The 144,179-nt window shown below is 34.2% G+C and overlaps 1 protein-coding gene across 3 annotated transcripts; it reads right to left on the reverse strand.

Moving 5' to 3' along the window:
• Positions 1–994: 994 nt before the first annotated feature.
• On the reverse strand, positions 995–85,455 carry LOC118182596 (uncharacterized). Of its 3 annotated transcripts, none has more exons than XM_085815151.1 (8): positions 85,287–85,446; positions 69,769–70,503; positions 50,017–52,773; positions 45,592–46,083; positions 35,555–35,668; positions 34,888–35,067; positions 16,474–16,644; positions 995–1,123 (listed from the first exon to the last, which is right to left on the reverse strand). In XM_085815151.1, exons 1-8 carry the CDS (start codon positions 85,342–85,344, stop codon positions 1,098–1,100), a joined length of 4,533 nt encoding a protein of 1,510 aa, XP_085671277.1. In that variant the 5' UTR covers positions 85,345–85,446; the 3' UTR covers positions 995–1,097. The 3 variants fall into 3 exon arrangements, with proteins under 3 accessions (XP_085671277.1, XP_085671278.1, XP_085671279.1); XM_085815152.1 differs by having other exon boundaries at positions 69,787–70,503; positions 85,287–85,445; XM_085815153.1 differs by lacking the exons at positions 34,888–35,067; positions 35,555–35,668; positions 45,592–46,083 and having other exon boundaries at positions 85,287–85,455.
• Positions 85,456–144,179: the final 58,724 nt, after the last annotated feature.

The following is a 144,179-nucleotide window of genomic DNA, read 5'->3' on the forward strand; positions in this document are numbered from 1 at the left end:
TTTCGTCTTCAGATGTGCCTCAAAACGACCTCTTTCATTAATTCATTGGTTAGGCATTGCTGGCATAAAAGTCAAAAAGATAACCGTTCATCGTGTACAGCGGGTATGAAACCAATTTTAAAGATTTCTCCAATTTTTTCTGTTTGACTTCTAAATTAATATTTATCCGAATACTGACGAATTTTTTTCTTGTTTGTATCGCTCATTTCACTAAGAGCCACCATAAATAAATATAAGAATGTATAAATATGTTTCAGCTATTTAAATATCTTTTAGAAGCATTTAAATGTCCATGTCTAGAACGATATTTCTTCATAAAATAACTTAAAATGCACCGCAACTTAAAAACGTTTTTTTATGAATACATCATATTATTCTTTATTCTGGGGGATAAAAAATGAAATTTCAAAAAATTTCGGCTTCTTGAAGAAAATTTGGAAATTTGAACGTCCTTTGTCTCTTTAAACTCTGGACGTCCTTTTCGAATTGCCCCCTTAACAATCGAATTTCCCTCACGTTGGGAAACATTGCTCTACAGGTAGAAAAAGAAGAAGCTCATTCCTCGGAAAAATATGGCCTAACCTCAACTATCGTTAGGTGTGATAACCCCATAAGTCAACCAGTCAGATAATCTAGAAACAAAGTTTCCTGGATACGTTTCGCCCACCAGCGGCCGAGCGGTAACGTCACTGAACACTGGTAGCGACGAATGCGAATAGTAGGTTCGAATGCCGCGAACGGGCTGGCTGCGTGGGTGTTTTCGTGGTTTTCCCCATGTGTAACGTGTATACGAGTCAGTTTTCCTTAAAAAGCCTTCCATGAAGGCATCTCTCCCTTAAGGCAGATAGCCCTCGAGTGCTTTGCCGTAATCCAATAAATCAAACCTGGATACGTTTCTTTCGACGCGCTATCACGAATAATCACGGATAGCTTGCAGGTCTGATAACGGTTTTAGCATTCCTTCTTCAATTTTTTAAAAATAAACTTTACGATAAAGAGCTGAAAAATTGAATTTTATTAACACATACTGTTTTAAAGTTACATAACTTTGATCTCCGTCAGTGTTACATCTTCTTTTTGTTATCAATAAAATTTCTTCATTCTTCTGGAGCAGACGAAGAACCTAGAGAAAAGAAGAAAATATTTGATATTTACAGTATGAAAAACAAATAAGCTGTACGGTTGATCCAAAGGTATGTGTGTTTAAACTTAATGGATCATCTTATAATACTACTTATTTTAGCCACTATAGTCAACACTAGATTGATTTGCTGGTAGAGTACCAGGACGACGTGCATGAATGACTCAAGAACGCGGGTAATCTAAGTACGATTGAAAAAGGATTTGGACACGTGAATAATCCGTATTATAATTAACTAAAAATATTACTAATGATTCACATATATTTTTAAATTATTTGATAATGGTTTAATTTTTTGCATAAGATAAATTAGTATTAAAAACATAAAAAACACACTGAAATATTGCAGTATCATGTTTAATGATTAGAGATCAAGAAACTAAGCCATACGCTGAAATTAAATACTAATATTTTATAAGAATTTATGTTAATTACCCAGTTAAGGATTTTGATCTTTATTAGGATTTCTTCCTTCCGTATTCCTTACTAGAATTCAAATTAGCCTTGAGAGTATGTAAGCTGAGGGTGCTGAATCTTAGAAAGAGAGTTTTCTGGCAATTGTGTCGCGCTATTTAAATTCCTTGCCAGTTATATTTATAAGGGATATTTCGACTTTGGCATTCTCTCCCTAGCCAATGCTTTAAGCTTATGCGCCGGTAAAATAATTAAGTTAGCTTATAGCTTATTTCATTGAATACGTATTCTTAAACCACGTTATCCGTTTTTTAATTTATTTGGTACCTATGCCTTCTCCGAGTTCGAATTCTTGAAAAAGGCATGGATGTAAATTGTCTGTTCTTTCATACGAGGCAACAGTGGTTCACTATTAGGAGCCTCCATAACAATGTGACCACAAATTCCGGCCTTAGTAGTGTCTAACACCTATAATGACCAGCCATTTGGGGGAAAAAACATTGCCACAAGCGGTGGTTTGTTTGTAGAGCACAAAACGTGGCTTTTATGTTCAAATTTCAGAAAAAATAAAAAAGTTATTTAAAATCTTCTCCTGTATTTGTGAATATTTAAGATTTAGCAAGATCTCGCTAATTTGCCTATTAGGATCTGCAGGACTCAACTTTAGTTTTACGGATAATAGCAAAGCTACAAATTACAAAGCAAATTGAATAATGTTAATAAGCTGAAATTCACGTCGTCAAATCGGTAAGAACCTTTCTTTTTTCCCCCTTGTCCAATACTTATATATTGCATGTTACGTATTACTGAGAGTAAAAAAAACTCCCAAATGCTATGATTTCGTCTGCTATTAGTACTGGTATCCCATGTTGCACTTTTCCTTTTTGCATTTGAGCAGACAGTTTTGTTTTATGCTGACTTTTTGTGACAGTAATTTTTCTATCACTCGAGGTTTTATATCTAGGTTTTTTTAAACAAGGTATGGTTACTTATATTACAAAACACATGTATATTTATCTTACATAAATAAGTAAGACATTTCCGAAGTTCTATATAAGTTTACAATAATTCTATACGTTTTATGAAGAGCTATAATTTATTACCCAGAACTTCCAGGCAACGTTTTTGGCCGGAGACAACTCTTGGCATGTTTATGCAGCTATTCAGCGCAATATTGTTTAGTTACGATTCGGTTGTTTGACTGATTCAGACTCATTCTTGTAGCACTGTTTTTGCGACACTTAAAATGCGAACAGGAAAAATTTTTTAAATATAAAAAGAGAGAGTGAAAACTTCAGAAATCCTTCAGCGTCTGAGAGGAGTTGTCTGTTCCCACATTTGAAAAAACCATCACGGATGTTCAATTTGGGAGTTTAACCATTCTATAAATAGGTGGATTGAGGGAATACGGAAAATTTCTTTGAAAACGGCTTGAAAACATTAGTTTTTCGTTCGCAATGTGTATATATATATATATTCCAATCATATGCATGGAACATTTGTTATGTATGAAAACACGTACCGTGTAGCTCAAAATATGTTCCAAATAATAAATGCAAGGGAAAATAAAATGGATGAAATGCTAATAAAAATACGCAAATACAAATTTAATATACTGGATAAAAATATAAATAATCAATGAAATACAATTTACAAATAAACTACACACGAGAGTGGGAAAATATATACATTAGAGGAAAAGGGAATGATATCAATATTTTTAAATTTTTAGAAGTTAGAGCTAAAAGGATAGGAGGAAACATACGTGACGAAATACAGTATATGATTAATATTTATATTTGCTAGCATTTGTTTTGACCGCTAATGAGAAGTCATAAGAAATATCGCATTCTACCAGATCCAGCTGGCAGCTGAAAGATCTGTGGATCAAACTCCGAGCAGAGCATAATTATTTTAGCACGTTTAGTGTTTCGCAAAACCTGACGGGCTGCACAGTGGTTTCCGTATTAAACTGCATGAACGCCAAATCATTTTCAGAGCTGGCTTAAATATTAAGCAAAATAAGCATGTGATTACGGCATCAATTAAAGGGGAGATTAGAAAGAGGTACTTAGGGACCCGAGAAAAGGGAGACTACAAAACTTTCTGAAAGCCAGTTCAAAAAGAATTAGACCTTCTCAATAAACCACAAACAATTATTGAGATTTGATTGCATTTCTGTCTGAAAGAAATTGGGTTCAGTATTGTCTAAGAAAAGTAACTCTAAACTCGGATAACTCAGTTCACGCGGAACTAATAGATCGCAACAACAATGACTAAGCAACTGCCAACAGATGTTCTCTCTTCGGCCTTTAATAGTTTTCAACCGGCAGCGGAAATATTTCTAGTACTTTCTACTTTTCGAAATTAGTAGAAAGCAATACGAGGTTGGAATTATGATTAAAGCTAACACAGTGGTCAGTTACACTTATTCAATTTCAATACATATAATGGTGATACAGGGAGGAGACCAAAACGTCGCCAAATGGTCACAAATTTGGAGATTTCTCGCCATATTACCCAACCATTTACTCAATGCTAAGCGGACTTGCCCCTGTATTCTTACTTTTCTTGCATAACTTTCTTTCAAAATTCGTTTCGCGTTACATTACACAGAAAAATACGACAATTTCACATAATACTGCAATAAAATCATCTAAAATAAAAAATTGTAACATTGCCCCCTTCCGAAGGACTACACATCCCGGGCAGCACAATCGCTGGACATGAAGACATACTTACAACTAAAGCAAATCAGAGCAAAACTTCATAATTTTAGTAAATAACATAAAACAAATCAAATACTAAATTAATAAATGGCTTGCACAAATTTACAAATTTAGAAAGACCTAGGACCTTGGTCTTATTCTATTTACATTATATCCATTACGTAATATGGCCATAGTAAGGGGCTAATATAGGCCATAATATGGGGCTTTAGGCTTAGAATTAGGTGATTTACGGATCTCAACAACGACGTCGTTCAAACTGTTTAGCCTGTAAGGACCATCCGAGGTGATTGCAGTTAAGGAGAGAATCCTTTCCGTCGAATCAAATTTCGCAACCATACCTTGTCATCTTCGTTGAATGATGTTCGTTGTCGATGTCCTGTAATTCTTGTGTCATATCGGGTCTTCAACTTCTCCGTCGCCAAGATGACTCGCTCTTGTTCAAAATTGTGCAACCACTTCAAACTGTGCCTTGAAGATCTTGGATGTACTCCTCGGGGGTATGAAGCCACATCCGGACGGCGACTAATCAAGAGATTACAAGGCAAACGAAGGTCACGATCGAAGAGCGTCTGGGATGTAATAGCCGGTAGTCTCGTGGACAGCTTTGCGATAAGCCAATGAAAACAGAGGTAACTTCTTGTCCCAGTACTGTTGATTTCTGGAAAGACTCAGAAGACGTTATTAATAATGGTTTGATTAAACCTCTCTACCATGGCGTCTGATGTAAAGGTGTCGTTTAGGTTTTGTCTATGCCGAGTAATTTGCAGAGCTCTTTAATTACAGCCAATGCGAAATTTCTTGCTTGATCGGAATGTAACTGAAGAGGTACTCCGGACTTGAAAATCCAATGCTGTATCATTACCTCTACTACCGTGACAGCTTCTTGATCAGGAATAGGATGCGCTTCAGGCCACTTGGTGAAGTAATCTATGGCGACAAGGATGTATTCGTTGCCATCAGAAGCTCAGGGCAGAGGTTTCAGATGTGAAACGCGAAACATTCAAAAGGCGCTCCTATACTGTAACGTTGAATCGTCTGCATTTCTTCGGTTCTTTTCTACCCGCACAGGCATCGCAAGATTGGCACCACATTTTCATGTCATCCTTTGCATTGCTCCAGTATAAGCGCTTTCGTACTCTGCAGAGTTTTCATTATTCCGAAAAGGCCTCCTGTAGGGCTGCTATGTAGTTCTTTAAAAACGTCCTGGATCCGGGATCTTCAAAGAATCAGTTGCCATCGGAAAGCCTTTCCATCATCCGATTCGAATTTCCGGTAAAAGAGCCGTTTCGAATTAGGAAATGAGTCTTCAGGACATCTCGAAATATCCCCCGAACCTTCTAAACACATCCTTTTGAGTGTTTAATGTCACATCCCAGTATATCCTCAGGACATCGTAACTAAGTCCCATCGACAGTGTACAGGATGTTATCAGGATCTGTAGTCCTACTTACTCCATCCTCAGGACATCCTGGAATATCCCACTAACCTTTTAAACACATATCATTATATCCTCAAAACATCCTATCTTAATCCCATCAACAGCGTACGGGATGACTAATTCAGGCTCGCAATGCTCAGTAGCGAGATGGTATTTAGACTTAAGTTCTCACTTACTATATCCTCATATATATACCGTAATATCCCAGTTTCCTCCAAAACTCATCCTGAGGTGTGCTTAATTTCACGTACCAGTATATCCTTAGTATTACATCCTGTGTAGGTCCCATCGACAGCATATGATATGTTATCAGGATTTGAAATACTAGTTACTCTATCTCGGAATATACCTTTAATCTGCTAAACACATACTGAAAACTGCTTAATACCACATTCCAGTATATCCCCAGAAATATTCGTTACAGTCCAGTGAAAGTGTGCGAAGGTTTTATGATAATTCTAAAACTTACTTAGATACATAGATAGTCTCAGATCCTTCTCCTATGGTTACTATGGAAAGATTAGAAATGATGAGAAGATTTACATAACTTATTTTTTTAATATGAATTTCAATTTATTTAATGATTTGTAAATACTCGTATATCCAATAGTGAGCAAGGGACATAAAATGAATTATAAGTACAAAATATTTCAAGAGGAAATTTTTCTTTTATTTTTAAAATATTAAAAATCATTCGATTATTTTTTAAACATCCAAATAGCTCATTGATTTCTTCAATACATTAAGAATTAAATTTTTTTTACAATTTTTTTTGTAATTTCAGTTAATTTGTGTTTAAAATTCAATAATAAAATTAACCATTTAGTAATCTTTACATATTTAATGAATCATCTTTCTTTAAAACATACAAAGAATTTCTAGTCTTTTGTGGTGAGACTGTTGGGCAATTGTTAAAAGAAAATTTTTTTGTTAAAACTAAATCCATTCTCAGCCACAGACTAAATAAATATGAATAAGTACTTCTGGTATAAGAAAATGCTGCAGCCTCCTTTATGTATTTAACATTTAGTTGTGAAAATTACGTTGTTGACATTATTAATAATTACTATCTACATCATTAGGAAGCCAAAAAGCTCTTTCAAAATTCTTTCTGCTCACACATTTAAAAACAAATATGAAAGATCTCTAATTTTAACAGTCACCCAAAAGAGCTCAATATGTTTGATATAGTTTATCCGTGGATATTAACAATAGAGATAGTCCAGGGAAAATAGCGAAGCAGTTTATAGGGAAATTATATATCTTCTGTATATTTGAAAAGTCAAGAAATTTGTCATGCAATTCTATAAAAATATTTGATGTTTTTAATTAGATATATCGTTAATTAAACGCATTTTAAATCAATCAGATTAAAAAGTAAAAAATAGGACTCTTAAGAACTGTGTATATTGTTTTTAAATAGCTTAGCTTGTTAATCAATAGCAAGCTAAGCTATTAGATTGCCAAGTGAATTATGCCCACAAATATCAATTGAAATAATAATGAATGTTTCATCCACCTAAGCTACCAGGTTTGCTCTTCATTACGGATAACCACTTCGACATCCACACTATCAGCATTTCTATATTATTACACACTCACACACATATATATAAAACTAAATAGGAAAGTTAAAAATTTATCTTCAAAGCTAAAATCTAACTCTAACGCTGCTAAGATTCTGAAACTAAATTGTTAATGGAAATTAAACCCTTGGAAAATGAAGAGTAGAATAAGTAATATAGTAGAATAGAGTAGATTATGTAAATAAATAAAATTTATAGCGGACTGTATTCATGAAAACATATTTATTGAATGAGAAAGAACAGCGAAAACTAAAAGAAGATCGCCAACGTAAAGGACGATGACCAAGGCAAAAAACGCCCTTTTTCTACTGTAAGGATCTTAAGTTTTACTAACGTTTATTTTTATTTTAAATCTTTACTATCATTTCTTATTTTCTACTTCCGGCCAGAATTAAAAGTAATAACTTATTTATGCAAATTTGTCTGGCGAACGCCAAGTACTTAAGTTGTGGCTTTTTGCCAAGCAAGAGAGAGGAAGGAGTTAGTCGAAGCAGGCCGCTTGCCTTAGCAGTTTTACTCGGTTGCTGGTTGCCTTCCAGGCCAGAGGTTTAATCCTCTTGATAATTTTAAACGTATTGTAGTGTTAGCAGTTCTCTGTACTACATTCGGCTTCCTGTTAATATACGGCCAATCTTCCACGTAGGCCCTTGGTTATTATTCCAAATTTAAGTTAGAGTTTAGTTAATATTTTTATATTCTTACGTTCAGACCACAAGTAGTTGGTCTCTGTATTCCGAAGTACGGAAATTATTGTAAAGAGTGAAAAATAAAGGGTTTCGTATACCCTTCCTGTGTATCTTGTCTATTTCCCACATTTATTGGACACAGCTTTAGTAAGCTCCCTGTTCCGACTCAGGTCTCTGCATGTTCCCAAAGAAAGTAAGGCGGAACATTGAACCTGATACTACTCTCGTTCATAGCTAGAGCAAGTTAATTTGCATCTTCCTGTGTTTGCCATCTGGTTTTGAAAACGAGGCCTAAACAAAGAGTATAGACTGTAGTAATAATAAAACGTTTCATAGAAATCAGATCATGTCGGGATATTTCTTTCGTGTATTTGAAAATGAATTAATATAATGAATTAACTTAATTAAACTGAAATATTTTTTTGGATAATATTGGACCGAAATTTCTTTCAGATATACGAGAGGGATGAAATAACATCAGTTCTCAATAATTGTTGGAGGTTTTATCGAGAAATGCTAATACGTTTTGAACTAGCTTTCGGAAATTTTTGTATTGCCCGCTTTCCCGGGTGCCTAAGTATCATTTTTTAACGCTTCCTTTCCTTGACGCTATAAGCATATTCTTATTTTGCTTAATTGTTATTCCAGCTCTGAAAATGATTTGGCGCTCATGACAGTTTAATACGAAAGCCACTGTACAGCCTTTCAGGTTTTGCGAAACACTAAACGCGTAAAGATAACTATGTTGTCCCCGGAGTTTGATCCACAGATCTGTCAGCTGCCAGCTGGATCTACTAGAATGCGATAATTTCTTATGATCTCCCATTAGCAGTCAAACAATGCAAGCAGATATAAAAATTAGTGGTATACTGTATTTCGTCGCGTATTTTTTTTTTCTTTAACTGCTAAAAATTTTTAAAAAAATATTCACATCAGTCCCCCTTCCTCTATTGTACATATTTTTCCCCTCTCGGGGGTAGTTTATTTGTGAATTGTATTTCCTTGATTTTTTATATTTTTATTCAGTATATTCAATTTATATTTGGGTATTTGTATCAGAATTTCATCCGTTTTATTTTCTCTGGCATGTATTATTTGGACCATATTTTATGCAGATTCTTCTTCGAGTGACGTAGTAGGTGTTCTCATGCATAACAAAAGCTCCAAGCATATGATGTAACCTTATTACTTCTGTTGTTTACATTTCAGCTCATTGTAGCCTTATCTACTGCTGCTGGGTTCTATCTTTCGAAATACGAATCTTTCTTCATCTCTCTTCTCCTTCATTCCTCCTGTATTTCTCTTGAGAAAGGCGATCAAGACTTAGTCATGTGATGTCCACCTGGGGATTTACAAGGCAGTTGAACACGGATGGCAATATTCTTCAGATATTATCAATTTTAATATTACTATATATTCTTATTGGAATGTAGGATTTTTTAAAGAAATAATATTGTGGTAAATACCAGTAGTTTTTCCATGACTACTTTTTAATTTGTTCTGTACTTAGTGTTACGGCAATCTTCGGAAATTAAGTGACTCGCACAAATTTCCCCTCTTGGTTTTCGGACAATAAAATTAGTTAAAAGAGGAGGGAAATGCGGTACGTATATGATTTTCTTTGCAGGCAGGCATGCTTCTAGTATTGCATTGATGCCAGAAATTGTAAGAATTTGTTTAAAAATTCACATAGCTAGCTGCGTACCTCTGAATACAGAATAAGTTTATGCAGAAAATTATTAAGATTTATTTGAGATTACGATTACATTTGACACCGCTTAATGTGATCGTGGTTAATGTTATCATTCGGATCATATTAGCGAATTGACAAAGTTTCCCCCGTTTGTATACGTGAGCGTGAAAATACATTGCTTATTTTGAAATATTATCGACAAGATTTTTTAAATTTTCAATCGAATTGCATTGTCAAAAGTATAAGCCATTATCTTTACAAATTCTTCAAGGAAGGCCCATGGGTTTATCATTCATGATACAAAACTGTAGATGAATTTTATGAAGAGTATTATTTTATTTTCTTGTTCTCGTTGATCTATATGATAAATTAATTTCCTTCTTTTAATTCATTAATAAGGGTTTTAAAAGTAAACCTATTTAAGGAAAACTTTTCATTTATTTATTTACATATATTTTCCTCTTTTTATTCTCAATCGTTATGTCACAACATTATGAATCAAATTATTCAATTGAAAAAAATTTTTTGTTGACGACAAATAATCGTCATCTCTTTTACATACAACAATTCTATTAGTTCATCAAATTCTTGAAAACATTCCGAAGAAAAATAGTGAAATGGTAATGGCATCATAACTTTGATACTGAGGAACCAGTACTTCCCCATCTGTTGTATACTGTGACATATATTTTAAAAATTCTAGAAAATCCTTCTTTTAGTATCTTTTTATAGTTCTTAGAAGAAAGCGAAGAGCATTTTATATAATTAGTGAAAATTTCTAAACTTTGCAACAGATACGTTTTTCAGATGCTGAAATTTTAAAATCGTAATGGTCAAATAGTCGAAAAAACCCAAACAGTTTCCCAAATTTTATTAAAAATTAGGAACTACATTAAAAGTTTTATGCAAATTTTATCTAAAAAATTTTTTCCGCCTTCTTTATTGATGTAAACAGTAATGTTCTGAGATTATTGATTTATTAATTACATAATATGTGAAAAAGTCGTTTCAACGTTAAATTCAAAAAAAGAGTTAATCGAATTTTGAACTCTCTTCACCACAATTTATTGTCATCTACAAACAGGATGTGTACAAATTTTGAACTCTACAACTTATCAGGAAATAATTTTAAAGTGGATGACAAACTTTTGATCAGAGCGAAAAACATCAAAAAAGCAAAATAAACTTTCGATTGACGGTTGTCACCAAACTCATTCCGTCTGACCGTATAACTAGAGGATCCCAACCAAGTTAAATATTCATTAACAGGTCGACCTGACGGTTACTGAGATCACATGACCTTTACATCTACAGAGTAATGATAAATACTTAATCTGTGATAAGTTTGAGGGCGCCAGGCACTTCGTCGATGAATGTACGCTTACCCGGAGTGCAAGAGAGAAATATAAAGAATTTCAAGGAAGATTTTAGAAGCAACTATTCAAATTTGAAAGATTTTGCAGAGACAATAATGAAGATTATAAATACGAACAAAGATAGAATTGGAATTCGGCACTGAGACTCAGAATTTGGACTTTATATGTTTTTACTTCCTCGTACGAAGTAAAAAGTAAGTTTTATAATCGCGAAAAGCTTCAGGCATCATATTTCAACGAAAATGTCTATTTTAACCGTTATCGAATGCAATTGAACGATATTTTTGCTTGATATTTGCTTGATAAGGACAGAACAAAGGACTCTTTTCCCGACAAAAAAATTATAAGACTGATTTAAAATTAATTCTGAAGAGAAATTTTTGAGTCATCTGTGAGTACATACATATGTACGTATCTTGCATAACTCAAAAACGAGTAGCCTCAGAACGTTGAAATTTTGTATATAGGGTTGCTATAGCATGCAGATGTGCACCTCATATTTTGGTTGCAATCGGCTGCATCAAAAGTATATAAATACATGTATCAAAAGTATATATACATGCATTTAATTTAATTCTTGCCTTTGATTTATTCCTTTTACAATTGAAATTTTGTTATTCATGATTTAATTCCAGGCCCCGTTAAAACATTTTTAACATTTTACTTTCAAGTTACTTCAAAATATAACTTACTAGTATGGATTCACTCTTTTAAGATAATCCTACTATAATTAAACTTAGGAGATAATGTAATCAATTAATCAATATTTTTACTAAGTAAATTATATATATATATATATCCACTCTGTTACTCGGCTCAGTAATCTCAGTTTCTTTATTCTTATATGTTTGTAAGTTGTGCACTTCTTGTTTTAAAAATGATTGAATTATGTTGTTCTTATCTTCTGGTTAAAGTTTTTATGCCTTTAGTAAATCTGCATGCAATAATTTTAGAATTATTGACAATTTAAAAGTTATAAAGGTGCCGCTAAGCCTAATTATTTTTTCAATGGCGGCAATGTTTGTTTACATTTGAAACAGCAGAATAGTAGATTTGTTGTCAATCTAGAAAAAGTAAGCTTCGCAAAAACAAAGATAAAGCCTTCTTTTATTATTGCGAATTAAATCATACTTAATCCATTCTGGAATTTATTCGAGGAAATAAGTGTTTAAGATTTACTTCATAATTTTCAATACAGATATTTTGAGTTTTTATGTATTTTTGCCTTGTCATGAAGTGAAAACTAAATTAAATGAATGAGAAATACTAAATCGTTTGTTAAAAACTGTTTTTGTTTGTTTGTTTGTTTGTTTGTTGTTGTTGTTGTTGTGATTGTTGTTTGCTTAATTTCTTCCATATATCGTTTTAGATTTATTATAGTACTTGAATGGAATATGTGACAACGATTAGATAATTCTTAAGATGATATAAATTTTGTGCATTCTGAGTTAAAGAATAAAGGAAATGTAACGCTGTTAAGTGAACCTAGGGCCAGAGTGTCGTTTTGGTAAACAAATATAGTGAATTTTAAAGAGAGCAATTATTCTATTGTTGTTTATGCGCTATCGACAAAATAAATTTAATTCAGTTTAATAAGTTTAACTGAAATGCAAAAAAAAATTCGTGTAATTTAATATTCCGTACAAGGAAGTCATGTGGTGTACACATCAGATTTTGTTTTCTTATATTTGTTTTTTTTTTTTTTTTTTTTTTTTTTTTTGGCCCATTCTTTGATCATACGGCCGGCTTGTCCTGGCTAGGAGGATCGGGGCTGTGCCCTTATATTAATAATAATAATCACATGATTTCCTTGTACGGCCTATTAAATATTTTTTTGTAGCAACAATAAACCAATATTACATATTGGTAGATATTTATTGTTGCTGGTGTGACTAATCTCGCTCGTATGACATCAGAACAAGCCCACGAAATTCATTGCGGTAAAGGATACAAGATTAAACCTGTCGCTGGCAAGAACCTTGGGCACCATATTGATGACAGTGAGATTTTGCCAAGTTCCACCCCAGTTTCGAAGGAAAGCAATCTAGGGGTTGGGTCCGAGGCTCTCCCCCCTCTTCCCTAAGACCGATCCACATCAGAGGACTTTCGGCTCGTCCTATATTTGGAGTGCCCCCATAACGCAAAGTCACTACATATTTACAAACATCCATGATTTCTTTGGAATTCTAACTCGGATCTTTCGGTACGGTAGTCAGAGTCCCTACCCACTATCCCATGTAGTTAGATTTCTTTATTTATCGAAAATTATATTTTTTAATTTGGCGTAACTAAAACATGAATATTTTCGTCATTTAAAACGCATCTGTAAGTCGAAGTATATGACTACGACCAACGATTACGAAAATAAAGCTCGGTGAAGGACTTTTAAGCCATTTGTATGTATATATATATAGATATAGATATAAAACAAAAGAATTTATTGAAAATTTTACGTTAAAAATAGAACAAATAGACGTTAAAAAAAGAATTTATTGAAAATTTTAAAGATAAGGTTGATTGAAAAAGTATTTCTAGATATCAGATGTTAACAGAAGAATTTATTGAAAAGGTCAATTGGAAGTGTATTTCTAGATAACAAGATCTATCAGATGAAGTTATGGCAAAATTTCAAATTAAACTTAAGATATTTTTGAAATTGAACCTAAGATATTTTATTTTTTCGAAAATCAGAAATTAGAAGGAACTCTGAGAAAAATTTTATAGGAACTATACTTTTCTAGAAAATGATTCTAATTAAATGGGAGAAACATTAAATTATATTAGAGCTTCTTATTTTACAAATCGTGAAAACATTTACTATCTTTGTAATGGTTTGTATGAAAAATAAATTTCTAAAGCATTAGCTTCGTTATCTGAAGGATCTGAAAAAAATATCAGAAAGTTTTCAAGCAATGAGTGAATTAATTGAAAATTAAGAGACTGAAGGTTAAATTGAAAGCGTTTAGAGTTTTGTATGATATTCAAAACAATTTATATTGTTAGTGAAATTATTTTTTAATTTTCCATTTATAGAAACCTTTAAAAAAGTGTTTTACTAATAAATGAAGCTAATAGACACAGTCAATAATTTACTTGCAAAAGATAGTGTGGGAAATTTTCATTAAAAGACATTGTGAGAGATATTGTATTATATTATTATCACCCGTATGTGCATAAAACATAACCGCCTTATTTGGGAATGCATATATATACGAACAACTTTCTTTAACGGTTGAAAATTAATAAGGAAACGAACTAACTGACCGATGACTGCATCTGCAGTCCGTGAACGCTACAAACTTTATCGGTATCGAAACATCATCAAGTGTAATGCTGTACTGAGAAATAAATAAGTTTAAATTATAAACATACAAACATATATATTTCTATTTATGTCGCAAAGAAAAATTTAAGGAATAAAAAGAGAGGCTAAGTTGTCATTACTTAAACTCAAGTTTTGTTCCGCTTAGAAAGCTTTCTCTGGAACTGGGAAGGTTTTCATAGATTGTTTATTTCTATTTAAATTTAATTTAAAATATATAATGGTTAATTAGGAATATTGAAATTATTGGAAATGAATATCAGCCCGAAAATTTTATGTTTAGATATCAATATGTTTGAATTACAAAGTGTAACCAACAAAAATGTCTTGCAGATACCAAAATTATTTTTCATATATATAAAGATATAAATTAGATTCCTTTCTTTTTGAGTTATTATTATTGTTTTTTATAAAAGTTCTGATAAATATTTAGTAAGCCAAATTTAAGATTTAATTATTATATTTTTTATTTCATTGAAAAAATTTTGTTAAAAACAATAAAAAGAAAAAACGTTCAATGCCAAACGCACTTTAAATCGTGCGTTTGGCACTGAAGATCACTGTTATAGTGCACAGTACATTTCTCAAATCAGTTCCTCCTCCCTCTGCATAGTTGAGTTTGCTTCACTTTGTCTGAACCTAGCTCAGTTTTTATCGCAAACGTTTGAGCGGTCTTGAAATATTTTTCGACCTACTTATGCTTTAAGCGATAAAAACCTCTTTCCATGAACAGAAAACATTACAAATATTATTTGCATGAAGTCATTTTGTCCCTTCCTCCCTTCAAAAAGAAACGGATAACAGCAAGTTAATCTTCTTTTGTACATTCACCGAGTTCCATTAGCATTTTCAAGCTGAAGTGCAAGTGGTACTTAATAACCAGCAAAACGAATATCATGAATTTGGACAATTTTGCTATTTTCAAACACAGTGTTTCCTAGCGAAATTTCCCTCTTTTTTTAAATTGAGGAGAAAATTATGCGAGTCATTTAATTTAAGAAGAATGCGCTTACAGTAAGAACATAATAAATGAACTGGTAACTATCACAATAGTATTTCTTTAAAAAAAAACCCTACATTCCAAGAAGAGTGCATAGTAATATTAGCATTACAATACCTGATTGATATTCAGCAGATATTTGATGATAACTAGTGACACCTAATATGAATGGGTCTTGATTGCAGTTGCCTAGAGGAAAATCGGAAGAACTAAGGAGAAAGCTGAGAGCTGAGCTCGAATTTCAAAAGATCAAACACATCAGTAGTTGACATGACTGAACTGAGATGGAATGAAACGTAAATAACAGAAGTAAGGGAAATCACATGTTTGGAAAGTTTCTTACGTGTCAGAACATTTATCACGTCTTGCTAGCTTGACGAAGAATCTCCATAAAATAACTTTCCAATCATAAATGCAAGGAAAAACAAAATGTATGAAATGCTGAAAAAAAAGAATGCCAATACATATAGAAATAATACTGAATAAAAATCAAACTAATCAAGGCATTAAAATTTACCAATAAACTAGCCCTCAGAGAAAAAATGCACGTACAGTAGAGGAAGAGGAGAATAGTGTGAATATTTTTAAATTTCCAAAACCTAAAATAAACGGCTGTGGTGAAAAATACAGTATATCAATGCCAATTTGTGATTTACTTATGACTTCTTCCCTCGTACTTTAAACTTATCAGATTATGGTAGAAAGTGGCAAAAACAGAAGTTATAAAATTTAAAAATAATAGGATTGCTTTTATTTAGTGGTAATTAAACTAATATAAGTGAAAAAACCGTGAATAAGAAATTTTCCTTTCGTGTTTCATTCGCTTCATTCATTGTCTGTTGCCCCAGCCACCAAAAAAAAAAAAAAAAAAATTGCAAATTGCAGTAAGTACCCCAAAATACAAAATCATCCAACGAAAGAGTTTCTCCAGAGATCAGGTTTTTGATTCTTAATTTATAATTTGCACAAATTTTAAAAGTGCATATCAAACATAAAATACAGAACTAACTAATTTTTAAATAGCGTAGAAAGTATTAAGTGAAAGTTGAGTTGTTGAAGAAAGCATTGATTTCAAATAAACATACATGGTGGGCACATGGCTGCATGGATGCAGGTTCCATTGTCGTGTCTTTTGTAACCATCTATGCAATCGCAGCCTTCGTGACACGACAGGAACGGACAAGAATAGCAGTTCGCTGCGCAATTATTGCACGGGCTTATGCAATCCGTTTCTTCTTCATGTTCTCCGCACACAGCTGCAAAACAAGAAGATATCTTTTACGGCAAGAAAATTAGAATGCGAAAGCGTGGACAAAGTTCAAGTAGTATTACAAACAATCATAGTCCAAGCATTACATAACTGTTTTCGAAAATGTTCTAAATCTCATTTAATTTTCTTTACATTTACTGTGTAGAATTTAAGGCGTTAAAACTAAAGCTGACACCATTTCTGACATTATGACAAAAATGCCAACAAATGTTTCATTACATTAAGTATATTATTATTATAATGTTTTATTACATTTTAATAAAAAATTTAACAAAATTAAAACATCACAGTGTTTTAGTAGGTAACAAATAAAATAAAATACTTGCAATGTTTACACCTTTGCCTTACGCACATCCGAATTTTCCATGAATATTCCATTTTTCAATCCATATCAATATTCTGAGAGTATTCGAAGTGATTTGGAATATTCCGAGGAGGTAGTTTAAGATTTTCGCGGCACAGTCCTAGAATGTTCTAAATATATTTCAAGAAGGAATATTCTTCTATCGTCTAGAAAAATATGCCAAAAATATTCCAGGCGCATTTCCCATTAATGTTCTCTTACATTGTCTGTAAGGTTTACCTAAGTTTTTAACAGTTATCTTTAGTTAAAGCTACTTTCTTATCGCTCCTAGTTTCAGCATACAATTTCCTACCAGGATATGTTTTTAGAATCGCGGTTAATGCAAATGAGTAAGAGCGGTATTTAAGTCGAAGTTCCACTGACTTCGTTAGAGAGCCAGAGATTTTGACTAACGCCCGTTAGCCTTTTGGCTACACTCTCTCTAACCTATTATTACGCTCGTCCGTATCTCAGGCCCTTGATAACTTCGTCAGCTTAATTGATATTTAGGGGCGAACTACTTAGAAATTCTTGTTAGCTTCGGCTATATCTTTAAGCTTTACTTAAGTTTCATTTCTTATTACTTTGAGTTCAAGCCCAAGTGGTGGCTTTTCTGTATGTCCAGAGAAAGAGACCATCTGTGAAATTCTTAATTAGAAACTAAGGAAGGGTAATTAACCCTTCCTGAGTTTTACGTATCAGTTTCTGAACAAAATCGAATATTCGCTTACCTATTCACAAGGTTCCTACACAGCTGTTAGATAAAACGTTGCAACCCCGCTTGTCAATAGTTGTATATTTTTAAAAACAGCACGAAGCCTTGAAAAAACAGTGCTCTGTAAGGCTTACTTGTATGAAAGCCCAAAGGAAATATTTAGACATAGACAAGGAACCATACTTGTTTTCATTTCATACCCTAACTTTCTAGAAACATTCCTAGTACATCTCTTGGATAGTTCTGGAATATTCGTAAAATAGTAGATTAGGCATAATGTTTCATGCAATTCTTGGAACAGGGCTTTGGTAAACATGATTCTTGAAAGAAGAATTTTTTCAAGAAATCGTTCAAAGATTAAGTAATCATTATGCTCATAACATAATTCTTGAAGAAAAAACACCCGTGAAGGGGACATGAGTCGAGCCTAGAGAAGATAGGTTCATCACGGCCTATCCATCACTCAGAGAATCTTCAGTTGAGAAGTTTCCGAACAACTTGCTAATATCATCAGAACTGGATATTGTCACCACGATTTAAGTAAGATTTCTATCAGTCTTCTTCACAGAGGATATCTGCAGTGTTTCTATGAGAAAATGTATGAAACACACCGCCACCAGTGACAGTGCCAGTAAATTGCATCAGTAATATAATAATTAATTAATTAATGTATTGAAGAAATAACGTTTAAGTATTCAAGTTTATATGAGTTTATGTATTCACGTGTTAAATTATTGTATGCAAGTAATGAATGCTTTCAGAAATTAGTATACTTATGTATTCAATGTAAACTATAGCACTCAAGTATTTTATGTATCCAAAAATTAATGTATATATATAAATCATTAAAAATGTACTCAAGTACTTATATAATTAATGTCTATAGGTTAATATATTCAGATACTCAAGTGTTTTTCTGGGATTCCAAGGAGCTGCTGGCCCTAGATAGTGGAGGGCGTGGAACCTCAGTGTCCCAATCCTATCTCACTTCTAACTGCGACTTTAATATCTAAATGCAGCATTATTTAGTTTCAAGTCAGCATTTCAGTTTCACTGCGCTTGTCGTGTTTTATGTGCATGTTTATGAATGTATTCCTGTGTGATAGTTTATTCTGCCTTCACCTGTATAAACTAACGCTATCAGTATTTTGTAAATATTATACCTTATCATTCTGCACCGTGTCATACAACAGCATTGAATTGTTCTGTTTATACACGTTTCATGTGAGAATATCAGATTTATGTGTTTATAAGTGTTTATGTACTTTAAACAAGTGCTTCAATAAGTGCATTCCTTTACATGCTGCGTGCTATGAGTCTAATTGCGATGTATGTGTTTATATGTGCTTAATGTATTTATAAGTGTTGGTGCATATATATGAATAATTTCTGTTCAAAAGTGACGTCAGTATTATTAAATTGTTCTTCCAATCTCCAGATGTAAATAAATCAGCAGCCCTTGTTTGGCAGTGTAGCCAAAAAATATTTAAAATGAACTTCCGATGAGGCGTCTTGTGGACGCAAGGAACATGCCAGTTCTTCGGAGCAACCAATGTTAGCCGCGAGGGGTCTGCGTCCTCTGTCACATGTTTTCAGCGTTGTTAAACATCTCGCTGAAATACGGTTTATGGCACTGAAAGTAACTGAGCTTTTGCTTGCCTTCATCCCTAACGGCTGGCGTTAAGAAGTTATGTCTCTTGGTTGGCGAGTTAACGCTTCTGTTGCTGTTTAACTATTAATACACAAAATAAGACTCAAAGTAAGGTATGTTGATGGTATATATACGTACCAAATTATACTTTTAAAATACAATTATTTAAAATTTATTTTATTTTATTTTTTGTGGTATTAAATGTTTAATAAATTAATACCAGAAAATTATATTCGCTTTTAATAACTTAAACGTTGATATCTCATTAATGAGACGGATAAGCGCGCCGATTCTTGCATAGTTGTACTATGTTTGGATATATGCTGGTAACCAGCAACCCCAATCATAGTGCTTTAAATTCCTTTTTTGTTGCTAAGTCTAGAATAGGAAATCCTTAGATAAGGTGAGTGGTAAACCTTTTATAAAATACTAGTTTTGAGAAAAAAAAGTTGTAGACGACTACCATATGTAATTTCAAAACTAATATTTTCAGGTATAGTATGACATACGCAGTTAAATCGAACCATTTTATTTGTTTATCTATCCATTTATTTTTGAAATCTATGAACCCATAGCAGCAGGCTTTGAAAATTATTCTCCGCAAAACAGATTAAGGAATACAAATAAAAATATAAACATTCTAAACTTATGATCACAATAATCAACGATACCCTCACTGGGATTCCACCTCCTAACCTCCCGAATGCTAGCCGAACTATTTTCAATTACACAGCAAAAGCAAGTGGCAAGGAAGGAGAAAATTTCTTACATTCTTCCACATTTAAAGCGTTACTGGGGAGAAGGAGATCCAGGTGGTGACATATTATCGTTCAATACATTTTAGTTCGGACGTCACTTATAGTCTTTTAGCATTTTTGGAGTCTGGAGACAGGGAAAATTAAGTGATGCCTTCTCCGGAATTTGAATTCCGAACCTCCCGATTGATAGGGGAGCTGCATTACTGCAGCTCAGCATGAATTCCATTCTTTGCCTCAGGCTAACCACTCAATATTATTTTTCTGCACTTTGTAGAATAGCAACATATAGTCTCTCTTCAGTTTGTTCTAAGCAGTGTAGGAAGATTTGGTATAAAGTTTTGCTAGACATAATTCTTGATGTAGTTCTTCAAGCAAGGATTTGACAGACGTAATTCTTGAATCAGGGGTTTCGCAGACGTTCTTCTTGGTGTATTTCTTGAAATAGTATAAGATCTTGTCTATCTAGTCTAATCCAATTCATTCAGTTATTATAAAATGTAACTAGATCCACTTAAAATATCTATCTTGCAACTTCTCTCAAGGACTCGAGATACAAGAGAAGGGTGTAAAAGACCTTTTATTCAACATACTTTTTTAGTTTGCAGATGGCAGGGACTTACGTGCTTACAAAGACGTCAAGTACTTGTGGTGATGAACTTAAGGTATCATCTAAATTTAAAGGTAATTACTGGTACAAGACTACACAATTCAATTTAAGTTAACAGTTTGACTCAGAACCAACACCGGCAGAATAATAACTCGGCTGCAAGAATGCGTATTCGATATTAAGGTTAACAGTTGGAAGAAAACAGAAGCATGTGTTCACAATAGCGAAATCACGCTCTCTCTAATCTTCTCGCTCCAACAGTTTAAATACTCTCGTTCACCGAAACTCAGTTATATCCTGGCAAGGAAACGCGAGGGGAAGAAGAGAAAAGAGGGAAGGATCAGAAATTAAAGTAACTATTAGCAAAAATAAATAAAACCATAAAACAGGAGTTTGGTAGACGTAATTCTTGACTTAAATTCTCAAACAGAGTTTTGGCAGACCTATTTCTTGATGCGATTCTTGAAACAAGGATTTGGCATATGTAATTCTTGAAACCGAGTTTTGTTAGACATAGTTCCTAATGGAATTCTTCAAATAGGAGTTTGGCACAACCAGTTCGTGATGTAGTTCTTGAAACTGGGGTTTGACACATAATTCTTGAAACAGGGCTATGGTACACATAACTCTAGAAGTAATTCTTGAAACAAGGGCTTGGTAGACATAATTCTTGATGCAATGTTTGGAACAGTAGTTTGATAGACTTACTGCTAATGACGATGATGACATAAGTCTTGAAGAAAAATTCAAAGAGGGTGGCTATCAGGTAAGCCTGGAAGCAAAGAAATGAGTGCGTCACAGCCCATCCATGTCCTAGAAAAACGCATATTCAGAAGTTTTCGAAAATTGAGAAGACCAGTGTAGAGCAGCTCTGTCTTGTTGGAATAATAAGACTGATTGCAAATTTTGTACCTGAGAATGGCGGATATTCTTGAAGCTTGTCACAGTATATGATACTGCTAATGGCGCTAAGAAGAATGGAGCCATACCTGTTGAATAAAACTTGAAGAAGTGAAGAACATTAATAAAAAAAAGAAAGAAAGAAAAATAATTTTAAAAAAAATCTGAAAGGTTTCAGATTTTAAATTACGTCCAAAGGGTCTTTTTTTTTAACGTTTTGTGTGTTACCTTTATTTATTAAATATCCTGTTCTACGTACTCAAACTATAAAATTCAGTTCAACAGTAATATCGCAAATTAATTTTAAAATGAGAATATCTTTAGAATTTCCGATTCAGAACCTCGCGCGCTGAAGATAAAAATTCTTTTTTTTTTTTTTTTTTGTACAGTGTTGCCATTGCTCTCTTTGAAATCGTTTAGGTTTTAATCAAAAATTCGTTGAAGTGTTACAAAATATGAAATCGATAATAACACAAGTTTCAAATTAATTCAAATTAGGGATTTCACATGCCCATATTCTATGGAAGATTGCGTTATTCAAATTTTTGATGGCTGTAGGTACAGTAGTTTTATCACAATTCGAGAAACATACATACATTTAGGCAGATTCTTCATTATTTAATTTCTTTAAATATAAGACGGGGCGATAATATATGGTAGCACGATTTGAAAGATGATACAGCCTTTTAAAGTTTTCGACTCAAAATGCCAAAACGAAATTAATAGTCCTTCAGGGCAAATTGCCCCTTTGAACTAAAAAAAAAATTAATCTGAAATTTTTCAGAATTTATCGGTCGCCCAGAAGGGTTTGTCAAGGTTTTTTACACTCTCTCGTTGAGCTCGCAGCCTTAGTCTGCTATTATACTCACTCCTCATTTTTAGCCCAAAACAGACGTAAATCCCGAGTGGGATATTAGTCTTGAAATGGTATTTTGCGTTGAATCACTTAAATGCGCTGTATCACTTTTCAGATGTTGTCACCAAATATTATAACCCTACATTATGCTTAAAGAAATTAAAATTATGAAGAATATGCATGAATGTATGTATGTTTTTCGCTCTGTGAAAACACTACGGTACCTAGAGCCATCAAACTCAAGAATGCAGATGGACAACTGGAAGCCCGAATTTTGAACTTCGAATTTGTCTTATTATCTACAGTGGGTACCGCTTAATAAAATCTCTGCTTCATAAAATCAATCCTTATTAAAATCAAAACCCAAGGAAAGAATTAAAATGAATACCATTATAAAATAATCGCTTAATAATACTAACTCTAGCTATTATAAAAATCAGATCGCTTTTAAAATTGTAAAGTCGAAACCGCAAGTTCAGTAATTTTGTTCAAAGTGGATTCTCTTTTGCACGTGGAGGTGCAAATGCTAGAATTTTCTTATCTGAATTTTCTTATCTATCTTTGTCAAAAGCTCCAAGTCTGTGTTTCAAAGGTCAGTGATTTGATTCAAAGTCGATCCACTTTCACACGTGGAGCTGCAAATACTAGAATTTTCTTATCTGGGTCAATCATGGGTGGGGGAGGGTCACAAAAGATTTGTCAGAACTGGATCAGACCATTTACCACTTTGGGGAAATAGGAAACCTGAAAAAAAGATGTGAGAAAATATCTGTATAAAAAATCGTCTTTTTTTTTTGCTCACACATTTCATTCAGTTCACCCATGTACATCGTGCTTTTATTGTTTGATCATTCCTCGAGATGTCCAAACGCAAGGGCTTAAGCTTTCTAGACAAAGAACTGTTGAAGCAGTATGATACTTCTCTAAAATGTAGTTAACATGAAGCTTCTGCACAACTAAGTATTTCACAATCTGCATTATGTACGTTGTTGCGAAGAAAAGGGGCAATTTCGGATGAACTGATGGCAAACGCAAATATTTCACGTAAGCGAAGTGGAAAGTCTATCGATGTAGAAATTGCCCTCTTTCTTGGAATAATTTCTAAATGCCAGGAATAAGAACGCCACGCTATGTCGCAAGAAACGACGCCGTGAGAAATCTTGTATTAAAAGGCAACAGAACTCGTCAAAGTGCAGGATGAGAAGTTTGTCCCTACCATTGGATGGCTCACAAGATGGAAAGAAAGAAACAATATCGTTTTCAAAAAATTACACTCTAATGAAGCTGATAGTTGGATAGAACAGAATTTACCCGGATTTTTGCAAGAATACAAACCACATCATATTTTTAATACTGATGAGGCTGGTTTTTAGTACCGAACCCTACCTCAGCGCACTTTAATCTTTAAAAGTGAGCGGTTTTTTTAACAGATAACTTTAAAATAAATGAAACAACGTGCTACTGTGTTATTAACGTGTAGTATGGACGGAACATTTGAAAAGACCCCATTATTCATCGGGCAAGCAAAAACCCTCGGTGTCTGAAGGGCGTCAATCTGACTGCGATTATTACACCAATAAAAATATTTGAATGACAACCAATAATTTTAGTGATTTTCGTACGAAATGGGGTAAGGAACGTCAGCAAGGAAAAGTGGCGCTCTTGTTAGGTAACTGCGCTGCCCATCCATCTGATCTCTCGTTGAAAAACATAAATTAGTTTCCCTTTCTCCTAATACAACTTCCGTTCTTCAGCCATTAGATTAGTGTTATGAAAGCATTCAAGAGTCGTTATAAGATGTAAGTGGTTCAAAATGAATATTAATGAAACTGATACGACTGATGCAGTTGTTCTTCTAAGGAAACTGTTAAGTCGATTTCTTTCTTAGATGCCGTGCATGTTATTTTAAATGCGTGCGATGAAGTAACTTTGCAAGCAACGATATCAAATTATTTTAAAAAGCGGGCTTACATCCAAAGCAAATTTCTGTAAACTCTTAAGATGTGCCAGAAGACAATCGTAACAATGAAGAAATGCATGATGAGACCTTCCTCAAATATTTGGGAATCGATGAAAATATCCAGACTTCCTACGAAAAGAGTGATGCAGATATCATCGAAGTTATTAGAGAAAACAAAAGAATTGTGGAAAATGAAAGTGAGTCCTAAGATGAAAATCCCGATCTTGTACCAACAACAGCAGAGTCTCAACAAGCATTAAAATTTTTGAGAAGAACGCTCGAACTTAAAAGATGGACATGCAAAACAAGCAATGTCGTGTCTTGGAGACCACGTGTCTTGGAGACCGCTGGAAAGCTACTAACAAGAAAATATGCAGGAAACTCGAACGAATAAATTTTTAAATAATGTTTCATATACTTATATATTGTATTGATCTTGGTAATATGTTAAAATAATTTCAACTTTTATGAATTAAAACGATTTTTAATCTCAATAGCAGGGACGTATACAAGGAGAAAGAATTTAAGATATGTGCACATTTCAGTCATAAAAGTTTATTGAAATTTTATATAAAGTAAGTCCATTTTTAATTTTATTTTTAGAACCCTCGAAAATATCCAACCTTGTGTCGCTAACGGAAATGAAATCCTGTGTGCGGCCCAGCACCGCATATAAAATTCAACCGCTTTTTGCAATAAAATGAAGTTGGAATCGACGTGATCAAATTAAGCGGTTTCCACTGTGTTTCACATTTTGTAAAACTTTAACGAATTTTTGGTTAACAAATTCAACGATTTCAAAGCGACACTGTACGGGGGAAAAAAACATTTTTATCTCCAGCTAAGGAGACCGTCTATCGAAAATTCTAAAGTTATGCTGTTTTTAAATGTTTTGTGATTTTGCTGTTGAATCGAATTTTATGCCGCGTAAGCGCCAAAACTGTGATATTTAATAAATAACGTACAAAACGTTAATAATAAAAAGACAAAAAGAAGTTTTTTAAAGTATCTGAGTAAGAAAACTGAGCATTGATATGATGAAGTGAGAAGGAATTGGGGGGGATGGGAACAGAAAAATGTATGCAAACACTTAACGCTGCATCGCTAATTCTAAACATATATTGCTATGCTGTATTTAAAATTTTATAATTTTGCTGTTGAATTCTACGGGCTAGTAGAAGTGAGTGTAACAGCAGGTTGGTATACTGCAAGCTCAAAGACAATATAAAAAAACCTTAACAAGCTCTTTTGGTCGACCGCTAAAATCTGAAACTTTTCAGATTTTTTTATCTTTTTAACTTATATTATTAAGCATTATTTTCTTCCCACTTGCATCATATGCAATCCAACACTAAAATTGCAAAAATTTTAATAGCAGCATACATTTAGAATTCCTTATGTAGCATTAAGAGTTGGTGTACATTTTTCTGTTCTTTTCAGTCCTTTCCCAGTTTATCATATCAATGTTCAGTTTTCTTATTAAGATGGCTTAACAAACTCTTTTACTGTTTCTTTATTATTAACGTTTTGTGTGTTTATTTTATTTAATAAGTATGACGTTCTTGGCGCTCGCTCCACATGAAATTGAATTCAACGGCAAAATATTTAAAAGCAGCATATCTTTACAATTTCCGATAGAAAGCCTCGCGAGCTGGGAATAAAAATAGTTTATTCCGTTCTGTCCTACAACTGCTCGTTCAGTTTGATTAACAAATCGTTCAGTTTGTTAATCAAAAGTTCGTTAAAGTTTCACAAAATATGAAAGGTAATAAAACAAGTTCAAAATTCGGGCTTCCAGGTGCCCATGTTCTGGTGGAGGTATACGTTATTCAAAATTTGATGGCTCTAAGTAACTTTGATTTTTCCCAATGGGAGAAACCTGCATACATTCATGCAGATTTTTTATTATTTAATTTCTTTAAATGTAATAGAGGGCGATACTATATAGTGACAACAATCTGAACAGTTATACAATGCTTTTAAATGTTTCGGCACATAATGCCATTTCGAGACTAATATCCCATTCAATACTAACGTCCCTTTTGGGCTAAAAAGACAATCTGAAAGGTTTTAGATTTTCACATCGCACCACGTCGTTTTAGATTTTTACAAGTGTTTAATGCTTTTTATGCTCTCGCCGATTTCGCAGCTTCCCGATCTGCTCTTGGACCCCCACCTATTAATACAACTTTTTTTAAAAAGACAACAAAGGTTATGCTTTTGTATTCACATTGTTCATTCTTACGCCACATAAAATGTAACAGTAAAATTACAAAATATTTTACAGCAGCATATTTTCCAAAAAAAAAAAAAAAAAAAAAAAAAAAAAAACATATCTCATATATTTTTCTATTTTTTTTTAACTTATCACAGTTTGCTTTTTATCCATTTCTTCGCACTTACGCCACATAAAATTCACCTGAAAAATCACAAAATATCTAAACATTTTTAGGATTCCCGATAGAGTGTTATGTGTTACCATACATTTTTTCATATTCGCTGCATAATTTCTTTAAAATAATTCATGGCGATAACATTGGTGGCAACATATTTTGATTCGTATTCTCATGCACGGTTTTTATATTCGCTACATTATTTCTTTAAAAGTAATGTATGGCGATAACATTGGTTCTAACATCCTTTTATTTGTGTTGTCATGCATTTTTTTAATATTCCTTATATTATTCCTTTAAAAATAATACATGACTATAGCATTGGGTGCAAAATGCATTTTTTACATGGTTTATGTACCTATTTACCCCCTGCACCCCTTTCACCACTACTAGAAGTTCATTTCCCCCTTCTTTGATAAAACGTGAAAGATACATATACGTCCATTTAAATTTAGATTATTTTTAAAGTGTTTTATTTATTAAACAGCTAAAAGTATAAGTGTTGATAAAAAACATTTGAACGTAGTTTATGTTCAAAAATTAACACTAAATACTGAGCAACTAAATAAAAGATTGATTACATTCTCCTCTCCTGAAACTATGAAATTCCCCCTGTTTTATGTGATAAGTGATACGGACAGAAAAGTGAGGATCAAGATTAATGGGAAGGTATCCCAGATTTTTCCTGGTTACGGTTGCTACTTTTTTCTGGCTGACAAACCGGGACAGCTGTCTAACTATTGTTAGTAAATGCAGGAGGATTATAATTAAAAGTACCGTATATAGATCTCGTTCTGGAAGACCTATTTCATTGAAACTTCGTCTACACGTTATATGGACCATGAGGTAAAGAAAACTGCAATAAAAATAAATAGTTCAAATTTCGGCCGAAAGGGTACTTTTCATGCTGTATAGACAGAAAGCATGTTTGACAAATTTGAAGAGTTTTAAAAAGCCACAAAACCTCGAGTTTTACTCGTGAAGTTGTTTTATCAGAAAGGCAGTAATTTTTCAACTGCATTACGAGAATATCGACGCTTGAAAGGCTTGCGGAACGGGCAGGGTTTGAAAAAAGGCATTGCTTATGTTGAGGCAGGATTTGAAAACGATTATTACTAAATCTGAGGAGACTGTGAAATTGTTTGGGTTGCAAGGAAGAAGGCGGAAATGGATTTTACATGAAACTGTGGAAAATGTTGCTCTCGCCATGGTTGAAAAAACGTCCGGTTCCTAATATTCTTCGGCAAGTGCACGAGCTGTATCACATAATTTTCCTCTCCCTTAGTTGACTGTACGAAAAGTTCTGCGATACGTTGTAAGGTAGTATCCATACAAGATTTCCAAGTTCTGCAAGAGCTGCATGCTGCAGATCAAGACAAACACATTGATTTCGGCCAGGATATCTGTTGTGCATGGCCATGGAACTTCCTGTGATTGGAAGAGTCGCATTTTAATCTAGACGGAATATTGAATTCTCAAAACTGTCGCATATGAGGTACTGCAATAATCGGAGTGAGCCTCTGCTCACTAGTAAGGGAAATTCAATGCTTCCTATCCTATTTCCCAGAGAATACCCGCCCTGGACACGCACCCATGTGGGCACAGTGGGCAATGCAGCAGCCGACCAACTGGCAAGAGATATTGCAAATGGACAACTTTTCCCAGCCATCTCTCTGCCAATTCCATTATCACATCTTAAATCAAGACTGACACGGAACCTTATGTCGCTGTGGAAAACTAACTGGACATAAGAGCTAACAGAAAATTAATCGCTACAGGGAAAAGGAATACAGGGTCAAGGGAATTAACCGCTATTGGCAGAGCAATGACGTATTTCCTGACGGCGCATGGCCCTTTTGCAGCCTATCCGTTTCGTTTTGGATTGCACCACACAGATTCAGGCATATTCGGCTTAGCAGATACTATCGATCACTACATATTTGAATGCACAGTATACAGCTGAAAGTACCCACGTATGGTTGAAACAACTTCAAAAGAGTAAGCTACATCGAAACAACTTAAAACTCTTATAGACTAATCTGAAATTTATTGCGAAAATCTAAAAGTAATCTAAAATTTTTAAAAAATCGCTCTCCACACAGATCTAGCGCCTGAGTGGAAGGATAATAAACTTAATATTTCCTAATCCCCATCTTCAAGTGTTCTGTACCAGTAATCGATACACAATGACAAGCTAATATAAAATGGTGATCTGTGTATAAGTGAACCGCACATGTTTTTCAATGAACACATAATATCCAACTCTACACACTGATTTGTATTTTTCAGCGTCGCCTTCAGTTATCAGGCAAACTATACGTAAGTGAATTGTAAGCGAACCGTAAATAAGTGAATAACACAATTAATTACTATGAATGTGACAATAAAATATTACACAGGAACTCTGCAAATATCTGAATAGCACATATGATGTACATTAATATACCCAGTTGATATTGTTCAGTATAATGCATCTGAATAACTTCTTATATCCAAATTACCACTGGCTTCTAGAGCAAACAGTCCCTGTAAACTCAGAATCACAATGCCTAAAACACTGCTAAAATCCTCATTCAGTACAGTCAGTCTTGACAGGGTCTTTTTAATAACCACACGTCACAAATACCTATCGTCCGAAGTAACTTTATAAATTCCGCTACAAATTTTAATATTCTATAGAGATTTTTGGCTAGGCCTAGCGACAATAGAATGCTGCACCAATTGACTATAAATGCTGATAGTCATATAACAGTCGGTACAGCAACTCAGCTGGTGGTAAGTAGGTACGTAAATAGCCATGCTTGCCGTACAACAACGAGAGTGTTTATTCGACTACCTGGTCTCCTCATGTCCCGGACAAAACCCGTGTAACTTCTGATCCTGAAAGATTCGAAGATGTACAAAGATGTTCCTGAAAGATGTATGAAGGAAGCATATAGACTATGCCTGTATTGAAAGCAAGCATAACACGTCATATTACTGCAACTGATTTAGAAAGCCTCCGCGCTGATGTTCAACACTATAATTTGCTTTGAACTTAATTATTGATGCAAGTTGAATGCATATTGAACGAATGCTGTGATTAAATAATGTTTTGTGATTCCAATTTGTGTTTTTTGTTCTTCATGCCCCATTTCTCAACTAGTGGTCAAAATTTAAGTATAATTTTTATTGCAGGTTTCTTTTCCCATGGTACATATCTGTATAACGTATATACCAAGTTTTATCGAAATGGGTCTACCAGAATGAGCTCTACATAAGTCTGAATAGGTTAACTTATAATTATAATTACGCTGTACATTAAGGAGAAAATAATTATCAATTATCCACCAAATTACTTTTAAAAAAGTTAGAAAATAATAGCATTATATTATTTTATAATGCTAATAAAAGCAATTAATTAATTCATCTATTTGTAACTTTTCTACAATATTTGCTTCACAAAGCACGGAATAAAATATTATCGTGAATTATTATCAACAATATTCCACGCTCTTTCCATGTGCTCCACAGCACTCCTCGAACATTCACAGGAGATTTAAAACATTCTGGATCATGCACCTCAAATGCATGATCCACGCTCCACATTTGGCCACTGACTCATTTTTCTTTGGCCCACAGTTCACCCTGAAAAATAAAAATATATACATAATTATAAAACATTAATAAAAAATTAAATTCCACTCAATAGAGGCATATATACAACCTTAGGTACCAAAAAGGATACTTAGGATGACATTTATATTATTTTCTCGGTGGGCGTTGAGAACATGCCTGCCTATTTGCAAATGGGAGAGAAATTCAGTGCATCCCAACTGTAATTTAAAAACATTGTGAAGTGAATGTTCCCGAATGTTACAAATACCTGCCTGCATGTTTCCCAGAAAGCTGAGAATTTGCATCGTGCGTGATTTCCACGTTCTGTTATACATATCAGAGTAAGCAAACCTTTACGAAAATTTTCTGTTGAAGATAATAGAGCTTTAGAGAAATTCTTACGGAACTTTATACATAGCGGGGGACAAGATGGTGCACAGGACGTCGACGACCAATTTTAATTTGCATGAGCATGGCCGACAGACTAGGATTGATATTGTTTATAGGTAGAAACAGTATTTCTCAATAAAACTCTAAAGAAATTTTATAAAGCTTTTAGAGAATAGAATTTTATAAAAATATTATTTTGCAAAATGAGAGAGAAATTTTATAAAGCTTTTACGAAATGATATTCAGTAGACATATGCAAAGTTTTCAAACTGTAACTCAAAGCAATTTTTATGTATTATTAATCCATCTAAGAGGCTCACATATATTAGGCCAAAGGTGCAATTTGCCCTGAAGGGCTATTGCTTTCGTTTTGCGATTTTGCGTTGCTTCACTATAAATGTCCGTTTCACTTTTCAAACTGTTGCCACCAAATGTTAGAGTCCTGCATTATATTTGAAAAAATTAAATAATGAAAAATCTGCATGAATGTATGTATATTTCACGCATTGTGACAAAACAACGGTACATAGATTCATCGACTTTTGAATAACGTAATCTTACTGCGAATATGGGTCTGTGGAAGCCCAAATTTGAAATATCTATTTCATATTTTGTAAAACTTTAACGAATTTTTGATTAACAAACTCAACGATTTAAAAGCGAGCAACGGCGAAAAAGACCTTTTTATCTCCAGCGCACGGGACTGTGTATCGGAAATTCTAAAGATATGCTCAATTTTAAATTATTTTACGATATTGCTGTTGAACTGAATTTTACGGTTTAAGTGCTAAGAACATGCTATTTAATAAATAAAGGTAACACACAAAACGTTAAAAAAAACCTCCCCTTTAGTCGTAATTTAAAATCTGAAACCTTTCAGATTTTTTTTCAATTTTATTTGCAAATATCAGTTACTAGGTGGTAAAAAATAACTTTATTTTTCTTTCATATGTGCTACTGATTATCTGTTTTGAAATAAGTTATTCAAAATGTAATTGATTTTAAAATATAATTTATTCAACAATTTCTAAAACTGATCTCACGCAATTGTTCGGACACTTTAAATAAGCAGTTTATATTTAATAAGAACATGAAAATCACAGAATATTCAATATTTCATTGTATTTCCTTCAGCTAAAATGATACTTTTCATGTGTTTTGGCATGGATTCAGTTAATGCTTTAAAGTAAGAATGTGCCATTTGTGTCATTCCTACGTAAGGACTGCCTTTAGTAAACTTTCGAAGAAAGACCATGTTTCCTTATTCTTTTCTTCATTTCAGTTCCTGAAATTTCGGACATGTTTGATAGGATTTAATTTCGGAGAATATGTAGAATTTTGGTAAATTCAGGACATTTGTATAACAACCACAAGTGAATATTTAAAGCTGTATATTTAGGATTGTTAAAGACACTGCTTAAATAAAACATTAAGGACATTCGTGATTACACCTAATATAAAAAAAAGAAGATGGTTTTAAAATTTGAGTACGATATAGTATTATTATTTGCTTGGAACAAAATTCTAAATCTTGAAAACTGAAACATCGAAAGTACTATGAGGATTTGGCTCGCATTAAATCGGTATTAAGTATATTATATTCTAAATAATCCTGAAAATCGTGAGTGGTACTGTTGTTACAGTTTTTAATAAAATAGATTATCTATTTTATAAACATGTGGCTTTCATTGTCGGAAAAAATGTTAATCCTTATAATAAGAGAACAGAATTTTACTACTATCTGCTTAGCAGAGTTAATGTTTATGGTATAAAAACAAAGAATATGTCTTCCTTTCCGGCTGAAATAAGTGTTCTCTGTGCACTTTAATCTTCCTACCAAATTAGATGAAAGATTAAAATTCTACAGAGCAACTTTTCTCAGTCTGGAAACCAACGTGTACACACCTATAGCTGAAAATCTCAGAATTTTGAAATTACACATGGCAATCGCCTATCACATTTTCTCCTAAATATCTGTCTACAAGACAATTCTTTGACTGTTCTTAATATCCATGAGGAAATGAAAGGGTTTGAGATAAAATTTAGCTTGTTGTTTGGTTGGCCGTTTAATTTACGTGTTCCGCCATCTCCGATTCAGTCATTACACGGTCGAGACGGGAGACAAAGAAATCGTCAAAACGTCCTCAAAAGGGAGTCCTCGTTGCGCAGTCAAACCTCTCACAATGGAACCCCACAACACTGCCGGTATTTGAAAATTTTGAAAGCTCCCTTAGCACCCCTAGATGAACCGACGAAATCAATCCCAGAGGAGGAGTGGGTTGGTTGCGTGAAGCAGTCATTTTTCATTCCTTAGAACCTTTTATAGTAGAAAATGATATAATTATTAGAAAAGACTTATTTTGCATATACGTTCGCATCTCGAAACTCTGAGTACATAACGTGAACTTTATTTTCCAAGTAGTAAGTATAAAAAATTTTCATGGATTCATGATCTTTTCCATTGCGATATTAAAATTAACAAATTGTCACAGAATGAGAGAATAGTTAACTGAACTGCCGAATGACACCGGATGTTAAATGAAATAATAAGCAGAAGGTATGGTTAATTTCTGCATTTCATTACTCGTAAAAATAGAATAAAGTGATATGTACAATGGTTCTTAAAAAAATTATAGTTAGTTTTGCTTTTACATATCTGTATAAGAAAGAGCTTTTAACACTAATTCAAATAAAAGCAAAGTTTTGTTTTTTCCCCAAACGGAGGGCACTATTTCATCTAATAAAAGGAAAGCACTTAAGGTATGCCCATCTCCGTTTCGGTTTAGTTGATTATGGTAAAGCACATTAAGGCTATCTTCCCAAGAGGAGGGATGCCTTCGTGGAGGAATTTCTAAGGAACACTGGCTCGAATACACGTTACACATGGGAAAGCCAAGAAAACGCCCATGCAACCAGCCCGTTCGCCTGGAATCAAACTCAGGTCGGAACTACCAATGTTCAGCGACTTAACTGCTCAGTCGTTGGTGGGCAAGTGTGCGGATCTCGGACTTAAGCTTACCAGCCTACATCCAAACATGAAACAGCTGTGCAAGAATCAACTGGCTCAGCCATATTGCGAGTCCAAATATTATTTAGCTATTCAGTTTTTAGTTACAGTTTTTAGCAAATCCTAAATTATTAAAAACAAATATAGGGTGTCCATAAAGTCATTACATAACTTTACACTATTATTGTGAACATCCTGTAAGAGGATACCTGCTGTAAATTTCTATGGTGTTATTAAAAGTATGTCAAAGCTTTCTCCCAGTAGTTTGTTTTGGCTTAATGTACACATAATATAGGACTTTGGGATTTCGAAAATCCTCAAGTCATAAGGCAATTGAAGCGGCGCAAACTGAAAGTGAATTTTTGGTGTGGAATGTTGCATAACGAAATTTTACGATCATTCTTCTTCAATAAACAAATAATAACAGCCATAGTTTGTAGAGACAATAGGAATTTTTTGGAAGCAGGATTGATGAGAAATGAGTAACGCCTTCGCCAGGAATCGAACTGTCCGTGAACCTCTGGAATACGCGCCCAGAGTGCAGAACACCACACCACGAAGCTATGTTAGGAAGGCGGGAGAAATAAGCTTCGCTCAAAACATTGATTAAACACATTTGTCTACAGCTGAACGACCGTCAACCAAAAGTCATTTTGTCGCACGTCAAAATTGTGTCACTTGTCGAAAAAAATTAATCTTTTGGGGCAAGTGCGACGTTGCAAAAGATATAGGTTGATCCTTACCCAAACAAATTGTTCAGGAACTTTGTGAATACTCCGTATAAATTTTTTGCAATTAACTTAATTGATTAATACTAATATAACATTAAATCTAATTTAATTAAGTCTGTTTTATAATCATAAGTATACTGTAAAAACATATTTAAAAATTCCTTTCGATAGAGATAAGAATAAGATGGTACGCAGAACAGTCTAATTTGTAAAAGTGGACCTCATTTCAGAAACAATGCTTAAGGGCGTTTGGACCTCATTTGAGAAAATATGCTGAAGATTGTTATAGTAGGAACATTAAATTATAAGTAAATTGCTTACGTGAGGGGCAATCATCAGGGTCAACACAGTCCCCATCATCAGTTCGGAGTAGGCCGTCTTTGCAAAAACAGCCAGGTTTACAATCATGATCTTCACATGCATCTCCTCTGGCATAATTATAGCAAGTGTTATGACACCTTGGTGCGCAAGGCCACCAATCTTGGTCATCACGACACGAATCTGGAAAAGAAAATACACTTCCTTTAAGGCAGTGTTTCTCAAACTATGGTACATGATAAACTACCACTAATGGTAGAGTAGCATTGTTTCGTGGTACAATATTTACACAAAATATTTTAATGAATGTAAAATGGCGCTCTTATTTTATACATATACATTGGTGCATAATGATACATAAATTTTGGATTCTTATTTAACGTGGTACTAAACTAAAAAAATGAGAACCTTGCTTTAGGGCGATCGCTAGAAGGGGAAGCCACCCTGTAATATTGTAGAAGATGGTAAAGATGTTAGATAATTGTATCGAGGGATATTAACTATTTGTGAATATGTAAGTGAAGTTTTTTCAGAATTATAGACGTGCCTCATCTTGCTTTTATTCAACTCTAGTATTTACTCTTTTAATCATTTACTTTAAAATCAATCAAATTTCAGTTAACATTTCAGTTCACAGATTCTTATAGAATTAGTAAAGAGGTGAAATAACCTGGAGACTCTTCTTCTGTAACCGTATCCGCAAGAGATTGCTGCGATGTCGTTGCAGATGTAGTACTCTTAGAGTTCAGGGCTGTCGTAGTTCCGTCATAAGAATTTGTTTCACCTGGAAAGATCATAAAAAGAAAGAAGTGATAATAAAACAATCTGTTAGGTTATTTCAAAGTAAAATATTTTCAAACTATGCAAGGCATCACTCGTAGCACAATGTTTAGAGAACAAATATAACAATGCAATGTTTATCAGTTATTAACATTCATATTTTCTTGGAGATAATTTTTTGATCCCAAAAGTTTGTTTAGCGACAGCGACACTTTCGAAACCCTTACCTATTTGCCTTTATCTATCTATTCGTGGGAGTCATGCAGGGTAAAAGACGTCCACAGTTAAGACAAAATCACCGATCGTCAAAGGGTATTTATTAAGGGCTTTCCGTTTGGCGGGGAGTTCGGTTACACTAGCCTTTGGCATGAGTTCGAATCCCGTAGAAGGTATGGATATTTTCAAATGTATTGTGTGTTTGGAATATGGAGATATTTCAAATGCTGTCGTGTCCTCGGTAAGTTGAAGGCCGGGAAACAGAAGTAGGAGATCCTCGGATATGTCTCGTGGCGTATTTCCTATCAAAATTGGGACGAAGTTTCCCTTTTCTCGCGCGTATAACATCGGTCGCTCCCTGTGATAAACCTTGGGAAAGATTCTTAGTGATGAGATGAATAAGTGACCCATGGATTCTTCGACTACAGATGGATGCTTGAGTAGCAATTATCTGACCATTAAGAGAAAAAAATATAAAACCAGAGAGAAGAGGAATAACTTGAATTAACAGAAAAGGTATTATTAACCACTTACTTTATCTTCAACTTCCGTTTGTAGAGACATTAGGATTTTTTGAAAGCAAGAGAGATTAAAAATTGAGCAACGCCTTCGCCGGGAATCGAACCACGGACCTCTGGAATACGCGCCCAGCGTGCAGACCACCACACCACTACACCACGAAGGCACACTAGGAAGGCGGGAGAAATACCTTATTTACTATTTTCCCTCTTCTAAAGGGTGACTGGGGTTTTTAGGGGACCTAATCGCCAAATTTTGGGAGTGGAGAATCATCATCCAATATCCTTTTAGTTCGGGCGCCACTGTAGAGACATTAGGATTTTTTGAAAGCAAGAGATATTGAAAAATGAGCAACGCCTTCACTTGCAATCGAACGACGGAGCTCTGGAATACGCGCCCAGCATGCAGACCATCACACCACAAAAGCAGACCACCACACCACGAAAGACGGGAGAAATACCTTATATACTCAGCCAATATAGTTGTTAGTGACGCTGACTACCGTTCCGATGGACTCTGTTCGAATAACAGAGAAAGCATGGATGTTCGTAAGTGTACAGTGTTTGTTCTGCAAGAGGGAAGCAGGAAAGCCTCTCGAGAGATTAGTAACAGGGGTAGAAGAATGGATCTCTCAAAAGTTGGTGGTAATGGGAGAGAGAGACAACCTCGGACTGCCCCCTTCCCGAGATTTCTCCTTCAAAATTGGGACCGAAGCTTAGCAGTTAATAAGGCTCGGTGATACTTAATATATATATGTGTGTGTGTGTGTGTGTGTGTGTGTATAATGTTGTATGATCTTAAATTCATTTTATTCGAAAACAAGTTATTCGAATACTTTCGCAATAGCTGCAAACAATTTACATGGTTTGTTCCCCTTTAAAAGTCAACTAATTTCCAATCAATAGCAATAATTACTTGCTTTTAATTTAATTTCTCTTTCAAAGTTTGAAATTTTGTTATTCATGATTTGCTTATTTACTTACCGTAAAACATTTTTAACAATTTACATTCAAGTTACTTTAAAACAATTTTCGGAATTAAACTTCCTACCTATGGGTTCACTCTTTTTAGATACTTCTACTAAAATTAATATTAGGAGATAACATAATCAATATTTCTTTATTAAATAAATTATTATATATATGTATATCTATGGGAATGCACAGATTTTGGCTTTGCTTCAACCTATACCTGTACCTTCAAGTAGTTTAATCTGTAGGATAGGCGTCTGGGTTACGCAAAATAATTTAAATAATTCAGCAATAAAACAAAAAGGTCGTGATATAAATAACGAAAGTATGCAGATATTTACATTATTATAACTAATTAAAATGTTAAAAACCAAGTTGTACTAATGATTTCCTTTTCGCGAAGAGTGAGGCGCCCTATCCGTCGAGATTTTAGAGTGTCGAGATAGAAAATATATATGTAAAATAAAAATATGAAAATCAAAATTTTAATTACATATTAATTTACAATGGCTCCTTAATCGTCCATTTTAGTTTGGCTGTTTCCTCTTTTTGTTCTTAAAATAGTGACTGCTTGTAATAAATCTCTTTAAATTGCAGGATTTCAAAATACTCATTTATATTTATATACAAAACAAATAAATAATTGATTTCATATTTGTAAATAAAATGACTAAGAAATCTTTTTAAAAAATAAAAAATTTGATTCGGGGATCGCAGAATGCCCGAATATTGTTGTGATGCAAAATGTTCAACTGTTCTACTCAATAATAGACTATGTAATACCAAATATGGAGCATACATAACACCGAATATGGTCGAGATACAAAATTTTCGAGTGGTTAATAACAGCAGAGTATGTAATATCCAAAATGGTCGAAGCGTAATTCAAAAGTCCCGGAAAACTTTAAAAAATGTATTGCAGCCACACGAGTAGCATTACAAAGTAACGAAGTGCATCATTTTAGAGAGTAATCATACAGACTACAGTTATTGCAAAAGTTATATCCTTAAGACCAGCCAGTCTAGTTTTGCTGTGCATTGCAGGAAAAAGACAATGCTTTTGTGAATTCAATAATTATTTTTCGAACGGGGCAGCATTTCATACAAAATGGGAAGGTAAACAGACACATCTATAGAATTTGGGAGACGGGAAACCCGCATGACATTGTTAGACACAAGCGAGATTCTCCAAAAGTCAATGTTTTTTGTGCCATGTCTCACAAGAATCTTAATGAACCTTTCTTCTTTGAAGAACAAACTGTTACTAGAGAGTCCTTCCTTCAGTTGTGGCAGACATGGTAACAGACATTGTTGCAAACTGAATCATAGAAATTTGTCCTTCAGTTAGATGGTGTACCCTCACATTTTCACCATGTTGTTAGAGCATACCTGAACGCAGAGCTATCTAATCGTTGGATTGGTCGTCGTAGAGCTGCTAAAACGACCTCCTAGGTCCCCGGATATCACCCCTTGTGATTTCTTTTTATGGGGTTATGTAAAGGATCCTGTTTATGTCCCTCCACTTCCGGATGATGTTATGGAATTGAAAAGGAAAACTGAACAAGTAGCAGCCACAGTCTCGGAAGACACTTTGTACCGCTTGTGACAAAGTTAGATTTATAGCGTCGACATTTGTAAGATCATACATAGTTCCCACATACAGTGTTTGTAAAATGAGAGTTGTTGAAAAACCTTACAACCTTAAAACCTTACAACCTTATTCTCTAAAATGATATACTTCGTTACTTTGTAATGCTACTGGTTTGACTAGAATAATTTTTTTTAAATTGTTCTTTACTCAGTAATGTTAGCCTTTGTAATAAAGAATATAATTGAAATTCTTTATCAATAATACTAGACTATATAGGTTTTTGGCATATATTATATAGTTTCTAGTATTTAAGTTTGACTGCTTTATAAAAAATGCTATATTATGTAATACCAAGTATGGATGAAATTGAAAATAATTGTCTACGTTAGTCAATAATATTAGCCTCCGTGATAAAAAGTATTGTCGAAATGCTTTATCAATAAACTTAAATTAGATACGTGCCTATTATTAATTGTATAATTTTTAGTATTAAATTTTCACTGCTTTATCAAAAATAGACTATTTAATACCAAATATGGAGACTGCATAACACCTAATATGGTCGTACTATAGAATTTTCGAGAAATGAACTTGATAATAGCAGGGTACACCTTGCACGAAAAACAAAGAGGGAAAAAATGGGATGCTGCGTTTTTCATGTCTCGAAAGCGAAGTTTAAGATATATATTATATGTACGTACAGTATTGTTCTAACATAGGAATTTTGACCCAAAATAGGATTTTTTCCGAGATGACATCCCTATTTGTTTCCATATTTCGATACCACGGCTCATGTTATGCTCAAACATTAAATTTTGGTGGAAAACTTAGCGGGAAATTTAAAAAGTTTATATTGACGCACTTTTTCCAGTTTGCCCCAAGAATAATTCATTTGGCGGAATTCTTAATTTAGTATAATAACTTATTTTCTTTTCCCTTTTTTCATTGTGCATGAGCGGGAAAAAATGTGAAATGTTCATTCTTTCAAATAATTATAACAAAGTGCGTAAAGCATATTTAACATATCGCATAAAGCAAATATGATAAATTTCAAAATGCGCCAATCTATAAATTCTTGGGAAATTTTGAATAAAAAACTATAATATTTTGCAGGTATGTCTAAAAATACATATACTTTTTAAGTTGATTGTAAAAATTTTATAGGTTATAAATAAAAACATTTTTCGAAAAAATTATAAAAATTACTAAAAAATACAAATTGAAAAATTAATCAGAAAATACCTTCAAATTCTATTTGTAGTGAACATAAATTTCAAATTTTGAAAGAAAGAATCAAGTAAAATTAATAAAAAAAGCTCATTTTTTAAAAACAACTCATGGCCTTTTTCTGAAACTTATCACTTCGGCATGACTTTAGTCGTAGAATCGAAATATGGGAAAAAGTTCGTATAGCATTTCAGAAAATGTTCAAAATGGTATCCAAAATAACCATGTTAGAATAATGTTGTATAGAAATCTAATATACATAACATTATTCTAACATAAATATTGTAGAGATATTAGGATTTTTGTAGAAGCAGGCAAGATGAAAAATGAGCAATTGCCTTCGCCGGGAATCGAGTCACGGACCTCTGGAATACAGGCCCAGCGTGCAGAACCACTACACCACGAAGGCACCATGGAGGTAGGAAAGGGAGGAGGGGCCAACCCGCGCTAAAAGTGAAGCACTGCTTTGAAGCTTGGGTCACCAGATGGGGTGTTCTTTGTTTACATTCAGAAGCTCGCTTGACAAGATTCTGATAGTATTTCGACACACGACAGTTCCATAGAAATCGAAAAAGGGACACTTTCGCATGAAAGAAAGATTCATAGTGTGATGGATAATAGCAATTTGTATAGTTTAGTGACATTTACGCAAAAATCACATCTTGGTTATTTTTCGATAACTAACAACAGCGATTTTGATTATGAATTTGTTTTATAAAATTATAAGCTGTTGCACTACAAAAATATAGATTTTAAGAAAAATGTTATGCGTAAAGAATGAAAAATACCTTACGGTACATTTAAAATTGTATACGTCTTTCGATACCCTTGATAGAGTATTCGCTACTTTTATTTTATTTTCCAAACGTCAAAATGTTTTAAATAAAACAAATTTTTTTCACATCCATATATTATTGTAACATGTACCTTTTAAAATTTTTTAGAGGAAAGGCTTTACTGCTGCTCATTTTAAACCCATCGTTTTAATTTTATATATCTGAAAAATAATCACTTTGGGCTTACTCGTTTTATAAATATAAAATTATGTATGTTAAAATATTTGTAATTAGGCACATAGATCAGATTAAGTTTTTATTAAATAGAGTAACGCATGCAAGGGCTATCTACCTAAAGAGAGAGATGCCATCGTGGAGGAATTTTGAAGAAAAACTGACTTTTGAGTGGGTATTAAAAATAATACTTACAATTTTCTTTCAAATTATATTCATATATATTTTTTATGTAAAACTTTCGGGTGTATGCTTAATTAGTGTAAATTACTTTACACGAAAAATATAGTGAATGCACAGAAATTAAAGATTTGCGCATGCCGGAAATGAAAAATAGGAAATATGTATGGGTATTTATGCATGTGCTTGCAAAAAGCATGTATCTGACAAAATACTTAAATATTCATTAAATTATTTATAAATGCATTTGAAATGAAGAATTTATTCGCTTATAAATAACTGTGAAAGTACTGTGAAGAAATCTAATTATTAAATGTATCTAATTTATAATGATTATAAATGTTATCTAAATATATAATAACCTTAATATTGAATTGTAAACATAAATTGAAATCCTGTTGACAAATACGTTATAAAACTATTTAAGCAAGAATTGTTTGTATTGGAAAGCAATCTGTTAAAAGGTATTGTAAAGCTAATGGTATGAGATGCGCACTTGAACGTAATAAAGAGTTTTGGAATATGTATTGTTGAAATGAAGGGTAAAAAAAAATCTGATAAGTATAATTAAAAGAATTATTCCCCTTACATTTTATAATAACTCAGTTAAAAGTTTTAAATAATACTTAAAAAAAAAACTTATTTTATTCCCTTTCAGAAATATTCAGAAAAAGTCAAGTACTATTTAATACCTATTTAATTATTAGGAATTAGCGAAATACTTATTTAAAGTATTTCGCTAATTCCTAATAATTCTCTCATTTAAATTGCACCGAATAGAGCATTAATTATAAATTGACTTACATTTTTCGATTTAAAAGGTGCCTCAGAAGCCAAAAAATCATGTCATATTTAAGAAAGTATTTTAGGAAGAAGCTCTATAAATAGAAAAGAAATAATGCATAATTTTAATATTAATAATACAATAAACTTTGATCTTAATTTTTGTACCTTAACCGAATAAAATCGAATTACCTTAATTTTTTTTCTAATGTAATTAACGAAAACTTGTGAAAATATTTCATTCAAATTAAACCATTCTGAGAAAACTGTCCTGTGAAAAGTATAGCATTTAATTCCGTTCAGAATGAAATGTTGTTTAAAAATCTGTTGTTTTCACATACTTAGGACTCTGAAGTGTTGTAGAAAAAGAAAATATATACATTTATATGTATATTTACTACGTAATTACAAAATATTTACATCCGAACTCGTCAAATCCCATAGAACTCAATGGTAAATGACCCAATGTTTTGGTCACCACGTAGGGATCGCCGGTGCTTCAGAGCAGGGTACGGGAGAAACCTGTTTAGGGCGATCTTACTTCCTACCTCCATGGAAGGCACACTAGGAAGGCGGCAGAAATACCTTATATTTTTCCCCTTTTATAGGGCGGCTGGGATTTTTAGGGGACCCAATCGCCAAATCCTGAGTGTGGAGAATCCTCATCCTACACCCTTTTAGTTCAGGCGCCAGAGTCATTAGGATTATTTGCAGGCGGACGAGATGAAAACTTAGCAATCGTCTTCGCCGAGATGCAGAACCATTACACCACGAAGGCACCCTGGGAAGGGGGGAGAAATACCTTATAATATATCCTACATTGCATTTTTGAGATATGAAAAACGCAGGTTAAGTTTCGTCAATCGGTCAAGTTTGAACAAAAACTATAAAACTGTCTTTTATTTATTTATTTATTTTTGCGTGTGTGTGCAGAGTATACCTAGTTGTGAATATTGTCGGAATGCAAAATATTCCAGTGTTTAAGACAATGATAACAGAGTAGGTAACAGCGAATATGGCTGAAATGCAAAAATGGCAAAATAGAATCATTGCTTTACTCAATAATACTAGACATCGCAACTTCAAATATGCAGGCGATTAATCACTATAATACCGAATATGGTCGAGGTATGAAATATTCGAGAGTTTGACTCAATAATAGTAGACTAGATACCATAGATAGTCGAGATACAAAATGTTTGACTGCTTTTATTCAGTACTAGTGGAAGTACCTATTTAACTAGATTGACAGTTAAACTAGATTAAGAGTAATGCATCTAACAACAGAGAGAACGATACCGCTGTAATCCTTCTCTAATAACGATGCAAAAAATACAATTCATAGTCATACATTTTTCAGTCTGATGCAATATTAAACCCACATAAAAAGTTTGGATAGAAAAATAAGCAAATTCTCTCTCATTATATCAGCAACAATGTCATGCAGTTTTTAATGCTTTTCGTCTTCCTAATCAGATGGTCGTAAAAGCTCAAGGTCCATCCAATATTTCACCTATATTCAATTTTAGTCGATTAAATGTGGCAAACAATTTATCATAATTGATCAGAAACGCGAACAAGCAAACACACCAAACGGACATTCTGCTTTATATATATAGATTTTGTAAAATTTTCAATTTTTATAATTTTACAAAATTTTTGATTAACCAATTCTACGATTTGAAAGCGAGCAGAAGCTACACTTTTCGAATAAAGCTTTTTTATCTGCAACGCGCGACACTGTTGCTACTCGGAAAGATGAGTGCGAAAATTAGCGCTTTCAGACTTTTTAATTAATATTTCGGCTGATTAAAGTCATACGAAGATGGGAATAGCCGAAATGGCTTTCCACGAATTTTTGGAATCGGAAATAATGTATTTAATGTTTGGCAATGCTATTTTTATTTCGTCGTAAAACTCAGAAATTTTTTATTAACAAACTCTAGGATTTGAAAGCGAGCAGTGGCAACAACTTTTCAAAATAAAGCAGATTTTCATCTCCAGCTTGACAGACTGTTGCCACTCGAAAAAATGAGGGCGGATATTATCGTTTTTTCGAGTTTTTAATTAATATTTATGATTTTAGCTACTTTTGGTTTGGAAAAAAGGGAACATCGACCTTTTCCAGGAACCAGGACCCAGAAAAGAATTGTAGAATGTTTGGTGATGATGGTCATACTAATGACTTATTAGAGGACCACCAAACACACAGACTTATGTGTATAGATTATTAGATTACATATATTTCAGATATGCATTACACTGAATATGATCAAAATACAAGAAGTTTGAGTGTCTGATTCAATAATAGCAGACTAAATATCATAGAATATGGTCAAGATACAAAATAATTGATTGTTTTACTCAGCATTAATAGACTATGTAACACCGAATGTGGTTGAAATCTAAAATGTTCGAGAGTTTAAAATAATAACACCAGACTACGTAATTATGTCTAAATGCAAAACGCTCGAGTAATTAACTACATAATAGTAAAGTACGTAACACGGATTATGGTCTAATGCAAATTGCTCGAGTGTTTAAGACAATATTAGCAGACTATGTGTAGAGACATTAGGATTTTTTTAGAGGAAGAAAAGATGAAAAATGGCAAACGCCTTCGGCGGGAATCGAACCACGGACCTCTGGAATACCGGCCCAGCGTGCTACCGTTACACCACGGCCCGCCAAGGAAGTGGGAGAAATACCTTATATACCCCCCTTTTTAAAGGGCGACTAGGGTTTTAGGGGACCTAGTCGCTAAATCCTGGGTGTGGAGACTCATCATCCACAACCCTTTTTGTTCGGGCGCCACTGTAGAGTTCCTCACTTCGGAATTCTAAGTTAATGTTGGAAGTGAAGAATCTAAGAACTGATAAGCGAATAATCGCTTGAGTTCGGTGGCAAGTAACAACAAGATAGAAGGGTAACTAACCCTTTATTATTCCAATAAGATTTAAAGAAACTCCGCCTGGGAGTGTACAAGCAAAGCCCACACTTGGACTTGAGCTTAAAAGACTAAGAATTAAACTAAAACTAAGATTAACTAAAAGAAGTATAGCCGAAGCTATCAAGGTTCAAATCGAGTTTGCCTCTTAACTTATTTGACTACGAAGCTTAGCAAGGGCCTTAGTACGGCCGAGCGTAATAACAGCCTTGAGAGAGAGAGTGGCCAAAAAGGCAGACGCGCGTAAATCAGAAACTCTGATTCTCTCTGACTCAGTAAATAACTTCGTGGTTTAAATACCGCCCCCCTCATTAAATATTCAGCAAGATTCCAAAACTACGTTCTTGCCGGAAGTAGTAAGTTGAAGTTAAGAATTTGACAGGAAAGGAACTTAAAATTTAACTGTTAATAAAATTAACATAATCCTTACATATGTAAAACCGAATATTATCGAAATGAAAAATGTTTGAGTATTTTACTCACCTTTAACTTCTGTTTCTTTTCTAGTTACTCCGTTTTTCTTGCTTTCACCACTGCATCCTCCTCCTGCAGTGACATCGCATTTATCTACAACCAATTCAGTTGTTGACTTGGACTGATTCGTTGAAGAGGATTCGGATGTTGATTTTGTTGCTGAAGTAGATTGCGTTGTCGAACCAGATTCAGCCATGACAACTGTAGTATACAACCAAGTGGTGGAGGTAGCATCAGTTGTATCCAGAGTTGATTCCTCTGAGTCACCTTGAAGAACCACATTTCCACGTCCTTTGTTCCTTTTTCTCTTATGCTTGGGATGTTTTTTATTCTTCTTTTTCCCGCCCTTAGTTTTTTTAATTTCGTCTGTTTCTGTGTCTGAGGAGAAAACTTCTTCTGAACCGGCAATATTTTCCACGATAACAGTCGGGGAAATTTCTTCTGCAAGACCCAATGCTGCCTTGAACAAAGAAGTTTCGATATTTTTTGCATCAGGATCTCCTAAAGGTACAGTAATATAATATTAGATTTTTTAATAATCGTGGTAATTCAAATTCAGACAAAATGCATACATAATGGAATAATGAAGACATACACACAAATGAAATGTTTTATCAGTAAGAGTTATTAGCAGATTATTAGTAAGAATTTATCAGTAACATTTTATTAACTTAAAAACTTTCATTCCAAACAAAATTACTGTACATACCACGCTAAAAACTTTTAGGCCTAGTCAGCACCAGAGGTGCTATTAATCTCGATCCTCACCTTTTTATCCGTATCACTTTTCAAATAAAAGGATGTTGTCACCCTATATTTTTGCCATGTATTATTTTTAAAGAAATAATGTATCGAAATGAAAAAATGTATGGCTACAAAATAAAAGGACGTTGTCACCAAATATTATCACCATGTATTATTTTTAAGACATATATAGCGAATATAAAAAATGTATGGCAACACTAGATACTCTATTGGAAATTCTAAAATTAGGCTGATTTTAATATTTTGTGATTTTGCTGAGGAATTTCATGACTTAGGTGCAAAGAAAATTATGTTTAATAAACAAAAACAAAAAGTTAATAATAAAAAAGCAAAAGAAAAGTTCTGTAAGTCATCTTACTAAGAAAACTGCACATCGATATGACGGGTGAAAAGAGACTAAAAAAGTATTGATGGCAACACTTTATCAGGGAATACTGAAAATGTGCTGCTTCTAAAATTGTCAGGATTTTGCTGCTGAATTTTATGTGGCTTGAGCGCGAGAAAAGCGGTGCTCAAAAATAAAGCTAAAAGACAAAAGAATTGTGCTAGCAAGCCTGAGTCGGAGAGCAGATTGGTGAAGAGTGCGAGCTTAGCGACAGTGTAAAAATGGTAACAAACCCTCTGGTACGTCGTTAAAATGTGTATTCTTTCAGATTTTCTGTCTTCTCTCTTTGTCTTTCTCTTTATTTTTTTTAATTCCAGTAAATATTCCAAATAATGAAGGACAGCATACACTGCTATGAAATATGATATCTGAACTATTTTCCTAAAATATCATCTGCCTTCTGATAGAATGTTTTCCATAATTATTTTCGTGCAATATGTATTGCAAAAATACTGGAGTATTTTTCGAGCATTTATTTTTTTAAATTGCAGTAAATCTTTCAAAAGATAAATGACAGCATATATTACGATGAAATCTCAGCTTGCACCCTCTGTAAAAATCGTTTGCTTTCAGACAGCTTTTTTTTTTTTTTTTTTTTTTTTTTTTTGTGAAAATAGTTGTTTTCTTCCATTCATTAAGCATCTGCTGTTACGAATTCGAAAGCTGACCAAAATGGGCGAGTTTCTGGATTTTGCTAGTTGTTCTATTCAGAACACGCGCTTAAATTTGAACCAAGTTATTAGTCTCTAATCTGTTATTTGATATGTTACTGTTGTACTTTTAGCCCTAACAACCGCAGTTTTAATCTTCTAAACACTTTAGAAATAGTTTCAATTGTTTTAAATATTGTTGCATTAACACAGTGTTCCAGAATGAGTCGAGATAATAAATTGTGTATAATCTGTTAATGAAGTTAAACATTAACAGAAGTGAAAGTGTTTAGGTGAAGAGAAATTGAATCCAACCTCGCAAAATGAATACCATAAACTAAGGCAGTTTGAAAAATGCCCTTGAATCGTAGAAAGTAAAACTAGTAACTTTTAGGAGACATTTCTATTTATGTAGAACTTCTTTTTATATTTGGCAGATAAACAAATTTCGATTTCTCTAATTTAAAAATAAATGAGATAGAACGTTATTTCCTTTGCTTAAAATTATCTGGGATTCCACCAGCAGTCGAGCAGAGAATGCGGCTAAATTCTAATAATTCTACCTCGATTTCAATCTTCGCAAACGGATTTGGGTGCGTAATATTTTTGTACTTTTCCCTATAAGTTATTTTCTTCCTCCTTCCAGCATTCCTTCGGGGTGTAACAGTAGCACACTCTGCACTTATTCGAGAGGTCCAGGTTCGTATCCTGGCGAGGGTATTGCTCATTCTTTCATTCTCTTCAGAATAACCTAACGACTCTACATCCCTGTGTGTAACATGAAGCTTATTCTGAAAGATTATTAGTATAGTTGGAACCTTCTCTGACAAGAGTAATAAAATTAGCTTCAGACTATTTGCTGCCCTTAATATGCGTCATATGTTCGACTGGGACGGTGAATCTGTATCTCAGAATAATGAAATCACCATGCCTTAACGTCATAGATCTGTGTCGATAACATTTTATCATGTTCCAGATACTCCTGCGACCAGAGAATCCAGCGGCTTTAATCCAGATTTAACAATCACTTGATAATACGAAATTTTTATAAATACTTTGCAATGACTTCTCCAGAATGAGCTGCTTTATGAAGAGCTAGAACTTGATACTGAGGCGGTGTTTGCTGGTGTTGTCGCTGCCTATGAACCAAATGCTCCTTAGTCTACCCAACTAGGTATATTAATGGCGATGTTTGCCAATACGGGGAGGGGCTGTAAAGATGCTATTCATTGGCTGATGCTGTTGGCTGAGGATAATTCTCCAGAATTTCGGGGCCATAGCTTGATCCCTAAACCGATCAGGTCAAAAACAGCTGTATCTGACGCGAATGATTTTAGCCGTAAACTTCCTGTATGGCGAGGGTAGTACCTAAATATATATTCAAAATGATTCCACTGAGTAGTCAGAGTTAATCAAACGCATAAAAGACCTGCATTTTGTATTTCAGGCGTGATTAATATTTTGACTCTTCAGCACATTTTTCTGGAGTTTCATGTTTGCGAGAGACGTAAGTCTGAGAAAAGACGAAGCAAATTGTTAGACTTAACAACGAGTGACAAAAATTGTTACAAGTATGGTTGAAGTATTTGTTTTATGTATTTGGAGCTGGCGTAATGTTGCGCATAAGTATAGAATCACAGTAAGTGTAGAAACAATGATGGTTATTTTTGTAGAGTCAAGTGTAGTACCTAGTGTCGTGAATTCAGGGTTACTAACTGCATTTATAAGACCCTAAAGTTACCCATCTGGTTGATACACTTGAGTTTACATCATGTTGATGTAAACTCAAGTGTAGTGCTTGGTGAAGTGCTTGCACTTGCAGACTCTGGTGAAGTGTTTGATATCGTAACATCAGAAACAATGTTTGTAATTGTGGACTCAATTGCCGTGTCAGTTAAAGTTTCTGGAGTAAGACTTGTGTGCGTAGACTCTGTCCTAATAATTGTACATGACGATTCCAATGTAGCAACTTTAGACTCCGCAGAATTTTCAACATTTGTAAACTCACTTGTGCTATTATTAAATGTAGACTGTATTTTTGTGATTATAAATTCAGAAGCAGTGTCCATAATTGTGGACTCGATTTTAGTGCCAATTATAAATGCGGGAGTAATGTGTACATTTTCAGCCTCAGTTGAGCAATGTTCCCATTGAAGATATATATAAGAGCCCGGCTTGTTGTTGTAGATCCAAGAACAGTGCCCATAATTGTAGATTCAGTTATTTTACTTTTAGCTGCAGAGCTTTTAATCGCAGGCATTATTAATGAGCTTTCAGTTGTATATTCAAGTGTAGTACCCGTAACTGTAGATTCGAAAACAGTGCCCATAGTTGCAGATTCAGTTGTTATGCTTTCAATTTTAGTACTTATTGTATGCTCACTCATTGAGACTTTAGTTGTTGATTCAGTTGCATTGCTTGTAGGTGTAGATACAATAGTAATGCCTGTAATAGTAGATATAGGAGTATTTCCTTTAGTTTTAGACTCAATTATTATATTTTCATTAACAGCTTCATGTGTAGTTCCTGCAGCCGTAGATTCAAGGATAGTGCCTGTAATTGTATATTCACTTATTGCAATTTCATTAATAGATTCAGGTGTAGAGTTTGTAGCTATGTATGCAAGAGTAATACCTGTACTTGTAGACGTGCCTGCTGTCGTAGAATCGGTTATTGAGCTTTCAGTTGCTGATTCAGGCGTGAAGCCCATAGCTGTAGACTGAAGAATAGTGCCCGTAGTTTGAGACTCAACTGTTGTATTTTCAATAATAAATTCAGCTGTAGTGTCTATAATTTTAGACTCAGCTGTTATACTTTCAATAATATACTCAGGCATAGGGCCTGCATTTGCAGATTCAGTAGGACTGCCAGTAGTTGTAGACTCAGCTTTAATTTCATTAATAGATTCCAGTGTATTGCCTGTAGCATACACAAGCGTAACGCCTGTAGTTGTAGATTTAGTTGTTGTGCTTTTATTAATGGATTCAGGTATAGTGCCTGTAGCCTCAGATTCAAGATTAGTGCTTGTAGTTATAAATTCAGTTGTGCTAGGTGCAGTGCCTGTAATTATAGATTTAAAAGTAGTGCCTGCAGTTGTAGATTCAGTTGTTGTTCTACGATTTGTAGACTCATGTGAAATGAATGTAGTTATAGACTCATTTATTAAGTTTTCAGTTGTAGATTCATGCATAATTCCTGCGGTTGGTATGTTTTCAGATGTAGATTCAGATATAATTCCTGCACTTGTAGACTCAACTGTTCTGCTTTCAGCTGTAGATTCATATGTAATACTTCTAGCTGTAGATTCGCGAAAATGTGTAGCCTGAGTTGCAGTTGTAAATTCATTTTCAGTATTTCCCGTTGTGGATTCATTTGAAGAGTCCATACTTTTATATTTAGAAGTACTATCAGTATTGCTAGATTCAATAATAGAGCTTTCAGTTTTATACTGAAGTTTTGCATTTGTAGCTGTATAATCAGGTGTAGTGTCTATAGCTAAAGAATCGGTTGCGGAGGTTTCATTTGTATGTGCAAGTACTGTACCGGTGGAGATAACTTCAGGAGCAGTATCTGCAATTGTAGACTCAATTGCAGTATTTTCTGTAGTATAAGCATACTTAGCGGCTTGAGTTGCAAACTCTGTTGAAGGTTTAAAAGTAGTAGTTATTGATTCGTCTGTGGTGAGTGTTCTTAAAGTTTCATATGTAGTAGGTGAAACTTCAGACTTAAATGCGGTAATGATTTCATCCGTAGAAGTAGATCTAGGAGTGATAGATGTTCTAGATGCTAATGTTGTTGATTTGCGAGATTTCTTTTTCTTATTTTTTACGTTTTTTGTTTTCTCCTTTTTTACATTCTTCGTGCCGATGGTAGATGTAATAGGAGACTCAGAATTAGTGGCATTATTTATGGAGACATTTTTGATGTCTTCAATCGCAGACTTGATGATATCAATTGCAGGTACAGACCCAGTGATAGTGCTTTCTGTGGTAGATTCGTACGTAGCAGCTTGTGTAACCAACTCTATTGAAGTTCTTTCTGTTGTAGGTTCAAAACTAATAAATGTAACTGTAGATTCGTCTGTGGTGAGTGTTGTTAGAGTCTCAGATGTAATGAGTGAAACTTCAGATTCAGCTGCAGTTACGATTCCCTCTGTAGTCATAGATTTAGATTGGCTAGAGATTTCAGATGCAGATATTTTTAATTTGTGAGATTTCTTTTTCTTATTTTTTAATTTTCTTCTTTCCTGCTTTTTTGCTGCCGTCGTACTAAGGACAGATTTAGTTGCAACCTCAGAGCTTATGATCCTATTTTCGGATGCTTTTCTAATGTCTTCACTTTTAGTCTTCATGGCAGTGACTGCAGGTGTAAACTCAGCGGTAGATTCGTGCGCAGTAACTTGAGTTGTAAACTCATTTGAAAGACTTTTTGTTGGAGGTTCAAGATCACGAAATGTAGCTGTAGATATATGTGAGGTAAACGTCAGACTCCCGGATACAGTGGGTGAAACATCAGATTCAAGTGTAGTCAAGAAACCCTCTGTAGTACCAGATGTAAATGTACTAGTAGCAGATTTAGGACTGGTGGAGCCATTTGCGGAATCATTTGCGATGTCTTCGGTCATAGATTCAATGGTAGAGTCTGAAGCTGTAAATTCACGTGCAGAGTTTGTGGTTGTATATTTAGATTCATTGCTGTTCGTTGTATATTCAATTATAGCGCCTCCTATAGTTGTAAATTTAATATCTGGGACTGTACCTGTAGATCCAGAATTGGTGCCTATAGCTTTATACTCAGATGTGGTAGACGTAACTGCAGATTCAAAGTTAGTGAGTATTGGAGCAAGTGTAGTTGCAGACCCAAATGTAGTTGAAGCTTCATGTGCAGCATTAGTTCCAAGTGTAGGGAGTATGAAAGATGGAAGTGATAAAAATTTGTGGGATAATTTCTTCTTTTCCTTCTTATGTTTTAATTTCTTCTTTTTTTGTTTTTTATTGGATCGTGTACTGCTAAGCGGAGAGGAGGTATGTGACACAGTTCTAGTACCATCAACTGCTATTTCAGTTGCAGATTCATTTAAAATATTTGAAGTTGCCTGTTCAGGTGCAATATCTGCAATTATAGACTTAGATGTAATGGAAATAATTGCAAATTCTGGTATCGTTAGAGTAACTGGAGATTTAGATATTGTAGACGCAGCTGCAGACTCTGATGAAGTACTGGATCCAGATGGAGTAGATGTCTTAAGGCTAGAGGATATTGATTTAAGAGATAATGCTTTATGTTTCTTTTTTTTCTTATTTTTGTGGTTTTTCCTTTTCAGTTTTTCTTTAGCTGAGGCAGTTTTGAGGTTATTGTTACTTTTCTTTGACGACGTAACGTCATGAGTACCTAAAGGTGAAAAGAATTTATTGTATTTTCATTTGATAAATTAAGTATTCATAACAGTTATTTCTGTATGATTAATGATAAATCTTTTTGTATCAGGTAAGCTAAACACTTTTATACGGAATGGAAAAAAATCTTCAGGAACTACGATTTACGAAATGTACTTTAATTAATAATGTATATATGTACACAAAGGCCTCAAAAACTACGCTGTGAGAGATCTGCTTTCCCTAATAATTTGAATATGTAACTCAGAAAAATCGGTGGATATTATTTAATCGTACCTCAGTAAATTTTTGCCTAGTAAAGTTGAATCCTTCTGTAACGAACCCAGCTCATAACAAATCCCTGGATATAATGAATGAACCCGTTGATCCCGTCAAGTTTATAATATATTTAATACAAGAAATATCTCAATTCAAACATTTTTACATTTTTCATATTTTTTCAGAATATCTGCAAGTTCTAACGATGAACTGAATGATCTAAATCATTCAGGTTTAAGAAAATACACATTCCATCTCCATTTCTTATTTCTTCCGTAAAAGTCAACGCTTTCTTTTATTTTCACCCTCACTTTTCTTTGTGTTCTGAGCAAAGGTTATGCAAGACACGTTTGACACCCAACTATAGGAGAATGAAGATACAATAAACATGTCTTAGGACACCGTATGGTCTACATGACTATTGAACCAATAAACGTGTATGCGTTCTCTGATTCCATTCAAATTCTCTGACTGAGCTGCCAAAGACAACTCTATTCAAGGTTCATGCTATGATGGAAATTTTGAAGTTTTTGCTATTAAGGGAAAGGTGAAATAAAGATACAGGTTAAAAGTAGACTAGCACCTCTAGTAGTATCGTAAGGGATTGAGGTGTCTATACGCTTACAAATATCCAGTTCAGGATTGATAACCCATCGGTATGGCCAATTGGTACGGCAGTCAGCGTCACTAACCGCGGAAAAGCGGAAGTAGTGAATCGTACGGGCTTGTGGTTTTACCATTAATTGTTTTTTAGGGAATGACAAGTTTTGATCCTCAGTAGTTTGTTTTGTGCGAATATAAATGCTGTCCAAGTTCTATTGGGTTTTTGCATTCTTTAGGTGTTTTGAAAGACATATTATTTATTCATTTCATTAAATCTTTGCGTCACATCCATACATAACTTGGGAGTAATGATTGTATTCTCAACGGAAATGAGACTCTTAGGTACTGAAATTATTCTCCTTTTTCATATTTTCTGGAGAAGCAAATCTCCCACTTTATATTCTTTGACCAAACTGTTTTCACTCTGTCTTCGTCTAATATTTATTCGCATGGCGAGCTCTAAATGTAAGAGTTCTACAACGATGATAGCATGAATATTATTCGAAAATACAAACTGGATGAATCCGAAGCAACATCTGCCAGAAAAATAATTTATGTAAGTCTATAATTAGTACCATATGGAAACACAGAAACTTATTAATTTCTGCTCTGGAACAAATTTGGATACGAGAGAAAAGTTGAGAAAGTTGAAAACGTAAGTATGCTGAAGAAGCATTGCTGAAATTGTTCGCTATTCAAGGAAGCCGCAATCTGCCAACATCTGGACAACTGCTTCAGACAAAAGCCAATGTATTAGCCAAACACTCTGTAAAAACTGGAAAAAATCGAACAATAAATTTAATAACTATACATAATAATAAATGCAATTAAAATTTAATGATTTTTTTTAAAAATTGAATTTATTATTCAGTTCATTTTGTAGACGTGACAATCTATTTCTTTCCTCATCATTTATTTTTTACATATTTTTGCGAAATAATCCATTTTTTATCAGATCGGATTTACCGAACCAAACTTCCGGGCCCTTGAAATTCGTTATAGCGAGATTCTCTAATTTCCTCAACAAATACTATTTTAGAAATCTGTTTTATCTAATTATTTGAATATATGCTCAAATATCTCAGTAAATACGTTTTAAGAGATCTGCTTTATCTAATAATTTTGAAAGTGTAACTTAAAAACCTCGGCGGCTATGATTTAAGAGATTTGTTTTACGTATAAATTTGCCTATATATTCAAAAGCTCGGGCAACTATGATTTGAGAGAACTATTTTACCTAATAATTTGAATATGTACTCAACAACTTCAGCGAATACGATTGATAGACTTCTTGTATTTAATAGTTTGTAAAAGTTTTAGAATTATCTCAATGTGACTAGATTCAACACTGACGGAAGAATTCGGCGATGTGTCATGTTTGAAAATAAAACATTTTCTGATTCTAATGACGAAATAGTATATTCGAGCATTTATTTGGGCGTCAGTAATTACAGAACCCCTGATTCTTGATCTGTCAAAGATTAAATTCAAGGGAAAAGTAATTTTTTTCCTCAGTAGTTAGGGGTTTTTATTACATCTGCAGTAATTTTTCTTTAAAATTATAAACAATATTTTTCGATATTACAGTTTAGCAGTGAAAACACTAGAAATAATTATCTTAATAGTTTGAGGTGAGAATTTAGTTATAATTTATATATTACCTTTAAAAACCAGCTAACTAACTTAATAAGAATTATGTAACCGTAAAAAATGAGTTTATACAGAGCAATTTAAATAGCTCTGCATAATGTCGCTGATTATTTCTTCTATTAACTTTCGGAAATTATTTAACTATTGCTCAGCTTCAATAATTAATGTTAGTATGTTTCACTATTAGCAATAATAAAATAAACTTTTTTTTTATTACAATGTCTTCCATTCTTTCATCACAGCAGTTCCAAGGGACACTTTTCATTTTTAATGGTCTTGAGTATTTTATCAAAATGCTATCTACTGCTTCATCTCAACTGTAATGACAGAAGTCATTGATTTCAATATGCTTAAATATTTCATAAAAACAGTAGTAATAATTATAACTACTGATTTCAAAAATTCTTGCGTGCGTACGAGTTCGCGATAGACTGAATGCACAAAGGTCCGATGATAGGTGGGTAAAATATATTTTATCAAAAGTAACACTTCAGAGTTCTGGAATTCACCTCAGAAATACTCCTCAAAGTGTTCACAGTATCATAAAGTACAATGAGTGCGTACACTTCAAATTACTAAGAACATTAAACACAACGCAATGCACAGCGCATCCAAAAGACGAAGCTTTCCTGGATATCTCAATACACCGAAGTCGCTCTCAATTAACAACCCACAACAACAGCTGAGAAAAGATGCTCTTTCCTGCCTTATATAGTTTTTAAATACTGGATACTCTAATGTTAATATTACCGTGTATTTTTATCGGAATACAGGTTTCTTATAAATAAAGAATATTATAATAGTTGCCAGGTGTTTATTCATGAATATTATTCATTTGTTATGTTCTTTTTGTAACCGAGTACTTCAGAAATTAAATGATTCCTATAATTTTCGCCACTCGATTTATTTACGAGGGGGAAATTTACGAGTAAATATGGTAATGGCTTTTTTTTAATCCAATGTTAACGTTGTTTTTTAATCCACTCCTAATTTTATCAATTCAATGACTTTTTCTAACATTCAATCATAAAATATTATTTGACTTATTGACTTTCTTTTACCCGAGTAGGCTAGGTATTATGTCTCTTTTGACAGTTTAAAAATACACCAGGTAATATTGACTCATTGACTTTTTTAATGCATGATGTTCTTTATTCATTCACTTAACTCTCGAGTATATTAGATTATTATAGACATCCGAACAGACCACATATACCCTAGGCATTGATAAACATATACCAGTGCAGAATTTTTTTAATAAACATTCAAATTCATTTAAGATTATTGATTCATCGGCATTTCTACAAACACGAATACATCAAGTATTATTGACTCATTGAATTTTTTTAACACACAGATACTGCGAATCTTACTGTTAATAATGTTATTGATTAATTAGCTATTTTTAACGCAGCTCTACAAATGTACACTGCCCAAAAAGAAAAAAAAAGCGGGGAAAAAGGACAGTTCTATATCTGCCGCTGTACTGCACAGATTAACGAAATTCAACTTGCGTTTTTTATGTCTCGAAAGCTCGACTTAGGATATGTATTAGATTTATATATAACATTGTTCTAATGTAGGTATTTTGACACTAAATATGACTTTTTCTGAAATGACATGCCACTTGTTTCCATATTTCGATTCTACTACTCAAATGATGCCAAACTGCCAAGTTCTGTAAAAATCACACGAGTAGTTTTCAAAAAAAAAGCTCTCAAAATTTTAGCTCCTCAATGTTAATTGAAATTTCGTATATATTTATTAATATCTCTTTTTAACTAAACTTATTTGATTCTTTCTTTCACATTTCGAAATTTAGGTTATTCCAAATAAAATTCGCCCATTTTTTAAATTATTTTTAAATAACTTTGATAAATTTTTCGAAAAGCATTTTGAATTTAATCTATAAAAGTTTTACTCAAATTTTAAAGTAGATGTATTTCTACACATACCTGCAAAAAATTAGAGTTTTTTATTTAAAATTTCCAAAGTTATACGTGAATTTATATACTGGAGCATTCTGAAATTTTACATATTTGTTGAAAGCGATAATAACATCAAAAATAGTTTAGGCACTTTGTTACAATTATTTGAAAGTAGGAATGATGTGACTTTTTTCCGCTCATGCATAATGTAAAAAGAGAAAGAAAAATAGGTTGTCATATATTATATTAAGAAGTTCGCCAAGTAAATTATTCTTGGCACAATGTGAAAAAAAATGCGGCAAGATAAATCTTTGGATTTCGCGCCAAATTTTACAAAATTTTATATTTATGCATAATTTCAGTCTTAGAAACGAAATATGGAAAACAATTGGCAGGGCATTTCAGAGATAAGTCCCATTTTGTGTCAAAATAAATCTAATATAAAAAATAGTGCTATAAATAAATCTAATATATATCCTAAGCCGCGCTTTCGGAACATGAAAAACGCAAATTGAATTTCGTCAATTGACCCAGTAGAACGGGAGATATAGAACTGCCCCCCCCCCCGCAGTGCGCAATATTACTGATTCACTGATGTTTTTAACATCCAAATTTTCCAGATGTTATTTGACTCATTAATTTCAGCACCACCAAAATGTATCATGCATTGTTACTTCACTGAACTTTACAAGCGTATGCATCCAATATTATTAACTCATGTAATTTTAAATACCATGTATTATACACCTTTTTCAATCTCTATATTTACCCCTATATTTATATTAATGCTTTAATTCTTCTAAAACCTCGAATATACCTGATATTGTTGATTGATTGCCGTTTCAATACAGAAATACATTGTAAAGATTATATCAATTCATCTAACAGTTAAATTTTGAGTTAAACTTCTTTTTCTAACCTTTCTGAATTTCACCTTACAACAGAACGTAGTTTTAGAATTACGTTTGAATGCAAATTAAGGAAGAGCGGTATTTAACCATGAAGTTCTACTGTCTTAGTCAGAGAGAACCAGAGATTCTGGCTAACACGTGTCCACCTTTTTAGGCTACTCTCACTTCAGTTATTACACTCGTCCGTACTTCAGGCCCTTGATATCTTCGCAGTTCAGCGTTAAGGGGTCAACTCTGGTAAACTTTTGATAGCTTCGGTTATATCTTTTTAGTTAAGATTAGTTTAGTTTAGTTCTTAGTCTCTTAAGTTCAAGTGTGAGTGTCGGTTTTATTGTACATCTCCAAGACGGAGTTCTGTTACATTTTATTGGAATAATAAAGGGTTATTTTACCGTTCTTACTTGTTGTTTCCTGGACCAAGAACTCAAGCGATTATTCGTTTATCAGTTCTTAAGATTATTTCTTCACATTCAACTGTAACTTTAGTACACAATACAGAATCTTACAACCTTCATGAATACCTCGATGAATATTCACTTCCTTTCACTTTTACTTGCATTTTCTATAATACCTGAATACTTCACGTGTTCATTTACTTTTTATCACCAAAATTTATTGACTTTCTTTGTCACCCGAGTATGTCAGGTACTACTGACACGTTTACATTTCTTTAGAACTGGAATATACTAGGTACTATAAAATACGTTTTGAAGATCCAAATACACTAGGTATTATTAACTCATTGACTTTTCTTTAAAACTCAAATATACAAATATTGTAGACCTTTTTAAATATCCGAATTTACCGATACTATTGACTTATTAGTTGTCTTAAAAGCTTGTTGTAGACAATTTTTAATCACCTGAGAACATCTTTTATTGTTTTTTAACATTCGGATACACTAAATAATGGGCGATATTAAACACTCTTATAATAAGAGTTATAACACTAGATATTACTGACAAGTTGTTCTTTTTTTAATACCGAAAACGTCAGATGTTATTTATTCCTTTCCCTTTTTTATTAGTTCACGCATGTTGTTTCAGTACGGAAACAATGTTTTCGTCGATTTTTAATTTGCGTCTTGATAAGCTATCGAGCTCAAATTTTGTACACACACTATTGGTGCAATGTGGTATTTCAAAATTTGGTTTAGATTTTTTTTAAATTTTTTGTTCAAATGATTTTTCATATTTTAATTCGTTTTACGAACAAGATAAATATATTAGAAATGTACTGTTTACACCTTTGGACAGAGCTGGGAAAAATCTTCAAAATTAACATCATTACAACTTCTGATTTTTTGACGAATTTCTAGAAATCTCTCGATTTTATCTACCACTTGACGTACTAGAATTTTTGCAAATAAAAGAGTAATTTGCCATTCTTGAAAAGTGATTTTTCAACTGAATAATTTAATTGATAATGTGTTATTGAAACCAGAAAGAGAAAAATAAAGGTAAAATAGATAGTTTTATAACATTAGCTTTTATTTAACACTCATAAAATAAGTAATGTATTAAAAAAGGAAAACTAAATTACCGTATAGTTTAATGGGAGCAAGGAATTAAACAATTCTGTTTACAAAATCCATCTACAATTTTACATCAGGAATAATAAAAGCGTGGGTTCCAAAATAACGAAGCTACTAATTGAATTGCATTGTCAAATGTATAATCTTTATAAATTTCAAGGATTTCGACGCTTTATTATTCATGAAAAAAAAAACTGTAAATGAATTTTGTAAAGAGAACCATTTTATATCTTGTTCCAGTCAAGCTTTATGATAAATTATTTTTCATCTTTTAAATTATTAATTATTTTATGATTTTTAAATAAAAAGCTTTCTGTATATTTTTTACTTTATATTGTTATACATTAACAATTTTATATAAAAATATATTTGATTAAAAATCTTAATGATTATAGAAATTAAAGTCAGTACTGCATAATTTAAACTTAATTTTCACCATAAAATCATTCAGTTTCAGATTTATTTAACACACCATATTTATCCAAAAAATGGTCATATGTCTTTCATTTAGTAGCTCATTTGAAACTACTTTCTGTGTTTCTGTCGTATTTTGATCAGCAATAACTTTTTCAGGCAATTAAAAATTTCCCTTAACTAATTAATTTTACTAAGTTTACTTGCGTATTTTCTACCCTCACATATTTTTTATTTCCCCTAAGCGATTTAACGCTAGGTTTGGAAAATTAAAAAAGTATTTGCTTAATTTTCTACCATCCTCAATGCGCTCAGAGAATGAGCCCCCCCCCCTCCAAATTTTAAAATGGATTCATCCACTTAAGGATTGTTATCATCTGAAGAACAAAAAAAAATTTCTCGAAAATTCCTTGCGAACGTCACGCCTAACCTCTACATTCTAACTGTTGAATTTCATGCCAACCTAATCCAAGAAACGACCAATCGCGGTGAAGCGAACAAGAACAGATATTCAGTCTACGATTTCGCCGACTCGGCTACCCATTCATCTTTGCTCTAATAATTATGGATGATTTGAGGCTTAAAGAGTAGCAGGGACAGCAGTAAGAATGGACATGACTCAAATTACAGGGAAGTAGAAATGAGAATATTGTAATATTAATATTGTTACGGATTTTGTATTTAATTAGCTATTTTTATTAGAACTGTAATGAAAATTGTTTTATTTTCCCGTGCAATGCAGTGCATGACAAATTTTAAGAGAAAACTACGCCGAAAAAGTAAAAATACAGGAGTACGCGCATTTAATAAATAGATATCTCGTACTGAAATAATGCAGTTGTGTGTTAGTGTAACTGTAATTCTACTCTTTTGCTTTCCAGAAACCTCGAGAAATAACGAGAAGCTTCTCGTGACTGATTGAAAAGCTTATAAAAGCCGAAGAAAAACATCTCAGTTCAGTTGTTTGCTTATCTGTTGTTGACTGTAGCGAAGTCGCGCTGAGATCGGATTAGCTTTCTCTGCACTTTGATATGTGTTCTATTTAACGTTTTAATAAGTTTTAATAGTTTAAAATATAACTACTGTGTGATATTGTGATACTGTACGAATATCTCTGAGGAAAAATTTCAGCATTTTGTTTTATTTCTTGTGATAACTTTTATTAACTTCTCATGGGACTTGTACTATCAATCTATTATGAACCCTAACGCACGCAATACGTTGTTAATCTATTTGTTAGCGGATGGAAAGTAGACTCAAACGTTCGTTACTGCGTTTATTAGACTGTGTGAAGAACAAGTTCGTACAATAGATATACAAGTAGTTCGGCGCTCGCAGGCGCCCTCTTGCAGGAACAAAATCAAAATTTACATAAGGCGCGAACATGCCGCCCACCTTGAAATACTATTTCAACATTTAGTGGTTAAAATTCAGTAAATTTAAAGCACAATACAATATTAAAATTATGATATAATACTTAATTTATAATACATGAATTAAAACTCAAATTGGTAATGGACACAATTTTGTAATATTTCTTTTAACCATGCCATCTGAAGTCTTAATAGTCACAACCCTAACAACACTATCAAGACCAGGATGTAACTGAGTAATTCTACCCATTTTCCATTTAGTTGGAGGTAAGTTATCCTCCTTTATGAGACACAGATCATTAACTTGAAGATTTTTAGTTGGCAAAAGCCATTTTGGTCTTTGTTGTAATCGACACAGATATTCTTTGTGCCAACGTTTCCAAAATTGTTGAACCATTTTTTGAATATGTTGCCATCTGGTGAGATGGGAAACTTCAATGTAATTTGGTTCAGGAATGCTTGTTAATGATCTACCAATAAGAAAATGACCAGGCGTTAATGCTGACAAGTCATTTGGATCATTAGACAAACTTGTTAAAGGTCGCGAATTAAGACAAGCTTCTATTTGTGTGAGAAATGTTTCAAATTCTTCATATGTCAATCTCGCCTCACCAACTACTCGTTTTAAATGGTATTTTGTTGATTTTATGCCAGCTTCCCAGAGTCCACCCATATGTGGCGCACCTGGAGCGTTTAGATGCCATTTAATGCCATTATCAACCAAATATCTGCTAACATTTTGGTTATAAGTTGCAGACCTAGCAAGCCTTTCAAATTCCATCAGTTTGCGTTTTGCTCCAACAAAATTGGAACCACAATCGCTATATATATCACTGCTTTTGCCTCTGCGGGAAATGAACCTCTTAAGAGCTGCAATAAAAGCATCTGCTGAAAGATCAGTCACTAATTCTAGGTGAATAGTTCTTGTCGTAAAACAAACAAATAGAGCTATATATGCCTTGAATGACTTAGAGCCTCGACCCTTATTTGCTTTAATTTGAAAAGGACCTGCGTAATCCACTCCACAGCGCAAAAACGCAGGAGCAGGCGAAACGCGACTAGACGGCAAATCGCTCATCAATTGATTAGTGACAGATGCTCTAATTTTGCAACACTTTATACATTTCCTAACTAAATCTCTGATAACAGCTCTACCATTTATGATCCAATATTGTTCTTGAATGCAAGATTGCATAAGTTGTGGACCTGCATGCAAAAGTCTTTCATGGTAATGTCTAACAATGAGATGAGTTAAAATGTGCTTCTTTGGAAGCAAAATTGGATGCCTAAAACCATATGCAAGGTTTGCATGTCGCAAGCGACCGCCCACCCTGAGAATACCTAAATTATCTAAAAATGGATTCAAAGATAAAATTTTGCTTGTACCAGATAATGATTGATTTCTGCCTAAAGTGTTAATTTCATTCTTAAATTCAACACATTGCATTAATTTAATTAACACATGCATAGCTTTAGTTAATTCACTTGTTTTTAGAAATCCACTTACCTGATCTTCTGAATTTTTACAGTTATTTACAAACCTCAGACATAATGCTACAACACGTTTAAGTTTAGTGAGAGAGGAATATTTATAAAATAAATCATGAGCGTCTGTCAAGTGACTGGCAGCAGTTGTAGACTGTAAAGCACATCTTTGCTCTGGCACAGAATCATCCAGTAGTGGTGCAGATAATGCTTGATGATGCCACTGGACAGGAGAGGATAAAGTCTGGATTTTTGCTACTCTGTTGGCGACGAAGGTCTTCCATCGGCTTGCATGAGATCTTATCCAGGCTAATACAATAGTGGAATCAGTATGAAAATAAACTTGCGATATAGGAGTATTTAAAGCCCTACAGGTGAAATCCATTAATTTAGTCAACAGTAATGCTCCACAAAGTTCCAATCGGGGAAGTGATATGGTTTTTAGTGGTGCAACTCTTGTTTTGGCTATCACTAACTGAACATTAATTTGTCCAGCATCTAACACAGAACGATAATAAATTGCAGCGGCGTAGGCCTTCTCTGAGGCGTCACAAAACCCGTGCAGTTGAAACTGGTTATCTTATAACAGTTGAAACTGATTCAACCAACAAGAATCGTGAAATTTTGATACTTTTAATGAATAACAAATCTTCTATAAGTTGTTTCCACTCACATTCAATATCTGGAGGAACCTTTTCATCCCACTGAAACTGATGTTTCCACAATCTTTGCATAATCAATTTATACCGAACCGTGATCGGTGCCAACCATCCAAGAGGGTCAAAGGTCTTTTGCGATTATTGAAAGTAATGTTCGTTTGGTTAAGACTTCAGGATATGATGAATTGACTTTGAATAAAAACATATCTGAAGCTGGATGCCACAGGATACCTAACGTTTTTACAGTATCATCATTGTCTATGTTCAAAGAAACATTTGATAAGCACAAATCTGGATTAATTGAATTCAAGACTTCTTTGCTGTTAGAAGCCCATTTTCATAGAATAAATCCTGCACGTGACAACATCTGATTCAATTGCATTTGTAATTCTATAGCTTCAGTAACTGAATTGGCTCCGGACATCAAATCATCAACGTAGAAGTCCCTAAGACATGTCTTGGAAGCCAAAGGAAAATTAGTTGCTTCATCTATGGCTAACTGCTGTAAACATCTTACCGCAAGATACGAAGCTGATGCAGTACCGTAAGCAATCCTAGTTAATCGAAAATCCTGAATTGGTTTATAAAGTGAATCGCGCCAGACTATTCTCTGAAAGTCTGCATCTTTTAGTATAATTTGTCTGTACATTTTCTCTATATCTGCAGTTATAGCTATTCTGTGAATTCTGAAACGAATAATTAATGTTGTCGGATCAGTCTGCAACTGTGGACCAACCATCAATTTCTCATTAAGAGAAATACCGCTAGAAGATTTTGCAGAACCATCAAATACGACTCGAAATTTATCACCATTTTTATCCGGAACTGAATGGCGCGGAAGGTAAAAACTAGAATTAGCTGGAACATCAATTTCATTTTCTGAAATCAATTCCATATGACCAAGTTGCTGATAGTCCTCCATAAATTTGTGATATTGACTGGAAAGAGATTTATTCTTAATAAATTGACGTTCAATGCTTTGTAAACGATGTACAGCAACATCCCTTGATGACCCAAGTTCATTTCCCGATCTACGAAATGGAAACTTAACAACAAATCTACCTGTTGAATCACGAGAAAAATTCCGCTTGAAATGATTTTCACATTCAATTTCCTCTTCTGTGTAATGCTTTATCTCCGAAATTTCTTCCAATTTCCAAAATTTTTCAAGCTGGAGCTGAACATTGGTACAACTAGCATGATTCGATACAATTGTCTGCGATACACTTTTAGTCTTTCCGATAATGACCCAGCCGAATATTGATTCCAAGGCTGTTAACGAATGACCCGGAACAGTTAAACGTCCATGAAGCATTATCTCGCCAAATACATCTGCGCCCAAAAGAATATCTATTGGGCCAGGCTGGAAACAATTTGTATCTGCCAACCACAAATGTTTGAAAGATGTCAAAACAGATCTATCAACTTGATATTGAGGAAGGTCACACGTGATCTTGGGTATAATTAATGCATTAACTGAAATGCTTGCGTTTTTATAAAATGGAGATGTTACTTGTAATTGAACTGAACCTGAAACCTTTCCAATTTTTTGCGAGCTCAGGCCATTTACACTTACGTTTGCACTAGTGCGCTTTAGCTGCAGTAAATTTACACAGTGCTCTCGAATAAATGAGCCCTGGCTACCTGAATCAATTAGCATCCTGCATTTTTGTAAATCGCCATTAATATCTTTAACATAAACAATCGCAGTAGGCAATAAAACTGCTTGCGCAACAGGCACCGTGGCGTTATTGCTACTAATAGCAGAAGTTCCGTGTTCCATGGGTATATGACATTTTTCATCATTTGAATTTTTCGAACATAACACTGTATTATGTGGCTTTGAACAATATTTACACATTCCTGCACGACATTTAAAAATGGGATGCGTTTTACTATCTTTCAAACAATTAGCACATAATTTATTCCTTTTAATAATATCCCATTTTTCTTTGATAGGAAGTTCTAAAAAACTATCACATTTAAATAACTGAGAATGAGAATTACTCTTACAATGAACGCACACATTAGCCACAGGTTGGGACGAAAAAGCGTATCTGCTACCTGAACCGCGAGTTTTAATTTCAGAAGGCAAAATTGACTTCTCCCTCTGGCACTTCGCCAAAGAGGCAATAGCATTCGCTCTGTTTAAAATAAAACGCTTGAATTCAGCGAAAGCAGAAATTTTCTTGTTCGAATGCTCTATCGTCCACTCTTTTAGTGTTTCATGATCAAGTTTTCCTTTTAACAGAAAAATAATCATAGTATCCCAATGCTCTTACCGGCTGTTTAAGGATTTTTAATGTATCAATACACTGTTGTGTTGTATCAATTAATCTCCGCAAACCTGAAGCTGATTCATGTTTTAGAACAGGTTGTGAAGTTAATTTATTTAATGCTGCGTTTATTATTTCTATTTCGTTTTCATAACGTTCAGTAAGCGCTTCCCATGCCTTTTCATAATTCGCGTTTGAAATTTGAACTGACTGTAGTAAAACAGCAGCTTCACCTTTCACAGAAAGCTTAAGATATTGCAATTTTTGACTGTCACTTAATGTACTATTATTTCCAACACTGGCAAGAAATAAATCCCTAAATGATATCCAGTCAACATAATTAGAAGTAAACACTGGCATTTCCACGCGAGGAAGTTTCAAGCCGTTTGCATTAGCATTTATTATATCTTTACTTGAATTACTAAGTTTTCTTGATTCTTCCTTTAAAGTAATTTTTAATACATCTAATTTGGAAAATAGTTCATTCATTTCTATTTCATATTTACTAAACTCTGCGTCAGAACAAGTACCAAGAATGTTATCGTTTAAACAGTTCACTTCAACACTTAATGCACTAACATCATTTTCGTACACTTCAATGGCAGAAAAAGAATTTTCTTGATTTTGTAAACTATTTATTTGTGAAATTAAACGAGTCAACTTACCGTTAATGATTCGCCTTTGCTTTAAAATCAACTCCATGTTCCTGCCGCTGTTTTCACAATCCAGACAAAATATAAATCCGTTTTCCCTGCACGAAATGTCCTTCTATACCAGAACGTTAAAAATTGTCTTGACACATCATCCAAAGAAATGCGCTGGCTCACGACGGACCATGTTAGCGGATGGAAAGTAGACTCAAACGTTCGTTACTGCGTTTATTAGACTGTGTGAAGAACAAGTTCGTACAATAGATATACAAGTAGTTCGGCGCTCGCAGGCGCCCTCTTGCAGGGAACAAAATCCAAATTTACATAAGGCGCGAACACTATTCTTATCACAAGAAATGAAACAAAATGCTGAAATTTTTCATCAGAGATATTCGTACAATATCACAATATTACACAGTAGTAATAAAACGTTAAATAGAACACAATTCAAAGTGCAGAGAAAGCTAATCCGATCTCACCGCGAATTCACTACAGTCAACAACAGATAAGTAAACAACTGAAATGAGATGTTTTTGAAAAGCTTTTTATTCAGTCACGAGAAGTTTCTCCTAATTTCTCGAGGTTTCTGGAAAGCAAAGAGTAGAATTACAGTTACAGCTAACACACAATTGCATTATTTCAATTTAAATATAAATTACGAGATATCTATTTATTAAATGCGCGTGCTCCTGTACTTTTACTGTAAGGATGTACGGTAAGATCGCTTCCCCGCAAAGCAGTTTTAGGGTTGCCATAAAAGGACAAGGGAGAGCAAGTTTGCCACATTTGGCGATAAATCGTCCATTTGGCGACAAAATTGGCGATATACCATGGACGGATGGAAAACTTTCTGGAACGAATTCTTACCGGTTTAGTCCAGAATGTTCTCGAACACAATCCAAAACCTATATAAACCCTGCTGGTCCGCAATCAGTTAGTGTGTGTGCCTCATCGAGAAGGCGAGTGAGAGTGCCCCATAAATAAAGTGCGAGATAGTTAGTATCGATTTGATGTCTCGTCTAGCGAGTCAATCCCTGCGGAGTCGATCGAGTTGACAGCCGGGCAGCGAGTGCCGAGTGGGTCGTCGAGTGCACCGAATGAGTCTTTTAGTGTATCGCGGTTAGTGCATCGTTGAGAGAGCGTGTTGAGTTCCGGGAACGCCTGAACCGAAGAGTCGGGAGCTGTGCTCTGAGTGTCGTCGAGTGCATCGCGAGTTGCAGCGTGGAGAATCTCGAGAGTACGTGGAGTTCCGAGAACGACCAAGCAGAGTCGGGAGCTGTACTCTAGCGCTTTGCCGTGAAGCTGTATCTACCGTGATAGCCTGATAACCTGGAGGCTGTGTCGTTGATATTGTCAGCGTGTTTATAGTAGTTCATCGACGACTGTAAATGTGTTCTGGGAGCTGTCCTCAGAATACTGGCTAATAAAGTGTGTTTCGATACTTCATCAAGTGTCGCCGTTATTCACTCCAAATCTACACAAACCCCATACGAACGTGAAGGAAGGAAATAACGCAACAACTGGTGTCAGAAGAATAGGAATTACGTAACATTAGATTTTCGGCGTAGCTTTCTCTTAAAACTTGTTATGCGCTGCATTGCACAGGGATATGAAACAATTTTAATTACAATTCTACTAAAAATAGCTAACTAAATACAAAATATGAAACAATATTATTATGCATTCTTATTGGAATGTAGATTTCTTTTAAAGAAATAATATTACGATACTTACCTGTATTTTATCCATGACTATTTTCATTTGTTATATTTTTAATACAACTGTATCGTCTGGATATTAAATCATTCGCATTATTTTTCCCTCCCGATTTTTGGACGATAAAATGAGTAAAAAAAGGTGGTATAAAAGGATAATAATTTTCCCATTTAAAGAAACATTTACTAACATCATGTAAATAAACTGAATGTAATAACTTAATTCACTTGATAATTCAAGATGACTTTGCCCACATTTATACCTTAAGGATATATGAGTGTAAGGGAAACAGCATTAATTGACATAGAGTTTATTAAAATTCACGTCGGTTAAATTGTTTCCCTCCCTCTTAGTTTCCTTTATACTTATAATTGATTACTGTTTTAAGCATAAGTTTAATTTCAAAATCAAACGTTTCAAAACAATTCCATTTTGGATTTCTGTTACTTCTTGTGTATTTGGGTATTTAAAAATGACTAAATTAAATATCCAAATACACAAAAACCTGACATACTTAAGTTGGCAATTTATTACTCAAATTAAGTAAGAAAGACTTGCGTTGATTTTGAATAAAGCTCTATTGATTTCGAAACTATTTGACATAAGATCCTCTTCTTCAATCGCAACACATTTTTGTAAAGGGGACTTGGATGCTCGCATTAATGACTAGACTGCTGAAAAACTAGCCAGCATTTTTTGCATAACTAAAATATTGCCCTTTTGGCTTGCCAAAGTTTGAGGACTTAAAAAATTAAAGTCCCGTAAATGAAACGGAGGGGAACATTAGCTCTGTTATAATTCCTATTATTAAAATTAATTTTTTCACGCTGAATGTTCTTAGCAAAATTAGCTGAACTTCGAAGTGGTCTCATGATACACGACTACTTTTTGAAGACAAAAATTGGTGGATCTTACCTTCTGTGGTCTTGAAAATAAGTTTAAAGGAAATGGATCTAAAGATAGTTAACGTATTCTTCTATGACTTGGCTACAAAGGTTACTCCAGTTTACTTCTGGCCTCGAACCAAAAGCTAGTTACGCTGTAATTCTCAACCTCACTAACAGATGGCACCATGAGATAGTGGTAGCAAAACGAGCTAATATCGAAGCCTGTTTCTCTGATGGTCACGGCCATGACAAAGACTCGCAGTAATTCCAAACACCTTAGAGAAAACGTGGTTGGACGGCACGCGCTACTTAACCCCCTCCCAAAATGCAGCAGAGTCAAATTGGATGCACCCATATCCTACAGCCGCAATTCACCAACCCAAGGAATGAAAACATAATCGCCCGAAGTTCCTAGCCACACCCTTAATTCCTGCTTACTTAATCATGGACTCATTAAATTACTCATTGCATTAAAAATGCTGGCAGGGATCTTTGTGGTGACCTGGGAGTCCAAACAGCACTCTCACTAGTAGAAACATACAAATATCGGATGGGAATGCATAGGTACACTCTTGCTTTGACCGTTTAGGATATTTGATTTTCGCGCAGCAGACCTATATATTAACAAGAAATATAAAAAGCTTACTTTGATAGTCAAGTTTACCTATAGTTGTGGCTTCTACTTCTTCTTGAGGTTTTTCGTCCAACGGCTGCTTTGAGAGCTCATTGAGGGATTCTTTTCCATCGACGACTTGTGGTAAGTAGGCATCATTAAAAGACGCATCCGGGTGATAATCGTAAGGAGAAAAATCTGAAGGATATTGAGGATAGTTATAAGGAAATGGCATTCCTGCAAAGTAGTCTGGAGGAATTCTTGGATAATTATATGATGGATTTTGAGGATAGTCATAAGGAAACGGCCCGCCTGGATAGTAGTCTGATGGCAAAGCTGGAAAATAGTCAGGAGGAATTCCTGCGAAATAATCTGATGGATTGTAAAACGGCGGATAATTGGGATAGTTGTATGGCTGCTGAGGTAAATTTGAAGTCAGCAGCGGAGCAGCGTTGTTCCAAGGACTTGCTTCAGGGATAGCAGACTGTTGACTTTGCGAAGGAAAGTTTCCGTTTGCGACTGGATTTTGTGGCTGTTGCTGAGTTAATGGCGTGTTAACATTTTGCTGTTGGTTAAGAAGTAGTTTCAGGAGATCGTTGATTTGAAGATTCGGTGAATTCACGTTCGCTTCTAAAGGAGATTGGCCATTTGCAAGGATAGAACTTCCAGCTTCCACTTCGATATTTTCATTTTCAAACACTTCACTGCCACCAACAGCAGAAAAAGAACTTCCAACTGCGGCTTGTAAATTAAGTGAGCTAAATTGACCTAAAAGCATATAAAAATTCTTAGGGTAGGATCAAACAGATAACGTATGTTACGCAAGACAGACGTTTAACCGTTATTAATGAGACAGTACTAAAACATAATGGGATTAAATTAAGTTGACAGTTGTAGACGCCGCTTAATGCGATCACATTGTGTCCATGGCCATTTTGATAACATTAATCAAATGATAGCCGGCCATAGACATTAAGCGATAAGAAAATGTATCCTTCAAATGAGCAACGAAATTTAAATATAGCTAGGAAACATATCAATACGTACTTTCACAGCATTTTAATTATGAAGAATGTCTTTACTATATGGAATGTCTGCAAGTCATTTCAGTTGACAATGAATGGTACTAATGATATTTATCAATGGTTAACAGGTATTGTCCCAAATTTAACATTAACTATACTTATTTTAATTTTAAGTAACAAGATTCAAATTAGTTACGTTTTTCATATTGCAATGCATAATTTAAAAGTATAAATTCTGAAACATATTTACATGAAAGATGAATTTAAAAATACAAAAATAAAATGCAATTGCATTAAAAATAAAGTCTACAGTTTATGGAGTCCATATGATTCTTTCAAACATTCATAAAATCGATCTCACAAATAACCATGATGTCTTAACAACTTTACTCCTTATGCTCATAAAATACAGTGACTCTGTATGAGCATATAAATAAAGCAAAGCGGGATGCCAAATATCTTTTCCCAACGTATTCATAATTTTACAGATTTTTAAGAATAAGATATCTGTTCTTAGAAAGGAATTTTTTGAAAGGAACAACATTAGCTGCTGGAAATTTAATACGGTACTGTTTCGTTAAAGGATATTCTGTTAGGATTATCAGGAAAGAACCATCCGAGTACAAAATTTAATATTTTCCATAATTACAAACAGAATATTATAAATAATATGTCATTGTAAAGAAAAAATGTTAAATGTTTTTCCACAAGTTTTCGATATGACTTCCTTTAGTCACCCGTATAATATCAATGCGATAAGCCATTTCTTGCCCAACACATTGTAATGTTCTACTATCAACTGTTTGTAAAGCATCACAAATGCGTTGTTTAAGTTTGAGCAAACTTGTACGCAAAGATGGTTTGAACACAAGATCTTTGACATATCCCCAAAGGAAGAAATAACATGTGGGTTAAACCAAGTGACCTAAGAGGGTTGCCGTGCAGGACCAAATCATCGTCTGCACTGCCGACTAATCCAATTTTGCGGTAGTTATCTGTTTAGAACTTTACTAACGTCCAAAAGCCAATGGGACAATGAACTATCTTATTGAAAAATGAAATTTTGCATATCTTCCTTCAACTGAGGGAAAAGCCAAATTTCCAGCATATAGAGGTTGGTAATACCATTCACTGATTTTTCGGCTAAAACGGTCCAAAAACATTTGATGAAGATACTACACAAAAGAAGTTTACTTTTGGGGATATCCTTACGCCTTCAATGTAGGCATGGGCATAGAGATTTTGCGATCCGATCCCCTAGATTCACATATTATAGAGGTTTATTTTGTCACTTAATGAAAGGCGAGTTCATCACTTAAATACAAGTTTATTGCAGAAATGCTCGTCTTACGTATCTTCATCCATGAAAAGGCATGGCTTTGAAACTCGTCGCCAGTCTTCAGTGCTTGCATGCTTTGCAATCTGTAATCTTAAAATACAATTGTTTACCCAACGCAGTCCAAACCGTAGGCTGAGGTATTCCAAGTTCACGACTAATACGAACCGTTGATTTCCTCGGGCTGCGTAAAAAAGTATCTCGCACTATTTCGACATTCTCTGCTGAAAACACCAGGTTGCCGTGAACCTTTGCCTTTACCCAGACATCCAGTTTCCTGGAACTGGTTATACCACTTTCAGATACTCTGAGATATCGGTGCTATGGTATTTTCTCTTAAATTCACTCTGAACAGTTATTACTAATTGATTTCTTGCAAAAGAAGAGCACACAAAAAAACCTTCGCCTGCTTAGACGTTACTTCCACTTCTTTTCAAAATTTCAAAAAGAACTTAATGACAATAGTGCTGCCTCCTGTTGCGGAAAGAAAGTGTTACAAACTAAAAATCTAGCATTTCTTCTTTAAAATCAAATATTCATTATAATTTTTCTGTTTCTAATTAAGGAAAATATTAAATTTTGTAATCGGATGATTCTTTCCTCATAACCCGATCTGGAGATCCAGTGTCCCTACTGACACAATGATCAGTATTGGTAAATCTATGCTTTTAGTAACACGCTGCGAAGAAATCATGTCCTGTTATGTAACTTGATAATTACGGAATCGAAATTTGACGGTTTAGATCACCTGTTGTCATATGGTTAAAGGAGCATCTGAGCTGTTCAGAAAAATTCTATCCTTCTTGCCAGTTTTTCAGTGAGCATGTCAGGAGATATTTTTAAAGATATGATCTAGGCTAAGAAATGGGTGTGTATTCCACAATATAACTTTCAGCTGCCTTTCTTGCTAAACGCCTGGATCGTATGTCAATTCATTGGCATGTGATCCAGAATGAGTTTTTATCCAACAAATATTGACCTGAATTCTCTTCCTTTTTCGTAATAATTGCTAAATCTTGTAAATTAATAATGTTGTCTGTGGATATTTTTAAAATGTAAAAAGCACTGGCATACTATTAGTACAGATATTTGAATGAATAATGTTATTGTTTGCAACAGCGTGGTTCAACCTGCGGCCTGCATGTGGTCTTCTTATTTGTTTGGTTGGCCCTTATCCTTCTTACTTGAAAATAAAAATGTTAGTTAAACATTTGGAAAAAAGAAAGACCTATCTCACTGCTTTAAATAATAAATATTAAATATAAATAATTATATTAAATATAATAATTAAATAATAAAAATTATACGGCTCAGTGAGACTATGGAAACTGTTGTAAATATTGTAAATTTAATAAGAGGAGGCAAAGCCCAGAGACAGAGAGCATTTATTGCATTTGTGGACAATTCGGATGCTGAGTATGGTAACATTTCATTGTACCGTCAAGTGCGCGGGCTAAGCTAAGTGCTGGAAATAGTCTGCAACAGTTTTTTGTGTTGAGAAATAAAATTCTTGATTTCCTCAGAAAAAAACAATTGGGCACGAGTATCAAGAAAAATTGGAAGAAATCCAGTTTTTAAATAACCTTGCTGTTCTGACAGATTTAACATCCCATCTAAGTGCCTTAAACTTAAAATTACAAGGCTCAAAGCAAAATATATCCTAGCTTTAGGGACATATTGAAGGCTTTCGAAACAAAATTAATGTAATGCAAACTGCACTGAAGGCAAATAATTCCCATTTTGCCAGCAGCTGAAAGAAGAAAATGACACAAATTGTAGTATGTTTCATAAAATAATTACTGATATCAAGAAAGAGTTCCAGGATTTTAACTCCCGAAAAAGAAAACTTTCATTACTAAACAACCCCCAAATGGAAATTCGTAATCTTCAGGGTGATTCATTCTACCAGACTAAAAAGTGTTATATCACTAAACATTTTTGGAAACTGATTTCCAAAGAACGTTTTCTCAAACTGCATAAATTCTCTTTGCAAATTTTATCGCTGCTTGGCAGTACATATATGTGTGAAAATGCTTTTTCTGCTCTCAAACAACTTAAATCGAAAACGAGAAATAGCATTGAAAGTGCTTCACTGGGATCGAGCCTGACACTTTGCCCTACTGAAATTATAGTGGGCATTGATAAACTTGCATCAAAAAAGCAGTGCCAATCATCACATTGATTTCTAGACTGTAAAATAAAATGATGTATTAAAATAGTGATTTATATGTAATTCATTGTCTTTCTGTAATGTCTCTGACGCTCACTCTCCTATACTAACGTTTGATTGGCTCTCGGGCAACTAAAGGTTGGACCACACTGGTTTACAATACATTCAGTTACTTATATAATACCTAGTGCTTCTGCTTGGAATATACCATTTTCATTGTCAAGGTGTTACCATTGATACTAAACAGAGTCAGCCTCCAGTGCGCATCCCACACTATCGCTAATTTTAGAACCTTTGGTGTAGATTCTAGGGACTGGGATATGAAACGTTCAAGCTGGGCATCGTTATTATTTTTAATAATGAATAAACTTTGAGGTATTCCTTCGTGTGCCGGATGATTGTTATCTAAAGTTGTGGTTTATTCATAAAAGAGTGGTTTAAATTCTTCTCCGGCATGGCTTACTTGCCTTTCGAATTATAGATCAGTCATGAGAATTCCTTCATGCTGTACAATGGAACACTGCAGTATGCAATATCTATTGCAGCTGTTGGGCTCTCAAGTAAACTTGCGAGCACAATAGCTGGAGCATTTGACATAATGCGCTAAGTATTGTTAATTGTAAGGAATGGGGGTTCAATGCATAGCACATATTTAATTTTTCTGTTTTGTATCAGAAATACCCAGATAGCAACTGTGTAATTAGCAGTCTTTTCTAGTATTATAACGCTGTATATTTGCTTCTGTGTGTATGGGTTGTAATCCCAATTAATGCTCTGATATCTTTCATCCCTTCGGCGGTTGCGAGATTAAGAAATTCATTCTTCCTAGATATGCGTGATATCTGTCAATCGTAAATTTCTACTGCGAGCTGTGTTCGTTTGCGCGCATTGTGTGCGTAACTGGAATGCAAGCTGAGTTTGTTGATGACCATCAAAAGATTAATATGACCTAAAATAATTTTTGTTCTCGTTTTTTAATTTTGTATATCTGGTATCCAGTTAAGCTCCAATGTTAAACCTAAATATTTTAATTATTTAACACATTTAATTCTCTTTCCTTTGAGTATGAAAATAGGATATTGTTATATTTTTTCTCTCCTTATTTACTGATAATAAGAGATGAAGATTTATTTCTGAGATTTTTATTTGTATTTGGAACAAAGCGAATCGAATAATTTAATAAAAGTCTTGCATTGATTTTTTAATTATTCTTTAGGTTACGTTTAACAATTAATACTGTATCATCCGCGTAAGCTATCACAGTAACATAGTTTAGTCATTCATTTAATGTAGAATACTTCTGTTAAAAAATCTGATATTCTATAATACAGGACCATTAAAAAGTCCTTAGCCATCTTTACACCCTTTTTATTTCCTTGTACTAAGTAACGAAGTTTGTAATCCCAAAAAATTTTGAATATCATATTTCAACGAAACTATCCATTTTGGCCGCTCTCGAATCCATTTGGACGATGTTCTTGCCTGATATCTGTACGTAAGGAGAGAATAAAGGACTCTTTTGTCCAAAATGAATTGTAAAACAGATTTGAAATGGATTCAGAAGAGATTTATTTTGTGGCGTCTTCACATACAAATGTATCTCGCGTAACTCAAAATCGAGTAGCCGTAAAACGTTGAAATTTTGTATATAGAACTTCTAATAACATCTACTTGTGAACCTCCCTTTTTTGTTGCCATCAGATAATACACTCCTCCCCTTACTCAGCTACGTGAGATCTGTTTTTTTTTTTTCCTTCTATGTCGTAAATTATGCATTTTTTTCTTTAAAAGAGATTGAATTATGTTCTTCTTATGTTCCGATTAAGGTTTTTATGCTTTTAATTAATATGCATGCAGTATTTGTAGAATTATCAACAATTTAAAAGTTTAAGCAGTATTTCTGATCTTAAAAATGCCGCCATTTGTTTAAACTTGAAATTCTTAGTAAAATAGTAAACTATTCTTAGTAAAATAGTGAAATTTGTACACCAACCTCTATGTCTTTTTGCCAAGTGGAACCAAAAGTAAACTTTACATTTTGTGCACCGAAAAATATGACTTCCTGACCGCTGATCGGATTTCTTGAATTTGCCTAGAAACTGTAATTTTAACTGTAAAAATTATTTTTTAAATCTATTTTTAACTGTATTTGGTGGTGTTTTACGTTTAAGATTTAACGAGTTTTTATGGATTTTTGCCTTGCCTTGTATTTTCCTGTTTAGTAAGAACTCAATCAATTGAATTAAAACTATATCCCTAATGAAATTCAAGGAAATAAAATTAAATAAAGTTCAGAAAAAATGTGTAAAATTTAATGGTGCATACAGGGAAGCCATCTGGTGTCTACATCGAATACTTATTATTCCATTGTTATGATAGACAAGTAATTCGTGATTTTCCATGTAGCTCGTGATAATTTCAAATAAATTGAAAAGGAAGTGAAACTTAAATTTTAGTTAGTACTGTTTTCTTGCTAGACCTAGTTTTTCTACAAGTAACAGATTCATTGAGCTGTGTCGTAATTAGAAAATTATACACCTTTTTAGACTGTAGAGCTGTAGATATTTGTAGGGTTTATTTATGTTAATTAACCAGCTACGTTCAGAATCTGAACAGTCACTTTTCTGTTTCCGTTTTCCTGGCAGAATAGCTCTCGTGTACTTAAGTGGGGGTTTGAGATTGTTTAGACAGAGCGCGTTCTGCCTGCTTAAAACCACATTACGGTTTGTTATTCTAAGATAAGCTTTTTTGTCTACGGCGTTGCTTTATTTTTCTTGATAGTGTTGTCACATCGGTGTAAGCTTAAGAGCAAAGTTTTGTGTTTAAATATAACTGCATAGCCTTTGGATTTTGGGAAACTTAATTAGATTTAATTTTAATTTAAAATTGTACTTTTTAGTTCACGCCATAAATTGATTTTTCAAGCGCCAGATCTGCCTTCTGTTCAGCTTACGTAATTTTAAATAAAAGAAAAGGTTCTTTTATACCCTTCTTAAGTTCTATTTCATATTAGATATAGCAATAAGTCGTTTACATATTAACTGGAGTATTTGCCCCAAGTTACATTTAGTTACAGGCAAAGTCTTTACAAACATTATAAAAAATAAAACACGAAGGGTTTGATTCCCGTACGACAAAAACTGGCCGAAATATTTGATAAGGGATCGGGAATCATATTCAGGGGCTGTGCAAAAAATTGCAGAGCGAAATGTTTACATTTGTACGCAACTAAAAACAAAATATCGGAAAAAAGGCTTCTGGGGTTAAGAGATTACGTAAAGAGCATTTCTATGCAGACTATGGTAAAAAATACTGATCAGTTTTAACTTTTTTTCCAAGGAAACAATATCTTATTCATAGAATTTTATAATAGAGTTTGTGTTACAGAAACACTGGAAGGCTTTAGTATTGGAATGTAGCGTATTCGTAATATTACTCACAGTAATTATAAATCAGAAATATTATTTAATGAATTTTCGGATTATTAATCAATTTTTACAGGATTTTCAGATTAAATTTTTAAAAGAAAAAAACCTTATAAGAATATTAATAACGTAATTTTAGATTTTGAAAACTTATAAATTACTTGTCTGAAAATTCTATCGGCATGTAACCAAATTATAAATAAAGACACTAGGGAATCATGAAAGATATTATTGAATGATATTTAAGCATGAAAAATCCCCCTCGAATTATTCTAATTCATTTATTAATCGACCCGCAATGCAACTTCAAAATGTCGTCAAAGATTTCAAATTTTAAAATTAAATGTTTCAGCCAATTTTCGTCGTACGAAAGTCAAACTTTTTGTGTTTCAAAAACTTGGAAAAAAATTCCTTTGTTCATGATTGACTTAATTAGATTCGCAGTGATTGTGCTAATATAGGATTTAAAATTAAGCGAAAAAAAAAGGCTGCCTTAGTTTTGCGTAATTTTTTTTCCAGCGACTTCCTGAGAAAAAAATGTATTTTTTAGCTTCTTTAGAAGATGAGCATGTGTCTGATTGCCGTAGAAATCGATAGCTATTAAAAATCCTTACCAAATTAGGGTTAATTTTTCCTCTCTTAATTTTTTTTTTTTTTTTTTTTTTTTTTTTTTTTTTTTTTTACCATTTTCTATTTGGCAAATTTGTAATTTTTTTCGGTTTTATTTGGCAACTTTATCTTTTATTTAACAATTTCCTTTAATTTTGTTAAAACATCATTCTATAATATTATCCTTATATTAACCGAGCTGTGTATCACATTAAGCTACGTATTTTCCATGTTTTCGTATACAAACTGGTGGATCTAAACAATTCGATAACGGAATCCGAATGATAATATTAAGCAGCGTCTACCGTAAATCCCTTACATGTGTTCTCTACCGCATTGATAGAGATTTTTACTCCGCGCGCTGAAAATCTCTTCATGCAGAATATTAAGGCAAGGCACCTAACATTGCCTTTTGAAAACTTTCTTTATCTGTGAAAATTATAAAAAATATTGAGCAAGAAGATTTATTAGGAAGCACCGCGCTATTTTTCCTCAAGAATTATCAGAAAATTTCTTCATAAACTTGGTTGAATGGTTATTCTATGATCTTCGTCAATCGCACATTTTCCGTAGTTTTCCTCAATGCCGCTCTTCAACACATACTCAAACTGTAGCAATCTTCATCTGACTTGTTGTCATTTTTGAATGTGAAACACTCGTACATTTGTGATTGAATTAAAGCCTTATTTTTAAAGGGCTGCAAGAACTTAAAAAAGGCCTCAGCTTTAGTTTTTTTCAACAAAAAACAAGATCTCACGCGCACTGTTTATTCCTCGTAAACAATTTCAAAAAAAACGGCAGGATTGTGAGTGGGAACATGACCGAATCAGCCGAGAACGAAACTATCTGTTCAGGTTGATACCATTTGGCAAATACGTATGAAAATCCTTAGCTAACAAGGCTTAGCAGCATGATCCATATTTACGAAATGTTCGCATGCAGTGTTGTCACTGCTCTTAGTTATGAGTATCTCTAAGCACAATACAGCTTGTACGTAATACTGAGTTGCAGCAATGGCCAGTTGGTGATCATGCCCAAATGGTGATCAATTGAGCTGAGCACCAACTGGTGATCATGCCCAGATTGTGATCAAATGAGCTCAGCTAGCTGGTGATCACTGGTTGAGCAATGGTTGTAGGTCACTGGTGAGCAAAAAATCACTGGTGAGCAGCTCTTATCTAATGACCGTTTGATGTTGTTGGTGAACTAGTGATAGAACTTATGATATTCGACTGGTGATAGAATTAGAAATTTTGGTCAATTTATAACCAGTTGGTGATTAAGTTGTAATGTTGCGAGGCCCCAACCTGCACGCAACAATAGTGGTGACTGCTATGAACTGGAAAGTACACAAAGTCTTGAGAAGGGTTTAAATCCCTTTTTATTCAACTTTAGAAATTACAGATGCGTGCTCTTGACGCTCACAAACTACGCCGACCCGGCGGTAAAATAAAAATAAGAAACTAAAAATGAATAATAACAAGTGACTACCTACGAGGCTCTCTAAACGTAACTAACCTAACCGCGTTCTATGATACCGCTGATAATTCAGCAAACTTCTGAATATTACGTTGAAAGATTTAACTATTTGCCGAGGCAAGCACACAGGCCGAAACGCGTGGTTCTTCAATTTCTACCAAGCCACCTCCACGCTCGTGAAGCAAGAAAGCACCCTTCGAACTCGTTTCCCTTCTATTTAACTCAGATTACTTTCCGCTGACAATTTTGAATACTTTGCGCGTTCTACTAAAATTTACATACTTTGGCATTGGCAATTCCAGGGGAAAGTAAGGCTTGACAGGAAAGATAGTTTAAACTTAAAATAAATGTTAGTTAAAATAAATATAAGCCCTACAACGTGGTGACCACCAAATTAACTGATGATGAATAGGTGACCAGTCGAAGGCCATCTGGTAAACCACAGACAGTATACGGTCTATGGATTCTTAATGTGGGTAAGGTTAAAAAACTTATTATTATTTATCGAATTTCTGAATTTATGTACATTTTGATCCTTCCATTCTCTTCAGATTTGATCCTTTCGGTCCTTCTTCCATTTTGATTCTTCCATTCAGGACTACATTCGTGCAAAAATTATTTACAACTAAACAGCAGGAATTTTGGAATATCCAAGGCGTACTCTGTGCACTCAAGTTTTAGGGCTAAGTTTGTATGAAACCAAAACTTTAAAAAGATAAAACATTCTTATGTTTTAACCGTCAATATAAAATCTCTCTAAATGAATACAAAGTTTGAATCGATCATAGAACTGCTTGATTCCTTCGCAGAATTTACCTTTTCGAATACTGTTTATGTCTCCGGTTATGATTTTTTTAACCGCTTCAATGCTATTAAATTAATGACCTTTAAAATGAAACCTCACGTTAAGAAAGAAAGTAGTTTTCAAATGACAAGTCTAGTAAGAGGGGGGATGATTGAGAATTGTTAGCTTTTTCTTTGCAAGACAATGCTTCAGTAGAGCGGAATGATGGACGAAACATTGTCATAAACAAAATTCATTTATGATTAAATTTTTCCATCCATACTTCGCTGACTTTTTCCTCCATAATAATAAATGCCGCTGTCAATGCTTCATTTTACCTTTCTTCCGAGTCTGTTGCCATTACGTAAAATGTAAGATACATATTTATCTTTCAAATTGAATCTCTTTGTTACGGATTAAAAACTAAGCTATTAAAAAGCAGATCTTAAGTATTATTTATTTCACTTTTGAATTAATTTTTGCAAAAGACAATGCTTTTAAAACAGTATTACTTACCTTACTTTTGATTTGAATTGATTTAATAAAAATGCATTTCATTCGTGATATATCTAATTAAAAACATTCAGTATGTTTATAGAAATATATAAAGGAAAATATATATACATAGCTTAAAACATTAAATATTTTATTGAAATGTATACTTGTATGAAAATTATCCATGACATAAATATATATATGCATAATATAAATACATATATGCATAATTCTAGAGTCATTAGCTGATTTTGAAGCAGGAGAATGTGCGATGCCCTCGCACGACCTCGAACCCTGAATCTCTCGAATACGAGTCGAGTACGCTTCCAATTACAAAAGAAAGGGGAAAATACCTTATGTAATTCTCCTTTTTAAAGGAAACTGGAGATTGGGTGACCCAGTCGCCAAATCCTAGTGGCAACGAATTATCATCCACCAACTTTGGGTTCGGGAGCCACTTGAAGAATCATTAGGTTATTTTGAAGCAGGAGATATATAGCCAGGACTCGAACCTTGGACTGTTTGAATATTCGTTGAGTATGCTTCCAGTTACATGACGAAGGCACGCGGAAAGAAGGGAGAAAATGCTTTATAAATGTTTCTACGTTAATGCCAATGTGTATTAATTTAGTATCCTGTAAAATGTTTCACTCTTCCGCCTTAACCATCTCTATTGATATTAAACTTTAAAACAGCTCTTTTAAAAACGTTAACAACCTGAACATTTTCAGATTTTTTAAAAAATTTATTATTCACTTCTTTTTTGTAGATGTAACAATATTCATCAGTTCCTTTTTTTTTTCTTTATTCATCATTCAAACTTTACATGGTTTTCATTAATGAATTTAAAATGTAATGAAACGGAATATTTTTGGGGTTCTACCAAATATAATACTTGCAATCCAATAAAGTTAAATTCTTAAGTGTAACAAAAACTGCGCACAGATGCATAAAATACATTTTACTAAAACATTACGTTGCAAAGAAATATTTTATCTTGTATCTTGAATGATGATTCGCAGCATAATTAAACAGAAGAATATACATAGCATATAGAACACAACACCTAGTTCGGCTTTTGGCATTTCTATACGATTCATCTGCCTGGTTACCTTAAAATGATAAATTGTCTGTCGCATGCAAGAAATAAACCAATTATAGTTATTCCTTTTCCTTTTTGAAGATGATATTCAAAATTTGTGACTAACCATTTATATAAAAGGCATAGAAATTCTATAAATTTTCTTCTGTACTGTTGTAAATGTCATAAGCCCACAGCAGAGGTCGGCAACCGTTTTTTGCAGCGGATGTAAATTAACCAAAACCAAAATTTATAATATAAGCCAAACATAATATAAACCAAAATTTATAATATTTTTATAATATAAGTTATAACCAAAATTTATGTATTAAGAAGATGTTTTGGGTCAGCGGTATTTTCATTTTAAAAGAGTCTTTTTTGGTGGATAATTAGATAAATTTTTTATTGAGAAAATAATTAGAATATGTTTTAAACTTTAAACATAAAATTTAAAATTATAATTTTTATAGAAACAAATATAACTGAATGAACTCCTTCTATATCAATGGCTTTCCTGATACTGAACCTGTGACGTCAATTTAGTCAAGTCTTAGAGCTGACTTAAATACAAACTTCTGAATTTTCGATAGTTAACCTGCTCCTGTTCTTACTGAAAATAAATTTCATGCGTGGAAATGTTTCCTCGCATTTATAAGTTGAATCAAAGGCGCACCAAATGGCAAGGCCATTCATTTGTTTCGCTACTGAATTTAACTCTATTGTACAAATACTACAAATGAGAATGAACAAAGAGAACGACATTAATGTTGCCAGATGTCTTTCAAGGATATATTACAGATCGACGTTGCGAAATTTATCGGATTTACAATTTTCATTTTTCAAAAATTAAATACATATTCGTTACTGCAACTTTGTAATCAAACAAAAATATTATTGTTATCATTTATTTTCAGATTGTTTTTCATGTATTTTTTAAGTATTGTTTCATATCTATGAGTTATAATTTATTTTTATGCATTATACTTCCTTTCCGGAAATCAAGTGGGTCACTTAAAAATATGAACTCGGTGACCCGCGTGTCATCGGTTGTCGAAGCCTGGCCTTCTTCGGTAGCCAGCTTCTTCACCTCCTAGTAAGCCTCTGATTCTGTAACGAATCGAATAGAAGAACGCGTGAAAACTGCTGCGGTATGATTTGCTACTTGCTAAAGCTGTAACATTACTTTTAGAATAAGTAAAAGCTATTAGTAAAAGGAAATGTATTAGGAACATTCTGCACTGATGGTATACAGTCTAACCAAAAAAAAGGGACAGACTCCCGTTCTACTGGGCCGATTTTGACGAAACTTAATTTCCGTTTTTCATGTCTTGAAGGCGCAACTTAGGTTATGTATTATATTTATATATAACAGCATATTATATCATATATAGGTATTTTGACACAAAAAAAACTTTTACTGATATGACATATCGTAAATACGGCCGGCTTGTGTCGGCTAGGAGGATCGGTGCTGTGCCCTTATGATGATGATGATGGCATATCGATTTTTTTTCATATTTCGATCCTATGACTCAAATTACACCTAAATATTAAATTTTGCAAAATTTAGTGAGATTTCTTAATGTATGGTATGTTAGTTTCTTTTCCCTTTCATTGTGCGCGAGCGGAAAGAAGGGTGCATCGTTCATTCTTTCAAAAGTGCATAAACCACGTTTGCCGTTATTAAAGCTTATAATAACAAATGCGCCAAATTTTAAAATGCGGCAAAATTTACGTATATCTTGGGAAATTTTGATTAAAAATTCTATTTTTCTAGAAATACATCTACTTTAAGGTAATGTTTAAAACTTTGTAAGTTATGATTCAAAAATGTTTTCAAAAATTTTATAAGAATTACAGAAAAATACAAATTTTAAAAATAAATCAGAAAATAGCTGCGAATTTTATTTGGATTGAGCCTAAATTTCAAGCTGTGAAAGAAGTGAAAGTGTGAAAGAAAGTGAGTTTAATAAAAAAAAAAAGAAACGTTAATAATTATACATAAAATTCAATTAACATTGAGAAGCTAAAATTTTGAGAGCTAATTTTTTAAAAACTGCTTGTTCGATTTTACTAAATATGGCACTTCTGCATAACTTGTAGAATCGAAATATGGAAAAAAATCGATGTGTCATTTCAGAAAAAACCCTACTTTATATCAAAATACCTATGTTTGAACAACGCTATATATAAATTAATATCTACTCTAAATCGCGCTTTTGAGACATGAAAAACGGAAGCACTTGCAAAGGAAAAATAAAAACGTATCTGATAATCCATTTTATGTTCAACTAAATAACTGATGTCCGCCGAAAATACTGCAAGCGGGAAACATTGTCTTATAAGGCACTGTGGGAGGAAAAAAAGTAATAAAACATGATATAAAACATCATCGTATAAAATAAAGCATAAAAAATGAAGTTTGAAAATATCATTATGAAAAATACCGTGGTAAAAAATAAAGCATCTTTCTTTGACGTTTCACCGATGGACTATTGTGTCTTTGATCTCTTGAAAATGAGCTCTCTAAATTCCAACCCACCATTAGTGATGGATTCTAGAAAGTAATGAATAAAAATGAAAATGAATACCCCTGGAAATTTTAATGAAAAGCTCTTCCATATGATAGAAATCCCGATGCAAACTTATGACTATAAGTTCAGATAAAATCGAACATTTAAAAAAATGTTCTTTACATTTTAACATTAGTTGGTCCCAAAATCGTACCAAGATTATTATAATCACCAATGATATTTAACGTTGCATCGTTCTTAAACCGAAAAAATAGACAGCTACTTCTCGGGAAATTTTCAATTTCGTGATAGGGTCATACATTCCTAAGAACACTATTATAAAATATTAAAACAAAAGATTAGATTTAAAGATAATAAATAGTCAATAATGTTTGCTAAGATTCTTCAAATATGTTTTTGTTATTATTTCTATGTTTTGCAATGAAGGTGTCACTTAAAATATCAAACTGCGCATATGTCGTTCGACAGAAAACTGATGGGTTTTGTCCTATAAGAGAAAATATCCACAGATTCTTTTCTTTACCTTTCGTTATTCATTTTCAGCAACATTTGATGATGTATACCAATCATTGAACATTTAATGACAGAAAATGGGTAAATAAAACGGACTAACCTGATGCTAAGCCTAGAAGTATTCCTTCTAACGCTACAACAAAGACGTAAAACTTCATGTCCAGGTTTCGAATAATTTGGGAGCAATACTTCGCATTAAGTGGAAATTTTCAGCTTCTATCACGCCTTGCTCGCGGTGATAGGCCTGAACAAACATATTATCATCATTCCAATATCCGTTATTCTCTCCATGTCGCCACCTGAGTTAAGTTGATCGTCATAGTTCAAAGAAGATATTATCGTACTTTCGCCCACTCAGAGGATTTGGGTGGGAGCGGTAAGCCGAGGCTAAGTTCATGCATAAGCATTCCTATGTTCATTACACCAACGAAAGCGTGGTTGAGAAACAAGCTTGTGAAATCGAGCAGGATATGGACTCGATATCATCTAACTGGAAATACACTTTATCGATCAAGTTTGATTTTGCAATGTTTTGAAGTTGATTTTCATCAACTGTTTCTATTCTGTTTCATTCTATATGATATTCCATGCTTTATTCCATTCTCTGCTACATTTTGTGTTATTTTCTATATTATGTTTTATAATCTGTTCTACCCCATTCTATATTTTATTCTATTTTACCCTGCTGTACATTATGTTATATATATATATTCAATTTTATCCAATGCTATATTCTGTTCTACATTTAATTCTATTCAATATTGTACTCCTTTCTCTACTACTTTATTCTGTAAATACTTTCTGATCTATACTTATGGCACAAATTCATTTATAAGCTCTTGAACTGAATTGAATCCGTCGATAAATATACACATAAATACACTATAGAATAAATTCAATCATTCTTTGAGATTTATTATGTTTATTGTCCTATAAGAGAAAATATCCACAGATTCTTTTCTTTACCTTTCGTTATTCATTTTCAGCAACATTTGATGATGTATACCAATCATTGAACATTTAATGACAGAAAATGGGTAAATAAAACGGACTAACCTGATGCTAAGCCTAGAAGTATTCCTTCTAACGCTACAACAAAGACGTAAAACTTCATGTCCAGGTTTCGAATAATTTGGGAGCAATACTTCGCATTAAGTGGAAATTTTCAGCTTCTATCACGCCTTGCTCGCGGTGATAGGCCTGAACAAACATATTATCATCATTCCAATATCCGTTATTCTCTCCATGTCGCCACCTGAGTTAAGTTGATCGTCATAGTTCAAAGAAGATATTATCGTACTTTCGCCCACTCAGAGGATTTGGGTGGGAGCGGTAAGCCGAGGCTAAGTTCATGCATAAGCATTCCTATGTTCATTACACCAACGAAAGCGTGGTTGAGAAACAAGCTTGTGAAATCGAGCAGGATATGGACTCGATATCATCTAACTGGAAATACACTTTATCGATCAAGTTTGATTTTGCAATGTTTTGAAGTTGATTTTCATCAACTGTTTCTATTCTGTTTCATTCTATATGATATTCCATGCTTTATTCCATTCTCTGCTACATTTTGTGTTATTTTCTATATTATGTTTTATAATCTGTTCTACCCCATTCTATATTTTATTCTATTTTACCCTGCTGTACATTATGTTATATATATATATTCAATTTTATCCAATGCTATATTCTGTTCTACATTTAATTCTATTCAATATTGTACTCCTTTCTCTACTACTTTATTCTGTAAATACTTTCTGATCTATACTTATGGCACAAATTCATTTATAAGCTCTTGAACTGAATTGAATCCGTCGATAAATATACACATAAATACACTATAGAATAAATTCAATCATTCTTTGAGATTTATTATGTTTATTTTCTACAGACACACTCAGCCGTTACTCTCAAGGTAACTTCTCAAATTACATTATATAAAAAGAACACACACTACATCATATTATACGTTATCAAATCGTTGCCAAATATTCGATGCAAATATCATAATAAAAACGAAAAAAAGAATCTGAGAAGGGCGAGGATTTTAACGATCGTCCAAAACGATTTGTGCCTCCGAACCAGGATAATGGTTAGTACGCTGACTGCCCTACCAAAGGGTTCGAGTTAGAATTCAGGAGAAGGCACGGGTGTTTGTAAATGCATAGTGTCTGTGCGGCATGGAGGCACTCTAAATATGCGACGAACCGAAAGTTCTTATGAGAGGTTGATGGTAGGGATAAGGGAGTGGGAGATCCTCGGACCCGTCGCCTCGGGGTGCTCTCCATCAAAATTGGGGGCGGAACTGAGCAAAGTTGTACTGTTACCTATAAAGTGCTCAAGGCTCTTACCAACAATAGACGCAGTCTTGCACTCCTTGCCACTTTGGATTTTATGGGCTTGTTCTGACTTAACTTGTAAGGATCTTAAGTTTTACTAACGTTTATTTTATTTTAAATCTTTACTATCACTTCTTATTTTCTACTTCCGGCCAGAATTATAAGCGTTAAGGTTTTTATGCAAAGTTGTCTGGCAAACGCCAAGTATTTAAGTTGTGGCTTTTTGCCAAGCGAGAGAGAGGAAGCAGTGAGTCAAAGCAGGCCGCTTACCTTAGAAGTTACTTAGTTGCTGTTTGCCTTCCAGGCCAGAGGTTTTAATCCTCTTGATAAATTTAAACATATTGTAGTGTTCACAGTCTCTGTACTACATACGCTTCCTGTTAATATAAGGCCAATCTTCCACGTTTATTATTCTAAAGTTAAATTAGAGTTTAGTTTTATTTTTATACTTTTACGTTTTGACCCCAAGTAGCGGGTCGGTGTATTCCGAAGTACGGAAGTTATTGTATATAGAGAAAAATAAAGGGTTTTGTATACCCTTCGTCTGTATCCTGTCTACTTACCACAATTAGTGAACATAGCTTTAGTAAGCTCTCTGTTCCGAGTCAGGTCCTTGTATGTTGCCGAAGAAGGTAAGAAGGAACATTGACCCTGATAGTGGCGCCCAACGAAGAAGAATAACCATGGCCGAGTTTCAAGAAGAACCTGTGCTGCCTGCAGAAACGGCTCAGAATCCAGAAATGCCAGCTGCCGCCCTGGAAGGATTTGGTTACATCGTCCAGACCATGCGCGCATCGATGAAACCAGAAGCATCATTTATTGGAAACTCACCGGTAACCAGTTTTTTGGAAAAATTGGATGACCACTTCATGCTCTACCCCGTGCACGAGTTTCAAAAAGTTACCTTAGCTACCAGCGCTTTGAGGGGCCAAGCGCTTAACTGGTTCAAATGTATCGGCAGAAGTCTCTTGGGTCAAGCAGGAAGTCCCACCTATATTTACGAAAATTTCAAGACCGCCCTACTAAAAGCCTTCCCTGTTGTAAGGGATCGTGCGAAATTAGAAACGGAACTTTTCAGTATATATCAACAAAGAATCGAAAACCTCTCGAGCTTTATTTTAAGAAAAATTCACGTTTTCAAGCTCTTGTATGGAAACCGTCCGGATCCTGAAATAATTCAAGTGATTTTGCCGAGGTTACTGCCCCAAGTGCAAGACTTTATTGAATTAAGAAATCCGACTACACTGGAAAAGTTATTTGAGCTAGCAATCCAGTTTGAAAGTAGAAGAATGGCGGACGTCGAAAGAAGACGCCAATATCAACAGCGAAACCAATTTGGTACGCCAAGACTACAGCAAACTCAAGCACACGGCTACGGAGAAAAAGCAAATAAGTGGGCAAGGAAATCCGAGCATTCAAAAACAGCCGGCGAACGTCGACAGTTCAATAGCAACCCAGGAAAAAAGTCTCAAGGCCAGTGGAAAAAGAAGGAAAGCACGGAAAGGAAAAATAATTTAAACTAAAACGGATTTCTGCTGACGGGAGGGTGCAGAAATCCGAAGACCAAGAAAACCCCTCTTCCTACAAGTTAAATACAGTAATGGTGAAAAATTTGACTCTTCCGAAGATTGAAGTCTTGGTGAATAATATCCCAGCCACCGCACTCCTGGATACCGGCGCGCAGTGTTCCTGTGTGGCAGAAAATATTTTTAGGAAGTATTTTCGCAAATACCGCATATATAAAGCGGATAATACGACAGTGTTAGCGGCGCAAGGAGAAAAATGTAAGTGCGTAGGTAAAGTACCTTTGTATATCCGTATCAAGGACGAACAAGTAAAGGTGATGTTTTTTATAGTAAAGAATCTGCAAGCACATTTAATTTTAGGAATAGATTTTCTTTCAGAAGAACAAGCTACGCTGGATTTTAATGAAGCGTCCCTTAAGCTGACAATGAAACCAGTTCGTACAGAAAACGCTGAACCGCCGATGTTAAAACTTGACCACCTCCCTAATGACGAGCAAGGAAGAATCCGACAAGTGGTAAGTGAATTTGCTTCGTTATTTAGTTATATTCCAGGATTTATTCAGGTTACTAACCATAGTATTGACATCGGAGATGCAATGCCAGTTCGTCAAAAACCATACCGGTATGATAAGAATAAGGAAAAAATTATAGAATGGCATATTACCGATATGCTACGTAAAAAGATCATAACGCCCATCTCAAGTAGTTATGCTAGCCCGGTGGTTTTATGTAAGAAAAATAATGACTATCCTTTGACGCATCCAAAAAGATGGAGATTCGCTATTGATTACCGTAAATTAAGCTCCATAACTAAATATCCGGTATATCCGTTACCTATTATTTAAGAAAGATCTAAGAAACATAACTTCTACCAAATACATGACTAATTTAGACTTAACGACTGGTTATTTTCAAATAGGGGTTAGACCGGAAGATGTGCCTAAGACTGCTTTTATAACCAAGTCTGGCACTTATGCATTCCTGCGTATGCCGTTTGGCCTTTCAGGGGCCCCGGCAACATTTCAGCGATGCATGAACATTGTGTTAAGACCTGTTCTTGGAAAGTCCACATTTATCTATTTAGACGATATCATTATTACTAGTGATAATCTCGACCAACATGTACAGGATTTAAGACAGGTGTTTTCATTATTAAATGAGGTCGGTCTAAAAGTTAATGTCGAAAAGTGCAAATTTGCAGCCCCTGAACTAAAATATTTAGGTTACAAAATATCTCAAAAAGGGATCGAGACAGATGAATCAAAATTAATCGCTGTACAAAAGTATCCGACTCCAAACACGGCAAAGAAGCTCTCTTCTTTTCTAGGACTTTGTTCATATTATAGGTCCTTTATAAAAAATTTTGCAGCTATTGCTGAACCATTGTTAAAATTAAAAAGGAAAAAGGCAAGATTCTCGTGGACGGCCGAAGCCAATAGTGCTTTCGAAAAATTAAAACAAGCATTAACGCAAGGCCCTGTGTTGAAATTTCCTGAAAAGGATGAGAATTTAGAAATTTCAGCGGATGCTTCGGATTATGCGGTAGGAGCGGGACTTTCGCAAAATCGTAAGCATATCGGTAATCGCCCGTGGCATTTTTTAGCCGAACTTTAAATCAAACACAAAGAAACTATTCCGCGACCGAGAGAGAGGCACTTGCAGTTCTGTTAGCAATGCAAAAGTTCCGAGTCTATTTTGGAAAGGCGCCGATAACAGTGTACTCTGATCATGCGGCGGTAACTAGATTGTACTCAGGGAAAAATTTATCCCCCAGGTTAATAAGATGGGCACTCAAGCTGCAAGAATATAATCTGGTAATCAAGCATACCCCTGGAAAGGAAAATATCGTAGCAGATTCCCTATCAAGAATTAAAATAGACGAACAAGGAAATACCGTAAAGGTGGCAATGCTTACAGCATGTACAATAAATTCCCGAGAAACTGTAATAACTGAACTGGGTAAGGATCCTGAGTTTGGAAGCATTTATGAGTATTTAAAGGATCCTGAAAATTTTAGCCACCAAGATATTGTGGCGATAAGAAATAGGGCGGCCCATTACGAACTAATAGATGGTCTATTATTCTATACAAAAACTACGAATGCCAACAACGAATTTCGACCTGTTATCCCAGCTAGTCTTAGATTAAATATCCTGCAGGAGCTCCATGACAGCCCTTTAGCTTCTCATGCTGGTATTCGAAAAACTATCCAACGCGTACGCGAGGCAGTCTACTTTCCTGAACTGCAAAAGTTAACAAGGGCGTATGTCCAGTCCTGCCCAACATGCCAAGCAGTTAATTATATTAATTTCCGCCCGGCCGGGTTTCTAAATAGTATTAAATCCGAATTTCCAAATGAAATAATTGGCATCGATTTATTGGGCCCTTTCCCAAAAAGTCAATTAAATAAAAGTCGCTATCTCCTTGTTATGGTTGATCATTTTAGTAAATGGACCGAAATTGTTCCCTTAAAACGAGCCTCCGCGAAATTAGTTACTGATTCTATTTTAAATAAATATTTTTTAAAATACGGGGCGCCCCTAAAAGTTATATCGGATAATGGTCCTCAATTTGTAAGTAATATATTTGAAGACATGTGCCAAAAACTGGGCATACGTCATTTAAAAATGGTCCCGTATCGGCCGCAATCAAATATAGCGGAACGGGTCAATATAAATATAGTGAAAATTATCCGTAGTTATGTTAAAATTTTTCATAAAAGCTGGGATAACTATGTCAATGAATTTGCTTTCGCCCTTAGGACCGCAAAACATGATACAACGGGCAAAACTCCTGCTGAGTTATTTCTAGGCAGAAAGATTATAACACCGTTAGATAAGTTATTTTATGTGCAACAAAGAGCCCCAGAATTTAAAATGGGTGATATCGAAAAACTAATTAAGGAAGCAAAGAAGAATACGGAAGTAGCACAAAGAAAACAGAAGCTCTATTATGATTTGAAACGACGGGGAGTAACTTATAAAGTACGGGATGAAGTTTTAAAAATTAAGCATTCACTTTCTTCAGCACCAGAAGATAAAACTGCCAAATTTTTTCCACGATTTGAAGGACCATATGTTATAGAAAAAATAACTCACGCTGTAGTAGTGTTAAAAGCCAGAAATGGTGAAACCTGTTCCGCAAACATTGATCAAATCAAGCCCTACTTCGATCGTAATAAAATGCAAATATTTTCAGATCTTTTGCAGGATCCGGCACGGCAGACACCGCAGGCACAAGCTCCAGAGGTGGAAAAACGACAAGTACAAGGGCAAGCCAATAAGAGGCAGGAGCAAGTGAAAAGAAAATTGCCCCGCGGAAAAATTGAAGGTAGCAAGAAAAAGAAGCCGTTCCACCGTCCAGAAAAGAGAGTTCACGAACACCCCCAGAATGAAGAAGGGAGAAGGACGACGTATGTGAAGAGAACCAGGAGAAATGACGGCAACTATAACCCGGCTCTAAAACGGAAGATCGACTCATCCGACAGGACTCTCCGCAGTAAATGTAGCCGAACTCCGGAAGGGCCATCAGCGGCGGAGGAAAAAGTACAAGGAAAATTTGAACGGCCAGCAACGAGGTCCAAGCAAGAACACGAAAGAAGTTTCCCGGTTCCGCCAAGACCAGCTGCCATCAAACGGCCAAGACCACAAGCAGAGGAGAAAAAGAAGGTATTCAAGGGTGGCCGAACTGGTGAAAAAAGGAAGCTTCCAGAGGAAGGCACTGAAGGGCGAGCCCGTACAAGAAGGAGGATAAATCACACAACCATCTTCAATACTTTAAAGACTGGGCCCAGAAAAGGATGTCCGAATATCACAAAGATAAGTAAAATTTTATGTTACTTTACAAACTTAAGTTAATCTTTCATTCTTACTGCAAGTGGCAGATTTCAAGAAGTTTTACCTCATGCGAGGTCTACCTTTACCGCCAAAAGGGCGAGAAATCAGTTGTTACCGATTTTGATATTATGTTTTTCAATTACTCGCGCGTAAAACTAAAGTTGATGTATAATAGCGTTGTGTAAAGACTTAAATATTGTAAAAAGTTATTGTATAAATTTTATTTAAAACATTCTAGCAAGAAAGAAGTTTTGTCTGAAAGACTTTTTGAAATGTAGTATTTCAATGTAGAAAGAATTGGCACTTGCTTTGAAAAGAATAGAAGTTAACAATGTACTACTAATGTATGTTTTCAAATGTGTAAAATTAACGGCATGTTGATATGTTCTTATATACAATGTGAACTGTTATTTTAAATGTTAAGAAATACCGTGATATGGTAAAAGTTAATGTTAAATTTTTTTTATTCGTGTGACTGTAAAAAGACTAAAGCATGGCGAATATGTGTTAAAGGTTGAATGATGTAGTTAGGCTCTCTGACGCTACACTTCAGGGTTAGCCACTTTCAGAATAGTACCTCAGGGTTTAGAGTTGAAATTAGGGTGTGTTACGAGGTCTTGGTATGTTGAATTTTAACACGTTAGTGTTTTGATTGTAGGAGGAAGTGTGGAACACGTACACAGAAACACATTCGTGTTTGGTGTTCTTTTACAACACATGTCAGAGAGCACGGGGAGAGATAATTAAAATAGTCATGAATGAAATAAGAATGTTAAGTGAAATATAATTATACATGTTACTTGCCATTTCATTGTGTAACATTTCATTAAACTAGTTTTCCTTCCAGATCTCTGGAAGGAACCAGAATTGAATAAAAGCTCCTGTTTAGATGCAGTACAGATGAAAGAAAAGTGTGTATCCTGGGAGCTGCTATTGTAAAAAACGAATTTCTTTCTTTTAAATTTCTAGTTTCTAGCGAAAAATATTTGTAATAGATTGGCCTCGCGTTAGATTCTAGAGCTAAAAGTTTTCAACAAGGTCGTTTTAGACCTCAGTTTCAAACTAAATAACTCTGGCGGGAAGTATGTAAGGATCTTAAGTTTTACTAACGTTTATTTTATTTTAAATCTTTACTATCACTTCTTATTTTCTACTTCCGGCCAGAATTATAAGCGTTAAGGTTTTTATGCAAAGTTGTCTGGCGAACGTCAAGTATTTAAGTTGTGGCTTTTTGCCAAGCGAGAGAGAGGAAGCAGTGAGTCAAAGCAGGCCGCTTACCTTAGAAGTTACTTAGTTGCTGTTTGCCTTCCAGGCCAGAGGTTTTAATCCTCTTGATAAATTTAAACGTATTATAGTGTTCACAGTCTCTGTACTACATACGCTTCCTGTTAATATAAGGCCAATCTTCCACGTTTATTATTCTAAAGTTAAATTAGAGTTTAGTTTTATTTTTATACTTTTACGTTTTGACCCCAAGTAGCGGGTCGGTGTATTCCGAAGTACGGAAGTTATTGTATATAGAGAAAAAATAAAGGGTTTTGTATACCCTTCGTCTGTATCCTGTCTACTTACCACAATTAGTGAACATAGCTTTAGTAAGCTCTCTGTTCCGAGTCAGGTCCTTGTATGTTCCCGAAGAAGGTAAGAAGGAACATTGACCCTGATAAACTGTCAAACAAGAAAGATAAGTCACAACAACACAGATTTGTTAAGGTTTTTAAGCTAGCAGTCCACCAGTGTGCTGTTGCACTCACTCCCGCTAACTCATTTTTTTTTTTTTTAACTTTATTATTAAGCATAATTTTCTTCGCACTTACGACATACACAATCCAACAGAAAAATTACAAAAACTTTAAAAGCAACATAGCAGCATATGTTAAGAATTAACTATGCAGTGTTAAGTGTTGTAATACTATTTTCTATTTTTTTTTTCAGTCTTTTCTCAATTCATCATATCAATAATCAGTTTTCTTAGTCAGATGGCTTGCAAAACTTTTTTTTTGTCTTTTTATTATTAAAGTTTTGTGTGTTAACCTTATTTATTAAATATTATGATCTTCGCACTTACGCCACATAAAATTCAATTCAACAGCAAAATCACAAAATGTTTAAAAACAGCATATCTTTAAAATTTCCGATAGACAGTCTCGAAAGCTGGGATATAAATGTTTTATTTCGTACAGTGTTGCTCGCTTTCAAATCATTGAGTTTGTTAATCAAAAGTTCATTAAAGGTTTACAAAATATTAAGCATAAAATTCGAAATTCAAAACTGGGGCTTCCTGGTGCACACGTTCAAGTGGAGGACTACGTTATTCAAAATTTGAAGGCTCTGGGTACCGTCTTTTTTCATAATGCAAGAAACATACATACATACATACATACATGCAGTTTCTTCATTATTTTAATTTCTTTAAAAATAGTACAAGGTGATAATAGTATTTGGTGGCAAGAGTTTGAAAAGTGATTCGGCGTTGATAGTGGACGACGCAAAACGAGGCAAATAGTCCATTCGAGTTAATACTCTTTTACACTAATAAATGTTGGTACTCCCAATCAATGAGACGGATGCGCCTGCCAATCCTTGCATAGCTGTTCTATGTTTGGATATATGCAGGTAAGAAGCATCATAGTCAGGGTGTCTGAAATTTCTCTTTTGTTTCTGATACTAGAGTAAGAAGTCTGTGGGTTGTGTAACCGGTTAAAACTTTTATGCAAGGTCAGTCTCAGGAGGAAAAGTAATGGACGATTGCCGTGTGGGATTTTCAGTCTAGAATTTTCAGCTCCAGTGTGACATATGTAGTTAATTTGAATTTTTGTTCGTTTGCTTGTTTCTGGAAATCTAGGAAGTCTGTAAGGGCAGGCTTCAAGGACCTCTTTTTGGCTGCTATTGTAAGGATCTTAAGTTTTACTAACGTTTATTTTATTTTAAATCTTTACTATCACTTCTTATTTTCTACTTCCGGACAGAATTAAAAGCGTTAACTTATTTATGCAAAATTTGTCTGGCGAACGCCAAGTACTTAAGTTGTGGCTTTTTGCCAAGCGAGAGAGAGGAAGGAGTTAGTCGAAGCAGGCCGCTTGCCTTAGAAGTTTTACTCGGTTGCTGTTTGCCTTCCAGGCCAGAGGTTTAATCCTCGTGATAATTTTAAACGTATTGTAGTGTTAACAGTTCTCAGTACTACATACGACTTCCTGTTAATATCCGGCCAATCTTCCACGTTTATTATTCCAAATTTAAGTTAGAGTTTAGTTATATTTTTTATATTCTTACGTTCAGACTACAAGTAGTTGGTCTCTGTATTCCGAAGTACGGAAATTATTGTAAAGAGTGAAAAAATAAAGGGTTTTGTATACCCTTCCTGTGTATCTTGTCTACTTCCCACAGTTATTGAACATAGCTTTAGTAAACTCCCTGTTCCGAGTCAGGTCTGTGCATGTTCCCAAAGAAAGTAAGACGGAACATTGAACCTGATACTATCACACATTAAGAAACGCTGTATGAGCGCTGTACGAGAGGAACAGAGCCTGATCCCTTTAGAAAACCCTCCCTGAAAGCATCATTCTCCTTACTCTCATGCTCTCTCATGCCCCGCCATAATCTCAGTATTCAAATCTAAAAGTGAATGTACTATGAGAAAAGAAATTTTACAGAACTTTTTTTAAATAAAAGTAATAATAATAGCACCATCTTAAAGGCAGAATAGATAGGAGTTGTATATCTATAAATTCGATATAGGACACACACACACACATGTATATATATATATATATATTTGATAGAGTATGATATATATACAGGGTGAATCTGAAAAAGTGGGCAAAACTTTACGAGGTGATATAACGCAACTATACCAGCAATATTTGCCGCAGAATGTATGGTCGGACGCAAGCGGTGAGAAGTTAAATGGTAATTTTCACTATCACATTTAAAGAAGTAACACAAGAATGAGAGGAGATACTTTATAACAATATTTATTAACAGGAATTTAACTGATGTACATGCTCAAGGAAATTGCTCAAAAGACTTTCCAGCTGTAATGCTGGCTTCACACTTGTGAGATAGGGGCTGACGCATTTTGGCGAAGACACCAGGCATTTCCCGACTATCCCTGTCAACAACGGCAAGCCACATTGGTTTCAAAGGGACACTCATAGATTAGGCTTTTGATATGGCCCCATAGGAAAATGTCCAAAGACGAGAGATCCGGTGATCTTGGCGCCCAAGGTATGGAACCATCTCGACCAGTCCATCGCCCTCGAAATTTCGTGGTTCGTATAACCAACCATTCTCTCCGCAATCCACGGTAGAAAATGCCATTGGGACTCAGAATCAGTACCATAGCTTTGCTTTTCTGGTGCGCAACTACATAAGAGTTTTTTAACGAGATTATTTTTAATACGTCAAAGACCTTTTGCGTGTGTAAAGAAAATATGGTGCTCATTTGTACCAACTGCCTACAGGCGAGAAAAATTTCCTCGCCGAAGTCAGTAGTTAGTTGGTCGTGGAAAGGTAAGTTAAGAGGCTAAACACGAGCAGGAGTTAAGAATTGAAAAGTCCATGCATCAGCAGTAACTTGGTAAAAAGTCCAATAAAGTACGTTGTCAACTCCACATTCTTTAATAATCTTTCTTAGGTAATCAAGTCTTTCCTTTACAGTTTGATCGAGATCCGGGGAAGCGTCGTCTTGTCTCATCTCAGTATCAGAAACTGGTTTCAGCTTCTTTTTCTTTCCTTTCTTTAACGATGGCGTACGTAGGAATTCATCTCTTTGCACAAGATTGGGTTGTGATATCACAGATCGAGTAGATCTTTCAGAATCTGCATATTCGCTAAGCTCATCATTTATCAAAAGATGACTCAGATTTATCAAAAGGTGACCTGAAGAAGAACATTTTTATGTAAACCGAAGATTACACACCAGCAGTATGCAAAATCAATCAGAACAGTAGAGCACTCAGAACTACGTGAGATATACGTGTGACTGCTACTGCTCGAATGAATCTAATGCCTAAGTGAGTGTCTTCGATATAATCTAATGAAACTGTAATGTGAAAATGGCACTGGGTCACAGATCACAGATCATTATTCGTGTAAAAGGCATGCGGCCTGTTGAGGCCTTTACCAGTCTATATTTCTTAAGTTTCTAATGGTATAAAGATGAGAGAATAAAAAATCCGAATAAACGGAAAGTCTTAAAGCACTGGGTGCGGATCTCAGAAAGAAGTACAACGCCATCTGTTGACTTGTGTAGAATCTTCAGTAATGGCATTTCTTTGGAGTGACGTTCATGTGGCGCCATCTGATGCCATGGGATAAAACAATGGCGTAACTTTGAAGAAGTAGATTTTCCTTGAGATAGTTTCTTGAGACAAATTCTATTTGGCATAAATACAGTGAAGAGCATAAAAATAAGATGCAAAAATAAAAAAAAATAAAATAAAAAAAAAAAATTTTGTACAGATATATGTGCGTAAACAATTCTATCGTGCGAGGACCGACTCTTTTTATACCACTTACAATGCCACCTAGTGGCTGGCTGTTTGCGTTCCGCCTAAACTTTCTATGACGAATATTGCTTACATAGCTGCGTTCTGTCACCCCGTAAAGTTTTGCCCACTTTTTCAGATTCACTTTGTATATTCGATGTAGGACAAGATTCTTCAATCAATTTTCTGTCGAAAGATGCATCCGTAAGACTGCTAATTGACAACTGTTAAATTAAATGTCCTGCTCTTATATCTTGCAATGGTCATCTTGATTTTTAAGTAAGTATTATCATTAAAAAGGTTTTAGAATGTGTCATTCAATACTCAGTACTGTAATTTCATAACTGGATGGCCAACCTTAAGATATGCTTCTCAGCTTCAGAAAAATTTTGCCATATATAATAGACGTATGCTTCTCGTTCGAAGTATCAGTTTGGTGTCTATAGGTTTCTAGAAAAAAATTTGCGCCGCATATTTTGATTAATAAGAAATCTCATGTGGACACCATATGACTCTTTTGTACAGACTATTAAATTATACAAATTTTTGTTGCATTTTATTTAAACTTTTTTCCGCAAATCACTCTAACTTAATTAACCGATTCCTTGAGGTAACTTGAAAATGGCATCAAAAATTGAAATTAAATATGCCGGTCAATTTTTGTCGTACGAGAGTCAAACTTTTTCTATTTCAGTTTTCTCATAACGAGTATAAAACTTTCCCAAATAGATGCTTAGGAATCCGGAGACCACATTGAAAATAGATTTCGTTATTTGTCCAAAATTTTTTTTAGTATTCGACACTGTCCAAACATAAATATTTCGTTATTTAAAACACTTCTGTAACTGGTAGCACATGACTATGTCCAACGATTGCAAATCTAAAGACTGGGTGAGGACTTCCAAGCCAGATAAGCGGGTATATAATATATATGTAAGATAAAAAATATGAAAGCAAGCTTCTAAATTTAATTCACTATAACATCTTTTATTTTTTTATTTCATTTGAGAACTTCATCTATCTGTCCTAAAAATAGCGCTGCGTCATTCAAATTAATCGTGCGATCTTACGTAACCCTTAATGCAGATGCCTCTTGACCAATCAAATTTAAATATTTTAATTTATTATTAGAATATTTATTTCAATTATTTAATTAACCAGATTGTAAACCAAAACTAAAAACTGAAACTTTTGACTCCCTCCCTTCTTTCTATGAACTGCTGCGTCACTTTTGCTTGTGGTTTTCTCTTCGCCAGATGCTTTACTGCAATAATGTATGAGCTGCTATATTCGCTATATGGCAATATTATCAAAAATTGTAAATGTTCTTTAATAGGCACGAGTAGAGTGCCAAGTGAGTTGCGGCCACAAAATGTGAATTTAAATAAAAAAGGAATTTATCCGGCTCGACTGTTTCTTCTTGAAAATGGATGGACGCTCTAAGCATCAAGTATCTACGCAATCAGTATTTTTGTGCATTTACATCTCAGTGTTCTTATTTCGGTGTCTCCAAAATTGTTCTGTCATTACATTCTTTGGCCCGTTCTAATTATGAAAAATTCTACACGGGTTTGTTAAGCTATGTGCACAGTGAATCATGGGAAAAGTTCTGTTTCACAGAAAATTTTAATGGAAATTTGTACCGCATTAACGATCAAATCATTCATGTCGTGTCATCGAACCACAGTTTCTTTACATATATATACATATAGTTTGGTACTGCCGATTGCAATAAAAAAAAGGTGCACATCTAGATGTTATGGCAGGTGACAGGTGACAGCAGGACAGGGCACCCGGACGGCTTTCTATGACTACTCGGGTGTTACCCTGGCCCTGCAACCATCTAGAGACTTCACAGTTGTAAGACGCTTAACAGATGTGTGCTCAATACATGCCACGTTACATCTACAGTATTATATGTACACTGTCCATTACTGTGCTAATAGCCTTTATGGCAGTCCCATATACAAAATTTTAGTGTTCTACGGCTAATTATTTTTGAGTTATGCCAGTTACATACAAAATATATACTTAACGTGCAGGCGTTTCAAAAAAATCCATTTTATATTTTGTTTAGGAAAAAAGAGTCCTTTATTTTGTGCGTATGTACAGATGTCACGCAAAAGAAATCATCCAAATGGATTCGGGAACGTACAGAATGAATATTTACGTTGAAATGTGATATTTGAAATTTTTCATGATTACAGTACTCCCTTTACTTCGTAGATCCATATACTCTCCCTGAGCACTTATGAAAATAATTATAATACTTAAGTGCAAAACTAATGTTGTTTTCGACAAAAGAAGCATTAAAACAAAAGCAGTTCTGTTTAAAAGAGATCATGGTGCTTAATACATTGAAAGATTATTAGTGTGTTTGGTACAAGTGACCCTTACTTCATGCGTATTCTTTATAAAATGTCATGACTCTTAGTACTTAAATGCAAGATAAACAGTGCTTTTGTAACACTATTTATTACATTGATTATGACACTTAAATAAATACAAGATGAACAGGGCTTTTGGCATAAGTAGCATTATTTGTGACGATGACAATTACTGAAATAAATGCAAAGTGAACAAGGCTTTTGTCACTCATAATAATGATTATTATACTTAAATAAATAAAAAATTGATATAATGAATAAATGAACATGATTATGATAAAGAACTAAATATACGATTATGACACTTAAATAAAGAAATTTTTATAAACATTGCTACTGGTGCCCGGCAATTCTTGCACGGTTTATGATAATGACACTTAATTACTTAAATAAACAGTGCAAGATGAGCTGTGCATTTGGCTCAAGTAACACTATTCATATTAATGGTTATGATACTTAAATAAATGCAAAAAATGAATAGAATGTTTGTCGCAGGTAATAAGTACTCTTTATTACGATGAATGCGATTATTAAATAAATTCAAGATGAACACAATAGCCTTGTCACAAAATCTTGTCACAATAGCCTCTGACGTATGACTTTTCATTAAATAAGTAGAATAATTATTTAAAAAATGTCTGTGCTATGTGAATGTAAAATTAACAGTGTTTTGGCACACAAAACTACTAAGCCACAAGTTGTGTGTATATAAAAACTATTTCAAATTTTATATTTAAATGTAAGGTTAACAGCACGTTTGTAAAAAACGATTATAATGTTTAATTTGTAAGGTTAACAATGCTCTCGGCACTAGTAACTCTTAAAGCAGGAGTAACATTACTTACGAAAATTAGTTAGGAAGCCTAATACTAAAATCTGATGTGGACATCACATGACTACTTGTACGGTCTGTTGAATTATACACACTTTTTGCTGCATTTCATTTAAACTTATTTCTTCGAATTTCATTGGAGATATTTTCTCATTCAATTAATTCAGTTCTCACTTGGCAGCAAGGCAAAGATATATACAATCTCAAAACATCTTCATTAAAAATTGCAAAAAACGGAAACACTTAAAACACCAAATACAGTTAAAAATAGTTGAAAAAAAATTTTACAATTAAAATTAGAGTTTCTAAGCACAAGCAAGCAATTCGGCCAGCGGGCAGGAATACAGATTTTTCGGTTCACAGAAGTTGGTGCAAACTGACAATGTAAATAAACGGCGCCTCGTTAGGCTTAGTATTACTCAAACAACTTTTAAATTGTTGATAATTCTACAACTATTCCATGCAGATTAATTAAAGGCATAAAAACCTTAACATAATAACGAGATAATTCAATCACTCTTAAAGCAAAAAATGCTCAATTTACTAACATATAAAAATCAAAGAACTGAGCTCAATGAGCCGGGTAACAGTTGAAATATACATACTTTTGGTGCGGCCAATTGCAACCAAAAAAGGAAGGTGCACAACTTTATGTTATAGCAGTCCCATATGCAAAATTTCAAAGTTCTGAAGCTACGCCTTTTTGAATTATGCGAGATACATACGTACGTAAGTGTGTACGTAGAGACGTCACGTAAAAATTACCTTCTGAATCCATTTCAGATTTCATTTTACAATCCGATTTGTAAAACATAGTGTTACGAAATGTACAGGCGCAATGAGATGGCTTCCCAGGAAAACAGTTTTAGGGTTGCCACATTTGGCGAGAAATCGCTCATTTGATGGCATTTGGCGACAAAATGGGCGATATACCATGGACGGATGGAGAACCTTCTGGAACGAATTTTTACCGGTTTAACCCAGAATGTTCTGGAACACAAGCCGAAAGCTATGTAAACCCTGCTGGTTCGCAGTCAGTGAGTGTGTGTGCCTCGTCTAGCGAGCTGATAGTCAGTCATTGAGCGAGTGTTTCGAAGTCTAGCACCGAGTTGGTCGTCGAGTGCATCGAGAGAGTCTTTTAGTGCATCGCGAATTAGTGCATCGTCGAGTTTTGTCTTAGACTGTGCTGAGTCGAGAGCTATACTCTTGTGTATCGTCGAGTGCATCGCGAGTTGTAGCGTGGAGAGACTCAAGAGTACATGGAGTCCCGAGAATGACCAAGCAGAGTCGAGAGCTGTACTCTAGTGATTTGCCGTGAAACTGTCTCCACCGTGATAGCCTGATAACCTAGAGGCTGTTTCTCTGATCGTGTGAGCGTGTTTATAGATCTTCGACGACTGTAAAAGTGTTTTGGAGCTGTCCTGATTAATACTGGCTAAATAAAGTGTGTTTCGATACTTCATCAAGTGCCGTCGTTTTTCACTCCAAATCTGCACGAACTCATGAAGAAAATAACGTAACAACTGGTGTCAGAAAAGAAAAACGTAACAATATTTAATTGTATTCAAAGGCAAGATTAACAATGTTTTGAAGAGAAGTAACACTCAAGATACGAATAGCAGGTTTATAAAAAATGATTATGATGTCACTCAAATGCAAGATTAACAGTTCTCAGTACAAATGGCCTTTAAGGTTCATGTAGCAAGATTTATAAAATGTGATTCTGTTAAATGCAAGATTAAGTGTTTTTAGCACAAATAACCCTCAAGATACAAGTAGTAGGATTTATAAAAAAATTATTATGGTACTCACTTTTACTTAATTGCTAGATTAAAAGTGTTTAACCCAAATAGCCCTCAAGGTCAAATTAGCAAGATTTATGAAAAAGGTTAGGCTACTTAACTTTACACAAATGAAAGATTTACAGTGTTTTCCTTAAAAATAGTGTTTAAGGCCTAAGGAGGTTTATATTTTGAAATGATCATCATACTTAAATGAATGATAGGCCCGCCAGAGGCCGAGCGGTAAAATCGCTGAATACTTGTAGTTCCGAACTCGAATCCAGACGAACGGCCTGGCTGCATGACTTTTTCGTGTTTTTCCCCATGTATAATGTGTATACAAGCCAATTTCCCTTAAATAAATCTTCCACAAAGGCATTCCTGCCTTTAGGTAGGTATCCCCAGAGTGCTTTGCCATAATCAACTAAACCAAAACCAGCTTTGATAGCATGTTTAATAGTGCGTTGGCATAATCATCCGCTCAGTAGCAGATATATATAAAAATGATTATGGTACTTAATAATGAAGTGCAAAGTAGCACAGTTTGTAAAAATGGTTATGATATTTAGTACTTAAATGCAAGATTAACAAGGGCACAAACAGTATTCTTTGTAAAAAAAAAAAAGCACAAGTTCCAAAAAATAAATGTTATTACCCTTTATTTTTTGGCACAAGTAGCATTGTTTGTAGAAATGATTATGGTGCGTAGTATTTAAGTGCAAGAATGGCAATGGCTGGGGGCAAATAGCGCTTAAAGCCTAGGCAGCATTATTTTTTTAAATGATTATGACACTTAGGTGCAAGACTAACACTACGTTTTGACATGAACAGTCTTTCAGGCCCAAGTAGCAAATATCAATAAAAATGATTTTGACACTTAATAATTACATTCACTTTTAACAGTGTTTATACAAAAGTAATGTTTGAAAAAATTATTACCATACTTTGATTAACTGAGAGCAATACCTTAGCACTAAAAATTATTTGGTTAAATAGAAATCTTAAGTCGCGGTATTTCCAAATTTCTGAGATAAATCAATGAGGTATGGTGAAATATAAAACGGTGAAGAAATAATTTCTAAAAGGCAGGAAGGCTGTCAAACAATAAGGTTTGATGTCACTGGCACGTTATTAAAGAAATCCGCGCTTCTGTTATCTACTGATGGTATCAAATAGCTGTTCAAACACGATTCTTCACAAAAATTCCAGAAAGAATAAGATCGCTTTGACGTCAAGTTAAAAATAAAAGAAGTACTGGCAGAGCTGTAAGAAATTATTTATCCGATAGGAAATTATTTATTCAAATTTCAATTACAATCCTGCCTTATTATAAGTTGATTTAAATCACAAATTAAACTCGAGTTATAACGAAAGTTCATTAATTTAAAATTAAAAGCACTCAACTCCAAATAAAACAGAAGCCAATTAACGGAGCAGAGATTAACTGAGCCTGCGTGTATAAAAAGATGAGTTTTTTTTAATTGCGGAAACAGAAAATCAAACAGAATAGAACAAAAAAGTATATAAAAAATACAAATATTAATACTAATAAAGTAACGGCAATCACAGCAATTCATACCATAGCGTTCCCGGTTACCAACTCTCATAAAAGTCTGAAAATACAGAGGCTGTTCGCTTTTTTGTTTTGGGAGGTGGGACGATTTTCGTTGGATTTACAGAAACGTTTTATCTAAAGCCTGCAGGCTAGGCCCTGTAGGCTTTTTGCCAGTTGTCTTCTAATATGGCATCCTGGAAGTAAGAGTATCAGTAAAAGGTGTCACAGAAACAAGATGTGAAAAATAAAGGAAAAGGTGGCACTTCGCCACACCAGAATTTTACATCGTGGGGTGAGGTGATAAATAATTCAAATACTAGATGAGTTCACAAAAATTAATAAGATACAAAGATAATTTCAAGTAGAAGAAAAAAAAAAAAAAAAAAAAAAAAAAACATAGTTCCAGATGAGAATACCGATAATGGTTCTAGGAAAAAAACTCACAGGAAAAAATCCCACAGGAATAATGCTCACAAAATAATGGTCACAGGTATAAATGCTCACAGGAAAAAAGCCGCATTGAAATATGACCACATAGAAATATGCTCACACGGAAAAAATCTCACATCAATATATGCTCACGTGGAAAAAAGCCCACTGATAAATAAAATACGTAGAAACATCCTTACATTAATCAATCAATAAATTAATCGATTTGAACATCGTACACCTACTTGAATTTTTTAAAGAAAAATTATTTGATCATTTGAAAAAATTATTGGACAAATGCTCATATTATCCTTTTCAGGGGCGGTATATAAAAGAATGAAAACTATAGTAAAATTTTGCATGTACTGTAGTATTTTATACCACTGCCCCCTGTATGACATTTTTTTTCCCTTGTAACTGCCAATATTTCTTTTTTTTTTTTTTTTTTTTTTTTTTTTTTTTTGTATTTACTCTATTTTTGCATACTTTTGATGTGTATCTATAGAAATCGATGTTTGAATGTAGTTATTTAAGTTTGGAGCCAAAAAGTTCTAGAAGACAACAGTTTCCAATCGAAGTGCGGAATCATTATGAAGCAGCCTTCGAAAAACCTCCTAAAACAACAAATTATTACGAAAGTTTTCATAAGGTACTAAATTCATTATTTAATTGTAGCCATCCTAATATGTGATTTTTGTTTGACGGACTGAAAAAAGATTTAGCCTGTCAACGTTAATTACTAGCTATTGTAAATACAGAGCGTACTGAAGTAAAAAGAAAAAGAAAGAAAGAAAGAAAGAAAATATGAAAACTTACGTTTGGTAATCGCGAATCATGTAACAAACTATGATGAAATCGATGATAAAATTAGATATTTACATAAATTAGTTAGTATTCAGTAAGTTTGTAGAGACATTAGGTATTTTGGAAGCAGGACATGTGGAAAATAAGCAAAGCCTTCGTCAGGAATCGAATCACGGACCTCTGGAATACGCGCCCAGCGTGCAGGACACCACATAACGAAGGCATGCTAGGAAGGCGGGAGAAATACCTTATATACTCCCCCTTTTAAAGGGCAACTGGGGTTTTTAGGGGACCCAATCGCCAAATCCTGGGTGTGGAGAATCATCATCCACCACCCTCTTAGTTCGGGCGCCACTGCAGAGGCATTAGGTATTTTGGAAGAAGAAGATGTGAAAAATAAGCAAAGCCTTCGCCGGAAATCGAACCACGGACCTTTGGAATACGCGCCCAGCGTGCAGACCATCACACCACGAAGGCATGCTAAGACGGCAGGAGAAATACCTTATAAGTCTATGTAAAATATACATGATTTATATATAACAATGTATTTTACGTAATTTAAATAAAATAATTATTTCTGTTTAGTCTTCTAAATTTTTATTTTATAAAATGTGTAACTAATACTTACTATTATTTTATTTTTTTAACAATTAAAATTATAATAATTTTTTTCTGTATATTCCGTTTCATTTTTCTTTCTTTTCCCTCTCTTTCTTCTAATTCAAAACGGCCCATTTGTTAATCTTATATAGCAACTAAATTTACACATAAGTCATACACTTTTCGATATATATATATAAAAGATAAAAAAATTTTGAAAGCAAATTTCTAAATTTAATTCACTAAGACCTATTTTATTTGTTATTTATAAAGTAGTAGTAGCGCTGTAAGTAGCGCTGTAAGACTAAACTGCGTCATTCAAAGTAATCATGTGATCTTACGTAACTCTTAATGCAGATGCCTCTTGACCAATCACCAAATTGTAAACAAAAACTAAAAAGTGAAACTTTTGACTCTCTCCCTTCTTTCTATAAACTGATGCGAACTTGCGCTTTCCTCTTCGCCAGATGCTTTACTGCAATCATGTATGAGCTACTGTATTCGCTTCTATGACAATAATAGCAAAAATTTTAAATGTTCTTTAATGGGCACGAGTAGAGTACCAAGTGAATTGCGGCCACAAAATGAGAATTTAAATAAAAAAAAAGGAATTTAATCCGTCTCGACTGCTTCTTCTTCAAAATGGATGGACTCTCCAAGCATCAAGTATCTACGCAATTAGTATTTCTAAGCATCTACGTCTCAGCGTTCGTATTTCAATGCCTCCAAATTTGTTCTGTCATTACATTCTTCGGCCAGTTATAATTATGAAAAATTCTACACGAGTTTGTTAAGCTATATTCACAGTGAATCATGGGAAAAGTACTGTTTCATCGGAAATTTTAATGCAAGTTTGTACCACATCCACGATCAAATCATTAATGTCGTGCCATCCAACCACAATTTCATTACATATATATTCAATAGATGTTTTGGTAATTTAAATAATTTTTCTTTGAAAAATTCAAGTAAGTGTACGTTGCTCAAATCGATTAATTATTGATTGATTAATGTAAAGATATTTCTACGTATTTTATTTATCAGTGGGCTTATTTCCATATGAGCATACATGTATGTGAGCTTTTTTCCGTGTGAGCATATTTCTAAGTGAGCATTTTTCTAAGTGAGCATTTTTCCATGTGAGCATTTTTCTATGGGTTTTTTTTTTTTTTTTTTTTTTTTTTTCCCTTGTGACCATTTATATCTGTGAGCATTATTCTGTGAGCATTTTTCCAGTGAGCTTTTTTCCTGTGAGCATTTTCCCGGTTACCCCGATAATTGAGTCTTGCTTAAATATGAAAAAAAGTACAATATTTGCATGGAGAATAAAAGTGCAGTAGTTGACTATCTCATGTGATCGCCGAGAGTCCTTGCCATTGGCTAGGGCAGAAAACGTATCAAAACATATTTTTTTTTAATTTATCTGACGAGTATAATTATGAAAACTTATTTTTCTCATAATGGTAATAGTCCTGGTAAGCGAATACCACAACAATTTTACACAAAAAGTTCGTAGAATGCTGTGATATCCAAAATTCGTGAGCAGTGGGCGGAGCTTAGCAGTTAAAGTTTATCATGCGTAGGAGTGCCCAGATAACATTAATATACACATGAAAATGAATATTAAATAAAAAAAATAAAAAGTAGGTATTCATACATGATATGAATATGATACAGTAAAGATTAATTAAGCTATAAATATATATACGTACAAGTATGTACAGTCCTTGTCGAGAGCATTAGATGATCCGAAAAGGAGGTGAAATACACAAAATCCATGGTCACGTGGGAGGTCATCCTCCCGGGTAGTCGCTTCGCTGAAAGATACTTGATTTTGACTGTTCAAGTTGAATGCAGCAAAAGGACGTAGATATTGATCTTCTGCGAGGATCTCATAGTTGAAGATCTGAAAATAATTTAAAAGACTACAATCTAAAGCTTTCTGCAAGAAGTTTTCATTGCTTCGTTGCAGATATTCTTTTAGAGGTTCGATGCGAGAATCACTGTTTAGCACAGAGTTCTTCACATAGTAAGGAGCGTTTGTAGCAATTCTTAGAAATTTATTTTGAACTACTTGAAGTTTGCTAATGTCAGCATGCTTGGCCGCAGTCCAAGCAGGTGAAGCATAAGTGAGGATGGGTCTGACTGTGGTAAGGTAAATAAGACGCTTCTTATCAAGATCAAGCTTTAAATATATTTTCCCAGGATGGGAAGGAGGCAGTTAATCACTCTCAGAGCTTGGTTTTGATGTTATTGGTATGCAGAGTCCAAGTGAGTTTATCGTTAATGGTGACGCCAAGGTATTTAGTCTGTCGTACAACTGGGACAGTTTCGTTGAAGAGTAGTAAGTTGTGCTTTACTGGTCGGTACCGTTTTTTTCCTTCTGATTAGTAAGAGTTGCGATTTACTGGCGTTTATTTTAATTTTCCACTTGCTACACCAGGTTTTAATTTGCGGGGTGAATTTCTGGAGAACTTTGATGGAGTGGTTGATGTTAGCAGATTTCACGGCTATAGCCGTGTCATCTGCATAACAGGCTAGGATGGAGTTTGAAGAGTCGATTTTGGGGAAATCTGCAGCATAGAAAAGATACATGACAGGACCTAAAACACTGCTCTGAGGGATACCGTTTTTAATCCTTCTTTCGGTAGAAAAGGCATTATTCACGCAGACTTTGAAAGTCCTCTGGGTGATGAAGGAGTAGAGGATGTGGAGGAGTTCAGGTTCAAAGTGAAATCCGATCAATTTGATGATTAATCCCTCAAGCCAGACGCGGTCGAAGGCTTTCGTCACGTCTAACATGAGGATAGCCACATTTAATCTGTTATGCAGTGCCGATCCAGCAAATTCAGTAATTCGAACGAGTTTTTCGTCGTAGAGAGCTTTTTCTGAAGTTCGACCTTGAATTTATTGGGTTATCGAAATATTTAATTTGACTTATCTTCTAAGTCCTAGTTCCGACAACAATTCCGTCAAGAATTCCGAATTACTTAAGCTAAAGCAAAAAATTTAGTATATATTCACTGTATGTTAATAAAGTAATCAGAGTGTAATAAAAATAGATTATAGAATGTACGCTGATGAAACTTTTTGTCTGACTGCACAACATGTAATGGAAGAGAAGGCTTGTAGAGATCTGTTTTTGACATGCCTCTAAAAGTAGATGTCATACTCCTTTTGTCCCTTCAATGTTAAAAAACTTTCCTTTGAGAGGCAACTTTAGTTTTTGGGAAAGAAAAAAAAATCACAAAAAGATAAATTTGAAGAACATGCAGGACGTTTGACTACACATACTTATTTTCGGAACACAAGCGGTTCTCCGACTGGTTATTCAACAATGAAAAGATGCATTGCCATGGAATACAAAGTACTTTTTTTGGGGGGGGGAATACGTTTTCTGACTGAAAACGTAAGATTAAAAGTCATCTGCTTAATTCACAGCCATTTACAAGTCAACTACTCGGGCAATTGCAGAATCGTTTTGATCCTGAGCTTGTAAGACAAACCTAATATCACTGCATTTAAACACTTCTTTAATCTCATATTCTATAATCTCATACGTTCCTTCTTTACCTCATATTCCAAGAATATTAAGTGAATACAATTATTGCAAAAGAAATTGAATATTCATTTGCACTACGGCTTGGTAGTTTACTAATGAGTTAACAAAAATTCTCCTTTTTGTGTCTAAGAATACAACAATATTTTAAATATTTACAAATAAAATATTAAATTGGAGATTTAATTGGAGCCTCACCAGTTGCCTAGCATTTGAAGATTGTTAAATACTAATTGTTTGTTGCGAAGTCTAACCCAGGCTGCAGGGTTGGTTTTCGTAGTTTTCTAGGTTCTCTTTACAAAGGTTCTCTATGAAAGCATCTTAATCAAATAGCTCCCATGTTCTTTCTATGTTCAAATAACCAACTAACCTAGTTTAAGCGTGATTTCCAAGCGAAGTTACTAGCAAAACCCGAATACTCATTAAACATCATGTAGCTTGCCAATCGGGAGTAACATGAAAGATACGGCGCCAATAATTGAATTGCTGTTACGGTACGCTGTTTCTAAACTTAGATGGTCATTCCTTAATTAAATAGCCCACCAGCGGCCGAGCGGTAAAGACGCTGATCACTGGTAGTTCGGTCCGAGGTTCGAATCCCGCGAACGGGCTGGTTGCATGGGTGTTTTCGTGGTTTTCCCGATGTGTAATGTGTATACGAACCAGTTTCCCTTAGAAAGTCCTCCACGAAAGCATCCCTCCCTTTAGGCAAATAGCCCTCGTGTGCTTTGCCATAATTAAATAATCCAATCCAATCCTTAATTAAATATAATTGATTTGTAACTTCTACTAGAACTGACGTTAAGAATTGAAGTGCAAATAAATAATATCGTGTGCAATCTTGATTAATATAAAATTTAAAATATTTGCACAGAAAAATATTTGCATTCAGACAGAAAGTTTTTTGAAATATTTGCAATTACTTTATGAGAAGGATTTATTAATTACCGTAATGATTACTTATTATATTACTGATGATTAGGATTCAGTTCTTGACAATTACATTCTAAATTAGAATTTTAAGAATTATTAGAATTTTAAATTAGAATAATGAAAATACGCTACGCACAAAAATACATTTTAGAGTAAAAAATGAGTTGATTTTTTATGTTTTAAAACTTCTTGAATTCATTTAATAAACATCGTATCCTCGTTATTAATTGAATTCAGAATGTTGGGTGTCGTTTATATAATTATTCTTACTTGTCCACAGAATCTACTGACTTATCCAGCGATTAAGTAGCTGCAGATCATTTCTACATAACCATTGAACTTCCATTAATTCAGTCTCTAGAGGGTTGTATGTTTATATCATAATTTGACTTTTATAAAAATGATTATTCTAAATCTTATGTTTCTATAAAAATATACTGTGCTTTAAAAATATGCATGATAGTACTAGCCGCTCTTTCAGCCACTTCAATAGCAACAGTTTGTTTAGAAATAAATTGTGCAGTTAATGTCATAAAATTCAAATAAACATCAAACGAAAATTCTCAGTTTTAGACAATTCGATTTAAACGAAGTAAAGTAGCAGACGATAATACGAGGGTAAAAATTTACTCTTACAAAAATTTACTCTTGTTTGAAAAAAAAAAAAAAAAAAAAGATAGAGAGAAATTTTAAAAAATATTAAAAAATTTATTTAAAAAAATGGCTTTTCATATAGTATTAATAAATATTTATTACGCATCATTGAGGGAAAAAATGTTATATAATTAATTCTCCGTAAAATTTTACTTGAAATTTAAGGTTAAAAATAGCTGTGGCAATACAGTGTAACAAAATTCCATAGACCACATTTGGCGTTATTATCGCTCAGAAAAAAAGATGCCAAATTTCAAAACGCGAAAATATGTAAATTTGTGTATATCTTAGAAAATTTTGAATAAAAAAGTCTAATTTTTTGCAGATATGCTTAAAAATATACCTTCTTTAAGATGATGGTAAAAATTTTATAGGTTATAATTCAAAAATTTTTTTCGAAAAATTTATAAAAATTATTTAAAAATAGAAATTTAAAAAATAAAACACAAAAAATGGGTAAATTTTATTTGGAATGAACCTAAATTTCGAAATGTGAGAGAAAAAATCAAAAAAGTTTAATAAAAAAAAGAGATATAAATAAATATTTGCCAAATTCAATTAACATTGAGGAGCTAAAATTTTGAGAGCTAATATTTTAAACACTACTCGTACGATTTTTACAAAACTTGGTATTCTGGCATAATTTGAGTCGTAGAATCGGAATATGTAAAAACAAATGGTATGTTATTTCAGAAAAAGTCCGATTTTGTGTCAAAATACCTATGTTAGAATAGTGCTATATATAAATCTAATATATATCCTAAGTCGCGCTTTCGAGACATACCTAGGTCCGCTGGATTATCGATTCCTGAAACATGACATCATTTCGTTTGAGGAAAAATCGTCTGAATCTTGGACACACGATTTTCGAAAATTGACTGCCAGCGATAAGGGAAAGAAGCTCACTGTCGGTTACCAGTGCCGTGCGTCGCTGTTTTCACGCTCCTCAATATTCGCCATTTTTCGCGTAAGTCCTCATAATTAGGTTGAGTAAATCATACCATACTATTGAGGAAGCCAAGACATGCGTTTTGATATATGGATTAAGCCTGTATCATCCATACGTAAAAAGTTATTAATTAATTTCTAGTTTATTCGTGGGAGCCCTTTGTGTCCGCCATTGTTCATGCAAGGGAAGAACAACATCGCTTTTTAGTCCATCCTTTACTCTCAAGATTTATATCACCGGACGCGCAATCGTGTCAGGATTTCCTTGGAACTATTTTCGTAGTGATCAGATTATTATTACGTTAATTACGTAAGATTATTTAGCTAGCAGGTGGTGTGATGAGTCATCTGTGAAATTGCAGGAAAAAGTACGGTTTCATCCCTGAACGTATTGCTAACTATGACAAAGAGCTCCAAAGAGATAAGAAAAGCTGGTGATAACAAAAGGTACTAGTGGTTTCTTCATCAGGCAGTTTCTCCAGTTTTTACAGCCCTTTTTTCATGAAAAAAAGATGACAACAATCAGCGGAAAATGACGATTAAGGATTTCTTAATTAAAAGATTCTCCGTCAAATAGTTCAGAAAATATAAAATTTGGCTTATTTTCTCCTTTCTACCCACCGCAGCAATCCCCACAAGGAAGGAATCTACAACGTTCCCCTTTTCCCCCCAGGACTCTTACGAACAAAGAGCCTCTCCCACTACGTTTGCGGTTTTTATGACAGTGGATATTCCTCAATTGTGCAGTCACTCTTTTTTCAATTAGAAAACGGAAACAGGACAGAGAAATTCCCTCTCAAGTCTTCCAGAGTACTTTAAAAGTGAACTTTACATCTCTATCGGTCATCTACTTCAATTTTAGTGCTTTTGGTGAAATTTTGATTTTAGTAACAGCTTGTACAGACTCTATATTGTGTGATAAGATTAGTGTTTCATTGTTTTCGCACTCTTTTCTTAACAAGAATTGAGAATTTTCTCTCTTGGAGATAGTCTAACTTACGGAAGAAATACTGCTACCAAGGTAGGACTTTTTACTCTTTCGTCCCCGCTTCTCATTCTCCTTGCTTTTGTAATTGATTAATTATACCACATGCATTGCATAGTTTAATAACAAACAGAGTTAATTGCTTAGTGTTTAAAGAGATGAATTAAGGTGCCTAATATTCCTTATTTTCTTAAGTGCTGAATAACGCAGTTGACTTAATATATATTCGACCTAACATTTTTCATTTCATTTTACCAATGTTTTTAATAAGTTACATTCTTATATTAGTTACTTTTTTCATTTATTGCACTGAATAGAATCTATTTGTTCTTAACATTCTATTATTATGATTGTACTTGTTTTTTGTTATATATTTTATATTTAACTCATCTAATCTGATTAGTAATTAATACTGGTATTATTCATCCTAAAAAAAACAAAAAACAAAAATGGCTCTCTACGTATAGAAAGCATTTCCATTCAATTATCTCTGTACTACGACATTTCTCAGGAGTGTGTGCAACTTATCACAGTATAACTGTTCACAATTTATAATATTAATTCCCTCATAGTCAGCTTCCAGCATGGCTCAAACTACACGTCCTTCGAGCCCAGTGTCCGTCAACTCGGAAGGTATGCTTTTACCACCGGAAAAAGCAGCAACAGTACGCCAAGAAACGCATATAAGAGCCGTAAATCTTTATCATGCATGTCTAGATCTAGCCAGTACTAGACGAGGCGGAAAACGCATCATCCCACCAGGAATGTTCACAAAGCTTAAAAAGATGCTCGATGAGCTCAGAGATATTGCTACAAGTAATGGGATCAGTAACGTAAGCGACGTTCCGTTTCCGATAGGTATTCCGCACCCCTCCCACGCCGTCACATGTCAGTGCGATGATTCCACCACAGACTTAATTAATACAGAAACAATGCCGTCATTATTAGAGGATAATAATGTTCCTAAAATTTCATATGCTAATGCTGTAGCAAAGGTACCAAGAAAAAATAACCCAACTATTTTGCTATACCCAAAGCAAGAGCTAAAATGCCATATTACAGAGAAACTAAATCAGATCCTTCCCCTCAAAGAAATAAATGCCAATATTGATTATATAGCAAATATTAAGAATGGAGGCATCGCGATCAGCAGCACTTCAAAGGAAGAACTCAACAAGATTACTAACGCCATAAACGTTTCCGAAGAAGCAAATAACTTAATAGAAATAAAAACACCAAGGGTTAAAAAACCGAAAATCTCAATCAATAATATCCCGAATACGTTACCACCAAAATTAGTTCTCGAAGAACTAGTTGACCAACTAATGATTGATAAAGAGGAGATTTCACCTCTCTTTTACACAAAAGGCAAAAACCCCAACACCATTAAGTGGGTTCTCGAATGCTCCCCTCGTACTCTATCAAAATGTATTGAACGTAGGAAAATTATAATTAATTGGAGCATTCTCCCAATCGCAGAATTCTACGGAGTGAGGAGATGCTACAGATGCCAAGATTTCTCACATTCTGGTAGTGCATGCAAATTTAGGACTTATTGCGCTTTCTGTGGCGGACCTCACTCTATAAGGCATTGCAAAGAAGACGTACCGGATTGTATCAACTGTAAACTGTTCAACTGCACATATGGAACCTACATCAATACTTCACATGCTGCATTCTCCCCCAAATGCCCATTATATCAGAGGGAAATCTCAAAAATTAAAGCTGCTGCAGTTTACACATCAAAGCAAGAAGAATAGTTAGCTTACTACCTAGTTTCTTTTAAGTTAATTTAAACTTCCCTTTCTGTACATGAATCCATCAAGTACTACCGCCGCCCCTTCAGTTCCCCAATCTCAACTGTTTACGACAATTTTACACAATAATTCGCCTCCACAGGACAAGCTTAGAATCCTTCAAATAAACTTAGGCAGAGGAAAAAAGGCGTCAGAACAACTTAGTGAAGTAATTGAAAATAACAATCATGATGTAATTTGCATTACTGAGCCGTATTGCGTAAAAGGTGAAGTTAGATGCCTTCCCCTTCACTGGCAAATATTTCAATCTACCGAAAAGGATCCTCTAGTTAACCCACGTGCCAGTATTATAGTCACCAATACCAAATGGTCCCCTACAATTATATTAAGCCATAGAGATGTGATGACGATAAGTATTAACTGTAAATCAGAACAGCTATTAATTACTTCCATTTACTGCTCACCACGAGAGGATATGGGGCCGAATCTCCACACATTAGAAAATATCTTTAGTAATCTCAGAAGATCACAGCACGTGATTACAGGTGACTTCAATGCTCACCATCAAATGTGGCATTACAATAATACAGATAATAGAGGACATACACTAGCTGACTTTATTGCTACACACAATCTGTATATACATAACCTCTCTTCAGACACTCCTACATTTGAAACAACAAATGGTAAAGGATGGCCGGACTTGACACTGTCAACATTGAGTATCTCCAATAAAATACAAGAATGGAAAGTTCTTGATGATCCAAGCCACTCAGATCATAACTACATCTCATTTGAATTATCAGAAGAAATCCCCGACCTCAAATTAAGAAGATTTTCAATCTCAAAGCAAAAAGCAAGGCAATTTGGAAGAAAAATCTCCACATGTCTTCAGTATGCGGAGAAACTTATAGATAAATGCACATCACCCGATGCAGTCCATGATTTAATGGAAACAATTATCAAAACAATACAGGAGACAGCGACCAACACATTTAAACTCCGTAACAACAACAAGATTACGAAGACTAACTGGTGGACAAAGGAATTAAGACGTGAAAAGCAACATACAAGGGCCCTTCGTAGAAAAATGAAAAGTGCTCCGGAAGAGTTGAAAATGGAAATATGGATAAAATACAAGCAACAATTAGCAAATTACAAAAAGAAAATAACTGAAGCAAAATTACGCAGCTGGAAGAATTACTGCTGTAGTAATAAAGATACATACGGCCAGCTGTATAAAATGGCTACAAGTAAAGTTTTTAGTCCCGCACATATCGGTCTTTCGAGAGATCAACTCTCACGTAACAGCCAGCTTGGTAATGTCACTGAAAAGATTCTCAACAATATTCTAGATGTTGTTTTCCTAAAAGATAATGCAGAAGACGATGGCCACTCACATTCCGACATTAGATACAATAATACCGCTCCAAATACTCCAGACGATGTGGAATTCCACTCACAAGAAATTTCAAAAATTATTAAGTATCTTCCGAATAATAAAGCTCCGGGACCTGACGGATTAGACAACAGGATTATTAAGATAATTCACCACGCAATGCCTTTTCTGTTCCACAAACTACTAAACCTCTGCCTCAAATTTTATGTCTTCCCGAATTGTCTCAAACAGGGACAAACAATACTATTCAAGAAAAATAATAAAGATCCTACGGATCCGGAAGCCTTCAGACCAATCAACCTCTTACCTGCAATAGGTAAACTTTTGGAACGTGCAATCGCGGGCAGATTACGCCACCACTTAGAGAAAAACGAAACCATAAGCCCCAACCAATACGGCTTCAGACCTTTCAAATCTACATCACATGCGATAGTAGAACTTCAAGAGCAGATCCGTAGGAATAAATCTTCAGCTCTCCATACAGCAGTACTCTGCATGGATCTCAAAAATGCGTTTGATTCCGTGTGGTGGCCTGGTATCCTTGAAGCCTTGCGCAACATTAAATGCCCTCGGAACATATTCAAGCTAATGAATAGTTTCCTAACAAACAGAGCAACGATAATCATCAGCAACAACTGTATAGTAGAAAGAAGAATAACGAGGGGTTGTCCACAGGGCTCTTGTCTAAGTGCAGACCTGTGGAACATCACCTTCAATTATATCACCTCCTACAAGTGGCCGGACCATACAAAGCTCATCGCCTTTGCCGACGATGGGGCCTTTGTAACAAATGGGCATTCAAGAGACATACTAGAAAAGAATAGTAACGAGACTCTCTCCATATTCCATTCCCTCTGCGTCAATCAAAAACTAATAATTTCAGAGCCCAAATCACATATTATTTTATTTCCAAAACCGGGCAAATCGCTACAAAGGCTACCTTGCATTAAAATCAATAATAGAAGAATCAAGATCTCAAAAGAAATCAAATTCCTCGGATTGAAAATTGACCAAAAGTTTTCTTGGATCCCACACCTCATGGAAATTCGGAAGAAGACCCAAACTATTTCTAGAGCCCTCGCAAGGATGCAAGGCACAACGTGGAGCCTCAAGTCGAGGATGCAAAACATCCTCTATAATACCGTGATCGAAAAAATAATCCTCTACGGGGCATCAGCATGGACTCACCCTATGACAGTGAAAAAGAAAAGACTCTTAGCTTCGATCCAACGCCCCTTCCTCTTACAAATAGCAAAAGCATACAGAACTACCTCAACGGCAGCTCTCTGTGTATTAACAGGAATCCCACCCCTCCACCTGAAAGCAAAAGAAGATGCAGACTTAGCCACGTTATTCCACCTCAAGAAAAACATAGAGGTAGAAGATCAAAACCTGTGCCTCCTTGATTTTGAACAGCCACGAAATCCTTACCTAAGACACCCTGCAGTACATGCAAAACTCAGAATATGTACAAAAGAAGACACCCTCAGTGTACCTTCATTTCCAGTCGTGTACACAGATGGGTCAAAGTTAAACGAAGAAGTAGGATACGCGTTCTTTGCACTCCTCTCAGAACAAGAAACAACAGAATGGAAAGGACACCTAAGGAACAACAACAGCATTTTCCAAGCTGAGCTTTCAGCCATAAAACACGCTATTCTATGGTCTCATCAAAAGCATCTAACATATGTTACCATCTACAGTGATAGCCAAGCGGCAATTAAAGCTGTCAATGATGCAACAAACAAATCATCAATAGTGCAAGATATCTACGATTTATTATCACAGCGCAAGAGAACATCTATAAAAATAAAGTGGGTAAAAGCGCATGCTGGACAAGCCCAAAATGAAAGGGCAGATGCGCTTGCTAAAAATGCAGCTCAAGACCCATCTCTACCTCCAATCAATGTCCCATTCCCTAAATCGTATGTGAAACATATGTTGAAAAAAATTACATTAAAAAAATGGCAAACTGAATGGGAAAATGCAGAAGTAGGTAGAAGGCTTTTCAACTTCTACAAGAAACCCACATATGATCCAATCTCTTATAACTTCTTCATCAACATATTCTTATCTGGACATGGTCCTTTCCCCACGTACTACTTTGCACGAAATTTGAGCGAATCAGACAAGTGCGTATGTGGGGAAAAGGGAGACCCATAGCACTATATTTTCAAGTGCCAGCTCACAAAAGAGCTACACTGCAAAGGAAGGTCACAAATTACGCCTGAGTACATTAAATGCATGCTAACGATACCTCATTTACAACAAAAGGTTTCCTTGATTATGAAGAAACTTTTTGCATATAAAAGAGAAGACATATGTCAAGATGCTATCGCATCTGTATAAATACCTCTTATTCTACAACTTGCAAAAATAATGCAAGATTTCAGAAATATTGCAAGTGTCTGAAACAGGCTAAATATGGTATAAATAGTTTTTATAAAATAGTTACATTAAGAATTTGGACTGTATTAGTGTAATAATTAAATCATTAATTAAAAAATAATGTAAATAATATACGACTCTATTAGATATATTAGTGTAAATGTAAGTATTATGTGATTTTCTAATGTATATTTTCTGTATTTATGATACATTAATTTACAAAAATAATAATGTAAGACTTCAGTGCTGATGCATTTGTGTGTAACAAGTTAAAAAAATGAAAGGAAATGTATTAATAAGAGAATTCGCCTTAGTAATTCAACAAAGTATGATAAAATGCACAATATATATATATATATATATATATATATATATATCTTCAATTAGCTCCTTAAAATGATGTTTATTTTAATTAGATGTAACTAGATATACTAATGTAAATATATTGTTTGTATGAAGTACAATGTACAATGAAAGTTTGTATGTATGTTCGAAGTAATTATGTTATTTCAATCTGCCATAATCCAACTTTTGTTGATAGGTTAATTTCTTTGCAATAATTGTATACTATGTCTTTGTAATTGTATATTCAATACGTAAGTCTAATATTAATGTAAAATTACTATGTAAATGTCTTGGTAGACTAGCATCCGATGCGGGCCAACTAAAAGCCCAGCGGGGTACAGTAGTGCGGCGGAGCAACACCTGTAAAAGTCACTGACGAAGTTCTGGTGCTCCGTCCACTTTTCCCTGTCCCTGTCCCCTGCCAGCGATAAGGTTCAGAAACATTATCGTTGAATCTGTCCTAGCTATGATGCGGGTAACTGGTAAAGGAAAGCCTCTTAAAACTCCATGAAACAAATTTGCTAGCAATAAAGGCGAATATAATTCTAGACGTACCAGAGATTGGGTTTTCAGAGGTAAAACCTTTGTTTTAGAGGTACGTAAAGAAAGTTTATATCTGAAGTTTCTGAAATACCTCTCACGTAAATCACGCTGGAATAAGCCTTTTCAGAAACATCACAGAATGCAAGAATTTCTAGTTGAACAAACTCTGATTTCAATACACATCTAGGTATTTTTAATTATTGCATTAAAGGGAGTTCTTTGCGAAAGGATATTCATCTCTTTGCCATGTCTTCTAATATGGATTGATCCCAAGTTAAGCTGTTTTTCCACAGTTCCTCTAGAAAGACTCGAAGTAAAATAAAAATCATACATATCACGCAACGGGCTGTGAAACCCAAGAGATAGAAACTTCTAACAAAATTTAGCTTTTTGAAAATGTCAATTTGTCTTCGATTAGTGGATCTGCGAAATGAAAACAGTTATCTTTTGTATTCCATTTAATACCAGGGACATTAACTTCTTCATCTGAATCAACGTGCATCATATCTTTTGCTTTTTCAATTGGTGGTTCTTTAAATATTGATGGAACATTAGAATGACATTTTGCAGAGTTGAATACACCTCTCTTCATTATATTCTTTAATTCATTCACTAGCTCTGGAGCTTCTTGCAATCGTTAACGGTAGCATGTGAAGCCAAAGGGAAACTGTTTTTCTCGTCTAAAGCCAATCACTGTGGACAAGTATGGCGCTAATGTTGTGCCATGGGTGACTGAGTGTAATCTTTATTCTCTAACTGGCTCTTCCGAACTTTCTCTCCAAAGAACTCTATGTCAATCAGTATCCTCAGAATGCAGCTTGACTTGTCTAAACATTTTTCTGTATCGGCACTCACCGCAATTTGAAAACATCTAAAACGAATAAGGATAGTTTATAACTCATCTTGTGTTCGTGGGCCTGTCATTAGAAGATCATTCAAAGATAATCCAGATGATGGCTTGGAAGAACCATCGAAGACACCGCTCAACCTTGGTGTAGTGCTCTAATCACGAAGAACAGTGAAATGGGGAAGGTAATATGCATTTGTTTTCGTAGACGCAGATTGTGGAATCAGTTCCATATGCCCTAACGATAGATATTCACGCACTGTTGAAAGGTAAGGAATTCTCCAAGTATTTCAGTTTGCGGAGGGCAGCTGTCTTGGAATCACCGAGTTGAGGTGAGGTATGGAAGGGCAACTTCACGACATATCTTCCATCAGTATCTCTATAATGCGTAGATATAAAGTGCTGTTCACGAGCGTTTTCATCACGACTCACGGAGCTTACGGCAGATACCTTGTCTAGTTCCCAAAATTTATTTAACAATTTACCACAGACTAATTGAATGTTATTAACAATTCCATTTTTCTTACATGAGGGAACCCTGTCTGCAATTAGCCATCCTAATTGCGAAATAATAGAAAAAAGCTTTCTGTCTTCCAATGAAAGTATCTGATATTTAAGTATTGGAAGGGCTATATCCACGCAAAGAAGAATATCAATGCTACCAATCTTGTAAAAGTTTGGATCCGCTAATGTAAGATCAGTGAACTATTCGGAACAAGAAGGATCTAAATTAGCGTGCGGAAGCTGACCCACTATTTTCTTGACAACGTAGACAGAAATACCAAAGGAAGGATTTGACGAAAAATGAGGCGTAAACCTAATTTGAGAAACAACATTTGTACAAGTGTTTGATGCGCCCAAACATGAAATTATCACTCTTTTTTTTTTTTTTTTTTTTTTTTACAAACTCACTCTTTCTAGGCAATCGCTTGTTATTAAAGAAGCATGGCTGCCTGGAGCCAAAAGAGCACGATAAGTAGAAATTCTACCATCGGAATCCTTTACATTCACTAGGGCCGTGCATAGTAAGCAACACCTGGGTATCCGAGAAACAAAAAGTAATGGAATTTGAAATAATTTCACAATTTGCATTAAAATCACTAGTAGTGGTTTTAGAAATGGAAGGTGAAAACACTTTAGCATCCAGAGAAAGACCTTTTGTATTAATTGTATTTGTTGTTGGAGAATCAGTGCTACCTTTAGTTGTGTTGTCAAAATGCAATAACGTGTGATGGTCTTTCTTACATTTGCGACATCTATAAGAACTCCTGCAGTTGATTTAAGGTAAAATTGTAATAAACAATTTCGATTTTACAAAACTAACTCTTTTTTGGACAGACAGCTTGAGAAATGCATCACATTTATTCAATACATGACTTCCCTGTCATTGTGATTGAAAATCCGAAGCGAATAGTATAACCCGCTTAGAAAAGTCTTTTTTGAATCTGGATTGTTAGTAATTAACAATCTAGCATGTTTTGATAGAAATTGCAGTAGTTCACTCAGGGAAGGGATTTAATCATCTGTAATGGACCGCTCCCACCAGCTTCTTGTAGCTGTATTTAATTTAAACTACAGAATAAACATGAGAATCGTTATCTCCTGCGTTTTCAAATTTCAAATCCAAGTGCTCTAACCCACTATTAAAGTCTCAAATATACTATACTTGAATCAACTAGTTTCAGAATCTGAGAATGAGATTCACAAGTTAGCGAGGGCAAATTTAAGAATTTTTTATTAACGAAGACAGTATCTCACGTTTATGCAATGAAATCCCAAGCAATTTTGAAATTACTCTCAGTAACAGAAAGTGACTCTACTGTTTTTTGAGCATCTCCTTTTGAATCTCCTTTTAAGTACTGTAACTTCTGAGCCTCGGAGAATCTTTCATTTTTTCCTATAGCTGCGGGAAACAAATCGGAAAATGATCCATTCATCAATAGCACCAGAAAATGTAAGTAAGGGACAAAATAGGAAGTTTAATTTCAATGGAATCAGATGCTTTCATCAGCACTTTTTGTGTTGTTACTACAGAATCAACTCTACTTTCTTTACATTTTGTAACTGCTGTATCTAAATTAGCTAACATTTAATCATACGTTTCAAACAGTTCCTTTTTCTCCGCGCAGTACGTGTCAATTTCTTCATATTTATAGGGAAAACATCATTTATTTCTTCTGTCATGGAATTAAATCTATTTCTTCTGACATTTAAGCTAGCAAAATTCAATTGATTTATTTTATCTAGGGTTTTGCTCTTTAAACGGGTGATTAAAGATTTAAGTGCCTTTTTTTTTATTAATTTAAGTCTTTAGATTCTCCATTATGAATATAGAATACAATCAAGAAGAAGAAATTGCATTAAAAGAATTGTAAACTATAAGCCAATTAAATGCATGAAATCGTATTTAATGAATTGTGTGCTAAAAATCAATTAAATTCACGAATTGCATTAATTATGAAAATTATGCAGACGCTCATAATTATCAATTTGTAAATTAAATGTGTATTAGAAATTAAATGTATGCCAGAGTACACCAGGTAGAGTAAGTGGAAAATAGAATAAATATTTAAACGTTTCTAGTACTAATATATGGACTTTGTAATTTAAGTAACTTTAAAATAACTTCAATTCCTTAAGTTAAGTAACCTTAAAATAACTTCAATTACTAAAAATGGAAAGCTTAATACTGCAATATATTGCAATAATATTAGTTTGAATTTAGAACGACTATCTAAATTTAGAACGACTTTGAAATCTAAAAACTTTCATATTTTTTTTATTTTCGTTATCAAAAAAGTCCTCGTTCATACTTTCAAGTACGTACAACACATTTTCGTTATTATTGTTTATAATAAACTAGAAAGTTTGGCGGTCATACGAAATGACCGCTGTTCTGGATATTATAAATTGTAATTAAAATGATTTGTGCAAAGGTGTCTGCTAATTGAAACTAAATTACCCAGGGCAGGCGGCGAGGACGCCCCTTTGCTTACTGCCCCACGGGGTTTTCCCCTTCTACTTGCTTAATTGCTTAAAGTAAAGGGCAATGAAGGAAACCACTGGCGGTACATTTCTTAAGAGCTCACCGCTAGCTCAATCAATAAAGCTGATTTAAATAATGAAATGTTAATTCACATGTCAAAGATCTCTTTGTACACAACATTTCTTGTGTAGATCTTTCCATCATTTTAAGCTCGCCTTGCAGAGGACATTCAATTATTTTTAATTTTACGCCTGTTCTTTCACGAACTCTTGAACAGGCAACATAAAGTTGACCGTGTCCAAATACAGGCTCAGGTAAAAAAATGCCAACACGCTTAAACATTTGGCCTTGAGACTTATTGACGGTCATAGCAAAGGCAAATTTTACAGGAAATTGTCTACGTCTCAATTGAAACGGCAACCCTGTGCCGTGGCAACTTTACCCAATTGGCTAGTACAGTTACGCAAGCAACCAATAAAATATCGGCGACAAACAGACACTTAAGCCGCATATATATATATATATATATATATGGGGTGAAGTAACATCATCTCCTCCGAAACGACTGGCTCCCGGACTTAGCGAAGCACACGGTTGGATTCCGCAGCTCCGTGGCACGCCATTTTGACCATTCGCGTCTTCTTGGGACTTTAATTAGCCGAGATATTAATTAAAAACTAATTTTACCTACGTTTTCTCTACATTTTCCACTTTCTTTCTTGGGTTTTCCCTAAGACAGGGATTTGGCTACGTGCCAAATTCTTTTTTCTCGAATCTTCGATTTTTTTCAAATATCTACGGAGCGTCGCCGAGTTGAAATTCGAGACGCATATCCTCGGATTCCGAAAAATTCTCCGATTCTATCGATACCGTTCTCATCTTCGTACGACTTTAATCGGCCGAGATATTAATTAAAAACTACGGAAACTTTAATTCCCGCGCTCATTTTTCTGAGTGGTAACAATAAACTATCGGCGACACACACTTTAGCCGCTTATATATATATAAAGATAAAGATATGCCAAATTTTAAAACGCGCTAAAATGTAAATTCATGTAAATCTTAGGAAATTTTGAATAAAAAATACTAATTTATTGTAATTTTTTGCTGGTATGCTTAGAAATGCATTTACTTTAAGGTGATGGCAAAAATTTTGCAGGTTATAATCCAAATTTTTTTCAAAAATTATGTATAAAATATTTTAAAATACAAATTTTAAAAATAAATCATAAAAAATTGGCGAGTTTTATTTGGAATGGACCTAAATTTCGAAATATAAAAGAAAGAATCAAGTAAGTTTTATAAAATGAGAGATATAAATAAATATATATCAAATTCAATTAATAATAAGGAGCTAAAATTTTTAGAGATATATTTTAAAAAACTACTCGTGCGATTTTTACAAAACTTGACAGTTTGGCACAATTTGAGTCGTAGAATTGAAATATGGAAAAAAAATTCGCATGTCATTTCAGAAAAAGTCCGATTTTGTGTCACAATACCTACATTAGAAAATGCTATATATAAATCTAATACATATCCTAATTTGCGCTTTTGAGACATGAAATACGCAAGTTGAATTTCGTAAATCAGCCCAGTAGAATGGGAGGTATAGAACTGTCCATCTCCCCTTTTTGCCCTCAATGTACTAGTGTTCCAATGAATGCCGGTTAAACATTAAATCTTGTTTTAAATAATAACTACATGCAGTTATCTCAGTATCTCTGAAGAATTAATTTTCTAATAATATTTTTTGCATATAAAGTACGTTTTGGATATTCTGTGCTTTCCTGGATTTTTATACATTAATTAGCACGGATAATCTGAAGTTCAATAGAGTTTTGAAAGCAAAACAATAGAAGTTTCGGCTTTATCCTTTTGATCAGATTTCTTTAAAAATTATTTTTAAAGTATAAAATTATTTAAACTTTTAAGAATATGCTATTATTAATACTAATATTATTACTAATACACTAAACTATGTCTTAACTAATATTATTATTTTGAGGCCATTTGGTGCAGTGGCTAGCCCATCGCGAGCAGCACCACAGGTCCGGGGTTCGATCCCCGGGCTGGGCAAGGTCAATTTAGCCTTTCATCCTTTGAGTCGATAAAATGAGTACCAAGTTCGCTTGGGGACAAAGCACTGGGGGTCCTGCGACAAGCTGACCACTTGTTCAGGGCATATGCTTACGCACCCCGCGGCCCACGGTCAAGAAAGCAGATTTCGGGGCACTGCTGGCCTTGGGCCACTAGGGCTGTTGCGCCACTGAATTTAATATTATTACTTTAAATTTCGATTATTAGTTTACTTTACTTGTTCGAGAATGTGTCATGTAGCTTGAGAATGAAGTAAACTAATGGTCAAAATTAAATAAATAAATAAAATTTTCCAAAAGGGTAAAAAATGTGATCATTGGTAGATTTATAATATTGCTGCGAAATGCTCAGAGGCTACGCGGTGAGACGGTTTACTCGTAAAGCAGATCGGAAAGGGTGCTTCTCCTGCGGAGCGAAAAAAAGATGTTTGCCGGCTGAGCAGAGTGAATCAACGCTGGACTCAGGGTTGCCAGATGTGGCACGAAATCACCCGTTTGGAGCTATTTGGCCGTAAGTTACCCATTTACTCAATGGGGTAACTTACCCCTGTATCCTTACTTTTCTGACATAGCTCGTCTCTCCTGGAGGCCTATTCTAGGATCACTGGATCTGTCTAAATTGAGCGAACAATATTGACTCAAAAAAAACCGGTATGGACAGCCATCACAACTTATCGGAGAAAGCCATTCTGTGGTTCTCAGTTGGTGGGCGGATGGCTCCATTTGACTTTTACTGAAAGGGAACAAAGCTTCAAGGAGCTTTAGACCAATCGCAGTACAGACAAGTGACGAAATTTATATCCAACACTTCCTGCATGGGACAATTTTATGGATTTACAAAGTTTATTGGAGCTTGAGGAAAATAGTGATTTGTGGGGAAAAGATTGTTTAGATAAGTTAACCTCGAATGAAACTGAACTGTTATGGAATTGTATCTCTGAAATTATAACGGAAATCTCATAAAAAAGTTTTTTTCGACAAATTGTATTATTGTAATGATAACAATAAAAACAAAAATATTTATACCAATCATGGATTCAAACGAATGTTTAAAGAAAACATGTACACACGAAAGAGATTGTGTAGATTTCAGTTTTCCAAGATTAGGTTGTCCGCTTTTCCCAAAATGGCTACCCGGGTGTAGAGCGTTCATTTCAGTTTTCCAAGATTAGGTTGTCCGCTTTTCCCAAAACGTCTACCCAGTTCAAAGAAAAATGGTGTAGACTTCAGTTTTCCAAGATTAAGTTGTCCGCTTTTCCCAAAATGGTTCCAAATTCACAGAGAGAGGGTATAAGAGCGTTCATTTCAGTTTTCCAAGATTAGCTGGTTCGCTTTTCCCAAAATGGCTATTCAAAAAAAAAATGGTGTAGATTTCCCTTTTCCAAGATTAGGTTGTCCGTTTTTCCCAAAATGGCTTCCGAATTCACAAAGAGAGGATGTAGAGCGTTTATTTCAGTTTTCCAAGATTAGGTGGTCCGCTTTTCTCAAAATGTCGTCTGAAGTTGAAAAAGAGATAGGTTAGAGAGATCATTTCAGTTTTCCAAGATGGAGGTTCCCAAAATGGCTAGCCAATTCAAAGAGAGATGGTGTAGACTTCAGTTTTTCCAAAATTAGATGGTCCCAAAATGGCTTTCGAATTCACAGAGAGATGGTGTAGAGCGTTCATTTCAGTTCTCCAAGATTAGGTTGTCCGCTTTTCCCAAAATGGCTTCCTAATTCAAACAGAGATCGTGTAGATTTCAGTTTTTCAAGATGGGGGAGAAAAAAGCCATGATTGAATAACACAAGAGAAAAAACGCCATCTTGTAATTTTCTGATAGAGTATCGGTGTTCTTTTCGGGAATAGTCTTGTGACCGACTGTACCTCCTCCTTTCCTTCTGCCAGCAGTTATGTCTCTATTGGATCGACATACACAGTAATTTGCAACATAGATTGGATTTCATGGGCCAGGTCGGTGTTCTTGTAGGAAGAATAGATTGGGACTATGCTCATTTATAAAATCTCGCAGTTCATTAATTTTACGAGACAAAACCGTTTGCGTTCCATATATAAATGTTTACGCAATTATTAACAACACTATACATTATACATCACATTTAGAACCAAAGACATTTTCGAATATTTCAAACAAAATAAGCATCTTGTCAATAGTGTGCTCTGCAGCTTAAAGCTCAGGCATTTTATCCGTAATCTGTCTAATAAAATTAACAAATGAGAATCCCTTAAAAATATCAACAAATTCTTTAATGAATTTATCAGCAAATAAATACATTTAGGCCCACATTTGTAGATATTTTACTAATATTATTGTTATCAGTGAATGTTTAACATTTTTTCAGACAGTTTGCCATTTACAGGTGCAGTCTTTCCATTAGTAGCATTAGCATAACTAATGCCTGGTAATTAAATTATTTCGATTACCATTACTTTCATTGATAGGTACAATAACTCTGCTTTGTTTGCAGTTACAGCACATAACATTGTCAATTCGTTTAGCTTTACAGTTTTCAGATTTATGTGCCCCGCGCACTTGACGCATCGGGGCTTTAGTTTACAATTTTCTGATGAGTGGTGGAAGTGTTGGCAGTAATGACCACTGCACAGCACTTCCGATAGTATTATATGGAGTAACAGAAACATAAAAACACATAAACTAAGTTAAATTATGAATATCCTCCACCCTTGGTACGTTCTCTAACTGAACTTGAAAAAGTGGCATAGGAGCCTTAGTTTTGAATCTATGCATTTGTGAGACTTTAAGCACCTTATAGCCAAGAGATACAAACTCCTCATATATCTCATCTTTAGGACAGTCTATGGGTAGTCCTCTGAAAACAACTTTAATAGGTTTTTCTACTTTGTTGATTATTAAATAATGATCTATCTGTTTGTCATCTAAATATCTAGTAATTGACCTATGATCGCTTTCTGTCTTTGGGAACACTTTCAGAAACTCGCCATTAATCTTAACTGCAAATTCAAGTTTCGTATCATTCTTTAGTTTTTTTTTTTTTTTTTTTTTTTTTTTTTTTTAAGTCAGAAAATTTTTATGCAAGTTTTACCATAGCAGGTTTAATTCTCGGGGGCTCAGTTTCAACAATATCAGGCTCACACTGTTCCATATTATCATTACCTTTATTATTTGAATTTAATCCATTAAATTTATTGCTTACTGGAATATCTACATTACACTTAATTAACTTAGCTGGCCTGGCCGGGTTTTTCTGTTGAATAAAGCCATCAGTGTCAGTGATTTCAGTAACTGATCTCTTATTGTTTTTTGATGGCCGCTTGGGCTTAACATTGGCATTGCCAGAATCATCATTAACATTTGATACAGAATAAATAACATTTACTTTAGAACCATATGCAGCATTAACATCAACATTCTTACAAGCATCAGGTTTAACATTTTTAAGTTTGCTAGCCATTACTTTTTTAGTAATTACAGTAACACTTAAATTAATGCATTCAGGACTGCGTGCACCAAAAAACTCACACTTACCTTTATATATCTGTAATTGTCCTTCTGCGAATCCACGCTCCTTGACAAACGCAGTCCAAACCGCTTGTATTTCCTGATTCGATTTAACACTGGAATTCGCTATATCCAAATCCATGCCAATCGTCGTAATCCTTATTTTTAGGTTTCCAATAATTTATAAAACACACAGGTAGTCCTCTAAAATAAGTGAATCCTCATTTATTAAAGCACTCCAATTGTCTCCTAAAACTTTGCCCGCATAATGATGCATTTCGTCTGTCAGTTCTAACATGCCGTTCGAAACGGTAGATGTATCCATTTTATCAGGCGGAGAAAATTCGTTCCCTACTGTTCGACTAAAATTCCCTAAAGGGATAAACTGATGTTACTTTTCCCACGGCGGGGAAAAATATAGTTAGAACACGCAGGAACGAGGATGTGCTAACATGTATAGATCTGACACTGTGCCGCGTATGATATTTCATATTTGTTTCAATCATGTTGTTATTGTTTTCAATAAATAATCAAAAGACAACTACTGTGAATTAAATGACTCAACACTTCAGAACGAAGATATCAACAAATTGTTGGTGACCTGGACGTGATTTGAACATGCAACCTTCTGATGGAATGTGAACTTTTTTTTGTTTTGGAAGTTTCTGATGCGCGACCATGGAATTGAGGTAGGTCCCTTTAGATTCATTTCTTGAAGTGTTATGATTTTGTATGTGATAGGAAGTTTTGAATTTATAGTGGTGATTTGATTATTTAGTTGATGTAAATTGATTTGAAATTTAGTTTTGAAAACAGTAGTAGTTTATGTAAACATGGTGAAACGAGTTGAAAGGTTAAGGCAGAAACGAAACTGCATTAGGCAGCTTTTTTGTAATCTTTTGGCAAAAATTGAAGACGCAATAAATAAACCTTTAAGTGAAAATTACAGTACAACAGAACAAAAACTTGATGATCTTTAGGATCAAAGAAACCAGTTGATTGAAAAGATAAAGAATCTTAAGGGTTTAGATAATGAAATAGAAACGATAATTGGTATAGATGAGTTAGAAAACGAAATTGCTGAGAGTGAAGAATATCAGGAACGCGGTATTCAATGGAAAACGAAACTAGATAGGCATATAGAAAGTGTTTTTAACGGGGCTTCGCAAAATGAAATTCGGGTTAATGAAAATGTTAGATTGTTCAAAGCGTAGTAAGAAACGAAAGTAGTGTAGTTAAGCTTCCGAAATTGAGTATTGAGAAGTTTTATGGTGATTGTAGCTCCTGGTTGGATTTCTGGAATTCCTACGAAGTAGCTATTCATAATAATAATTCCTTAAGTAAGGTTAAGAAGTTTTCGTATCTGAAAACATTTTTGGGAGGTAATATGATTCCTCAATTAAGTTGTTAAAAGAAAGATTCTGAAGGCTAGATTTGATTATAAGCTCGTACATGAATAAACTGTTGCTGATTGATTCCGTTAAGACATGCGCGAACGTTCCTGCATTGCGAAGAATGTATGATACAATTGAGATTCAAATTCGATCATTAAAGGCTTTAGGTGTTGCAGCAGGCACTTATAGTAGTTTACTTTGCCCGGTAATACTACAGAAAATTCCAGAAGAGCTAAATATTTGTATTACAATAGGCAACGCGAATCGCGTGAATCATTTGATATAGAGCACTTAGTTGAGTTTTTGAGAAAAGAGGTAGAAATAAGAGAAGCGTCTCTTTTATTATCAGATTCAAAAAACTTTAAGCGAAATGAAATTCATTTTAGTAATAGAGGAACGAGTCAAAATTATCAGAAAAATTATGTAGACTCAAAACGAAACATTTCAAAAGCGCGCATTCCAACAGCAGCTGCTTTAACAGTCGTAGCGAATGAAATGTGTAGTTTTTGTTCGGATAAATCTCACGAAATACATAAATGTCCTTTACCATTAACAGAAAAAAGAAATTCCTTAAAATCACAAGGGCGATGTTACATTTGTCTGAAACGTAGACATACCTCAAAATTTTGCTGGAAAAAGGACCAGCTTTGAAAAATATGTAAAAAACCTCACAAATATTTAATATGCGATAAGGTTGAACCGAAAAAGAATGCAGCAGAGTCAAATGGCCAAGAAACGGGCAATACGTTATCTACGGTACAGTCATTGCATTGCTTCGGAGGAAGTAAAAGGGAATCTGCAAACAAAACCGAGAGCGCCGAAGCGTCGACCCCAGTTTTACTCCAAACATTCAGCGCTATAGTAAAAACAAATAAAAAGAGCGAAATCTTGAGGGTGTTAATAGACGGCGGGAGTAACAGAACGTTTATCAGAAGGAAAACTGCGGACTCATTAGGATTGAAGGCTACTAGATGTGAAACGTTTGAAATATATGGGTTTGGTAGCGAGCGTAAACCTAAACAGCAGTATAATATAGTTCAGCTTGATTTGCGGAATAGAACCAACCCAAGTAAAAAACTCCGCTTAGAAGCAGTGGTAATTGATGCGATTACGCATGACCACATAGAAGTTCCTTCAAAGTGGGTCAGAAACATGGCTCTAAGTAAGGGAATAGAATTGGCCGACATTGGAAATACGAAAGAGATACACATGTTGATCGGCTCCGATTACATTTGAGAAATTTTATATGAAAGAAACATAAGATTAGGGAAACAGTTATTACGAACAGTTTGTTTGGGTTTGTAATCCAAGGCAAGCAAATGGGATCGTATAATCATGGCAATTATGAGTATGATAAGGCTTGTGTAAACCATATCTCTGTGAAGGAACAAACAGATTTTGAAAGAGTTAGGAATTTATGGGATTTGGAGTCTATACGAATAAATCAGGAAAAGGAAATTTCGCGATCAGATGCAGATGTCATAGATATGTTTGAAAGAAATACCACGTTTAAAAATGGGAGGTATGAAACTAAATTGTTATGGAAGGAGGGTTGTAACACATTGAACAGTAATTATGAAGTTGCAGAAAGACGTTTGATAAGCCTAAATAATAAATTCGGACATGATCAGCATCTGTATTTTCGTTATAAAGAAATAATTAATGAGCAGTTAAGGGATGGTATTATTGAGCAAGTTGCATTTCATGGAGATTGTGATAGGAAAATCGGTTATTTTATGCCTCATCATGCCGTAGTATGCGAATCAAAGGAAAGTACGAAAGTTAGGATTGTATATGATGCGTCGTCGAAAGTTAGAGATGGGCAGTCGTTGAATGATTGTTTAGATAGTGGTCCCAACCTTAATCCAGATTTGCTCAGGATTATTTTAAGATTTCGTTATCACCCAATTGCGTTTTGTGCTGATATTCAGAGAGCATTTTTAGAGATTGGCATAGCAGAGGAGGATCGAAAGATTTTGCAGTTTTTATGGAGAAATGAGGGGGGGGAACCGAACTTGATTTCAATGGTCGTGATATTAGAATTTTACGAATGACACGTGTTCCTTTTGGTGTGAAATGCAGTCCTTTTATTTTGACAGCAACTATATGACTTCAATTAGAGAAATATGCAAATTCACACAGTGAAGCATGTTCTATTTTGAAAGAACTTCATGTTGATGACTTAATAAGTGGGGCATCAACTGTTGAAGAAGCGGTATCTCTATCAAGAGACTCTAAATTTATACTGAGTGAAGCAAACATGAATTTACGGATGTGGTCTTCGAATTCAGCTATCCTTAATCAAAGATGGAAGGAAACCCAAGTGGAATGTCGGACGCTATCGAATCAAACAGATATACCGTTAAAGGTATTAGAATTAATTTGGGACAATGATAAGGGCACCTTGAAGATAGATCTCAATCAATTTACAAAATTTAAACATGTGACACCAATAAAACGTACAGTTCTAAGTGCATGTGACATGTTGTTTGATCCATTAGGTTTAATTACACCATTCAGTGTTAGAATTAAATTGATAGCGCAAAATCTTTGGAAAAAGGGCTTAAAATGGGATGAAAATATTCCAGCAGAATTGGAATCTATGTTCCAGGAATGGTGGAATGAAGTAACCGAGCTGGACAGGCTTCTCATACCTCGACCCTATCTTGACGACCTGGAGATTCAGCAGCTGGAAGTACATATATTCTCTGATGCAAGCCCAAAGGCATATGGTTTGGTCGCATATTTCAAGATTAGATACCATGACAAATGTGCGACAAATATTATAATTTCAAAATGTCGTCTAGCTCCACTGAAGAAAATGACTTTGCCGCAATTAGAACTACTAGGAAACTTGATTTCCACACGATTGTCTGATTATACACGATCCACGTTTTCTTCTTTGAAAGAAAGTGACATTTTCATGTGGACAGATTCCACAATATGTCTGCATTGGATTAGAGGTGTTGCAAATGATTGGAAGCAATTTGTTCGCAATAGAGTGTTGGAAATCAAAGAAAAGACAAATCCATCGAATTGGAATTTTTGGAACGGAAAGCTGAATCCTGCAGATGAACTTACTAGGGGAGTAAGTGCACGATCTTTAATTAATGATGAAACATGGTGGAGAGGCCCCTTGTGGCTAATAGAAAGTGATGTTCTAAACAATAAAGAAATACCGAATGCTGATATTGATACATTTGAAGCGGAAAGGGAGAGAAAAAAGAACTGTATTGTTTTACCAACATACGTTGAACGTACCGATAGCTTGTTGAATTTTCACAGATACAATGATTTAAGGTTCTTCAAATCACTGCATACGTCATACGGTTTATTAATAACTGTAAGAGAAATTCTGAAAAGTGTAAAGAAGCGCTAACTTCTGAAGAACTCGCAAGTGCTGAACGTTATTGGATTCGATTTATACAGCAAAGTGAGTTTGAAAAGGATCTTATTAAATTGACTAGAAAGGAAACACTTAGTTCCGATTCCAAATTATATGGCCTAAACCCGATCCTGACGGCAAAAGGACTCATATGTCTTGGTGGTAGATTGCAAAATTCGATTTTCAGTTTCAAGAAAAGCATCCATGGATTATACCGAAAAAATCGAGATTTACTGAATTGCTAATCAAAAGAGAACATGAGAACTTGCTTCATGCTGGTGTTTCAGATACATTTACTCAAACTCGAGAAAAGTACTGGATCATCCGAGGCAGAGAAGCTATAAAATCGTGCTTGAATAACTGTTTCGTTTGCAGGAAATTTAAGGCTAAAAAGGGCACTCAAGTGACTGCTCCATTACCAGCGGATAGAATTCATGAAGCGAATCCCTTTGAAATCACAGGTGTTGATTTTACTGGACCTTTGTTTACGAAAAATGGAAACAAGGTTTATATTTGTTTGTTTACTTGTGCAGTCACATCTTCAGTTCATCTTGAAATTGTTTCTAGTCTAAGCACCGAACATTTCCTTCTAGCATTTCGTCGCTTTGTGTCAAGAAGAGGTGTTTGCCGAACTATAAACTCTGACAATGCCAAAACATTTAAAGGTGCAGATGTAGAACTGAAGAAGTTATATGCAAATATTGTTGATCCATCTGTACAAAATTATTTTAATACAAAAGGAATAAGATGGCAATTTATTGTCGAAAGAGCAGCTTGGTGGGGTGGATACTGGGAGAGAATGGTGAAGATGACAAAAGGTATTTTGAGAAAAGTACTAGGAAAGGCTTCAGTTTCCTTTGAAGAATTACAAACCATTTTGACAGAAATAGAATCTATTCTAAATTCTAGACCACTTACTTACGTTTACAATGATCCATCAGAGCCATTCCCTCTCACTCCTGCTCATTTCCTAACTGGAAAACGCTTAACATCCTTACCGCACCAGGCTAGTCATGTTAAAGAACATATTACAAGTAACAAAAGGATTTTAATTAAAAGATATTTGTATCGGGAGAAAATTTTAAATGATTTTTGGAGACGATGGAAAAGAGAGTATCTTCTCCAATTAAAAGGTGCAAATTGTTTCAAACCTGTTAATGTAACCACTGATTTTAATATAAATGATGTAGTTTTGATAGGGGATGACAAACTACCTCGGCAGCTGTGGAAGCTGGAAAAGATGATGGAATTAACAAGGTAAGAAGTATCACAGTGAAAACTGCTTCGGGTTTAATAAATAGGCCTATCCAAATGCTATATCATTTGGAGCTTGGAAAAAGATATGAATGATTGTTTTCAGAATTTTCAAGTACCTATTTAGTATTTCTTTAGTAATTGAAATTTATTACTTGTGTTAGTTATTGTTTGATAATTATTGTTTTCTTTTCTAATTGCATTTAGCTTGTGGTAGTTAGTAAGATAAAATGTATAGTAGTAGCTAGTATGATGATAGTATGATGATGTCCTTTATATACAAAGTATCCATGCTATGTTCTATATTACAAGTTTTGTAAAAGTATAAGATGTACTATTTTATTGTAAGATTTTGAATTTATGATAAATACCTTCGTCGCGGGCCGGATGATGTTCCAACTAAAATTCCCTAAAGGGATAAACTGATGTTACTTTTTCCGCGGCGGGGGGAAAATATAGTTAGAACACGCAGGAACGAGTATGTGCTAACATGTATAAATCCGGCACTGTGCCGCGTATGATATTTCATATTTGTTTCAATTATGTTGTTATTGTTTTCAATAAATAATCAAAAGACAACTACTGTGAATTAAATGACTCAACACTTCAGAACGAAGATATCAACACCCACCATTGCACGTGGTCGTTAATCCTTGATGAAGAATTCACTATTCACAGCAAGCAAAAAAGGTCACACAATTTCGAAGTAATCCACATACGAATAAATCCAATATAATGAAGAAATAGTATAGAATAACTCGTAAACTCAAAAACAACACTCGTAGCACATCTGCCCATTCCTAAAAAGGGGAAGAGAGAATTGATAGCATAACAAATTGTAGTCTGTAGCGTGGTACAAACATACAAGCTAACAAATGCTGACTGATGGTCCACCGACCACGTACATCATTGATGTTAGTTAGTTTCATTAAAATGAGCTAGGCATATCAGGCATTCATAAAAAAAATTACTTGTAGGCAATTTAGGGAACCACTGCACCATTTTTCATGGAGAGTCAAAAAATGGCTTTTCTTCAGTGGACTTTAGCGTAGTCACAGATTATTCGAACATTAAATTTCATGTATACATTTTGTAGGAAATTTTTTCTACTTTATTTTTATATAGAGTGGTCATCTTCGAAAAACGCTTAGTTTTCGAATTATAAGGGAAAACCTGAAATAAATGCCAAAATTATGAGGGTTTTTTTTCTTCCCAATTTTCGTTGTGAAGTCGACCCCTGGCGAAGTGAGAAACATGAAATTCGAATTCAGCACCCCCAAGAAACATCTATATTTTTTTTTCTGCAAGAGTACTACTTTAAATCAGTTGCGTAAACTGGTGGCGTTATGAAAGATATAAAATGGGCTATTACAAACATCCAAACTGATATTTTATGCTCAAATAATAGAGAACATCGTACACCAAATGCACTATCTTGTACACAGCACGGCAACAGTACAAAGTATTGTACATTGTTCAGGAAACTCAAATGTTGATCAATTAAAGGTTATTTTCTGTGAGTTTCATACTGTATGTCATTCATTTCTGTATGCACAATTTTTATTACTGAAATATTAATGAAATTTTGCGTAATCCATTTTCCGAGCATTCATTGTAATTATTGACCAGTTTTCGTTTTCGACAGAGTCAAAATCTCTCCTATCGGCGACTTTTGGTACTAAATCTTTTTTTTTACGGAATTCATCTCCCCGTGCCTTCTACAATCTGCATATGAAACTTAGTTTCCTTCCGTTCATAAAATTTGGCTGCATTATGCGGTCAATCAGAGAAAGTTATTTTATAACGACCTTGTCATATTCTCAAGAGTTAAATCTTTGCCTTGTGTTCCGCAGTACATGCAAAAGTTACATCTACGTTACACAAAAATTAATAACATTCTTCAGATGTTTCTCATTTGTGTGTTCATTTGAATAACACTTGTAATTTCCATTAAAGGTTTTACATGCATTACTTAACTGTTTGAAGATAGAGATCTATTTTACAGTTTAACTCAGTGTTCAATGTATCTAAAATGCGGAATCTTTAAATTTTTTATTTAAAATGACTTCGCATAACTAACGATTACGGGTTCATATCCACGTACGCAATTTATTTTCAAGCTTTTCCTTCTCAAACTTTTATTGATATTTGAAAGATAACGGAATTAAGCTTATAGAATTACTGTAACATTCTGAAGAAGAAATGGGGGGGGGAGTAAGAGAAGAAAAATTGTGATACCCAAAATAAAAAAAAAATTACAATCTGAAGACTTCAGCTCATCATCTAAAGAAAGTGCTTAAATTTGAAAATTTCAAATTACAAACAAGACTTTGAATAAATGTAAACCATTATAATTAAAATATCAAATTATTATGTAAAAGTAACCTAACATATGGTATCAGAAATACTTTTTATTAGTAATGAAAGTAGAAGCTGCAGTCGTTAATAAAAATTATTAGTTGAATATATAGCAAATTCACTGTATTTTTATATGCATTAGGTTTATTATTAAAAATGCAAAATAAAAGATTTAAATTAATAAAAAGCAATTTTACTACTTTTAAACTGCTCAAGTTTTAATCAATGACACATTCATAAAATCTGAAAATAAATTAAGGATTTTGCCAGATGGCAACATGCTGAAAACCGGCTCTGCTAGTTATTGTTTCATAAAAATGTTAAGCACAAAGCAGCGTTAGCCCAGAAGGGCTATTTGTCTCGAAACGCTATTTTGCGTTGAATCACTCTATAAAAGTCTGAATCACTTTTCAAAATGCTGCCATAACAACGGTACCTAGAGACATCAGACTTTGAATTACGTAAACCTCCATCTGAATTTTGAATTTTTTTTATTATTTATTTCATATTTTGTAAAACTTTAATGAATTTTTGATCAATAAACTCAACGATTTCAAAGCAAGCAATGGCAACACTATACGGAAAAAAATCACTTTTATTTCCAGCGCACCCGACTGTCTATCGTAACTTCTTAATGATTATGATATGCAGTTTTTAAATATTTCGTGATATTTATTTGCTGTTGAATTGAATTTTTTGTGGCTTAAGTGCGAAGAACATGATATTTGATAAATATAGGTAATACACAAAACGTTAAAAAAACGCCCCTTTGGGCGTAATATAAAATCTGAAAGCCTTCAGCTTTTTTCAGTCCAAAGGAAAGTTAACTTAGAAGGAATTAATTTCGTTTTGGCATTTTGCGTTGGTTCACTATATAAAAGTCTGAATCACTCTTCAAATTGTTGCCGCAAATATTAGAGCCCTGCATTATATTTAAAGAAATAAAATAATGAAGAATCTGCATGAATACACGGTATGTTTCTCGTATCATGAAGAAACAACGGTATCTAGGGGCATCGAATTTTGAAAAATGTAGTCCTCCACTCGAATATGGGCATCTGGAAGCACAAATCTGGAATCTGGTTTATTATATATTTCTTATTTTGTAAAACTTAACAAATTTTTTATTAACAAACTCAACGATTTCACAGCGTTCCATTAACAGTAACATCACGTGCATCTTCAAACACGGACGTTTTATGTGTGAGGTTACTTTTTCGTGTGTGTGATATTGCTGTTGAATTGAATTTTATGGTTTAAGTGCGAAGAGCAGTATATTTAATAAATAAAGGTAACGAAAAAAACGTTAAAAAAGTAATATAAAATTTGAAAGCTTTCAGATATTTTCTTTTTTCACATAAAGTTTGTAAAATTTGTATCTATCAGTATCGCATTTTTTTTTTTATTTCATCCGCTTATGTTCTATGGTCAGTGTTCAAAGTTATGAATATGTGTCTTTGCAGCATGATAAAAAAAATGCATTCATGATTGAGAGTCTGATGCGTGCGTGATCACTTCCACATTTTCTCCACGACAGATTTGAAAAGTGTCATCAGTAGTTTTTTTTTTTTTTTTTTTTTTTTTTTTTTTTTTTTTTTGAACACATACAATCTCCCTATACACTACAAATGTACAACACGGGGCTTGGAAACGTAAGTTAAACATTAAATATTACATGCGTAAATAAAACTAACAAAACTAAGGAACAGCAGTCTATAAGTCCCAAAAATAGATGCGTTTACAGGACAAATCACGCCAAGCTTTATCATTCCGCAAGGATAATCTAGGGCCATCGAAGGTAGGGCAGGAAAAATTAAATGTTCCACATATTGAGGTACATTTTTTTAACACTCGCATAAATTATTTCATCTTTAGATTGAAACAAAACAGGTAACTTGTAATTTTACCGTGACCAGATAAAAACTGACACACTTTAAAATTAGAGATTTGGAATACAGTCTATGGTAAATAGAAGGAAAGAACTTTTTGGTGACCTCAGAATTACACAATAAAATAAATTCCTCATTCCATTTGGATAAAAGCTTTTTATAATAAAAGGACTTCCAATAACTCTTTGGAATGCTAATAATGGATATCAATGGGTAAATTTAAAACAACTTTAGCTAAGAAATCAGCTCTTTTACTTCCATAGAATCCATGATGACCATGTGCATAAGCAAAGCAGACATCAATTCTCCTAATTTCTAAGCGAAATAACAGCTAACCGAGTTTCTTTTACTAATTTGTCGCTGATGGTAATACAATTCAAAACTTAGAGAGAATCAGAACATACAGGGTACCTTTAGGATACTGTCCCATTATTCTTGATTCACGACAACATAAATAGAGATCTGCTTGAGAGAAGATCTGCTTGAAAAACTGTGCATTCATTTCGATAACGTGCTTAAAATAGCAAACCTCAAACTGGACTTCAAAAAGAACACATGCTAGACCAATCTTATAGTTCATTTTACTGTCATCTGTAAAGCGAATCGTATGAAAACACTTTTCAATAGTCTCTTTACAATAGCAGAAATTATGAGCTTTAAAATAGCTGAATGAGGTATATTGGGAAAACAGGTGTTTCCATTTATGCAGTCTTCCGGAGTATCAGTTGCCAATGCCTCGAAATATTATTCTTACATTCAGTTTCGAAATCAATAGGCTCCAAGAACAAAAGTAGGGATCTAGTATAACCACTACTAATATGAAGAAGAATTCTCTATTGAACTTTCTCAAATTTCTTTTTTTAACCTTCTTTGCAAGAATATTTTCCTAAACACGAGCGCCGTACGAAATGAAAGGCACAACACACTGCTTATAGCTCAGTTTCTTGATTTCATAGCTTACTCCAAAAGCAGTTTTGGCAAATTCGGTGAAAACCATTAATTATATTTCGCATTTAATAGAAAAGAATTCGATGTGCTTTTTCCATCTTAACTTTTGGTCAAGTATGACACCAAGATTCTTAACACTTTTTATCAATTCCAACGGAAAATCATCGAGTATCAAAGGAGCAATATTTTGTTCATCACAGTTTCTGGAAACAATCATAGCTTTACTTTTTGAAGGACTGAAAGTGAGTTTATCAAAGATCGCCCAATTAGAGACAAAATCCATCGCTGCATGTATTCTGAAAATAATATTAGTCAAAATCTTTCCTTGGAAAATTAAAAGTAACTCGTCTGCAAATACAATTTTTAAAGAACCGTCGAGATGACTTCAAAGATAATTTATTATTATTATTATTGCGTGCGTACGGGTTCGTAATAGATTGAATGCACAAGTCCGATAAAAGGTTAATAAAATTTACTCTTATCACAAGAAATATAACAGAAAGCTGGATTTTTCCTCAGAGATATTCGTACAACTCCATAATATAACGCAATATAATCAGTAGCTATACTTTAAACTAGTACTAAAAACGTTAAAATACAACTCAATGCAAAGAGAAAACTAATCCGATCTCTCGCTGAACTTTGAACAATAACAACAGCAGCTAACTAAACAAAAGATGCGATTTTCTCTGTCTAGCATTTTATAGCTTTAAATCGGTCGCCAACGATTTCTGGTAATTTCTTTGCTTCTCGAGATTTCTGGAAAGCAAAAGTGTAGAATTACGGTTACAACTAACATAGTGGTCAATTACATTTATTCAAATTAAATATAGATTAGCGAGATAACCTTTTATTCAATGTTAAATGCACGTGCTCCTGTATTTTTAGTTTTTCTAGAAGGTATTTCTCCCGCTTTCCAAGCGTCCTTCGTGGTGTAGTGGTTATGCACGCTGGGCCGGTATTCCAGAGGTCCGTGGTTCGATTCCCGGCGAAGGCTTTGTTAATTTTTCATCTTGGCTGCTTCCAAAAAAAATACCTAATGTCTCTACCACTGTACTAAACTAAAAGGGTTGTGGATGATGATTCTCCACACCCAGGATTTGGCGACTAGGTCCCCTAAAACCCTAGTCGCCCTTTAAAAATGGGAGTATATAAGGTATTTCTCCCGCTTTCCAAGCGTCCTTCCTGGTGTAGTGGTTCTGCAAGCTGGGCCGGTATTCCAGAGGTCCGTGGTTCGATTTCCGGCGAAGGCGTTGTTTATTTTTCATCTTGGCTGCTTCCAAAAAAATATCCTACTGTCTCTACATTTCGACGTAGCTTTCTCTTAAAATATATCACACGCTGCACTGCACGGGGAAATTAAACAATTTTAATTACAATTCTACTAACATTAGCTATCTAAATACAAAATTTGTAACACTATACTTCAAAGAGCAGGACAGGACGCAAAGCCTTGAGGAAGGCTTTTTTCCAGGGAAAAAAGCCTTTCTTTTGGACCCAAGCTACAGCTCAGCTGTCCTCGCGTTTAAGGAGCTTTTCAGCTGATTATAGATATTATGTGGTATATCAGCAACTTTGAGACGTTTTAAGATAGAAAGTCACCAAGCATTATCAAAAGCACCTTTGATATCCAGAAAAATAAGAACTGTTGTAAACTTCATTTGCTTTCTATATTGCAAGATATTACTACGGCGAATAAGGATACTTTCAGCAGACCAAGTAGTAAACCCGAACTGAGAATCATTATTAAAACATTTCTGTCTAAAATACCAATTTATTCTATTAATGAAGAGAGTTTCAAGGCATTCTCCCAAAGCAGGTAATAGGCTATTTCACTAACACTGTCAACATAAGGAATTCTTGTATTTCAAGTTTTAAGGATAAAAACAACCCGAACTCTCTCCAATTGCGTTGGAAAGGGAAAGACTCCTAATGATAAACAAAGGTTGAAAGGTCTGTCGAAAAGGTGCTATCCACCGTATGAAAGTGCTGTATTATTTCACTGGTAAAACATTCTAACCCAGGTGATTTGTTTTTCTTGAGATTTTCAATAGCACTGTTAACTCCTGAAGTAGAGAACTGTCAGTCCATAAATTAAATAATGTAGCTCCTCTGACTCATGCATACCTCTATAAGAATTCTTATTATCAGTAGCTTTTTAAACTGACTTTGAACCCTTATTCAACATATATAGTATATATATATATATATATATATAGTATATATATATATATATATATATATATATATATATATAAGTAGAAAGTAGTACACGAGCAAGAGAGACCTAGGTGGTCAAATGTACATAATATGTTAGGAAAGTCTTCCAATTTTTATATTGTAATCTCAGTTCAATTAAAGTACTTGATTTATATTTGATTTCCAAAATAATATTTTCTTACAGAAGACTATATGCAATACTTTTATAAATATAATATATGTGAAGGATCATAATCATCCGAAAAAGAGCCCATGAGTGGTAAGACTACTGAACACTCATAGTTAGGTTTATATCCTAACAAATGTGATTTTGGACACATTTTGCTCAGCTTATCTAGTCTGATGATCTCCATAAAATGGTAAATGAAAAACGAAGTTTTTGCACCCAATATTATATCTGATCTGCCAACAAGATGATTACTGTGGCTGTAGAGACCGACATACCAGCGAAATTGTTATGTGTCTTGTAGATATTACACAAAGGTATCAGCTAGAATACTCTGTCAAGCAGTATTGAGGATAGGTATCATATAACCAAATATGCACATATCAAACATTTGTAATTATGCATTTTAAAGTTATAGACTTCCAATACAATTAGAATTTATATTTTTGTAATACATACTTATGAATCTTCTGTGAAACATATTTATTTTGCTTAAATCTACTCCCAAAGTACTTTATTTTGATACAACCTATGGTTTAGAAAAATTAATGTTTCTGACATTCAAGAGCAGATAAAAGTATGTCATACTTAGCTGACAAAAACATGTAAAATTAAAGTAAGACAAAAATAGCAGCTTAACATAAAATCTTGTATCAATTTTAAGAATTAACTGACATAGATCCCTCTTCTTCAGTTTAAAAAAAAAATGCTTTTATTCCTGTCTTTTTGAACAACATATATCAGATAACGCTCGAAATTAATAACAATTATTCAAACTCTGCATCAGTCTAAGCTTTTTTTTTTTATTTATTTTAATCTTTAAATTCATGACCTTGTAGGGTTTATATTTATTTTAACTAACATTTATTTTAATTTTAA

Source organism: Stegodyphus dumicola, chromosome 4, assembly GCF_044657685.1.
Source record: "Stegodyphus dumicola isolate Sdum_Otavi_A_Nest chromosome 4, ASM4465768v1".
In the NCBI taxonomy this organism is placed as follows: Eukaryota; Metazoa; Arthropoda; class Arachnida; order Araneae; family Eresidae; genus Stegodyphus; species Stegodyphus dumicola.

Bases quoted from the DNA above. Each gene is read 5' to 3' on its own strand.
- LOC118182596 (XM_085815151.1), bottom strand. From the start codon at position 85,344: ATGAAGTTTTACGTCTTTGTTGTAGCGTTAGAAGGAATACTTCTAGGC. The intron at 52,774-69,768 runs GTAAGCTTTTTA...TTTCACCTTTAG, and splicing joins AGGTAAACTTGACTATCAAA to GTACTCATGACGTTACGTCG. The intron at 35,068-35,554 runs GTTATTTCACCT...TTTCTTTTCCAG, and splicing joins TACAGAAGAAGAGTCTCCAG to ATTCGTGTCGTGATGACCAA.